Source organism: Salvelinus namaycush, chromosome 11, assembly GCF_016432855.1.
Source record: "Salvelinus namaycush isolate Seneca chromosome 11, SaNama_1.0, whole genome shotgun sequence".
Taxonomy (NCBI): Eukaryota; Metazoa; Chordata; class Actinopteri; order Salmoniformes; family Salmonidae; genus Salvelinus; species Salvelinus namaycush.
This window is the reverse complement of record NC_052317.1, coordinates 42078923-42210393: the sequence shown is the minus strand read 5'-3', so window position 1 is coordinate 42210393 and position 131471 is coordinate 42078923. Positions and strand designations below refer to the sequence as shown.

The following is a 131471-nucleotide window of genomic DNA, read 5'->3' as shown; positions in this document are numbered from 1 at the left end:
AGTGGACTACTAGAGGTATGTACACCTATAGTAGACTACTAGAGTGGCAATCTATAGTAAACTACTAGAGTATGCACCCTATTCCCTATAGTAGATTACTAGAGTATGCATCCTATTCCCTATAGTGGACTACTAGAGTATGCTCCTAATATTCCCTATAGTAGACTACTAGAGTATGCATCCTATTCCCTATAGTAGATTACCAGAGTATGCTCCTAAATTCCCTATAGTAGACTACTAGAGTATGCACCCTATTCCCTATAGTGGAACTACTAGGTATGTATCCTATTCCCTATAGTGGACTACTAGAGTATGCACCCTATTCCCGATAGTGGACTACTAGAGTATGCACCCGATAGTGGACTACTAGAGCATGTACCCTATAGTAGACTACTAGAGTGGGCACTCTATAGTAAACTACTAGAGTATGCACCTATAGTGATACTAGAGTATGCACCCTATTCCCTATAGTGGACTACTAGAGTATGCACCCTATTCCCTATAGTGGACTACTAGAGTATGCACCCTATTCCCTATAGTAGACTACTAGAGTATGCACCCTATTCCCTATAGTAGACTACTAGAGTATGCACCCTATTCCCTATAGTGGACTACTAGAGTATGCATCCGATAGTAATACTAGAGGACTACTAACGACTGCCTATTCCCTATAGTGGACTACTAGAGTATGCACCCTATTCCCTATAGTGGACTACTAGAGTATGCACCCTATTCCCTATAGTGGACTACTAGAGTATGCACCCTATTCCCTATAGTGGACTACTAGAGTATGCACCCTATTCCCTATAGTGGACTACTAGAGTATGCATCCGATAGTGGACTACTAGAGTATGCACCCTATAGTAAACTACTAGAGTATGCACCCTATTCCCTATAGCGGACTACTAGAGTACGCACCCTATTCCCTATAGTGGAATACTAGAGTATGCACCCTATAGTAAACTACTAGAGTATGCACCCTATTCCTATAGTGGCTACTAGAGTATGCACCCTATTCCCTATAGTGGAATACTAGAGTAGCATAGTGAATAGGATACATACTCTAGTAGTCCACTATAGGGAATAGGATACATACTCTAGTAGTCCACTATAGGGAATAGGATACATACTCTAGTAGTCCACTATAGGGAATAGGATACATACTCTAGTAGTCCACTATAGGGAATAGGATACATACTCTAGTAGTCCACTATAGGGAATAGGATACATACTCTAGTAGTCCACTATAGGGAATAGGATACATACTCTAGTAGTCCACTATAGGGAATAGGATGCATACTCTAGTATTCCACTATAGGGAATAGGGTGCATACTCTAGTACTCCACTATAGGGAATAGGGTGCATACTCTAGTAGTTTACTATAGGGTGCATACTCTAGTATTCCACTATAGGGAATAGGGTGCGTACTCTAGTAGTCCGCTATAGGGAATAGGGTGCATACTCTAGTAGTTTACTATAGGGTGCATACTCTAGTAGTCCACTATCGGATGCATACTCTAGTAGTCCACTATAGGGAATAGGGTGCATACTCTAGTAGTCCACTATAGGGAATAGGGTGCATACTCTAGTAGTCCACTATCGGATGCATACTCTAGTAGTCCACTATAGGGAATAGGGTGCATAATCTAGTAGTCCACTATAGGGAATAGGGTGCATACTCTAGTACTCCACTATAGGGTATAGGGTGCATACTCTAGTAGTCCACTATAGGGAATAGGGTGCATACTCTAGTACTCCACTATAGGGTATAGGGTGCATACTCTAGTACTCCACTATAGGGAATAGGGTGCATACTCTAGTAGTCCACTATAGGGAATAGGATGCCATTTGGGATATGGCTCTGTTCTCATTGTTTTGGTTTCTGTTTCTTCTGCTCCCCTGTCTTCTGTCCCACCTCTTGACTTCTGTTCTTCCTGTGTTAATATCTATCTCCTCCCTCCTCTTGACTTCTGTTCTTCCTGTGTTAATATCTATCTCCTCCCTCCTCTTGACTTCTGTTCTTCCTGTGTTAATATCTTTCTACTCCCTCCTCTTGACTTCTGTTCTTCCTGTGTTAATATCTTTCTACTCCCTCCTCTTGACTTCTGTTCTTCCTGTGTTAATATCTTTCTACTCCCTCCTCTTGACTTCTGTTCTTCCTGTGTTAATATCTTTCTACTCCCTCCTCTTGACTTCTGTTCTTCCTGTGTTAATATCTTTCTACTCCCTCCTCTTGACTTCTGTTCTTCCTGTGTTAATATCTATCTCCTCCCTCCTCTTGACTTCTGTTCTTCCTGTGTTAATATCTTTCTACTCCCTCCTCTTGACTTCTGTTCTTCCTGTGTTAATATCTTTCTACTCCCTCCTCTTGACTTCTGTTCTTCCTGTGTTAATATCTATCTCCTCCCTCCTCTTGACTTCTGTTCTTCCTGTGTTAATATATTTCTACTCCCTCCTCTTGACTTCTGTTCTTCCTGTGTTAATATCTATCTCCTCCCTTCTGTTCTTCCTGCGTTAATATCTATCTACTCCCTCCTCTTGTCCATCTCTTTGAGCCGATCTCTGTCTGGGCAAGTGTCAACTGTCTGTGTGGTAAATGAGCGTCTCCCATTTTCAAAGTTTCCTACCCTTCAGTAGTGGGATCTCCCTGTCCTACGGAGACTACCAACCATGTCAGTAAGCAGCTGCATTAAATCACTAAGATGTGCTAGTCTAGCCTGGGTACCAGTCTGTTTGTGCCATCACATCAATCCTTTTTGTGCCAAAGGTTTGGTAGCATGATTGCACTAACAGGCTAGTGGTTTTTGTAACATGGTAGCTTCAGAGCTTCCTGCTTCCATCTCTGTACAGTGTCTTCTTTGATGTCTGACCCCTGACCTGTAACTTTTTGACCCGTGTGTGTCCAGTATGCTGACCCTGTGGCGGATCTTCTGGACCAGTGGGGTGTGTTCCGAGCCCGTCTGTTCCGGGAGTCATGTGTGTTTCACCGGGGGAACTATGTTAAGGACCTGAGCAGGCTGGGTAGAGAGCTCAGTAATGTCATCATACTGGACAACTCTCCTGCCTCCTACATCTTCCACCCCGAGAACGCTGTGAGTTCACTAAGTTAAGCCTGTGTGTGGCAGACAACTCTCCTGCCACTGGCCGAATGATCTTCCTTTGGAGCTACTGACTCCGCCAGGTTTTGTTCCAGCCCTGCTCTAACGCACGCGATTCTTCTAATCAGCTGCTGATCTAGACGTTGATCACTTGAATCAGGTGTGTTTAGTGCAGGGCCGGAACCAACAACCATGACACACAGTAGACCCAACTGAACCAGCATGTGCTGTCTGTCTCCTCAGGTGCCGGTCCAGTCGTGGTTTGATGATCTGAGCGACACAGAGCTACAGGACCTGCTGCCCTTCTTCGAGGGCCTGAGCAGAGAGGAAGAGGTGTATGGTGTGTTGCAGAACCTCCGGGGCAGGTAGCGCCAGGGTAACACCACCTTCCTCCTTTCTCTCCCTCCCTCTCTCTCGCTCTCTCTCTCTCTCTCACTCTGCCTCTTTAACGACACACCATCGCTCAGGCTTAGACAGATTTCCCGGCCTCCGGCCCCCTAGGGCCAACCTGGAGTCACACTGTGGATTGTAGTGGGCAACCCAACACCAGACACCCCAAACAGTACACCTCTCTCCGCTATGGTATCCTCTCCTAGAGGCTGGGGGCTCACTGTAGTCAGAGTGGAGAATACTCCAACTCCCATGGAGCACAGTGGCGGAACCAGGAAGCTCGACTGTGACATCATCGGTTAGAAGATGTGTATGGAGCGACAGAATGCGTTTTTGATTTGAGGGAATGGACACACAGGAAGGAACTCTAGTCTTGTGTTGTGACACCGACTAACAGGCAGAGTTGTTACTTTTAACCAAAAATCTATATTTTGTGTGGAAATGTTTTTTGTTGTGAAGATAACCGATAAATTCAGTCTGAGTATTAGGTCCTCGTATTGTTGCTATGCATCAGGCAGTGTCTGGTAGTTTGAAAGGACTGTGATTTAATGTTTTTCCTTTTCTTACCGAATGAAGTGCCTTGTTTGAATGTGGTTATGAGGAGATATTTTGTACATGGCATATTTGCAGAATACTTCTTCAGTCTTTTTATTGAATTCTGTCTATACTTTAAAATGGAGACCGCTATGATTCTTTATAACAAAGCACTGTTGTTATTTTAGCAGGTTGTCATACCTTGTATTGGTTACACGTTATATTCTCTTCTTTTTGACACCATATAAGTGTTTTATTTTATCTTTCTCTTGCTGTCTTCACTATACCATAGAATAGTGTATTATGGGTAATTTGTTTTAAGAAGCAAAGGAATATGTAACTTTCTACATAGCAATTAGGCCGAATTTTGGGGGGGAAACATCCTGAACCATAGTTGAATTTGTGCCAACATTTTTCAATGCATTTCTTTTATTCGTTTTTGCCAAACGTGATTTCAATTGTTAAAATCTAAGTAGGGGTTTACCTCGGTCTATTTGAAGGAGTTTTGCCAGTTAACGAATGCCATTCAGTTATGTTTTGAAGTGAATGGATCCTACTTTGTTAGCAATCCATTTAATTATTTTAGTCTGCTAGTTTTTAACTGGCATGCAAGTCATTTCATTTCTGCACATGGATATAAGTCTAGCAACAAACAAACAGAAATATCCTACAGGAGGCAGTAACCCATACCAATCGCCCCCCCCCCCCCCCCCCCCCCGGTACACTGTTGCCATGGTATCCCTTTCATTGTTTCCAGTGATCTGGTGTGCGTCCCAAATGGCACCCTATTCCCTATTTAGTGCACTACTGTTGACCACGGGCCCGTGGTCCAAAGTAGTGCACTACATTGGAGTTAGGGGGTAGTTTGGGATGCAAGTCCTGATGTTGTACAGTATTCGAATGGGTAGAGTGCCATGTTTCTCCTCACCGCAGTGCCTGACTTGAGTCCTGAGGACACACACGGAAACAGTACTGTAACCAAGGGCAATAACTTTCAGGAGACTCAACCTGGGTCAGTGTTAGGGCAGTGTCCCCCCCCCCCCCATACCATGTGACCTGATCAGGAAATACTCTGGCCCCGTTGTTATTGGCTATTACTAGGGCCTGTTGTATTGATTTCTTTTAGCGCGTTACAAAATATAATACAAATTCAACAATTTACAAATACATTTTCAAGAAAAACGGTCACATTCCTCAGCAAGGTGGTCCCCATTCAACATGTTGAACTGCCGAGAGGCACCAGAACATCCTGTTGTAGAGAACTCTGTAGGTTGTTCCATACATGGACATCCTGTTGTAGAGAACTCTGTAGGTTGTTCCATACATGGACATCCTGTTGTAGAGAACTCTGTAGGTTGTTCCATACATGGACATCCTGTTGTAGAGAACTCTGTAGGTTGTTCCATACATGGACATCCTGTTGTAGAGAACTCTGTAGGTTGTTCCATACATGGACATCCTGTTGTAGAGAACTCTGTAGGTTGTTCCATACATGGACATCCTGTTGTAGAGAACTCTGTAGGTTGTTCCATACATGGACATCCTGTTGTAGAGAACTCTGTAGGTTGTTCCATACATGGACATCCTGTTGTAGAGAACTCTGTAGGTTGTTCCATACATGGACATCCTGTTGTAGAGAACTCTGTAGGTTGTTCCATACATGGACATCCTGTTGTAGAGAACTCTGTAGGTTGTTCCATACATGGACATCCTGTTGTAGAGAACTCTGTAGGTTGTTCCATACATGGACATCCTGTTGTAGAGAACTCTGTAGGTTGTTCCATACATGGACATCCTGTTGTAGAGAACTCTGTAGGTTGTTCCATACATGGACATCCTGTTGTAGAGAACTCTGTAGGTTGTTCCATACATGGACATCCTGTTGTAGAGAACTCTGTAGGTTGTTCCATACATGGACATCCTGTTGTAGAGAACTCTGTAGGTTGTTCCATACATGGACATCCTGTTGTAGAGAACTCTGTAGGTTGTTCCATACATGGACATCCTGTTGTAGAGAACTCTGTAGGTTGTTCCATACATGGACATCCTGTTGTAGAGAACTCTGTAGGTTGTTCCATACATGGACATCCTGTTGTAGAGAACTCTGTAGGTTGTTCCATACATGGACATCCTGTTGTAGAGAACTCTGTAGGTTGTTCCATACATGGACATCCTGTTGTAGAGAACTCTGTAGGTTGTTCCATACATGGACATCCTGTTGTAGAGAACTCTGTAGGTTGTTCCATACATGGACATCCTGTTGTAGAGAACTCTGTAGGTTGTTCCATACCTGGACATCCTGTTGTAGAGAACTCTGTAGGTTGTTCCATACATGGACATCCTGTTGTAGAGAACTCTATAGGTTGTTCCATACATGGACATCCTGTTGTAGAGAACTCTGTAGGTTGTTCCATACATGGACATCCTGTTGTAGAGAACTCTGTAGGTTGTTCCATACATGGACATCCTGTTGTAGAGAACTCTGTAGGTTGTTCCATACATGGACATCCTGTTGTAGAGAACTCTGTAGGTTGTTCCATACATGGACATCCTGTTGTAGAGAACTCTGTAGGTTGTTCCATACATGGACATCCTGTTGTAGAGAACTCTGTAGGTTGTTCCATACATGGACATCCTGTTGTAGAGAACTCTGTAGGTTGTTCCATACATGGACATCCTGTTGTAGAGAACTCTGTAGGTTGTTCCATACATGGACATCCTGTTGTAGAGAACTCTGTAGGTTGTTCCATACATGGACATCCTGTTGTAGAGAACTCTGTAGGTTGTTCCATACATGGACATCCTGTTGTAGAGAACTCTGTAGGTTGTTCCATACATGGACATCCTGTTGTAGAGAACTCTGTAGGTTGTTCCATACATGGACATCCTGTTGTAGAGAACTCTGTAGGTTGTTCCATACCTGGAATGCAAAGAAACTAAAAGCTGATTGACTTGACTCTCTGATCTGATTAGGTTAGGGAAAACTCGTGTCTCTCCCCATCTCATTGTGTAGGAGTCTGAACAGTGAAAGCAGGTTCTGTTGTAACACTCTGGGCACTGCTAAAGGACCGCAGGATACCTCGGCATGGTAATAATGCCTTAAAGCAATTCTCCGTCATGAATCCCAAGGTATCTAGTCTAGCTATAACATCATAGACCAGGAAGAAACACAATGTCCTGACCAATGGGTAAAAGCAGCAGGTGGTCACGTGATCACCTGCTGGGTGTCGACGAGCGGTGCGATTCGTTTGAGTAATGGAACCGAAAATGATGATCTGTTCAGAGGCAATAGGACGGTCACCCGCTGCTTTTAATGGTTGGCACAGTGTGTTTAGACCTTAAGGTTTTCACTACTAGTGATTTTGGTAGGCAGGCTACTGTTGGTAGCTCCTATGGGGTCTTGGTGTACCATATTGTCAACCTGTGGTTGTTGACATGGACGTTTTAATAATAATGTTTGTGTATTATTGCTGATGATTGGGGTGTCATGCTTTCAAGATGTTACTTGTTTTTAATGCATTGAATGCCCTTTAGTGTAATAGAAAGTGTTACTGGGTTTCACCTCTGACAAACTCTCTCTGTGTCTCTCTCTGTGTCTCTCTCTCTCTCTCTGTGTCTCTCTCTCTCTCTGTGTGTCTCTCTGTGTCTCTCTCTCTGTGTGTCTCTCTCTCTGTGTCTCTGTCTATGTCTCTCTCTCTCTCTGTGTGTCTCTCTCTCTCTCTGTGTGTCTCTCTCTCTCTCTGTGTGTCTCTCTCTCTCTCTGTGTGTCTCTCTGTGTCTCTCTGTGTGTCTCTCTCTCTCTCTCTCTCTGTGTCTCTCTGTGTCTCTGTGTGTCTGTCTCTGTCTCTCTGTGTCTGTCTCTGTGTCTGTCTCTGTCTCTGTGTCTCTCTGTCTCTGTGTCTCTGTCTCTCTCTCTCTGAAACTGTTGTTCATATCATTGTGATATTTTTCTAGTTACCTTTGTCAGTATTTGGTTTTGAAAAAGTTGCCCTTTTTATCCAGCTGGTGTTTTTAATTTGTCTTCTCTCAGCACGGTAACGTCCCCCTCTCTCTCTCTCTCTCTGTGTGATGACTAACACCTCTAGCACACTTTGAGAAAACAGGTATTGGTGACAAATCTATTGAATTACGTTTTCAATCAGAACTCTTTTACCTCACATACAGTACCAGTCAAAAGTTTGGACACATCATTCAAGGGTTTTTCTTTATTTTTACTATTTTCTACATTGTAGAATAATAGTGACGACATCAAAACTATGAAATAACATATATGGAATCATGTAGTAACCAGAAAAGTGTTTAACAAATCAAAATATATTTTATATTTGAGATTCTTCAAAGTAGCTACCCTTTTGCCTTGATGACAGCTTTGCATACTCTTGGCATTCTCTCAACCAGCTTTTCATTCACTCATCCCAAACCATCTCAATTGGGTTGAGGTCGGGTGATTGTGGAGGCCAGGCCATCTGATACAGCACTCCATCACTCTCCTTCTTGGTCAAGTGGGGTCATTGTCCTGGAGAAAAACAAATGATTCCCTGCAGAATTCTGTGGTAGCCATGCTGGTGTGCCTTGAATTCTAAATGAATCACTGACAGTGTCACCAGTAAACCACCCCCACAGCATCACACCTCCTCCATGCTTCACGGTGGGAACCACACATGCGGAGATCATCCGTTCAACTTCTCTGCGTCTCACAAAGACCACAGCAGTTGGAACCAAAAATCTCACATTCTTGGGCTGCAATTTCTGAGACTGGTAACTCTAATGAACCTATCCTCTGCAACAGAGGTAACTCTGCGTCTTCCTTTCCTGTGGCGGTCCTCATAAGAGCCAGTTTCATTATAGTGCGACTGCACTTTAAGAAACTTTCAAGGTTCTTGAGATTTTCCGGATTGACTGACCTTCATGTCTTAAAGTAATGATGGACTGTCGTTTCTCTGTGCTTAATTGAGCTGTTCTTGCCATAATATGGACTTTGGTGTTTTACCAAATAGGGCTATCTTCTGTATACCACCCCTACCTTCTCACAACACAACTGTCTCAAATGCATTAAGAAGGAAAGAAATTCCACAAAATGAACTTTTAACAAGGCACACCTGTTAATTGAAATGCATTCCAGGTGACTACCTCATGAAGCTGGTTGTGAGAATGCCAAGAGTGTGCAAAGCTGTCATCAAGGCAAATGGTAGCTACTTTGAAGAATCTCAAATATAAAATATATTTGTTTAACACTTTTTTGGTTACTATATGACTCCATACGTGTTATTTCATAGTGTTGATGTTTTCACTATTCTACAATGTAGAAAATCGTTTAAAAATAAGAAAAACCCTTGAATGAGTAGTTGTCCAAACTTTTGACTGGTAGTGTACATGAAGACTAGGTGTATGTATGATGTGTCAGACGCTGCATTCAGTCACACACTGTCACACACCTCCTTGTTTAAAACAGTCTTCTATCCGTCTCTGATTTCAACTCACAGGGAAGACTAGTTGTGTTTCTTTGTCAGATTTGTTTTGTTACTTTTTCTTCTAATTAACTTTTGAGTGTCCATGTTGTTTTCACCCTGTACTCCCCACACTATCAACATTTCCTTTGCCGTCTTTCAATTGTAATAAAATGTTAATTGCAACCCATACCTTCATACTGCATATTTATTTCATGCCTTACCAACCCATACCGGCCCCTACCAACCCATACCGGCCCCTACCAACCCATACCGGCCCCGACCAACCCCTACCGGCCCCTACCAACCCATACCGGCCCCTACCAACCCATACCGGCCCCTACCAACCCATACCGGCCCCTACCAACCCATACCGGCCCCTACCAACCCCTACCGGCCCCTACCAACCCATACCGGCCCCTACCAACCCATACCGGCCCCTACCAACCCATACAGGCCCCTACCAACCCATACCGGCCCCTACCAACCCATACCGGCCCCGACCAACCCATACCGGCCCCGACCAACCCATACCGGCCCCGACCAACCCATACCGGCCCCGACCAACCCATACCGGCCCCGACCAACCCATACCTTCATACTGCATATTTATTTCATGCCTTACCAACCCATACCGGCCCCGACCAACCCATACCGGCCCCGACCAACCCATACCTTCATACTGCATATTTATTTCATACCTTACCAACCCATACTGGCCCCTACCAACCCATACCGGCCCATACCGGCCCCTACCAACCCATACCGGCCCCGACCAACCCATACCGGCCCCGACCAACCCATACCGGCCCCTACCAACCCATACCGGCCCCTACCAACCCATACCGGCCCCGACCAACCCATACCGGCCCCGACCAACCCATACCGGCCCCTACCAACCCATACCGGCCCCTACCAACCCATACCGGCCCCAACCAACCCATACCGGCCCCGACCAACCCATACCTTCATACTGCATATTTATTTCATGCCTTACCAACCCATACCGGCCCCGACCGACCCATACCGGCCCCTACCAACCCATACCAGCCCCGACCAACCCATACCTTCATACTGCATATTTATTTCATGCCTTACCAACCCATACCGGCCCCGACCAACCCATACCGGCCCCGACCAACCCATACCGGCCCCGACCAACCCATACCGGCCCCGACCAACCCATACCGGCCCCGACCAACCCATACCGGCCCCGACCAACCCATACCGGCCCCGACCAACCCCTGCCGGACCCTGCCATCCCCTGCCGGACCCTGCCATCCCCTGCCGGACCCTGCCAGCCCATACCGACCCATACTAGCCCTTACCAGCCGCTACCAACCTATACCTTCAGGCATGACTTGTGATATTGATTTGTCAGTTGTGATTTAATATATTGCTAAACAGTTTAAAGCTAAGGTATGGCTAGACGAGACATTGTTTGATTGAAGCAAAAGGATCGTCAGAGAAGACTGACGTGACGGAGAGATCTGGGCCTGTATTTAGTGTCGAGTACTAGTGCTGATCTAGGATCAGGTCCCCATTCTTGTTGATTATTGATTTAAAAGGTTGAACTGATCCTGGATCAGCACTCCTCCTATGAGAATGAATACAGGCCCTGTTGTGACTCTCAAACCCCAGCAGGTCAGAGAGGGACATTACTGTACAGTGGTATATATATATATTTTTTACAGTAATCATGATTTTGGAGCATATTTCCTTCCTTGTCACAATAAAGCACTTTTTTAAAGAAAATAAGAAGTCGTGTTTTTTTTTTTGCACTTTTTTTCTCAATTGGTTGATAAGCCCCTGGCAAGTTGAATCGGTTTTCGCTAAATGACGGACGACTTATGTATAAGTACAAAAGATGATCAACACCTGCTCTTTGCATGACATAGACTATCCAGGTGAAAGCTATGATCACTTATTGATGTCACTTGTTAAATCCACTTCAATCAGTGTAGAACACAGGAGGTTGGTGGCACCTTAATTGGGGAGGACAAGCTTGTGGTAATGGCTGGAATGGTATCAAGTACTTGAAAGACATGGTTTCCATGTGTTTGATTCCATTCGCTTCGTTCCAGCCATTATTATGAGCCGTCCTCCCCTCAGCAGCCTCCACTGGCAAAGATGAAGAGGAGGAGACGGGTGTAAGAGGGATATTTAAGCCTTGAGATATGGGTTGTATAGTCCTATTTGTGAAAGGGCAAGACAAAAATATTGAAGTACCTTTTTGAACAGGGTATGGTAGTAGGTGCCAGGCACACCAGTTTGTCAAGTACTGCAACGCTGCTGAGTTTCCTGTGTGTATCAAGAATGATCCACCACCCGACGGACATCGAGCCAAATTGATACAACTGGGAAGCATTGGAATCAACATGTGCCACCATCCCCGTGGAACGCTTCCTTGAGGGGGAGGCAACTCAATATTAGGAAGAATCTTAAGGACAGAGTGGGGAGTTGAGGAACTACACAGTGCCAGCTTGACACCTAAGAGTTCATGACCCGACTAATTGAGGGGGAGGCAACTCAATATTAGGAAGAATCTTAAGGACAGAGTGGGGAGTTGAGGAACTACACAGTGCCAGCTTGATGTGTTTGTCTACTAGAGTCAGTGGTAACTAATTGGTGACCATTGTCTAATACTTACGTTACCCATGGACACAGTAAGTAATATAATATGTCATGAGTGCATTTCCCCACACGCAATACTCATAAGTAGTACAGATATTTGGTAGTAACGGTTGAATAAAAACCATTTGATTAACTACTCATACTGTGAATTACTGACACCAACTGATAACACAAATTTATTTTATTTTCTTAATTTATCAGAGATTGCATTTTCCCAGAACAAATGTATATACATGTATATATTATACTTGGTTGACATCACATACAGTGCATTTGGAAAGTATTCAGACCCCTTGACTTTTTCCACATTTTTGTTATGTTACAGCCTTATTCTAAAAGGGATACCATTTTTTTTGTTCTCATCAATCTACACACAATACCCCATAATGACAAAGCAAAAACAGTTTTTTTTTAAACATTTTTGCAAGTTTATAACAAATAAAAACTGAAATCACATATACATATACAGTGGTTACAGCCTCGAGTCTTCTTGTGTAGGACGCTACAAGCTTGGCACATCTGTATTTGGGTAGTTTCTCCTATTCTTCTCTGCAGATCCTCTCAAGCTCTGTCAGGTCTCTCCAGAGATGTTCGATTGGGTTCAAGTCCGGGGTCTGGCTGGGCCACTCAAGGACATTCAGAGACTTGTCCCGAAGCCACTCCTGCATTGTCTTAGCTGTGTGCTTAGGGTCATTGTCCTGTTGGAAGGTGAACCTTTGCCTCAGTCTAAAGGTCCTGAGCGCTCTGGAGCAGGTTTTCATCAAGGATCTCTCTGTTCTTTGCTCTGTTCATCTTTCCCTCTATCCTGCCTAGTCTCCCAGTCCCTGCTGCTGAAAAACATCCCTACAGCATCATGCTGCCACCACCAGGCTTCACTGTAGGGATGTTGCCAGGTAGGGATGGTGCCAGACGTGACAAAGAGTTCAATCTTGGTTTCATCAGACCAGATAATCTTGTTTCTCATGCTCTGGGAGTCTTTAGGTACCTTTTGGCAAACTCCAAGTGGGCTGTCATGTGCCTTTTACTGAGGAGTGGCTTCCGTCTGGCCACTACCATAAAAGCCTGATTGGTGTAGTGCTGCAGAGATGGTTGACCTTCTGGAAGGCTCTCCCATATCCACAGAGGAACTCTGGAGCTCTGTCATAGTGACCATTGGGTACTTGGTAACCTCCCTGACCAAGGCCCTTCTCCCCCGGTTGCTCAGTTTGGCCGGGAGGCCAGCTCCAGGAAGAGTCTTGGTGGTTCCAATCTTCTTCGATTTAAGAATTGGGCTCCCGAGTGGCGCGGCGGTCTAAGACACTGCATCGAAGTGCAAGTCCATGGTCATTGTAAATATGGGGTGGCAGGTAGCCTAGTGGTTAGAGCATTGGGCCAGTAACCCTGAAAGGTTGCTAGATCGAATCCCTGAGCTGACAAGGTAAAAATCTGTCTCCCCCCCCCCCCCCCCCCGAATAAGGCAGTTAACCCACTGTTCCTAGGCTGTCATTGTAAATAAGAATTTGTTCGTAACTGACTTGACTAGTTAAATAAAGGTTACATTTAAAAAGGAATGATGTTAGCCACTGTGTTCTTGGTGACCTTCAATGCTGCAGACATGTTTTTGTTACCCTTCCCCAGATCTGTGCCTCGACACAATGCTGTCTCAGAGCTCTACGCACAATTCCATCGACCTCATGGCTTGGTTTTTGCTCTGACATGCACTGTCAACTCTGGGACCTTTATATATACAGGTGTGTGCCTTTCCAAATCATATCCAATCAATTGAATTTACCACAGGTGGACTCCAATCAAGTTGTAGAAACATCTCAAGGATGATCAATGGAAACAGGATGCACCTGAGCTCAATGTCGAGTCTCATAGCAAAGGGTCTGAATAGTTATGTAAATAAGGTATTTCTTTTCGGGGTTTTTTAATCAAATTTGCAAAAATGTCTAAAAACCTGTTTTCGCTTTGTCATTATGGGGTATTGTGTGTATCTTGATGAGGGAAAACATTTCCTTCATTCATTTTAGAAAAAGGCTGTAACGTAACAAAATGTTGCAAAATTCAAGGGGTCTGAATACTTTCCGAATGAACCGTATGTGGATATTGATTCATAAAAACAATAAAAGCTGAAACATCTAAGTGCTTCTTTGTAAAAAAAAACATTTTCTCTTGTCTGTTTGTTGGTTTCAAGTACTGTTCATTCAATGAATTCTCTTAAAATTATCATTTGAATACCTTGATTTAAATAAACTGATTATACAACACGGAAAAGAAATGCTGGACATTAAAAAAAAAATACAACGATCCAAAATGAAAAGTGTTTAACACTATAATAATACCTAGTATACAAAAACAATGATTTGTATAATCCCTGTGATGTGATGGTTTGATAAACTTCTTCATTTGTCACAATTCCCCATAATTCTAATACAAAAAACTCAAATGGAGTTCTACTGTTTCAAATAATCTTCTTGTCTATTCGATGAGCTAATTATAATTGTTTTAGAAAAAAATTGAAATTCCCAAGTAAAAACAGCTCAAATCTTCCGCTGGATTCCGGAGTAGTGATGTAATAACGGAGGATGTCCTCTGGGCCTAAACCAACCCCTAGCCCCGCCTCCCTTGGGCCCAATCCCAAACCAACCCCTAGCCCCGCCTCCCTCGGGCCCAATCCCAAACCAACCCCTAGCCCCGCCTCCCTAGGGCCCAAACCAACCCCTAGCCCCACCTCCCTAGGGCCAAATCCCAAAACAACCCCTAGCCACGCCTCCCAAGGGCCAAATCCCAAACCAACCCCTAGCCCCGCCTCCCTAGGGCCCAATCCCAAACCAACCCCTAGCCCTTACACATATTCAATCATTTCAGATCCACTCTAGTGCCCTAGGGTGTAGTGGTATAGGGCTGAAGGTCTGTTTGGGACTGGACGACAGTCACAGTGGTGATTATGGCACATTCGGACAGGGATTGTTTTAGGCATCCATGATCATGATGTGTACGAACAGTCCTGCTGAGGGAAGGGGGTCTCCTTCCTTGTTGAGTAGCGGCACGTGTCTGTATCCTAAACAGAGAGAAGGGTCTCAGTCAATGAACAGTCAGTGTGTATACAGTACCAGTCAAAAGTTTGGACACCTACTCATTCAAGGGTTTTTCCTTTATTTTTACTATTTTCTACATTGTAGAATAATAGTGAAGACGTCAAATGAAATAACACATATGGAATCATATAGTAACCAAAAAAGTGTTAAACAAATATTAATATATTTTATATTTGAGATTCTTCAAAGTATCCACCCTTTGCCTTGATGACAGATTTGCACACTCTTGGCATTCTCTCAACCAGCTTCATGAGGTAGTCACCTGGAATGCATTTCAATGAATAGTTGTGCCTTGTTAAAGGTTCATTTGTGGAATTTCTTTCCTTCTTAATGTAATGCGTTTGAGCCAATCAGTTGTGTTGTGACAAGGAAGAGGTGGTATACAGAAGATAGCCCTATTTGGTAAAAGATCAAGTCCATATTATGACAAGAACAGCTTAAATAAGCAAAGAGAAATGACATTCCATCATTACTTTAAGACATGAAGGTCAGTCAATCCAGAAAATGTCAAGAACTTTGAAAGTTTCTTTAAGTGCAGTCGCAAAAACCATCAAGCGCTATGATGAAACTGGCTCTCATGAGGACCGCCACAGGAAAGGAAGACCCAGAGTTACCTCTGCTGCAGAGGATAAGTTCATTAGAGTTAACTGCACTTCAGATTGTAGCCCAAATAAATGCTTCACAGAGTTCAAGTAACAGACACATCTCAACATCAACTGTTCAGAGGAGACTGTGTGAATCAGGTCTTCATGGTCGAATTAATGCAAAGAAACCACTACTAAAGGACACCAATGAGAAGAAGAGACTTGCTTGGACATTAGACTGGTGGAAATCTGTCCTTTTGTCTGATGAGTCCAAATTTGAGATTTTTGGTCCCAACAGCCATGTCTTTGTTTGACGCAGAGTAGGTGAACAGATGATCTTTGCAAGTGTAGTTCCCACCGTGAAGCATGGAGGAGGAGGTGTGATGGTGTGGGGGTACTTTGCTGGTGACACTGTCTGTGATTTATTTAGAATTCAAGGCACACTTAACCAGCATGGCTACCACAGCATTCTGCAGCGATACACCATCCCATCTGGTTTGCACATAGTGGGACTATCATTTGTTTTTCAACAGGAAAATGACCCAAAACACACCTCCAGGCTGTGTAAGAGCTATTTGACCAAGAAGGAGAGTGATGGAATGCTGCATTTAAAAAATAAAAAATATTTACCCTTTTTTTAATTAGGCAAGTCAGTTAACTTCTCTAGGGTAGGGGGCAGCATTTGGAATTTTGGATGAAAATCATGCCCAAATTAAACTGCCTGCTTCTCGGGACCTGAAGATATGATATGCATATAACTGGTAGATTTGGATATAAAACACTCTAAAGTTTCCAAAACTGTTCAAATAGTGTCTGTGAGTATAACAGAACTGATTTGGCAGGCGAAAACCTGAGAAAAATCCATTCGGGAAGTCGTTTTTTTTTTGGTTTTGTAGTTTTCTATTCAATGCCATTACAGTATCCATTGACTTAGGACTCAAATTGCAGTTCCTATGCCTTCCACTAGATGTCAACAGTCTTTAGAAATTGTTTCAGGCTTGTATTCTGAAAAATGAGGAAGTAAGAGCCTTCTGAATGAGTGGACCCTGCCGTGTCTCAGAGCTTTTTCATGCGCGCGACCAGAGAGAGTGCCTTTCTTGTTTACCTTTTATATTGACGACGTTATTGTCCGGTTGAAATATTATCGATTATTTAGGCTAAAAACAACCTGACAATTTAATATAAACATCGTTTGACATGTTTCTATGAACTTTACGGATACAATTTGGATTTTTTGTCTGCCTTTTTTGACTGCATTACTGAAGAAAACGCGCAAACAAAACGGATATAAAGAGATAAAGAGACTTTATCGAACAAAAGGAACATTTATTGAGTAAATTAATGTCTGCTGAGTGCAACCATATGAAGATCATCAAAGGTAAGGGATTAATTTTACCTCTATTTCTGACTTGTGTAACTCTTCTACTTGGCTGGTTACTGTTTGTAATGATTTGTCTGCTGGGCTATGTTCTCAAATAAGGTATGCTTTCGCCGTAAAGCATTTTTTAAATCTGACACGTGGTTGGATTCACAAGAAGTTAATCTTTAAACCTATATAAAATATGTTTTGTTTTCTGAATTTTTATAATGAGTATTTCTGTATTTGAATTTGGCGCCCAGCAGTTTCACTGGCTGTTGAAGAGGTGGGACGCTAACGTCTCACGTACCCAAGAGAGGTTAAGAACACATTTCTATTTACAATAACAGCCTACCCCGGCCAAACCCTAACCCGGACAATGCTGGGCCAATTGTGCGCCATCTACATCAGTTGACCTGGCCTCCACAATCACCCAACCTCAACCCAATTAAGATGGTTTGGGATGAGTTGGACAGCAGAATGAAGGAAAAGCAGCCAACAAGTGCTCAGCATATGTGGGAACTCCTTCAAGACTTTTGGAAAAGCATTCCTCATGAAGCTGGTTGAGAGAATGCCAAGAGTGTGCTTGAAAAGGGTAACTACTTTGAAGAATCTAAAATCAAAAATATATTTTGATTTGTTTAACACTTTTTGGGTTACTACGTGATTCCATATGTGTTATTTCATAGTTGTGATGTATTCGCTATTATTGTACAATGTAGAAAATAGTAAAAAATAAAGAAAAACCCTTGAATGAGTAGGTGTGTCCAAGCTTTTGACTGGTACTGTAGTTAAAGAGCGAAGCAAAGCTTTAATTCTGTACAGTCTTGTCATTATGACAGAGACTGTTCTCTGTGTCAGAGAGGAGACAATACTTCCCTATCATCTAGTCACACTGACAGGAAAAGCATAGTATGGGCTTTCAGTGTTAGTAGATTAAGAATTGTTTCTATCAAAATAAAGAACTAATGGTTGAGTTTGGACTTTGAGACTTTGGAACGATGACTCTTGCCAGTGTATTAAAACACTGAAGGTACTGTAAGGATCTATTACCAACTCACCCATCTCATCTGGCAAAGGGTATAGCTACTAACTAATCTGTAAACTAGTGAATGGCAGGGTATAGCTACTAACTAATCTGTAAACTAGTGAATGGCAGGGTATAGCTACTAACTAATCTGTAAACTAGTGAATGGCAGGGTATGGCTACTAACTAATCTGTAAACTAGTGAATGGCAGGGTATAGCTACTAACTAATCTGTAAACTAGTGAATGGCAGGGTATGGCTACTAACTAATCTGTAAACTAGTGAATGGCAGGGTATAGCTACTAACTAATCTGTAAACTAGTGAATGGCAGGGTATGGCTACTAACTAATCGGTAAACTAGTGAATGGCAGGGCATGGCTACTAACTAATCTGTAAACTAGTGAATGGCAGGGTATGGCTACTAACTAATCTGTAAACTAGTGAATGGCAGGGTATGGCTACTAACTAATCTGTAAACTAGTGAATGGCAGGGTATGGCTACTAACTAATCTGTAAACTAGTGAATGGCAGGGTATGGCTACTAACTAATCGGTAAACTAGTGAATGGCAGGGTATAGCTACTAACTCATCTGTAAACTTGTGAATGGCAGGGTATGGCTACTAACTAATCGGTAAACTAGTGAATGGCAGGGTATAGCTACTAACTAATCTGTGAACTAGTGAATGGTAGGGTATAGCTACTAACCAATCTGTAAACTAGTGAATGGCAGGGTATAGCTACTAACTAATCTGTAAACTAGTGAATGGCAGGGTATGGCTACTAACTAATCTGTAAACTAGTGAATGGCAGGGTATAGCTACTAACTAATCTGTAAACTAGTGAATGGCAGGGTATGGCTACTAACTAATCGGTAAACTAGTGAATGGCAGGGTATAGCTACTAACTAATCTGTAAACTAGTGAATGGCAGGGTATGGCTACTAACTAATCTGTAAACTAGTGAATGGCAGGGTATGGCTACTAACTAATCTGTAAACTAGTGAATGGCAGGGTATAGCTACTAACTCATCTGTAAACTAGTGAATGGCAGGGTATGGCTACTAACTAATCGGTAAACTATTGAATGGCAGGGTATAGCTACTAACTCATCTGTAAACTTGTGAATGGCAGGGTATGGCTACTAACTAATCGGTAAACTAGTGAATGGCAGGGTATAGCTACTAACTAATCTGTGAACTAGTGAATGATAGGGTATAGCTACTAACTAATCTGTGAACTAGTGAATGGCAGGGTATAGCTACTAACTAATCTGTAAACTAGTGAATGGCAGGGTATGGCTACTAACTAATCTGTAAACTAGTGAATGGCAGGGTATAGCTACTAACTAATCTGTAAACTAGTGAATGGCAGGGTATAGCTACTAACTAATCTGTAAACTAGTGAATGGCAGGGTATAGCTACTAACTAATCTGTAAACTAGTGAATGGCAGGGTATAGCTACTAACTAATCTGTAAACTAGTGAATGGCAGGGTATGGCTACTAACTAATCTGTAAACTAGTGAATGGCAGGGTATGGCTACTAACTAATCGGTAAACTAGTGAATGGCAGGGTATGGCTACTAACTAATCTGTAAACTAGTGAATGGCAGGGTATGGCTACTAACTAATCTGTAAACTAGTGAATGGCAGGGTATGGCTACTAACTAATCTGTAAACTAGTGAATGGCAGGGTATGGCTACTAACTAATCTGTAAACTAGTGAATGGCAGGGTATGGCTACTAACTAATCGGTAAACTAGTGAATGGCAGGGTATAGCTACTAACTCATCTGTAAACTTGTGAATGGCAGGGTATGGCTACTAACTAATCGGTAAACTAGTGAATGGCAGGGTATAGCTACTAACTAATCTGTGAACTAGTGAATGGCAGGGTATAGCTACTAACCAATCTGTAAACTAGTGAATGGCAGGGTATAGCTACTAACTAATCTGTAAACTAGTGAATGGCAGGGTATGGCTACTAACTAATCTGTAAACTAGTGATTGGCAGGGTATAGCTACTAACTAATCTGTAAACTAGTGAATGGCAGGGTATGGCTACTAACTAATCTGTAAACTAGTGAATGGCAGGGTATAGCTACTAACTAATCTGTAAACTAGTGAATGGCAGGGTATGGCTACTAACTAATCGGTAAACTAGTGAATGGCAGGGTATAGCTACTAACTAATCTGTAAACTAGTGAATGGCAGGGTATGGCTACTAACTAATCTGTAAACTAGTGAATGGCAGGGTATGGCTACTAACTAATCTGTAAACTAGTGAATGGCAGGGTATAGCTACTAACTCATCTGTAAACTAGTGAATGGCAGGGTATGGCTACTAACTAATCGGTAAACTATTGAATGGCAGGGTATAGCTACTAACTCATCTGTAAACTTGTGAATGGCAGGGTATGGCTACTAACTAATCGGTAAACTAGTGAATGGCAGGGTATAGCTACTAACTAATCTGTGAACTAGTGAATGATAGGGTATAGCTACTAACTAATCTGTGAACTAGTGAATGGCAGGGTATAGCTACTAACTAATCTGTAAACTAGTGAATGGCAGGGTATGGCTACTAACTAATCTGTAAACTAGTGAATGGCAGGGTATAGCTACTAACTAATCTGTAAACTAGTGAATGGCAGGGTATAGCTACTAACTAATCTGTAAACTAGTGAATGGCAGGGTATGGCTACTAACTCATCTGTAAACTAGTGAATGGCAGGGTATAGCTACTAACTAATCTGTAAACTAGTGAATGGCAGGGTATGGCTACTAACTAATCGGTAAACTAGTGAATGGCAGGGCATGGCTACTAACTAATCTGTAAACTAGTGAATGGCAGGGTATGGCTACTAACTAATCTGTAAACTAGTGAATGGCAGGGTATGGCTACTAACTAATCTGTAAACTAGTGAATGGCAGGGTATGGCTACTAACTAATCTGTAAACTAGTGAATGGCAGGGTATGGCTACTAACTAATCGGTAAACTAGTGAATGGCAGGGTATAGCTACTAACTCATCTGTAAACTTGTGAATGGCAGGGTATGGCTACTAACTAATCGGTAAACTAGTGAATGGCAGGGTATAGCTACTAACTAATCTGTAAACTAGTGAATGGCAGGGTATAGCTACTAACTAATCTGTAAACTAGTGAATGGCAGGGTATGGCTACTAACTAATCTGTAAACTAGTGAATGGCAGGGTATAGCTACTAACTAATCTGTAAACTAGTGAATGGCAGGGTATGGCTACTAACTAATCGGTAAACTAGTGAATGGCAGGGTATAGCTACTAACTAATCTGTAAACTAGTGAATGGCAGGGTATGGCTACTAACTAATCGGTAAACTAGTGAATGGCAGGGTATGGCTACTAACTAATCTGTAAACTAGTGAATGGCAGGGTATAGCTACTAACTCATCTGTAAACTAGTGAATGGCAGGGTATGGCTACTAACTAATCGGTAAACTATTGAATGGCAGGGTATAGCTACTAACTCATCTGTAAACTTGTGAATGGCAGGGTATGGCTACTAACTAATCGGTAAACTAGTGAATGGCAGGGTATAGCTACTAACTAATCTGTGAACTAGTGAATGGCAGGGTATAGCTACTAACTAATCTGTAAACTAGTGAATGGCAGGGTATAGCTACTAACTAATCTGTAAACTAGTGAATGGCAGGGTATGGCTACTAACTAATCTGTAAACTAGTGAATGGCAGGGTATAGCTACTAACTAATCTGTAAACTAGTGAATGGCAGGGTATAGCTACTAACTCATCTGTAAACTAGTGAATGGCAGGGTATGGCTACTAACTAATTGGTAAACTAGTGAATGGCAGGGTATAGCTACTAACTAATCTGTAAACTAGTGAATGGCAGGGTATGGCTACTAACTAATCGGTAAACTAGTGAATGGCAGGGTATGGCTACTAACTAATCTGTAAACTAGTGAATGGCAGGGTATAGCTACTAACTCATCTGTAAACTAGTGAATGGCAGGGTATGGCTACTAACTAATCGGTAAACTAGTGAATGGCAGGGTATAGCTACTAACTAATCTGTAAACTAGTGAATGGCAGGGTATGGCTACTAACTAATCTGTAAACTAGTGAATGGCAGGGTATGGCTACTAACTAATCGGTAAACTAGTGAATGGCAGGGTATGGCTACTAACTAATCTGTAAATTAGTGAATGGCAGGGTATGGCTACTAACTAATCTGTAAACTAGTGAATGGCAGGGTATGGCTACTAACTAATCTGTAAATTAGTGAATGGCAGGGTATGGCTACTAACTAATCTGTAAACTAGTGAATGGCAGGGTATGGCTACTAACTAATCTGTAAACTAGTGAATGGCAGGGTATAGCTACTAACTATTCTGTAAACTAGTGAATGGCAGGGTATAGCTACTAACTAATCTGTAAACTAGTGAATGGCAGGGTATAGCTACTAACTAATCTGTAAACTAGTGAATGGCAGGGTATGGCTACTAACTAATCTGTAAACTAGTGAATGGCAGGGTATGGCTACTAACTAATCTGTAAACTAGTGAATGGCAGGGTATGGCTACTAACTAATCTGTAAACTAGTGAATGGCAGGGTATAGCTACTAACTCATCTGTAAACTAGTGAATGGCAGGGTATAGCTACTAACTAATCTGTAAACTAGTGAATGGCAGGGTATAGCTACTAACTAATCTGTAAACTAGTGAATGGCAGGGTATAGCTACTAACTAATCTGTAAACTAGTGAATGGCAGGGTATGGCTACTAACTAATCTGTAAACTACTGAATGGCAGGGTATGACTACTAACGTACCCATCTGTAAACTGGTGAATGGTATGACTACTAACATACCCATCTGTAAACTAGTGAATGGTATGACTACTAACATACCCATCTGTAAACTGGTGAATGGTATGACTACTAACGTACCCATCTGTAAACTGGTGAATGGTATGACTACTAACGTACCCATCTGTAAACTGGTGAATGGTATGACTACTAACGTACCCATCTGTAAACTGGTGAATGGTATGACTACTAACGTACCCATCTGTAAACTGGTGAATGGTATGACTACTAACGTACCCATCTGTAAACTGGTGAATGGTATGACTACTAACTTACCCATCTGTAAACTGGTGAATGGTATGACTACTAACGTACCCATCTGTAAACTGGTGAATGGTATGACTACTAACGTACCCATCTGTAAACTGGTGAATGGTATGACTACTAACGTACCCATCTGTAAACTGGTGAATGGTATGACTACTAACGTACCCATCTGTAAACTGGTGAATGGTATGACTACTAACGTACCCATCTGTAAACTGGTGAATGGTATGACTACTAACGTACCCATCTGTAAACTGGTGAATGGTACGGTGAACTGTCCGACGAAGTCATTATCAGTAACAGAGTCGTGGTCCTCGACCACAAAGCGAACCAGGGCCAGCTCTGGCACGTACACATCGAACTTAAAGTTGTCATTCCACATCGGGTTGAAACCTGGGCCGTCCAAAAGCAAGAAAGCACCCATTACACATTGGTATATATACATCTGCTAGTGAAATGAGCATTGTTGAATTCAGGTCAGAACAGTGTCACTTGCTAAGCACTTTGGGTGTGTGAATTCTCATACCATTGTTCCCGATGTACGGCGTCTGTTTATCTGCGGTGTCAGCAGGCACCCCATGTATCTCCACTTTCACCAGAGCGTCCACGATGGATGTCTTTTTCTGGTTCACTTTTGGAAGCTGCTGCGCTGAGATGATCTGGGAATAACAAAAGGGGAAAACAGCTACATGTCAAGAGTTTGTCATCAACGTGGAAACATGGTCATAAGAGAGTGAACGTTGATAACAAACAAGCTATATATGATAAAATAATAATCAAATACAATTTTATTCGTCACATGGATTCGTAAAAAACGTGTAGACTAACAGTGAAATGCTGACTTATGGGTCCTTCCCAACAACGCAGAGAGAAAGAAAATAGAGAAATAATAGAAAAGTAAAACACGTAATAAGAGATACAAAATAAGTAACAATAACTTGGCTAAATGCACGGTGTATCAGTACTGAGTCGATTGAGGTAGATATGTACATATAACCGACAAGCCAGAGAATCAGTCTGACCATGATGTGGAGCGTCTTGTGCTGCAGCCACGGTCCCGTGGTCAGAGTGATGGGGTCAAACTCTGACCCCCGGTCCCTCATGTAGGCTGGCTTTAGGACGTATCCTGTCTTCCCGTTGGTCAGGAACCGACCCTGGTTCACATCCATGTCATTACAGGAGGTCTGGAAGTTCAGGGACACTGACAGGAGGAGATTAAGTAACAGTTATGGGGAGAATCCTTACCCTTCTAGAATGCTCACTCCTCATGGATGGTGCAAGCATGGTTTCCTCACACCATCCCTTTAAAATCCATGAGGGGGAGTGTACATTTAAATATCAGTCATTTGGCAGATGATGTTATCCAGAGTGCCTTGCTCAAGTGCACATTGACAGATTTTTCACGGAGTCGGCCCAACGCTCTTGTCATGACGCTAGCCCTGTCAGTGAATCGGCTAGCAGAGATGTGAACAACCACGACATTACAACCACGTCGTAAATACCACAGAGACTCCTCTCTGTCACGCCCTGGCCTTAGTTATCTTTGTTTTCTGTATTATTTTAGTTAGGTCAGGGTGTGACATGGGGGATGTTTGTGTGTGTTTGTCTCGTCTTGGGTGGTTGTATTGTCTAGGTTTTTTTTGTAGAGTTCATGGGATTGTGTTCAGTGTAGGTGTTTAGGAAAGTCTATGGTTGCCTAGATTGGTTCTCAATTAGAGACAGCTGTCTATCATTGTCTCTGATTGGGAGCCATATTTAAGGCAGCCATAGTCATTAGGTAGGTTGTGGGATATTGTCTAGGTGTAGTGTTTAGTGGCAGCACATTTTGTTTGTATAGCTTCACGTTCGTCGGTTTTTTGTTAGTTTGTAAAAGTGGTTGTTTCGTCTTCATTAAAAAAGAGAAGATGTATTGCTATCACGCTGCGCCTTGGTCCTCTCTTTCACCATACGACGATCGTGACACTCTCTCCATGACCTTGGTCCTCTCTTTCACCATACGACGATCGTGACACTCTCTCCATGACCTTGGTCCTCTCTTTCACCATACGACGATCGTGACACTCTCTCCATGACCTTGGTCCTCTCTTTCACCATACGACGATCGTGACACTCTCTCCATGACCTTGGTCCTCTCTTTCACCATACGACGATCGTGACACTCTCTCCATGACCTTGGTCCTCTCTTTCACCATACGACGATCGTGACACTCTCTCCATGACCTTGGTCCTCTCTTTCACCATACGACGATCGTGACACTCTCTCCATGACCTTGGTCCTCTCTTTCACCATACGACGATCGTGACACTCTCTCCATGACCTTGGTCCTCTCTTTCACCATACGACGATCGTGACACTCTCTCCATGACCTTGGTCCTCTCTTTCACCATACGACGATCGTGACACTCTCTCCATGACCTTGGTCCTCTCTTTCACCATACGACGATCGTGACACTCTCTCCATGACCTTGGTCCTCTCTTTCACCATACGACGATCGTGACACTCTCTCCATGACCTTGGTCCTCTCTTTCACCATACGACGATCGTGACACTCTCTCCATGACCTTGGTCCTCTCTTTCACCATACGACGATCGTGACACTCTCTCCATGACCTTGGTCCTCTCTTTCACCATACGACGAGCGTGACACTCTCTCCATGACCTTGGTCCTCTCTTTCACCATACGACGAGCGTGACACTCTCTCCATGACCTTGGTCCTCTCTTTCACCATACGACGATCGTGACACTCTCTCCATGACCTTGGTCCTCTCTTTCACCATACGACGATCGTGACACTCTCTCCATGACCTTGGTCCTCTCTTTCACCATACGACGATCGTGACACTCTCTCCATGACCTTGGTCCTCTCTTTCACCATACGACGATCGTGACACTCTCTCCATGACCTTGCGGTATAGAGAGATAGAGATTTACAGTAAGACAAAGGGATTCTCCCGCCGAATTCTACTACATCCCAGAATTTGAGAATTTAACAATATTCCTATTTTGGATAATGTGTGAACTTTCGGTGGAGAAGCCAGCTACGACCCGGTCCGTTTTGTTTCATGTTTGTGACCTCATGAAAGATAATACAGCCACATTACCCTAACTCTGTTTATACAGGTCCCTCAGTTATGAGGCTTGCATCTTATTCTTGTTTAAAGTAAATGAGAAAAGATGAAACTATTTGCAAAATGATGTAATGTGATGTTAACTTTTAAAATGAGAAAATCATCTTCCCTGTAAAGTTTAACTAAGTCAGTAGCCACGCCCAGGTGTATAGGCATTGGTTGGAAATTATGAACCAACCCCTTTTCTACATTTCTATAAGTGCCCCCGTGACCCAATTCACGGTGGACTAAGCAAACCCCAGCGTGAGCTGTGGTGGCGAATAGTTGAATATCCACTCTACATAACGAAAAGTCACTGAAGTTTCAAATACCGCGAGGATTTGTCCTCACGTTTAAAAGGTCTAATTCTAATGTCAACCATACAGGCCAGGAAACGTGGGCGCTTGCTCTACATGTGAAATGGTATGAATTCTGAACTATTGATCACTCAAGAAGAAGTGAGTCCTAGATGACAGCCTAACAGACTGCAGCTGGAAAGGTAGCAAATCTAGTACGAGAACACTGACCGACGTGGACGAATCTCATAGAGACCCAAGTCCCTTAGTCTTCCTTCCAAAACCCCTTCTCTTCTCTGAATCTATCGTGTGTGGCGTACAGCAGGTCAGCCACCAGGGAGAGACTTGTCGAGTCCTGGTGACAGACAGAGTATACATCACGAGGCGATGGCTCCATCTGCTGGACGTGCCAGGTCTCGACGGGCTCTCTGCCCAGAACTAATTGGGGCTGATTCGGGAGTTGGTGAGTAATCAAGGGCTGATTGCTCACCAGCTGTACAAGCCCCATTAAGCTGCCAGAAGGGCAGCACACAGGAGAGAGACTGGGGGAAGTAAGGTGACTTCCGTGTAGTTGGAGACGGTGCCCCGAGCTAAAACGAGGGAGTTTGAGTTTGTGTGCCCGACAGGATACAGTAAGACCCGGAGCCCAGAAGACGGTATCCCGGAGAGGGTCTCTTGGGGGAGACCTATTCTTTTCTTTTGATTTATTATTCAATAAACACCCTTGAAACCGAGCTAATCCTACTCTGTCCGTGTCTGATCTGTGTAAACAACTTGACCAAACCCCCTGGTCTGCTACACGTGTTATAACCAAACAGTTTTTGTTTAGTCCACTAGGGACGGTATTTACGGTATAATGTTATTATGTATTGTATATTCTGTAATTGTTTAATTAGTTAGTAAATAAATAATTGAGCCAGTTGGTGTATGGATGATTTATAGTAAAGGCTGGGTTCGTGCAGATAACCAACAATTTACGACGTTCAGATGAAACTGACGAAGGTAATAATAATAATTAATTGACTAATTGATCAGATATTAAAATATCTGAAGAGTTATATTCAGAAAATTATAACTTTGTAATCTGAACATTTTCCGTGGTGCCCCGACTTCCTAGTTAATTATATTTACATTATTAGTTTAATCATGTAATAATAATTACAGAGAATTGATTAGATAAAATAACAGTCTTCACCTTTAATGATACTAAAGACACAACAGTCTTAACCGCTAGGCTACCTGCTGCCTAACTTCAGGAGAGAATTGTACCACAGCCCATTTACCATATGAAAACATTCCCTCTAGCCCTTGTCCCTTCTTCTTTAGACAGTCTTACCGATCTGACAGCCTGCGTTCCACAAGGGTACAGGGTTATAGTTGGAGGAGTCTGTTCTGCTGCCTGCTGGATAGATACGACTCAGCTTGTCCACATTGTGATGGATGTAGCTGTTGGCTGGAGAGAGCGAGAGAGAGAGAGAGAACAAACAAACGAGAGAGAGAACAGAAAGAGAGAGAGAGAACAAAAAGAGAGAGAGGACAAAAAGAGAGAGAGGACAAAAAGAGAGAGAGAACAGAAAGAGAGAGAAAGAGAAAACAAAAAGCGAGAGATGTCACTTAGCTATACAGAAACTATACAGAAACTATACGGAAACTATACGGAAACTATACGGAAGCTATACGGAAACTATACAGAAACTATACAGAAGCTATACAGAAACTATACAGAAACTATCCAGAAACTATACAGAAACTATACAGAAGCTATACAGAAACTATACAGAAACTATACAGAAACTATACAGAAGCTATACAGAAACTATACAGAAACTATACAGAAACTATATAGAAACTATACAGAAACTATACAGAAGCTATACAGAAACTATACAGAAACTATACAGAAGCTATACAGAAACTATACAGAAACTATACAGAAACTATACAGAAACTATACAGAACAACGTCATTCTCATATCCTTACTGGAGTGTGATGAGAAACTATTAACAATATGTTTTGTGTACAATTCAGTTCAATGAAGTTGAAATAAAACCCACAAAAAGAGACACAATTGATGCAGATACCATACAGTCTACAATAATGGCATTGTATCTCTGAGATTTTCTCCATTTGTGTTAGTCTAATATAACCTTCGCAGCAGTGACGTAATGGTAAAACCTTCACGACAGTGACGTAACGGTAAAACCTTCACGACAGTGACGTAACGGTAAAACCTTCACGACAGTGACGTAACGGTAAAACCTTCACGATAGTGACGTAACGGTAAAACCTTCACAACAGTGACGTAACGGTAAAACCTTCACGACAGTGACGTAACGGTAAAACCTTCACGACAGTGACGTAACGGTAAAACCTTCACGACAGTGACGTAACGGTAAAACCTTCACGACAGTGACGTAACGGTAAAACCTTCACGATAGTGACGTAACGGTAAAACCGTCACGATAGTGACGTAACGGTAAAACCTTCACGACAGTGACGTAACGGTAAAGCCTTCACGACAGTGACGTAACGGTAAAGCCTTCACGACAGTGACGTAACGGTAAAACCTTCACGACAGTGACGTACCGGTAAGAACCTTCAGAGCAGTGACGTAACGGTAAAAACCTTCACAGCAGTGACGTAGAGGTAAAAACCTTCACAGCAGTGACGTAGAGGTAAAAACCTTCGTAAAAACCTTCACAGCAGTGACGTAGAGGTAAAAACCTTCACAGCAGTGACGTAGAGGTAAAAACCTTCACAGCAGTGACGTAATGGGAATAACCTTCAGAGCAGTGACGTAGTGGTAATAACCTTCACAGCAGTGACGTAGAGGTAAAAACCTTCACAGCAGTGATGTAATGGGAATAACCTTCACAGCAGTGACGTAGAGGTAAAAACCTTCACAGCAGTGACGTAGAGGTAAAAACCTTCACAGCAGTGACGTAGAGGTAAAAAACCTTCACAGCAGTGACAGAGGTAAAAAACCTTCACAGCAGTGACGTAGAGGTAAAAAAATGGTGGGTAAACTGATGGCCGTTCATGGTGAATAAAGTAACACTCCCTATATTTGCTAAACATTTTCTGCGATAAGTGGCGATAGGTTGTAATAGGTAGCTGAACGCTTGAGCAAAATAAAAAATGTACCCTCCACTACACCCTCAGCTTCACAGTTAACATTCTCACCAGACTAATCAGCTTCACAGTTAAAATTCTTACCAGACTCCTCAGCTTCACAGTTAACATTCTCATCAGACTCCTCAGCTTCACAGTTAACATGCTCACCAGACTCCTCAGCTTCACAGTTAACATGCTCACCAGACTCCTCAGCTTCACAGTTAACATGCTCACCAGACTCCTCAGCTTCACAGTTAACATGCTCACCAGACTCCTCAGCTTCACAGTTAACATGCTCACCAGACTCCTCAGCTTCACAGTTAACATGCTCACCAGACTCCTCAGCTTCACAGTTAACATGCTCACCAGACTCCTCAGCTTCACAGTTAACATTCTCACCAGACTCCTCAGCTTCACGGTTAACATGCTCACCAGACTCCTCAGCTTCACAGTTAACATGCTCACCAGACTCCTCAGCCAACGCCACAGCTTTCCTTTCCTTGAAGGAGGACATCTCGTAGAAGCCCAGGTTATCTTTAGCGTCCTGGAATCCGTTGAAATTGACGCTCTTACAGTAGATCACCATGTCTGACAGCTCCTTAGCCAGCTTCAGCTTTTTACCTTCCTACAGATCAAACACATTCACACTTCAGCTCACTTCAGCTTTACTGTACAGTAGGTTGGGCAGAATGGTAACACACTCCAGATCTACTAGAACATGCAGAACATATAGAACATACAGAACATACAGAACATATAGAACATACAGAACATATAGAACATACAGAACATATAGAACATACAGAACATATAGAACATACAGAACATATAGAACATACAGAACATACAGAACATATAGAACATACAGAACATATAGAACATACAGAACATATAGAACATACAGAACATACAGAACATATAGAACATACAGAACATATAGAACATACAGAACATACAGAACATACAGAACATATAGAACATACAGAACATATAGAACATACAGAACATACAGAACATATAGAACATACAGAACATACAGAACATATAGAACATACAGAACATATAGAACATACAGAACATATAGAACATACAGAACATGCAGAACATATAGAACATATAGAACATACAGAACATACATAACATATAGAACATATAGAACATACAGAACATATAGAACATACAGAACATATAGAACATACAGAACATATAGAACATACAGAACATATAGAACATACAGAACATATAGAACATACAGAACATATAGAACGTATAGAACATGCAGAACATATAGAACGTATAGAACATACAGAACATACATAACATATAGAACATATAGAACATACAGAACATATAGAACATATAGAACATACAGAATAAATAGAACATACAGAATAAATAGAACATACAGAACATACAGAACATACAGAACAAATAAAACATACACAGTATGTTGCAATACAGTTATATGGTATAGAAGACAGGGAGGGGGCCGTCACAATGATACTATTGGAGTGTCATAGTATGTTTGGCTCCTATTCCCCTACCTTGGCCTTCTTCTTCTCCTCTTCCTCCTCCTCCTCTTTGTCATCCTCCTCCTCCTCAGTTAAGCTACCATCATCCACGGCTGTCTCCTCAGGGCCAAAGCAGGCCTCCAGTTTAGTTAACCTCTTCCCTTTGACCAGGAACCTCCCCTTCAGCTCCTGACGAATGTGACACACATATAAAAATTATCTTCATGTGTTAGTTCACAAATGCTCTGATAATGTGATGGAATAAAACTATATACACTGAGTATACCAAACACTAGGAAACACCTATCTAATATTGAGTTTTGCCCTCAGAACAGCCTCAATTCGTTGGTGTCAAAAGCGTTCCACAGGGATGCCGGCCCATGTTGACTCCAATGCTTCCCACAGTTGTGTCAAGTTAACTGGATGTCCTATGGGTGGTGGACCATTTTGGAAACACACGGAAAACTGTTGAGTGCGGAAAAACCCAACCGCGTTGCAGTTCTCAACACAAACCTGTGTGCCTGGCACCATACCCTGTTCAAAGGCACTTAAATGGTTTTAAATAATTATTTAACCTGTCTCCTCCCATTCATCTAAACTGATTGAAGTGGATTTAACAAGTGACATCAATAAGGGATCATATCTTTCACCTGGATTCACCTGGTCAGTCTATGTCAGGGAAAGAGCAGGTGTTCATAATGTTTTGTATACTCTGTGTATATTTTTAAGTTCTTCTTGACTAAAGACTAGAGACATTCCTGGACAGGAAATGCTGCTGGTCCTAGGAAGCACTAGACACCATTAAAACAGAAGTAAATCGAGAATGTGTTGTGAAAAGAGGGGAACTGTAAGAATTCCGCATTTCATACACTTCCTCATATACACCGCAGACAGTGACTCTTATATGAAACAGTAGAGTAGCCATCCACCTCTGGGGAGGGGAAGTCTGTGGGCATCCGGTCCCCCAGGGGGGAGGTGAGCAGAGCGCTGCCCAGGATGGAGCTCATGTGCTGGGCCATGACCCTCTGCTGCTCCACACTACAGTGATTCTCCAAGGACAGGATCACTGGGTAGTCCGAGGTCTGGGGACAGACAGAGACAGTTAAATACAGTTTAACTCCAGACCTGAGTCAAATAAATGAGTTAAATAATTTCTGTAGGCGCTTGATTTAGCATGGAGTTTAGACTTTTGGGAATATTCCTTTGATTCCATTGTACTGGGCAAACAAAATAAAGTGCAGCATAAGTTTTTGACACAGGGTCAGGCTGAGCCTTTTGGGCCTCTGTTGATAAGAATGATGACCATCTGTAATTAATCCATTGCAAAAAGAAATCTATGTCATCAAACATGATATAAATTAAACAGGACAGACACAATTCTACAAAGTTGACATGGAACTTTAGCCTACCTTAAAGGCGTACTCCTTGATGGCTTTGATGGTGTCTTTAAACAGGATCTTGGAAGTGAGGGTGTATCCGTGGTAGATGACTGGCTCTCCGTCTGACCCGTCCCAGCAGTCCAGCTCCACACAGCGACAGCCCTTTATAAGAGCCCTACGAAGGGTTATAACTGTTTTATAAGAGCCCTACGAAGGGTTATAACTGTTTTATAAGAGCCCTACGAAGAGTTATAACGGTTTCATAAGATCCCTACGAAGAGTTGTAACTGTTTTATAAGAGCCCCACAAAGGGTTATAACTGTTTTATAAGAGCCCTACGAAGAGTTATAACTGTTTTATAAGAGCCCTACAAAGGGTTATAACTGTTTTATAAGAGCCCTACGAAGGGTTATAACTGTTTTATAAGAGCCCTACGAAGAGTTATAACTGTTTTATAAGAGCCCTACAAAGGGTTATAACTGTTTTATAAGAGCCCTACAAAGGGTTATAACTGTTTTATAAGAGCCCTACAAAGGGTTATAACTGTTTTATAAGAGCCCTACGAAGAGTTATAACTGTTTTATAAGAGCCCTACAAAGGGTTATAACTGTTTTATAAGAGCCCTACAAAGGGTTATAACTGTTTTATAAGAGCCCTACAAAGGGTTATAACTGTTTTATAAGAGCCCTACAAAGGGTTATAACTGTTTTATAAGAGCCCGAAGAGTTATTGTTTAACAAATGTTTAACAACATGTCCTGACTTGACTCATTCACAGGCAGACACTGACAAGTAAAGGTTTTAAAATGTCCACAGTGTCTTCCATAAGAATAGAAGCTAAGTAACATTACAATAGCTAGTAAAACTTAGTCCAGACCAGTTGAATCAAGTGTACTACTGTAATACCAGAATAGATCAAATCAGTGGAACTAGCTGAGGTGTGTCAGATAGGAAGGCACATATCTCACATATCACATATCCCCTTGTGGTAGGAACTGAGATTGCAGCGTGTAGGCCAGACTTCCAGTTTGGTATAGCCAAGGAGGGTTTATCATTCTCCAGCTGTTAAGAGAGGAGAGGTTTGGGAAAACATTGCCCTAGATGATGTGTGTCGTTTATACCTGGCATAGGCCTCAGTACTGCTGGGCCCTTTGAGCTGGTCTTCCATCAGGTATGTGTTGTGAGACGAGGAGATGAAGTAGTGGTTCAGGGGCTGGCTCATGTCCTGGTGCACGGCCTTATGGGTAGGGTTCAGCACCAGACCCTCGGGCATGTGGAGATACATCAGGAAACCATCTTGGGTCATCAGCTGCTTCTCTTTGGCTGCAGATAGACCAGACAGATGTCAGACTCTAACTACAAGATAGACTACTGACAAGTCAAATGAGCAGAAGTGTCGTTACTGAATAGGAAGTTAACTCTGAACTGTTTGAAATTATTTGGACAGCTCCCATTTGTCATTTGAGAGCTGCCCAGTCTCACCCTCCAGGGAATGCTGTGTGATAGTAGGATTTTTCTTCTAAATGATTTTGTGAAACGTCTACTGTATGTAGGGCTTAGGAAGACTTTATGGATGCTCTTCTATGTTGTTGTGAAGGCATAATAACTAAAAGTCAACATATTCATTCCTAATCACCTTTATCATCCAGTTCGTACTTGTTGATGAGTCTGTGTGCATCGGCTAGCGTTGCCTCCTCTCTCTGCTCTTTAATCAGGAACTCCAGTAGATTTCCAGCGCTCATGAAGCCCGTGGTCTTAGCGTATTCTCTGTAGATGGTGTCTATCTCCTGGCGATGGGTCAAAAGGCTGTAGAAGTGCTCTATCTCATCACCAACCAGGTGGCCACACTTAGACTGGTCACACTCCTACAGGATGGAGATAGGGAGAAAGACATTCATTGGTGCATCAACATGCTGTTGCTCTCCTGACCCTGCCTCCTGACCCCTGCCTCCTGACCTCTGCCTCCTGACCCTGCCTCCTGACCCTGCCTCCTGACCCGGCCTCCTGCCTCCTGACCCCTGCCTCCTGACCTCTGCCTCCTGACCCTGCCTCCTGGACCCTGCCGCCTGACCCCTGCCCCTGCCCCTGTTCCTGCACTCTGACCCTGCACTCTGACCCTGCCTCCTGACCCCTGACCCTTCCCCCTGACTCTGCCTCTTGACCCTGCCTCCTGACCCGTGACCCCTGACCCTGCCTCCTGACCCATGACCCCTGCCTCCTTGTCTGTCTTGAAGGTGGAGTGTAAAAGACAGAAGACAAAGCTTCTCCTCAAGAACAAGCACCTTACAGGCTGACTACACCGACTCGCGTCGCGTGTGCGACCGTTGCAAAATACATTTAGAAATCTATATTATTCAATTATTGCACACACACTGCTCTTGCGAGCCAACGAGTGTCTGCGTTGCCAAGGGCCAAAATAGAAGTCAGTTCTATTTGTGACGCAGATCGCGCTGCAAGTCCTGCCTCCCCCATCTCCTCATTGGTTTATAGAAGCAGGTACCCATGTGCCATCTCCTCATTGGTTATGCCCACGTGGGTGACTGGAAGACGAACGAGGTCAGTGGCGGTAATGCACCTATTTTATGAAAGTTGCCAATCGCAATATAAAGTCAAGAGAACAAAAAGCCTGGAAGGAGGAGAGATGACTAGAAACGATTCGGTTGACCGTTTTATGTGTGGATTAATTGGTGGAGTAGAGGACCTTGTGCATTTCAGGTATAATAACAACTCAATGTTTATATCCCAGGATAAATTAGCTAGCAACAGCAAGCTAGCTAAATAGGATAAATTAGCAAGCAAGTGCAAGCTAGCTAGCTAAATTGCCATAAATGTTTAATGCTTTTCGACCTGTCCCCAAATTAATATAATTGGTTCAGAGTTTGTTTTGATATTTTAACCTGTGTGTCGTGATCGCGTTTTGTGTGGGGGGAAAAAATACATTTATGCACGATTGCGCACACGCGCAGCTGGTTTGGGTTCCATGTTAGAGACACTATACACAAGGCCTCTACACTGTACACCAGGCCTCTACACTGTACACAAGGCCTCTACGCTATACACAAGGCCTCTACACTGTACACCAGGCCTCTACACTGTACACAAGGCCTCTACGCTATACACAAGGCCTCTACACTGTACACAAGGCCTCTACACTGTACACCAGGCCTCTACACTGTACACAAGGCCTCTACGCTGTACACAAGGCCTCTACGCTGTACACAAGGCCTCTACACTGTACACCAGGCCTCTACACTGTACACAAGGCCTCTACACTGTACACCAGGCCTCTACACTGTACACCAGGCCTCTACACTGTACACCAGGCCTCTACACTGTACACCAGGCCTCTATACTGTACACCAGGCCTCTACACTGTACACCAGGCCTCTATACTGTACACCAGGCCTCTACACTGTACACCAGGCCTCTACACTGTACACCAGGCCTCTATACTGTACACCAGGCCTCTACACTGTACACCAGGCCTCTACACTGTACACCAGGCCTCTACACTGTACACCAGGCCTCTATACTGTACACCAGGCCTCTACACTGTACACCAGGCCTCTATACTGTACACCAGGCCTCTACACTGTACACCAGGCCTCTACACTGTACACCAGGCCTCTATACTGTACACAAGGCCTCTACGCTGTACACAAGGCCTCTACGCTGTACACAAGGCCTCTACACTGTACACCAGGCCTCTACACTGTACACAAGGCCTCTACACTGTACACCAGGCCTCTACACTGTACACCAGGCCTCTACACTGTACACCAGGCCTCTACACTGTACACCAGGCCTCTATACTGTACACCAGGCCTCTACACTGTACACCAGGCCTCTATACTGTACACCAGGCCTCTACACTGTACACCAGGCCTCTACACTGTACACCAGGCCTCTATACTGTACACCAGGCCTCTACACTGTACACCAGGCCTCTACACTGTACACCAGGCCTCTACACTGTACACCAGGCCTCTATACTGTACACCAGGCCTCTACACTGTACACCAGGCCTCTATACTGTACACCAGGCCTCTACACTGTACACCAGGCCTCTACACTGTACACCAGGCCTCTATACTGTACACCAGGCCTCTACACTGTACACCAGGCCTCTATACTGTACACCAGGCCTCTACACTGTACACCAGGCCTCTACACTGTACACCAGGCCTCTACACTGTACACCAGGCCTCTATACTGTACACAAGGCCTCTACACTGTACACCAGGCCTCTATACTGTACACCAGGCCTCTACACTGTACACAAGGCCTCTACACTTTGTCATATTTTATATTGTGACGTGTTCACCTGGAAGACGATTTGAGCTCTTATATGTATCAAAACGTTGTTTTTCTGAGAATTATAAAAGTTATTAAATTATATTTAATTCAAGTGTTCACCTGGAAGAGCTTCTCTGCGTATTCATCGTCCACCTCGATGTTGATCTGGTGCAGGAAGTCCTTCAGCTCCTTCAGACTCAGCTTGTCGTCACTGTTCTTGTCTGCTTTCCTAAGGCAGTTGAAGATCCAACTGAAGAAGAGTTCATGTAAGGACTGAACTCACCGTATCATAGTGGTGATGTGGGTTACATGATCAGTATCATTACCTACTGCAAAGAGGTTGCCAGCCCTCCTGCAGAGCTACCCTTCTGCAGGGTTTTGTTCCAGCCCTACTAGAACAAAAGCCTGCACAGACAGTATTTCTACAAGAGGGTTCCTTGTCATATTGTAGGGCAGCCCCCACAAAGGGACTCTTCTTATCAACTGTATACAATAATTTCCTCTGTGTTTTCCTAGGAATTCAGCGTTATCTGTGCTGGTCTTGCCAACCCTCCATTGGCTCACATTTGAGAAGCCTTGGTTACATCATGTAGGTCTGATATCTGATTGGTGGATAACTTTACAGTAATACTATTGGTCAACAACTCAGATGCTTATTAAAAGGTCTTCATTGTTCTTTCTCTTATTTGTTACTGACCTGCTGTGGTGAGATTCTCTCTCTCTCTCTCTCTCTCTCTCTCTCTCTCTCTCTCTCTCTCTCTCTCTCTCTGTCTCTGTCTCTGTCTCTGTCTCTGTCTCTGTCTCTGTCTCTCTCTCACTCCACCCCGTGGACTTTTGGGGCATGACCTTTCAGGCTATGGTCTCTCTCTCTCTCTCTCTCTCTCTCTGACCATGCTTAGAATAATGCCTTGTAATACTTGTTAATGCTTTGCAACTTGTATTTAGAAGTCTATTCTCAGACATTTTTTCACTGCCTACTACTGTAACTCAAACATAGTCTCTAGCAGATTGCTATTTATCAGATAAACATTTGGGTGTGTATGTGATGTGTATATATAATATACTGAATAGTCACTATCAAATATTACTGCCCATTACAATATTGATTCAGTTTTTGAGTTTCTCAAAAACAAATGGTTAGTAACTAAAGTATACTTACCATAACCACGACCAGGCTGTTATGACCATAGAAATAGAATCGATAGAATGGACCTCCCCATTCAAGTCAATGATGTCATAATGGGTGGATTGGCGGCCGTTGTACTCATGAGTTTACCAGTCAAATTGCCAGAGTTAGAGGTTCCAAGGCCTTTCTATAGATTCTGGTTCCCGTGGTTCTGACTCTATATCTGTGAGAAGGATACTGCTCAGTCTTCTGCTGACTGTTAAGGTTCTCCATGATGGACATGATCTTCTCCAGGCTGGTGACCCACTGCTTGGCCTCCTCCTCAGAGCTGGCCATCAGGTCCAGGGTCTTTCTTCTGCCCTTAAAAATAATGGAGGGTTGTACAAATGCAACTGTGATGTAAATGTGATCGTGTTAATACAATGCTGTACCTAATCTCAGAAACCCAGCACTACAATCTTGTGTAAATGTGTCAGATGATTCATTAGGTTTTGGGGTTTGCTCTTTGTAAAGATACTAATGCGACAAGAGAAGTCTCCAACCTCCCTAAACAGAAACTCTCAGCAAAAGCATGGCCAAATATCCCCCCCCCCCCCCCCCCCCCCCCTTCTGACAGTCGAAATATGCTAACACCTGCGAAATCATGATTTGTCCAAATGATTAGTGCTGAAAAAATCTTGCACACCGGAACATAGTTCCTCGTTAGTGGCCGCATCCCACAGTCTGTTGACGGATGCTTCTATACCACCCTATGTTACGTGCATCTGTCCACGAGAGATTATGCTGTACCAAATATCTGCCTGACCTCCATCCACTGTCATCTCTGCCGGACCTCCACCCACTGTCATCTCTGCCTGACCTCCACCCACTGCCATCTCTGCTTGACCTCCACCCACTGTCATCTCTGCCTGACCTCCACCCACTGCCATCTCTGCTTGACCTCCTCCCACTGTCATCTCTGCCTGACCTCCACCCACTGCCATCTCTGCTTGACCTCCACCCACTGTCATCTCTGCCTGACCTCCACCCACTGCCATCTCTGCTTGACCTCCTCCCACTGTCATCTCTGCCTGACCTCCTCCCACTGTCATCTCTGCCTGACCTCCATCCACTGTCATCTCTGCCTGACCTCCACCCACTGTCATCTCTGCCTGACCTCCACCCACTGCCATCTCTGCTTGACCTCCACCCACTGTCATCTCTGTAATACTGTAAAACAAAATAAAGCCTGACTGAAATTCCATTGAATACACTGCAAATTGAGTTGTTTAAAAATATATAAAAGAACCTTGAAGATTATGGAGAAACATCTCCCCTCCACCGGCGCCTCTGTGTTCTTCCTCAGACCCTCCGATTGACGGCCAGCACGCACCGCCGAGATGTCCTTAATGGAAACTGTAGAAGAGAGGAGGAGTGGAGAGGAGAGGAGAGGAGAGGAGAGGAGAGGAGAGGAGAGGAGAGGAGAGGAGAGGAGAGGAGAGGAGAGGAGAGGAGAGGAGAGGAGAGGAGAGGAGAGGAGAGGAGAGGAGAGGAGAGGTTATTGTCTACAACAGGATCGCTCAGACTATATTGTAAAGCAACTTTGAATACCAAAGAACCAGTGTTGAAAACCAAAGAACCAGTGTTGAAAACCAAAGAACCAGTGTTGAAAACCAAAGAACCAGTGTTGAAAACCAAAGAACCAGTGTTGAATACCAAAGAACCAGTGTTGAATACCAAAGAACCAGTGTTGCCCAACCCAATCCAATCTTGACTACTGCAACTCACTACTCTCCGGCATCAACTCAAGCTCCCTCCATAAGCTGCCAATGGTTCAGAACTTTACAGCCCGACTCCTCACCCACATTAAGTCCTGGCAGCACATCACCCCTGTCAAATCAAATCAAATTGTATTTGTCACATGCGCCGAATACAACAGGTATAGACTTTACCGTGAAATTGCCCAGTCCTCCCCCAGCAGTGATTACAAGATCCTCTTTCTGATCTACAAAGCCCTTCACCACCTTGTCCCCCCCCCCCCCCCCTATTACGTCTCTTCTCCACTATCAACCCACACGCACACTCCATTCCACCACAGCAGGCCACCTTGTCATCCTCAGGTTCAAGCTCCAGAGTTTCAGCGACAGGGCCTTCTCCAGGGTTGCTCCAGAGTTTCAGCGACAGGGCCTTCTCCAGGGTTGCTCCAGAGTTTCAGCGACAGGGCCTTCTCCAGGGTTGCTCCAGAGTTTCAGCGACAGGGCCTTCTCCGGGGTTGCTCCAGAGTTTCAGCGACAGGGCCTTCTCTGGGGTTGCTCCAGAGTTTCAGCGACAGGGCCTTCTCCAGGGTTGCTTCAGAGTTTCAGCGACAGGGCCTTCTCCAGGGTTGCTTCAGAGTTTCAGCGACAGGGCCTTCTCCAGGGTTGCTCCAGAGTTTCAGTGACAGGGCCTTCTCCAGGGTTGCTCCAGAGTTTCAGCGACAGGGCCTTCTCCGGGGTTGCTTCAGAGTTTCAGCGACAGGGCCTTCTCCAGGGTTGCTCCAGAGTTTCAGCGACAGGGCCTTCTCCGGGGTTGCTTCAGAGTTTCAGCGACAGGGCCTTCTCCAGGGTTGATCCTAGGCTCTGGAACTCCCTCCCTCATCTTTCTGTCCCCCCTAAAGCCCTAACTCTTTGACAAGCCCCCTCCCCCCCCCCCCCCCCCCCCCACACACACACACACACAAGCAATGCAATACACTATAAAGATTCTCCTCTCTCCACCACACTGAGCACCACCTAACCTAAACCCTTAACCTACCCCTTACCCTAAACCGGGTTTGTATCCTAACCTCAATCCCGCCTCTTACCCTAAACTGGGTTTGTATCCTAACCTCAATCCCGCCTCTTACCCTAAACTGGGTTTGTATCCTAACCTCAATCCCGCCTCTTACCCTAAACTGGGTTTGTATCCTAACCCCAATCCCGCCTCTTACCCTAAACCGGGTCTATATTCTAACCCCAATCCCGCCTCTTACCCGAAACCAGGTCTGTATCCTAACCCCTATCCCGCCTCTTACCCTAAACCGGGTCTGTATTCTAACCCCAATCCCGCCTCTTACCCTAAACTGGGTTTGTATCCTAACCCCAATCCCGCCTCTTACCCTAAACTGGGTTTGTATCCTAATCCCAACCCTCTCCTCTACAAACACTGGTACATCTCACTCTTTCCCTTCCTTGACCCACCCCTCTCTTTTTTCATGTTTTGATAGTCTGATGTTGTTTTGTTTTGACTACTGTTTTTATTTTATTCATATTTTTTTTAAACTTTGGGTCTATTAAAAAGCACTCCATAAGTCCCATGTATTATTATTATTAAAGCACTCACAGAGAAAAAGAGAGATAAAAGATAATTTGCATAAACAGGAAGCCACATAGGAAAACGTGCAGAAGACAGTTAAGGTTTGGCGTTCCCTAGAACCAGGAAGTACATTATACTAGTCCTGTGTTGATAGACTACTACTTGGGGGAAGTTTTTTTGTGTACTTTGGATACTAAATTGAGTGAGGCTTTTGTTTTCCGTAGTCTTCTGTGTATGTTCTGCATTCAAGTGAACTTTGCTTTGTGTCATAAAATATAATAGACTATACAAATACTCATAAACCAGCTCTGGAAATTTCCACTCAAGATTACAGAATTGACAAAAAAACAAAAAAAAACACATCATTTCAAAAGTATATAAAAGATAAAATACAACAACAAAAAATTATTTAGACCCTTGAAATCCCAAACAAAATGCCTTCAAATTCTTTCTTTATCTCCTTTTTTGTAAAAAAAAACAAAAACAGCTTATCCAATGAAAACACTAATTTCTCTCTGACTTAGAGACCTGTCCGTGCTAAGAGAGACTAAGAAAGCAATAAACTCTTATCACCATAGTTATTATCAAACTATCTGTGTTGACAGACTTTTATGGTCTGTGAACCTAAAGATTTAACCCATAAAAAGGTGACATCATGACGCTGAATGAAATATCAAATCATGTCAAGTACATATAGTGTACGTATTTAATTCTAGCGGCCTAAATAAAATAAATAAAAAACTATCCACATTTTTCGTTTATCTAAATTAATGCCAGATTAGATACCTGTACATATTGCAGTGATTACCATAACAGAAAAATATAATAGTTTTTAAAAGATTTTTATCTGAGAGACCTACTGAGTGTAAAGGTAGAGGATACTGGTTCTTTTGGAGGTGATTTTGGAGGTAGAGGATACCGGTGCTTTTGGAGGTAGAGGATACTGGTTCTTTTGGAGGTAGAGGATACTGGTTCTTTTGGAGGTAGAGGATACTGGATTCTAAAACATTCCCTACCCCAACCACTCCTGTAGATCTGAGAGGACTAGATTTATTTTACCTGTATTTAACTAGGCAAATCAGTTAAGGACAAATTCTTATTTACAATGACGGCCTACCCCGGCCAAACCCTAACCCTGACGACGCTGGGCCAATTGTGCGCCGCCCTATGGGACTCCCAATCACGGCCGGTTGTGATACAGCCTGGAATTGAACCAGTGTCTGTAGTGACGCCTCTAGCACTGAGATGCAGTGCCTTAGACCACTGCGCCACTCGGGAGATAGGTTTCACCTTAAGGTAATTGCAGGGCCTGTGTGTGGAATGGGCTTGGTCAATCCCACAGCTCTTCTGATACAGTAACTCAGTCGTAGATGAGGCCATTTACAGATAGTTAGCCTTCCTGAGAACTACCTGAGAACTACCTCAGCCTCAGGGCTCAGCGAGATAAGGACCTACCTGGCTGACACAGGTGTGGCTATGAGACAGACAATGACAAGGCCATGCACTGCATCACTGGTGCACCGACTAATTGACCATCTCTGCCTCTAGCCGTAGTACGACTCCCATGTTCACAAGCAGGGGTTAAATAGGGGAGGGGTGGTAGGGTTAGAAAGTAATAAAGGAAAATATATATTTTTAAATACATATGTATGAGTATGTATGTATGTATGTATTTATATGTATGTATGTATGTATGTATGTATGTATGTATGTATGTATGTATGTATGTATGTATGTATGTATGTATGTATGTATGTATTTACTATTTTCTACATTGTAGAATAATAGTAAAGACATTTAAACTATGAAATAACACATATGGAATCATGTAGTAACCAAAAAAGGTATATATTTTATATTTCAGATTCTTCAAGGTGATGAAGACAGCTTTGCACACTCTTGGCATTCTCTCAACCAGCTTCATGAGGTAGTCACCTGGAATTCATTTCAATTAACAGTTGTGCCTTGTTAAAAGTTAATTTGTGGAATTTCTTTCATTCTTAATGTAATGCGTTTGAGCCAATCAGTTGTCTTGTGACAAGGAAGAGGTGGTATACAGAAGATAGCCCTATTTGGTAAAAGACCAAGTCCATATTATGTCAAGAACAGCTCAATTAAGCAAAGAGAAATGACATTCCATCGTTACTTTAAGACATGAAGGTCATGAAAGTTTCTTCAAGTGCAGTCACAAAAACCATCAAGCTCTATGAGGAAACTGGCTCTCATGAGGACTGCCACAGGAAAGGAAGACCCAGAGTTATCTTTCTGAGGATAAGTTCATTAGAGTTAACTGCACCTCAGATTGTAGCTCAAATAAATGCTTCACAGACTTCAAGTAATAGACATATCTCAACATCAACTGTTCAGAAGAGACTGCGTGAATCAGGTGTTCATGGTCGAATTGCTGCAAAGAAACCACTACTAAAGGACACCAATAAGAAGAAGAGACTTGCCTGGGCCAAGAAACTCAGGCAATGGACATTAGACTGGTGGAAATCTGTCCTTTGGTCTGTTGAGTCCAAAACCACCGTTGTGTGGTTCCCATCCTGAAGCATGGAGGAGGAGTGTGATGCTGTGGGGGTGCTTGGCTGGTGACACTGTCAGTGATTTATTTAGAATTCAAGGCATACTTAACCAGCATGACAACCACAGCATTCTGCTGCAATACGCCATCCCATCTGGTTTGGGCTTAGTGGGACTATAATTTGTTTTTCAACAGGACAATGATCCAACACACCTCCAGGCTGTGTAAGGGCTATTTGACCAAGAAGGAGAGTGATGGAGTGCTGCATCAGATGACCTGGCCTCCACAATCACCTGACCTCAACCCAATTGAGATGGTTTGGGATTAGTTGGACCGCAGAGTGAAGGAAAAGCAGCCAACAAGTGCTCAGCATATGTGGGAACTCCTTCAAGACTGTTGGAAAAGCAGTCCAGGTAAAGCTGGTTGAGAGAATGCCAAGAGTGTGCAAAGCTTTCATCAAGGCAATGGGTTGCTACTTTGAAGAATCTAAAATCTAAAATATATTTTGATTTGTTAAACACTTTTTTGGTTACTACATGATTCCATATGTTTTATTTCATAGTTTTGATGTCTTCACTATTATTCTACAATGTAGAAAATAGTAAAAATTAAAGAAAAACCCTTGAATGAGTAGGTGTGTCCAAACTTTTGACTGGTACTGTATATGTGTGTATATGTATATACTATATATATTTGCAAAAAATATATATGGGGGATTGGAAGTGATGCAGACAATTACATTGATGGAAGCTACAACCTATCTGCAATGTTAAAGCTGAGTGTCGATCTAAGTGTTCCCCCTGAGATGAAACCCCCGTTTATTAACCTCCTAAATCCACCCCATCTCCCAATGGACATCATAGAAGAACAGTGAAATCAGAACAGAGAGTCAACAAACTCCTATCCACCACACCCCCAACACTAGAGAGACAGACGGTCGGGGAGATGGACAGTCATACACACATTGTGGACGGATTTCCACCATGGTGGTTTTCACGGACAAGCACTCACAGGTCTGGTTGGACTTGAAGGTCTTCTTGGACTCGTGCCACATGGTCTGGCAGTCTTCCTGTAGCTTGTAGAAGCGGGTCTTCTTCCAGGAGGAAGATCTCACCTTCAGAAGGTCTCCACCCACCAGCAGGAACTGGAGGTCTGTGTCCCCCTCCATACCTGAGGACGGGAGAGACGGTGTCAGGAGGATAGTAGCTACTGTAGAGGCAATAAAGGCAGGTTATTATTGGAGGTTCACGTCTCCCTCAGGATGGAAAGATATAAAATACAGACTATGAAGACAATAAAGTGAAACTGTAAGAAGAAGACTTAATAAAAAAAGTCTTAATCAATAAAAAAAGAATAAATAAATAATGTAGCCTATAAGGGACAGATCGAAATTTACTGGGTGAGAGGGGTGGTCCAAAATAAGGGAAGGTTGGCCACAGGGGAGGGGAGGGTGGTTTTTATTGGCCACAGGGGAGGGGAAGGTGGTTTTTATTGGCCACAGGGGAGGGGAAGGTGGTTTTTATTGGCCACGGGGGGGGGGAAGGTGGTTTTTATTGGCCACAGGGGAGGGGAAGGTGGTTTTTATTGGCCACAGGGGAGGGGAGGGTGGTTTTTATTGGCCACAGGGGAGGGGAGGGTGGTTTTTATTGGCCACAGGGGAGGGGAGGGTGGTTTTTATTGGCCACAGGGGAGGGGAGGGTGGTTTTTATTGGCCACAGGGGAGGGAGGATGGTTTTTATTGGCCACAGGGGAGGGGAGGGTGGTTTTTATTGGCCACAGGGGAGGGGAGGGTGGTTTTTATTGGCCACAGGGGAGGGAGGGTGGTTTTATTTGGCCACAGGGGAGGGGAGGGTGGTTTTTATTGGCCACAGGGGAGGGAGGGTGGTTTTTATTGGCCACAGGGGAGGGGAGGGTGGTTTTTATTGGCCACAGGGGAGGGGAGGATGGTTTTTATTGGCCACAGGGGAGGGAGGGTGGTTTTTATTGGCCACAGGGGAGGGGAGGGTGGTTTTTATTGGCCACAGGGGAGGGGAAGGTGGTTTTTATTGGCCACAGGGGAGGGGAGGGTGGTTTTTATTGGCCACAGGGGAGGGAGGATGGTTTTTATTGGCCACAGGGGAGGGGAGGGTGGTTTTTATTGGCCACAGGGGAGGGAGGATGGTTTTTATTGGCCACAGGGGAGGGAGGATGGTTTTTATTGGCCACAGGGGAGGGGAGGGTGGTTTTTATTGGCCACAGGGGAGGGAGGATGGTTTTTATTGGCCACAGGGGAGGGGAGGGTGGTTTTTATTGGCCACAGGGGAGGGGAGGGTGGTTTTTATTGGCCACAGGGGAGGGAGGATGGTTTTTATTGACACAGGGGAGGGGAGGGTGGTTTTTATTGGCCACAGGGGAGGGAGGATGGTTTTTATTGACACAAGGGAGGGGAGGGTGGTTTTTATTTTGATCAAACATAAATGTTTACGTTCAAATGCCTCTCCTGTGAAGTAGTTACGTGCGAGATACGCTTAGTTTCCTGAAACAAGTCACATAATGGGGGGGGGGGGGGGGGGGGCTTGCCTGTTTTGCATGTTATTTTGCCATTACTGTGTCACATATCAGTTTTCAAACAATGTAAAAAAAATATACACTACCGTTCAAAAGTTTGGGGTCACTTAGAAAGTTCTTTGTTTTTGAAAGAAAAGCTGATTTTTTGTCCATTAAAATAACATCAAATTGATCAGAAATACAGTGTAGACATTGTTAATGTTGTAATGGCCATTGTAGCTGGAAACGTCAGATTTTTTAATGGAATATCTACATAGGCGTACAGAGGTCCATTATCAGCAACCATCAATCCTGTGTTCCAATGTTGTAAAGCACCATAAATCCAGAGAATGCCAGACTTTGATGACAAAATTTACCCACGAGGCACCACCACCCCACCTTCCTGTTCAAGTGAGCACAGCACAACAAGGTGAGTCCAAAAATGTATTGTATGCTGCTGCATAAATGATGTAATATGCCAGGGAGATGTGTATACTGTAGTTAAGAAAGTAATACTAAGTGTATGTTGTGTAGTAAGATGTTAGTAGCCCATGTGCCTCACCTTAATAATTTGGTCTATAACCTGTTTTAGAGAAATGTAGTCATTGAATATTGTAAGAGCTTTCATTGTATGCTTATAAATGCTTATATGCCCCCTTTATTTATCACAATAAGAAATTGTGAGGACCGACGCTGGGAGACGAGAAACAAGTACACGAAGTGATCATTTAATGGACAAGAAACAAACAAGGACAGCTTCTGGACAGGGGAAAACATAACGCCATCAATGCTGACACGGGGTACAAACTGAGGAACAGACAGATATTGAAGGGGAAATCAACAAAGTGAAGGGGTCCAGGTGAGTCCAATATTGCGGTGATCCGCGTAATGATGATGTAACGTCTACTTCCAACTCACACTCTCAAACAAGGTTTGAACGCAGCTCACTCTCCAGATCCCAATCACCTGAATTCTGATAACCTGTTCACACACCTGTATGTCATTATCACACACTATTTAGTTCAGTTCTTTGCACCCCATCATTGTGAGGTATTGTTTGCTTTGTGACACACTTCTATTCAGAGCTCGGTTTTTCCCGTAATTTAATCCCCCTGTGTATGATAGTTTTGCCTGCCTCACTAACGATGCATTTTACCTATTACCTGCCTGTACTTCAGCCTGTTATCAACCTATTGCCTGATCTCCCGGATGACGTTACTAGCCTTTTCCCTGCCTGTACTGTTGCCTTTTTGGACCCCCTGTGTATGACCTTCTGCCTGCCCCTGGACCCAGCTACCTGCCTCCTCCTGTGTATGACCTTCTGCCTGCCCCTGGACCCAGCTACCAGCCTCCTCCTGTGTATGACATTCTGCCTGCCCCTGGACCCAGCTACCAGCCTCCTCCTGTGATCATTTACAAATAAACACCTGCTGCGCCCTGCGCTTGAAACCAGCTCTCCGTCTCCCATCGTGTTCATTACAGATGGTGACAGGTGTGCGTAATGATGGGCAGCCTGAAGGGGAGCGGGAGCAGGCGTGACAGAAATGTTAAATGATATATAGTTCTACTTTTTGATGCATTTAAAACCAAAATACTTTTATTTAAGTAGTATCTGCTGGATGCCTTTCCCTTCTACTTGAGTCCTTTTCTTTACTTTTACTCAAGTATGAAAATTGTGTACTTTTTCCACCACTGCTATTTGTTTGGCTAGTTATAGCCTAATGTTAGCTAGCTAACATTGAACCTGGTTGGTTAGCTACCTGCAGATTCATGCAGGGTAGTATTGTCGTGAGTTGGGATTATGGTTCATTGTTTAACTAGCTAGCTAGCTACATGTCTTAACAAAAAACGCCACTATGCAGGTATCCATTTCAATAGAAAGTCACTGCGACAACTGTTGATAGACATAGCTGGTAAATTCGCTCTGGCTATCTACTCCGATTTCAGACCACGGGTAAGATAGTCTAGCTAGCTACGTTTTCAGATATTACACGTTTCTAATTTTGACATAAAGTCTTTTCATTTCAAGTGAATGTGTACTGTTAGCTAGCTAGCTGAATGGGTGTAGACAAAGAAGAGCTCTCCAGTAGGTACCAAAAGCAAAAGGAAATTTTCTCAAAAGTTAAGTTACAAGTTTATCAACTTTCAAAGCAGAATTATTTTCCCATTGTTCCTCAAATGCAGTGTATGATAAACCATTCTGTAGCTCTGTGTATCTGCTTTTATCCAACGTAAAAAAAAAAACATTTCAAATTTTGCTACATAAGACTGAATGAAGGCGGTCGGTCACATATGTTTGTTTTTTTCTACTGACAAATCAAATCCATCAATCAATCAATCCAAACTGTGCAGCGACCAATTGATGAATGGAAAGAGGCATCTGTTACAAAACACCAAAATGTTTAATGAAATTCTGAGATTGTCAAGACAAGCCTTTGATATTGGTAGGGAGGGTGGTATTTTCTGTTTGTCAACATTGACATCGTCTGTTTATTGTAGTGTTGAAAACACTAACCATGATATTGGGGTGCCTGATGTCGCTATGCTTTGTTTATTGGTTGTGTGGTGCATTGGCATAGTAACCTGTTGGTGGAGAATTCGTTGCATATATTTTATATAATTATAAATATGGCATCAACATTTTTAAAATCTGATTTCCCCTTAGCTGATCATTGTCTGCAGCCGGCTCTGATTGTAGAGTAATGAAACAGGCAGGGAGAGTGAGCTCGTCTGTGGTGGTCGGTGAACCCTTAACCTTCTGGCCCTTAGCCCTGTGTGGCATCGACTGTGCCACAAAAGCATGCTGAAGTGGCAAAGTCGTTATATAAACGTTTATAAACATTGCTGGGGCAGCAGGTAGTCTAGTGGTTAGAGTGGAGGGGCGGCAGGTAGTCTAGTGGTTAGAGCGGAGGGGCGGCAGGTAGTCTAGTGGTTAGAGTGGAGGGGCGGCAGGTAGTCTAGTGGTTAGAGCGGAGGGGCGGCAGGTAGCCTAGTGGTTAGAGCGGAGGGGCGGCAGGTAGTCTAGTGGTTAGAGCGGAGGTGCGGCAGGTAGCCTAGTAGTTAGAGTGGAGGGGCGGCAGGTAGTCTAGTGGTTAGAGTGGAGGGGCGGCAGGTAGTCTAGTGGTTAGAGTGGAGGGGCGGCAGGTAGTCTAGTGGTTAGAGCGGAGGGGCGGCAGGTAGCCTAGTGGTTAGAGTGGAGGGGCGGCAGGTAGTCTAGTGGTTAGAGCGGAGGGGCGGCAGGTAGCCTAGTGGTTAGAGTGGAGGGGCGGCAGGTAGTCTAGTGGTTAGAGTGGAGGGGCGGCAGGTAGCCTAGTGGTTAGAGTGGAGGGGCGGCAGGTAGTCTAGTGGTTAGAGCGGAGGGGCGGCAGGTAGCCTAGTGGTTAGAGTGGAGGGGCGGCAGGTAGTCTAGTGGTTAGAGCGGAGGGGCGGCAGGTAGCCTAGTGGTTAGAGCGTTGGGCCAGTAACCTGAAAGGTTGCTAGATCGAATCCCCAAGCTGACAAGGTAAAAATCTGTCGTTTTGCCCCTGAACAAGGACGTTAACCCACTGTTCCTAGGTTATCATTGCAAAAAATAATTTGTTCTTAACTGACTTGCCTAGTTAAATAAACACAAGGTTGCTATAGTTCTTTTTGGTCGTAAACATTATTTTGGGTTAATTCTATACAGTACAAGGGGAGGGTCATATGATAATATTTAATGTTGGGGGGGGGGGGGGGCATTTTATTCATGACACCTCGAGTTGGACCAGTCTGTCCCCTAACCTAATTCAAAATGGTTATAGGGAGCTTCCAGTGATCAAATCTTCACGATTTTAGTTGCTTTAGGTTTGTTTAGGTTACTCCACATCATGCCCCCAGACACACCAAGTTTAACTAAATAGATATAATTGTCACTGAAGTTGACAGTTTGTATTCCATAATAACCACATGGAAGTATAAACTATCTGGGGCACTTTATAATAACGCCACGAAATAAAGCATTTGTCATTTATTAATCATTTAATCCAACCATAATATGTGTATTATAGGTCCTTATAAACAATTTACTAATCATTAGTTATTAAGCATTTTTGTGTGGCCTCATCAGAAGCGTGAGCTATATAATCTTTATAAATACTGTAGCGACCCTGGTGTATAATCGCGGGTATCGACTTCCGCCACTTGAGCTTGTTTTTTGTAATGTATTATTAAACAGTAACATGCAAAACATAAACATAACAGCCTGGACGAATCCATAATAAAAACAGGCAGGGAGTGCGGCCTGAGCCCTCAACCATCATCAACCAACCATCCCTCAACCACCATAGCCCCGCGTAAATCGACCGTGCCACAAAACCATGTTTTCAGTGGCAGAGTCGATATCCGCACATTTACACCAGGGTCGCTACAATACTATATAACTGTAGGGAGTATGGAAAGAGTGCTATTGAATTTAGATAGTGTAGGGATAGTGCTTTTGAATGTTAAATAATCTGAGCCTTTTTACGTTTGTGGCAAATGATAGAAAGGTGTTTGAAAGTCATGCCAGCTGATCCCAGGTACTACTGCCCCCATACAGTCATTGGAAGTGCTATGCCTATTAGGTGACCTAGTGATAATGTGTCACAGTATATATTGGCTACAGTCGCAGGTAGAAACAGCTGTCAAATGGTCGACGCAACATCTTACAATATCACAGGTGTTCCCGTGGGTTAGATAAGTAAACTTACCCAACAGTTTCACATTTAAACGCGTAACCTTCTTGCTTTTTTCATTATGAAGTAATTCCTCGGATCTGGTGCGTTTGGGCTGCCTTTGTATGCACTGCATTGTGACTTAAATTCCTTACAAATAGTATCCGTTGTTACAAAACAAAAATGTCTTGTCTGCGAGAATACTATTCCTGCTTGGCGTTTTGAAAGGATCTTTCTTAAAGGGCGTGTACTACTCAAAGGTAAAAGTTCACTAATCATTTTACAGTCAACTCCACTCCTCAGTAAAGCGATAGGCAAGAGCTGGTTACGGCAAGGAGAAAGCACCTGTTACGTGTTTTCGCGTTTTCACTGCGTGTACAGTACACTAGAATAAATAAAAAAAATCACAATAAAAAAATGCCACTGTGTTACTGACCTGATACTGGCTGCATGTGCTATTAGATGGTTATGCTCGGTTTAAATCAGCATCATTTTAACCAAAGTGTCGTGACTTAAACTAGTATACTAAGTAGCCCCTATGCCATCATTCATAACATACATTTAAAAAATACAATATCCAAATGTAAATGTTTATGATCAATATCATGAATGATGGCTTACTATTTATAGGAGTCATACTATGTGATTATTTTCATTATGGATAGCCTGCCTACCTTACCTTACTTTGCCTGAGACAGCTGTACTTGGATGATATTGATAATGAGACTAGGCTGCCCTCTTGTGGTGAGATTCTAGAAGACATTGTGTGCAGGGCCGGTTCCAGGCATAAACGGACTCAGTTGGGTCTCAATTTACCAGAGTTAGAATTGCAGCACTAAAATATTTTGCCGCGAGGTGGGGGGCCTCCCAATCAAATTTCACGTAGGGCCCCCAAAAGGCTAGATTGTATGAAAATGATATAACCTCCATCATTGCAGGGTATTTTGTCATCTCCTTACAGTTATGAAATATCTTATTGTTTTGTGCAAAATGAAGTTAAAACCCTGCCAGCAGCTACTGTAAACAACATACCACTGAATGGGGAGTATGGTGAGTATCCTATGGAAACCAGAAAGTGAGCCACATAATGATTCAGACTGAGACAAACAAGATTTAGGCTAGATATTTAGCTAGAAGGGGATTGGTTCGCTTCACTCTCAACTGTCTGCATTTCCTAGCTCAGCTGAATTCAAAATGGACCACTAACCACTATCCTATAGCCACTATCCTATACTAGGGATGTGGCAAACGGACCATTTTTCTTAACATTTAAAAGGCCATTTTTTCTCTCTCGGTTTTCCGCTAAAACGATAAGAACAAATCATAAAATGTCACTTAATTTACAATGAAGAACATATTACCTATGTTTGACCGCAGGAGCCGGGCAATTCAGTTATCTACTACCACCCCGTACAGACATAGAACGCAGCTACAGTAATGTCTATAGCGACAATTGATAACTTTTCAGACAATAAAAAACAAAAAAGTGTCTCATCAGGTCTGTACCTTTTCAGACAGTAGAATTCTGCTCCGGTGTAAAATGTTATGTATTTATTCTCTGACAACAATAAACGTCGTTGATTGATGTGCTGCTATGTTTTTTATGCAGTTTTTTATTGTATGGTAGCTAGATGTGTTTTATTTCAACTAAACGGTATTTGACAAACATTAAAGTACTTTTTTAGGAGAATGGTCTGCGCGCAGCAGTTTGAGATTATTTGATTGGCAGTTCTGGTTGCCTAGTGATGGATTTTAGTCCCTCTTCATAAAAGGCATTCCTTTACAGACAAGTTAAATGTCCGTTCATGTCGCCAGACAAGGTTTCGTGTTGGCTTTTGAAAAACCGTAGTGTAGCCTACCCTAACAGACAATCAAACATACCGTAGCGGAGACGCTTTCAAGGGGCCACATCCCAATACGTCTGAAAAGCGTAAGGATACAGGCTACCGATAGCCTTCTGTAATTTCACATGAGGCCAAAACGAAGAGTAGGCTACCCCGTGATCACAAGACTGGCCCTAAAAGATATTGGTGCCATGAATAGGCTAGGATATTCTACACGCAACAGACCGAAGACCGAACACACACTATAAAACCTATAAAACGATCCTACAGCTGCTGTCCTATAGCCGCTGTCCCCTAGCCCCTATCCTATAGCCACTCTCCTATAGCCCCTGTTGTATAGCCACTCTCCTATAGCCACTCTCCTATAGCCACTTTCCTATCCTTATATTTAGATAAGGCTATGGATACACCTATCCAATTCAGACCGACAGAAGTGCCCAGTAGTAGAGGATAGGGGCTAGGGGTCAAACAGAAGTACCCAGCAGTGGGGGCTAGGTATCAAACAGAGGTGCCCAGCAGTGGGGGCTAGGTATCAAACAGAGGTGCCCAGCAGTAGGGGTTAGGTATCAAACAGAGGTGCCCAGCAGTAGGGGCTAGGTATCAGACAGAGGTGCCCAGCAGTGGGGGCTAGGTATCAAACAGAGGTGCCCAGCAGTGGGGGCTAGGTATCAAACAGAGGTGCCCAGCAGTAGGGGCTAGGTATCAAACAGAGGTGCCCAGCAGTAGGGGCTAGGTATCAAACAGAGGTGCCCAGCAGTGGGGGCTAGGTATCAAACAGAGGTGCCCAGCAGTGGGGGCTAGGTATCAAACAGAGGTGCCCAGCAGTAGGGGCTGAGGGTCAAACAGAAGTGCCCAGTAGTAGGGGATAGGGGCTAAGGGTCCATGGACTGGATTGAATATAGGGCATAGAGTCTAGACGGTCCAGACGAAGGCCACACCATTTGACTACAGGTGGAATGCAATTAAACCAAAACCTCAGACATATCTTTTTTCAAATCCAAGTGTGCCCTCAGAGAAACGTTGCTTTAGTGTTGTTGTGTGGGCAGTTGGTAAAGAATATGGGGGATGATGACGTTCACATTTCATACCCAGCCCATGGAACTTATCCCCATGGAACTTATCCCCATGGAACTTATCCCCATGGAACTTATCCCCATGGAACTTATCTCCATGGAGCTTATCCCCATGGAGCTTATCCCCATGGAACTTTTCTCCATGGAACATATCCCCATGGAACTTATCCCCATGGAACTTATCCCCATAGAACATATCCCCATGAAACGTATCCTCATGGAACATATCCCCATGGAACTTATCCCCATGAAACGTATCCTCATGGAACATATCCCCATGGAACGTATTCCCATAGAACATATCCCCATGGAACTTATCCCCATGGAACTTATTCCCATGGAACTTTTCTCCATGGAACTTATCCCCATGGAACTTATCCCCATGGAGCTTATCCCCATGGAACTTATTCCCATGGAACTTATCCCCATGGAACATATCCCCATGGAACTTATCCACATGAAACTTATCTCCATGGAACTTATCCCCATGGAACATATCCCCATGGAACTTATCCCCATGGAACATATCCCCATGGAACATATCCCCATGGAACTTATCCCCATGAAACTTATCCCCATGGTACTTATCCTCATGGAACTTATCTCCATGGAACTTATCTCCATGGAACTTATCCCCATGGAACTTATCCCCATGGAACATATCCCCATGGAACTTATCCCCATGGAACTTATCCACATGGAACTTATCCCCATAGAACATATCCCCATGGAATTTATCCCCATAGAACATATCCCCATGAAACATATCCTCATGGAACATATCCCCATGGAACTTATCCCCATGAAACGTATCCTCTTGGAACTTATCCCCATGGAACTTATCCCCATAGAACATATCCCCATGGAACTTATCCCCATGAAACGTATCCTCTTGGAACTTATCCCCATGGAACTTATCCCCATGGAACTTATCCCCATGGAACTTATCCCCATGAAACTTATCCCCATGAAACGTATCCTCATGGAACATATCCACATGAAACGTATCCTCATGGAACATATCCACATGGAACTTATCCCCATGGAACATATGTATCTATTTGATTTAGATGAGAGCAGTTGGATTGACTGAGACACATACATACAGTGCATACATACATATAGACTGCTGAAGCTGGTTATTGATACATAATTGGTGTTGATTCATGTAGGTTATGGCTGTGTATTATATTACCCTATGAGTAACCATTATGACTAACAGCATAATAGCGATTCCAGTAATTATATACCTGTCGTAAACTAATTGGAATGTTGTTGGTCAAGACCATCACTGTCACGTTCGTCATACGAATGAGACCAAGGCGCAGCGTGGTATGCGTACATTCTATATTTATTAAAATAATGAACACTGAACAAACTAACGAAACGAACCGTGAAGCTAATATGAATAGCGCAGAACAGGCAACTTAACATAGAACAAGAACCCACGAACACAAAAGGGAAAATGGCTACCTAAATATGATCCCCAATCAGAGACAACGATAAACAGCTGCCTCTGATTGGGAACCATATCAGGCCACCATAGACATACAAATTACCTAGACCTACAAAACCCCTAGACATACAAAAACCCTAGACAATACAAAAACTAGCATACCCACCCTCGTCACACCCTGACCTAACCAAAATATAAAGAAAACAGAGATATCTAAGGTCAGAGCGTGACAATCACAATCAACAGTTGTACATTTAAATGAGTAAAACAACGAAAACAAATCAAAACAAATCAAACATATCCTATTCATGTGGCTTCAGATGACAACATGAAACCTTTTTTAAAACGTCTTGATCAATAAATGATTTGATTCATAATAAAACCAACAAAGTTTCTGTAGCTTTTACCGTGTTTCCCGTTGATCCCATTTGTTTCCATTATGTCAAATTTTCTTGTGTCTATGATAGTACCAGGGAAAGTCATCCGTCCTCTCTGTCCTCAGTCCTCCGAAGGACACTTTTTTTCTCCCGCTCTCTGCCGTGTGCGTAGTTACGCGTGCCTCGGATAGCCTAAAATCATTGTTTTTCTTATTTCAAAGAGTACAATATAACATCCTCAAAAACATGAACAAAGTAAGGCTAGTTCTGAGGGCAGTTAACTTTTCTTGTGGAAGATTGAAATGCCACTCCTCCCCGCCTGCTGTCAACGAGTGATGTCACTGGCATCATGGACCAGTTTTGGGTTACTCCTTACGATATCATTTTCGTGTGAAGTCAATGCTAAATACATAACATACTTCAGAGTGACTTCATTGTGAACAAATTCTGTAGTGTCACCGTCCTATTTATATTCAAAATGTATCAATGTAGATGGATCAGTAAAATAATAACTTAAGCTGAGCCATAGGTTGGGTTGGGCAGTCAGTGTAACTGTAAATGTAGCCTACCTACTCAGAATGTCACAGATGACAAATGATTGACAAATGATTATCTGTTCCCAGAATCACTAACAATCTCTAAGACAAGTGCTGGCCCTCTGACCCATTTCCAATGGGAATTATCGGAGGCTCGCGTTCTCTTACCAATCACAGACATCTTGACCTGAAAGAAGCCAGAACCGGTCTCAAAGCATAACCTGAGGCTAATATCCTCCCTGGCTACAGTGGCTGGCAACCGTTTGAAAGAATGTTTAAACAATAGGAAAGGTGGAGCAGGTAACAGCCTAGTAAAGTATTTCATAAGGATCTACTTACTGCCTGTTGTTATGGTCCAGTTTAAAGAATAGAGGTTAGCTCAGTGTTTTTATCTTTTGTCCAAACAGGATACATTTTAACCAATGGTATGTAATGATATCATGTTTATTGGTCTGTGGTGAGAGCAAGGGAATGTATAGAAACTGCAGGACAAACAGTATTAATGTACCTATCTTCTACTATACTCTGCATTCAAAGCCTGGGCCATATATATATATATTTTAAACATATTTGTCATTTAGCAGACGCTCTTATCCAGAGTGATTTACATGAGCAATTAGTGTTAAGTGCCTTGCTCAAGGGCACGTCGACAGCTTTTTCCACCTAGTCGGCTCGGGGATTCAAACTAGCAACCTTTTGGTTACTGGTCCAACACCCTTAACCACTAGGCTACCTGCCGCCGTCATGGATGTTGGCAGATGGTTAACCAAAAAAAGACAGTGCATCCACATCACACTTAACTTGATTTGGACCATTGACCCCTGACCCCTGGTCAAGTTATCCATCTGGCTAACAACTCGACGTGTATGGTTAAAGATGGCACTGGATGAAAGAAAAAGGCTACTCCAGGAGATGTGCTTTAAAGGTTGATTCATATAGGCCAACTCTCTTTTACTGGTGTTCCTGCACTAGTGGTGCTCCTAACTGAAGGTTAGAGTACTGGTGGTGCTCCTAACTAAAGGTTAGAGTACTGGTGGTGCTCCTAACTAAAGGTTAGAGTACTGGTGGTGCTCCTAACTAAAGGTTAGAGTACTGGTGGTGCTCCTAACTAAAGGTTAGAGTACTGGTGGTGCTCCTAACTAAAGGTTAGAGTACTGGTGGTGCTCCTAACTAAAGGTTAGAGTACTGGTGGTGCTCCTAACTAAAGGTTAGAGCATCATGCACTGCTACCAATGAAAAAGTTATTTTAGAGCCGGGCCCTGCCCCCAATCCAGTTTCTCCCGACAATAGTGATGGAGAGGCAGGTTGCCGGCTGGATGCCGGGGGAGCTTGTGGCCCTCAGCACTTCCCTTTCAGGCCAGGCTTACCCCCGGGCGGCGCTCAGTCAGCAGGGCACAGGGATCATTAACACACAGGGATTAGTGGGCTTTTACACAGGGACAGGGCCTCACTTCTGGGAAGGGTGAAGAGGCATCCCCATACAAATGTAGGATCTTAATTTGATCACCCTGTTGCAGGAGTGTATTTGAGGTTTAAAAATAGACTTGATTGAACCTGAATCTAAAATAGATTTCAGACTTGATTTTCCCTTACAAAAAATTTATCAAAAATGTAAATTAATTAAAATCCACATAATAATTCACGTTTCCTGTTGCTGCAGGGCTATTTTCCTGCTGTAGCAAACTGGCTCAAATGAAGATCCTACACCTGTAGATATGGAACTCTAGATATAACTAAGACTAGAAGTATTCAACCTCCTGAGTCAATACATGTTAGAATCACCACCCTGATCTCTCTTTTGATGAACATATTTCAAGGACAGCTTGCTGTCTCTGCCTGGCCGGTTCCCCTCTTACCACTGGGATTCTCTGTCTCTAACCCTATTACTGGGGCTGAGTCACTGGCTTACTGGTGCTCTTCCATGCCGTCCCTAGGAGGGGTGCGTCACTTGAGTGGCTTGAGTCACTGACGTGATCTTCCTGTCTGGGTTGGCGCCCCCCTCGGGTTCGTGCCATGGGGGAGATCTTCGTGGGCTATACTCGACCTTGTCTCAGGGTGGTAGGTTGGGGTTCTGTTGATATCCCTCTAGTGGTGTGGGGGCTGTGCTTTGGTAAAGTGGGTGGGGTTATATCCTGCCTGTTTGGCCCTGTCCAGGGGTATCGTCGGACAGGGCCACAGTGTCTCCCGACCCCTCTTGTCTCAGCCTCCGGTATTTATGCTGCAATAGTTTATGTGTTGGGGGGCTAGGGTCAGTCTGTTATATCTGGAGGATTTCTCCTGTCTTATCCGATGTCCTGTGTGAATTTAAGTATGCTCCCTCCAATTTTCTCTCTCTTTCTCTTTCTTCTTCTCTCTCTTTCTCTCTCTCTTCTCTCAGAGGACCTGAGCCCTAGCACCATGCCTCAGGATTACCTGGCCTGATGACTCCTTGCTGTCCTCAGTCCACCTGGTCATGCTGCTGCTCCAGTTTCAACTGTTCTGCCTGCGGCTATGGAACACTGACCTGTTCATTGGACGTGCTACCTTGTCCCGGACCTGCTGTTTTGGACTCTCTCTCTACCGCACCTGCTGTCTCTAACTCTGAATGATCGGCTATGAAAAGCCAACTGACATTTACTCCTGAGGTTCTGACCTGTTGCACCCTCTACAACCACTGTGATTATTATTATCTGACCCTACTGGTCATCTATGAACGTTTGAACATCTTGGCCACGTTCTGTTATAATCTCCACCCGGCACAGACTGAAGAGGACTGACCACCCCTCAGAGCCTGGTTCCTCTCTAGGTTTCTTCCTAGATTCCAGCCTTTCTAGGGAGTTTTTCCTAGCCACCGTGCTTCTACATCTGCATTGCTTGCTGTTTGGGGTTTTAGGCTGGGTTTCTGTACAGCACTTTGTGACATCAGCTGATGTAAAAAGGGCTTTATAAATACATTTGATTGATTGATTGATTGACTAGGCAACTCAGGAACATTCAATGTCATCTTGGTAGGCAACTCCATATTTGGCCTTGTGATTTAGGTTATTGTCCTGCTGAATGGTGAATTTGTCATCACAGTGTCTATTGGAAATCAGACTGAACCAGGTTTTCCTCTAGGATTTTGCCTGTGCTTACCTCTATTCCATTTCTTTTATCATAAAACAAATCCCTAGTCCTTCACAATGACAAGCATACTGATAACATGATGCAGCTACCACCATGCTTAAAAATATGAAGACTGGTACTGTCACGTTCTGACCATAGTTCTTGTGTGTTGTGCTTGTTTTAGTGTTGGTCAGGACGTGAGCTGGGTGGGCATTCTATGTTGTGTGTCTAGTTTGTCTGTTTCTATGTTTGGCCTAATATGGTTCTCAATCAGAGGCAGATGTTTTGTGTTGTCTCTGATTGGGAATCATATATAGGTGGCTTGTTTTGTGTTGGGATTTTGTGGGTGGTTGTTTCCTGTCTCTGTGTTTTGTCTGCACCAGCTAGGACTGTATCGGTTTGCCACATTTTGTTATTTTGTAATTGTTGAGTGTTCACTGTTTATCGTCTTCATTAAATATGTTGAGCACCAACTATGCTGCCTCTTGGTCCGATCCCTGTTACACCCTCTCTTCTCGTGAAGAGAGGGAAGGCTACCATTACAGGTACTCAGTGATGTGTTGTGTTGAATTTGCCCCAAACATAACGTTAATTTCTTTATTATATTTTTATTCTGTACAGGCTTCCTTCTTTTCACTCTGTCAATTAGGTTAGTATTGTGGAGTAACTACAATGTTGTTGATCCATCCTCAATTTTCTCCTATCACAGCCATTAAAGTCTGTAACTGTTTTAATGTCACCATTGACCTCATGATGAAATCCATGAGCTGTTTCCTTCATCTCTGGCAACTGAGTTAGGAAGGACGCCTGTATCTTTGTAGTGACTAGGTGTATTGATACACCATCCAAAGTGTCATTCATAACGTCACCATCTACCAATACGTGCCATTCTTTGCAAGGCATTGGAAAACCTCCCTGGTCTCTGTGGTTGGATCTGTGTTTGAAATCCACTACTCGACTGAGGGACCTTACAGATAATTGTATGTGTGGGATACAGAGACTAGTTCAACATCATTATTGCACACAGAGTGAGTCCATGCAACTTATTATGTGATGTGTTAAGCACAGTTTTACTCCTGAACTTATTTAGGCTTGCCATAACCAAGGAGGTTGAATACTTATACTTTGGATAAAATGTCTACAAACATAATTACACTTTGACATTATGGGTTATTGTGTGTTATGAATGTGTTATGTATGGGTTATGAATGTGTTATTTATGGGTTATGAATGTGTTATGTATGGGTTATTGTGTGTAGGCCAGTGACCCAAAATCTCAATTTAATACATTTTACATTCCAGCCGTAACACTACAAAATGTGGAAAAAATTCAAGGGGTGTGAACACTTTCTGAAGGCACTGTAGCATTATTGTTGTTTCGTATTGCTTAAGTTTGCCATGTCAAATTGTATTTCGTTAAAAGTCTGTGCTTTTCAAAACCGCCTTATGGCAAGATGAAACGATAACAACCACATTCATACCATTCATAATACATCTTTAAACCAATCATCTCCAGACATAGCCTTTTATTAGCTCTCATGTTTATCAGAGTTGGGTTTCACCGCCTCTGGTGTTTCCTCTGTCTACAGTAGGTCATAGTCAGGTTAGGGTTTAGGCCGGGGTAGGCCGTCATTTAACCTTTAGTTAAATAAAAAAAAATAATACTCAGTTAAACTATATCAGCGGAATACATACAATGCATTCATGAAATACACATGGACTGCTTATGAATGTGTTATGTATGTGTTATGTATGGGTTACGTATGGGTTATGCATGTGTTATGTATGGGTTATGAATGTGTTATGTATGGGTTACGTATGGGTTATGCATGTGTTATGTATGGGTTATGAATGTGTTATGTATGGGTTACGTATGGGTTATGTATGGGTTACGTATGGGTTATGAATGTGTTATGTATGGGTTATGAATGTGTTATGTATGGGTTATGAATGTGTTATGTATGGGTTATATATGTGTTATGTATGGGTTATGAATGTGTTATGTATGGGTTATGAAGTCCTTCTGTAGCCTAGATACCCTTCAAGTTAAGGGTTACCACATGTTTAACATTGTTTAGAAAGCAGTGCTACAGTAATATACTGTCTGTCTTCTTTGTTATGCATTTAACTGAATTGTTCATATGAAAAACATCCAAGATACTCATCCCATAACCGTGAAGATACCATTTCCCTAAAACATTTGTAACATAGAATATTAGATCAAATAGGGGAGAGTGGGGTATGTTGAGGTGTTTTTATATTCAGCCTACCCCCCCGGTATGGGGTAAGTTGCGGTGTTTTTACATTCAGCCTACCCCCCGGGTATGGGGTAAGTTGAGGTGTTTTTACATTCAGCCTACCCCCCGGGTATGGGGTAAGTTGCGGTGTTTTTACATTCAGCATACCCCCCGGGTATGGGGTAAGTTGAGGTGTTTTTACATTCAGCATACCCCCCGGGTATGGGGTAAGTTGAGGTGTATTTACATTCAGCCTACCCCCCGGGTATGGGGTAAGTTGAGGTGTATTTACATTCAGCCTACCCCCCGGGTATGGGGTAAGTTGAGGTGTATTTACATTCAGCCTACCCCCCAGGTATGGGGTAAGTTGAGGTGTTTTTACATTCAGCCTACCCCCCGGGTATGGGGTAAGTTGCGGTGTTTTTACATTCAGCCTATCCCCCGGGTATGGGGTAAGTTGCGGTGTTTTTACATTCAGCATACTCCCCGGTATGGGGTAAGTTGAGGTGCTTTTTACATTCAGCCTACCCCCCGGGTATGGGGTAAGTTGAGGGGTTTTACATTCAGCCTACCCCCCGGGTATGGGGTAAGTTGAGGTGTTTTTACATTCAGCCTACCCCCCGGGTATGGGGTAAGTTGAGGGTTTTTACATTCAGCCTACCCCCCGGGTATGGGGTAAGTTGAGGTGTTTTTACATTCAGCCTACTCCCCGGTATGGGGTAAGTTGAGGTGTTTTTACATTCAGCCTACCCCCCGGGTATGGGGTAAGTTGAGGTGTTTTTACATTCAGCCTACCCCCCGGGTATGGGGTAAGTTGAGGTGTATTTACATTCAGCCTACCCCCCAGGTATGGGGTAAGTTGCGGTGTTTTTACATTCAGCCTACCCCCCGGGTATGGGGTAAGTTGAGGTGTTTTTACATTCAGCCTACCCCCCGGGTATGGGGTAAGTTGAGGTGTTTTTACATTCAGCCTACCCCCCGGGTATGGGGTAAGTTGAGGTGTTTTTACATTCAGCATACCCCCCGGTATGAGCAGCCTTGGGGTAAGTGGGTGATGGTGTCTTGTGACAGTGGGTGTTGGTGCTTGTAGGTCAAAGATTCATTCATGGAATGGGGATGTGGTACATTGTATAACTTCAATGTATGCCTACATTCAGATATAAATCTCTCTGTTCATTATCACTTACCCTTCCATTTCTTGACCAGCTGTCTGGGACAGGGATGTTATTTTGATGTGCCAATTTGTAGGCAAGTTCTCTGTGTTTGAGGCTACTAAGCTTATGAAACTGTGAGATTCTTGTTTAGCAAGCTCAGACTCCATGTCTTAGTAAAAAAAGGTGCTATCTACGTAGAACCATAAAAGGGTTCTTCCTCTGTCCCAAAAATGAGATCCCTTTAAATAACAATTTTTGGTTCAAGGTAGAACCCTTTTGGGTTCCATGTAGAACCCTTTCCACAGAGGGATTTACATGGAACCCAAAAGGGCTCTACCTGAAACCAAAAAAGGTTCTACCTGGAACCAAAAAAAGAGTTCTCCTATGGGAACAGCCAAAGAATGCTTTTGGAAGCCTTTTTTTCTAAGAGTGTATCATAGCCTCTCTTCACACAGGCACATGTTAGTTGTCTTATGAGTCATTGTACCTCTTCAGTGTCATTCACTCTATTTGTTCATCCCTTGCTGCTGCTCAAATGGACTTCTTCCCTTCTGTCACTTCCTTGGCTGCTCTGTCACTGCTGTCACTACCATGGTTAGACCCATGCTTGTTTTACATTTGTATACACAAGGCATGATGATATCTGCTCTGTAAGAATAAAATGCACTATCTCGAGTTCGAATCAAATCAAATTGTATTGGTCACATACACATTGTTAGTAGATGTTAATGTGAGTGTAGTGAAATGCTTGTGCTTCTAGTTCCGACAGTGCAGTAATATCTAACATGTAATCTAACAATTCCACAACAAATACCTCATACACACAAATCTAAGTAAAGGAATGGAATAAGAATATATACATGTAAATATAGTATATACATGTAAATATAGATATGTCAGTTGAGCAATGACAGAGCGGCATAGGCAAGGTGAAATAGATGGTATAAAATACAGTATATACATATGAGATGAGTAATGCAAGATATGTAAACATTATTAAAGTGTCATTATTAAAGTGACTAGTGATCATATTATTAAAGTGGCCAATGATTTCAAGTCTGTATGTAGGCAGCAGCCTTTCTGTGTTAGTGACGGCTGTTAAACACTCTGATGGCCTTGAGATAGAAGCTGTTTTTTAGTCTCTCTGTCCCAGCTTTAATGCACCTGTACTGACCTCGCCGTCTGGATGGTAGCGGGGTGAACAGGCAGTGACTCGGGTGGTTGTTGTCCTTGAGTTCATATGGCTCACAAAAATACTATCCATGTTATTCATAAAACTGACTAAATCTAATCATCATTGTATGGGGCATTGTGGCCATCGGCTCAACTTACCTCGGGAAACATTTTGACTATAGCAGCCTGCACAGTTACAAGGATGCACGTTCATGTATAACTATCTACTTTGAAACCTATAACACCATAAATTCATTTGAATTTGTGATAAAAAAAATGATCTGCTTACCACCTTTTCCATGTGGTTTCTTCCTCTTGGACTGGTGCGCCATAGAAACATGTGACCTCTCGTTGGCTTACCCACAAACCTCAGGAACGTTGCTGCTCTCCAAGATCCTCTCACTCATAGATCTTGTTTTGAGATAATCCTCATAATATTTTAGGTTTTGAATACTTACTTGGGGAAAACTCAGACTCAAGAGTAATTGACTCGTCATTTAGGCTTACACCATTGTGTTAAGTGTACTCCTATTTTTAAAATAGGTGTTCTCTCCTACTTCCTCATAAATAAATTTATTCCTACATGAAACTAACGGGGGGAAAAAACACGTTTTACACGTTAGGACTTGATGGCACCTTTTTAGTCTGTCTGGAAGTCTTGTGCTGATGCCTGGGAATATTCTGTTTAGCCACACTATCTGTAGTCTTTTTCTTAGAATTAGCATCATGCTTCACCTTGTTGTTGCAGAATTTGTCTTAGCTGTTGTCACTTCAAGTGTTATGCTCTGTTCTGTGTTGAACTGTGATGTTATGCATTTCATAGACTCCTGTTATGACTTCACCCTAACACAAGGCCATTGTGTTCTGGAACTGTTGCTTGTATAAAATAACTGTTGCATATTGTTTACACAACAACCTCATGAAACTGGACATGTATATGATTACGTTCCCCAGGGTATTCACTAGTTACCACAGTCACAAGGTCATAATTATGGTTAACCCTCGCCTATTTCTACAATATATTTTTTTTCTTCAGATTTTAAACCTAACCTTAACACACACTGCTAGCCTCATGCCTAATCCTAACCTTAAATGAAGATCAAAAAGCACATTTTTGTTTTCATACAGTTTCAATGTTACTTTGTGGCTGTGGTAACTAGTGAAAACCCCCTTCCCTAGAGCCAGATATTGAGTGTGGTGCGCCCTCTTGTGGGGAAACGTTGTAAATTCATGGCCTGTGGCCCACGTTTAGATCCTTAGACCAAAGACCTTACAGTATGAAGACAGAAAGGAAATGCTTCTATCACACGTGTAACTCTAATAAAAATGAGGGGTTCAACAAGGGTTCTTCTGAGATCCTCAAAGTTCTTTGAATAACTTTTTGGGGGGCACTAAAAATGGCCCCCAAAAAGGTTCTTCCAAGAACCTCATTGGAGGTGGGGTTAATTAAACAAGGAACCTCCTTAGTTGTCAAACATAAAAATAGTAAAGTACAGATACCCCCAAAAACTACTTAAGTGGTACTTTAAAGTATGTTTTACTTAAGTACTTTACACCACTGGTTTTATAATGAAACCATCTGTCTTTTCATATTTGTGCAAATCTTTCTAAAAACAGAAAATGGACACAATTCAATGGATATCAATCAACAAAGAGTTAAGAATATGTAGGCTATAAGAACATGTTGAAGGATAGCTGTATTGGGTGCAGATGACTGAACTGCTCTCTTTTGTGTCTGTGTCTGCAAATATACAGACGAGGAGGCATACAAAGATATGTCAATTAGTATTGGTGTGTTATGCAGAGCACATTTGACAAACCGTTTTAAAGGGTTCTTCGAAGAATTTAAAGGGGTTCCCCCACAGTTTCAATTTGAAGAAACCCTAAAGGATACTCCATTCTTTGTAGAGTGTAGGCGATGTCCTCGCGACGTTGGCTAGCTAAGCTCATGCGCAGAAATATATAATCAAGTCTAATGGTCATCTCAAGCCGAACTGCGCATGTGTAGGCCGTCAAAAATTAATGTCACTCCTTCGATTTAAAGCATTTTTTTTACGAAAATGAAAACGTTTCAGTTTGTCACTTTCACGAAGTTGCAGTAATAACATGTTCACCTACTTAAGACATTATTTCGAAAAATGCACCTCTCTCTGACTTCTCAAACCCTGGCCTGGTCTGCTTGGTCTGTTTCACAAGCGTTCCCGAAAGTTTTGCGATATTGCGCCTCTGGGCTTAGAAACTCTATGCATAGACCCATAGAAGAGGCAATTTTCAAGAAATATAAATGTTCTTACTCTGGGTCAAGGTTGTATTTATGATTGCAGAATCCTGATGGAACATACTTGCTGAAAATATACTGGCAAAAATTGCCAGTTTATCGGACACTTTTGCATTTGACCCCGGACTTCGACCACAGACGTTTAAAAAATATATATTGTTTCATTCACTTCTCTTTGACCTGCACTATTGGAGCTCCGAGTTTAACAATTTCACAGTACCCTGCTATTACATCTGCGACCCTGTGCATGTGACTAATAAAATAATCTATCAATTCAATTCAAGGGCTTCATTGGCATGGGAAACATATGTTTACACTGCCAAAGCAGGTGAAATAGATAATAAACAAAAGTGAAATAAACAATCAAAAATGAACAGTAAACATTACACTCACAAAAAGTTCAAAGGAATAGAGACATTTAAAGTGTCATATTATGGCTATGTCCAGTGTTGTAACGATGTGCAAATAGTTAAAGTACAAAAGGGTAAATAAATTAACATAAATATGGGTTGTATTTACAATGTTGTTTGTACTTCACTGGTTGCCCTTTTCTTGTGGCAACAGGTCACAAATCTTGCTGCTGTGATGGCACACTGTGGTATTTCACCCAGTAGATATGGGAGTTTATCAAAACGGGATTTGTTTTCAAATTCTTTGTGGATCTGTGTAATCTCAGGGAAATATGTTTCTCTAATATGAGCATAAATCTTGCAGGAGGTTAGGAAGTGCAGCTCAGTTTCCACCTCATTTTGTGGGGAGTGTGTCTGCCTACGGCGGCCTTTCTCAATAGCAAGGCTATGCTCACTGAGCCTGTACATAATCAAAGCTTTCTTTAAGTTTGGGTCAGTCACAGTGCTCAGGTATTCTACCACTGTGTACTATCTGTTTACGGCCAAATAGCATTCTAATTTGGTCTGTTTTTTTGTTGATTCTTTCCAATGTGTCAAGTAATTATTTTTTGTTTTCTCATGATTTGGTTGGGTCTAATTGTGTTGCTGTTGCTGTCCTGGGGCTCGGTGGTTTCTGTTTGTGTTTGTGAACAGAGCCCCAAGACCAGTTTGCTTAGGGGACTCTTAATCTCTCTGTAGGTGATTGCTTTGTTATGGAAGGTTTGGGAATCACTTCCGTTTAGGTGGTTGTAGAATTTAACGGATCTTTTCTGGATTTTGATAATTAGCGGTTATTGGCCTAATTCTGCTCTGCATGCATTATTTGGTGTTTTACATGGTACACAGAGGATGTTTTTGCAGAATTCTGTATGCAGAGTCTCAATTTGAAATGAACAAAGCATGAGAAGATTTTTCCTTTGTTTTGGTTTGTTAATCAATTAGTGATTACGTGGTCTGTCGTATGGTAACTTGGTAAAAAGACAATTTGACATTTTCTCAGTACATTGTTTTCACTGAGGAAATGTACACGTCTGCTGTTAATGATAATGTAGAAGATTTCCCAAGGTTTCTGTTGATCCATATCCCATAGTAGTTATTGGGTCAAATCTGTCTTTTGTATTGCGGTGATCAGTCCTTGGTTCCAAATATTGGGGAAGATGCCAGAGCTGAGGATGATGTTAAAGCGTTTAAGTATAGTCAATTGGAATTTGTGGTCCGTATGTTTTATCATTTAATTTAGGATACCATCAACACCACAGGCCTTTTTGGGTTGAAGGGTTTGTACTTTGTCCTGTAGTTCATTCAATGTAATTCAAATGAAATCAAATGTTATCTATGATATGCTTAGTGCAGTGCAGTAGCAGAGACAATTTTTTGGCCCTTCCTCTGACACCACCTAGTATATATGTCTTGGATGGCAGGAAACTTGGCCCCAGTGATGTACTGGGCCGTACGCACTACCCACTGTAGCGCCTTACTGTCGGATGCCGAGCAGGATCAGCGGAGTGGAGGTGATAGCTGACAGCTGACTCTAATATTTGTAATTGATCATGTATATGTTTTTGGTGTTTGTTCTTTGTTATAGAGCCCAAAATAATGTAGAAGTGGTTTATCTCAGTTTTGGATAGATAACTCCTCGTTTTGTTGTTTGTTTAGTGTGTTCCAATTTCCCCAGAAGTGGTTAGATTATATGGATTATTCAATTATATTGAACTGATTTCTGACCTGCTGTTCCTTCTTTTTCTGTCTACACGAGCTGCAAAAAACACTCAAACTGGACAGATTTATCTACATCTCTTCATTCAAAGACTCAATCATGGACATTCTTACTGACAGTTGTGGCTGCTTTGCGGGATGTATTGTTGTCTCTACCTTCTTGCCCTTTGTGCTGTTGTCTATGGCCAATAATGTTTGTACCATGTTTTGTGCTGCTACCATGTTGTGCTGCTACCATGTTGTGTTGCTACCATACTGTGTTGTCATGTGTTGCTGCCATGATATGTTGTTGTCTCAGGTCTCTCTTAATGTAGAGTCTCTGTTGTTGTGGTGTGTGTTTTGGCCTATATTCTATTTTTATTTAATTTATTTTTATCCCAGCTCCCTCCCCCACATGAGGTCTTTTGCCTTTTGGTAGGCCGTCATTATAAATAAGAATTTGATTTGTTTTTAACTGACTTGCCTAGTTAAATAAAGGTTAAATAAAATAAATTCATCGGTATTGTTTAAGTGCCACACTCAAGATGGCGGCTTTTTCATTCCAATTTTGGCTACGCAAGGACGTGAGGCGCCTCGCAAGTGTCAAAGTTGTGTTGACAGTAGTAGCAGCAGGAACTGTCAGGGCGAGGTAGCTAACATCACGAGCCGAATGGAGTAATTATCTCGTTATATTTCAAGAAAACCAACCCACCACATTCCTTATAACACTGTAAACCTCCAACGAAGCCATGGCAGAGGACTCGAGTGCTCAAACTTGGTCCATCAACAAGGACGACTATGTACTCAACGAGGTGATTGGTGAGTATGTCGCTAGTCACACAGGTAGCGTGCTAACATCTTAGCTAGCTTTCTCGCAAGACAGCTATTTAGCTAACCTTAGCTCACTAACTTAAAGCTGGTTAGCTAACGTTAAACCTAGCTACAGCTAACCAACCTTACTTTTGACAGCTAACTAAGCTATTAGATATAACTAGCTAAGTAACGTTAGATATAACGTTAACTAGCTAGGCCAAGCATCGGTTTCTCAGTTTTCGTTCATGGGTTGATAGCTAGCTAATTAGCTACCTTGTTAGCTTTTTCCCCCCCAGATGCTAACTTGAATAACTAGCCTAGTAGCTAACTTCGTTAGCTACAGTAGCTAGCTAAGTCGGGCAGCATAGTTGAAGTATGGAGGTGGGTGGTGCCTTCGCTGAAAGAAGACATGATGGGGCTTAGTGAGTCACTCATACCTTTGTGGTAGCAAGGAGTTGGTATTATTCAGGATTTTCTTTGTGTGATATGGACCGCGTTATGTTTGTTATTCTTCCTGTACAATGCATAAGACATGTAGCTAGCTAACGTTATATGCATAATATAGTTTAGTAGTTGAAGTTTGAGACCTAAATGAGACCTCACACTTGATACATTTTGGCCATTTTAAGACACTATGTATCTCACTAGCTAATCACTTTTGATACAAATGGCAAAAGACACATGTCAAACAACCTTCCAGCAATATTTGTTTGTAGTAAATAGACTTTTTTCATTTTGTTGCAGACTAGTGGTTTTTGAATGAACCTCCATCTATTTCAGATCATTATGTCTCAATACTTTAAAAAAAAGTACATTCTTATTAAACCCTTAACGTGTATGCATGTCTTAATTTGTTTGTTGAAATGCATACTTTTTAATAAAAAAATGTATCAAATACAACTACTGACTTGTTTCATTGTTGAGATTCACATTCGCACTGAGTTGCCATCTTATTTTGTCTTCCTCTCTGTTTGTCCCTGCAAGGGGTGCCACTGGCTTCCCTTTTGGATGTGTGTTACATTTGTAATTCTTCCCTCTTAGTTTCCTCTTCAGGGAGTGGTGCCACTGGCTTCCCTTTTGGATGTGTGTTACATTTGTAATTCTTCCCCCTTCGTTTCCTCTTCAGGGAGTGGTGCCACGGCCGTGGTGCAGGCGGCCTACTGTGAGCCCAGGAAGGAGAGGGTGGCCATTAAACGCATTAACCTGGAGAAGTGTCAAACCAGCATGGACGAGCTCCTGGTAACCCAACCACAGAGAGCACCATTTATTTCAGGAGTTGGCAATATAGCAATCAATACTGTCTAATCAATCCTAGCTGATCATTTGACATAGCCTATTATCGTATCTGGTATAGCTTAGCTGTAAGGTGGGCCTGTGAAAGATGAGAGTACAGCAGCAGGAACACACACACAATACCACGTACACACACATCCACGTACACAAACGCACGTACACACACAGGCTGTCAGTGTAAATCAGACAAGCTCAGGCCAGCAGCTGGACAGACACCAACACAGCGTTTGCAGCCCTTATTGCATAACATTCAGTAGGCCCCGGATCTACTCTGCCCTGTCTTGGCAACTCAATCAAGTCTGTCTTGGGGATAATGCCAATAGTGACATAGAAATAGAATAACTAGAACAGAAAAAGCCACAGTGATTTGACTTCACCCATCATGGCACATTGACTTGAATATGTTTGTCCAAGTAATTATATTTCTATGGTAGTGACATAACCTAGGTCACTCCTCACTCAGTCTTCCCTATTGGGATGCCTGTTCTGTCATGTGATCAGTCAGGTTCAGAACAAGCAGAACAGCTGTGGAGATTTAGCCTTCCTCTAGAGACTGATATCCAATCAACAAATCAACCCCTTAAGCTCTTGTTTGAATCTGACTAGGATTGGTTAAGCATAAGCAATATGGAGAAAATTCCACTTAGCCTGTCCAAAATGGAAATATGTTACTGCGTTGTTGGAGTCAAGACTCAAACTCTTTACTGTACAATGTGCTGAGCCATTGAAGCTCATTCATTCCGTTTCTCTCTCTCTCTCCTTGCAGAAAGAGATCCAGGCCATGTCCCAGTGCCACCACCCCAACATTGTGTCCTACTATACGTCTTTCGTAGTGAAGGACGAGCTGTGGCTGGTGATGCGACTCCTCAGTGGTGGTGGGTATTGCTTTAGGGACGGTACCAGGCAAGGAAGTAGTGGAGCATAAATACCACTTATGTAGCTCTTTACTTGGTGGCGGACCGCCTTGCAAAAAGCATGATTAGAGGAAACACTGCAGTCTGCTTTGCAATACTATACCAGAGGTGGTTGTTGGTTGTCCTCCAGCCCTACTGTAATCATCTGATTCAACAAATCATCGGGAAGGGCTGGAGCAAAACCCTGCTCTCCAGGAGCTGGTTGGCCATCTCTGCTCCTGCCCACATCGAACAGACACTTCAGCCCTACCAGGCTCTAAGCCCCAGCTAATAGTCTGCCAGCAGTTATAGCAGGGCTGAAGCAAAACCCTGCACATCTAGTAGCTCTCTAGGAGGATGGTTAGCTTGGTTCATCTCCATCCCAGCTGCCTGACTACCAGGCACTATAGGTCCCTGTCTGGAGGAAGCAGGGCCCTGAGCAGCAGCTTCTCTCCAGCTGTGGCCTTGGCTCTCAGCCTGCTGCGGTACTCTCCATCCTCCTGGCATGCATTAACAATGTCAAGAGATAGAGGGATAGGGCTTTCAGCTGTCGCACACATTTCCTTACAAGCCAAGGTAAAACACAGCAGTAATAAAGTTCAGAGCCCTAGTTCAAACACCGCTCTATCGCTGCACCGAACTAAAACATGTCACTAACTAATAGTAGCCCGGTCTTCAGCTATTCAAGAGATACTTAAGCTAACTAATAGTAGCCTGGTCTTCAGCTATTCAAGAGATACTTAAGCTAACTAATAGTAGCCTGGTCTTCAGCTATTCAAGAGATACTTCAGCTAACTAATAGTAGCCTGGTCTTCAGCTATTCAATAGATACTTCAGCAAGCTAATAGTAGCCTGGTCTTCAGCTATTCAATAGATACTTCAGCAAGCTAATAGTAGCCTGGTCTTCAGCTATTCAATAGATACTTCAGCAAGCCTATAGTAGCCTGGTCTTCAGCTATTCAATAGATACTTCAGCTAAGTAATAGTAACCTGGTCTGCAGCTATTCAATAGATACTTCAGCAAGCTAATAGTAGCCTGGTCTTCAGCTATTCAAGACATACTTCAGCTAACTAATAGTAACCTGGTCTGCAGCTATTCAAGAGATACTTCAGCTAACTAATAGTAACCTGGTCTGCAGCTATTCAAGAGATAATTCAGCTAACTAATAGTAACCAGGTCTGCAGCTATTCAAGAAATACTTCAGCTAAGTAATAGTAACCTGGTCTGCAGCTATTCAATAGATTCTTCAGCTAAATAATAGTAACCTGGTCTGCAGCTATTCAAGAGATACTTCAGCTAACTAATAGTAACCTGGTCTGCAGCTATTCAATAGATACTTCAGCAAGCTAATAGTAACCTGGTCTGCAGCTATTCAATAGATACTTCAGCTAAATAATAGTAGCCTGGTCTGCAGCTATTCAAGAGATACTTCAGCTAAATAATAGTAACCTGGTCTGCAGCTATTCAAGAGATACTTCAGCAAGCTAATAGTAGCCTGGTCTGCAGCTATTCAATAGATACTTCAGCTAAATAATAGTAACCTGGTCTGCAGCTATTCAAGAGATACTTCAGCTAACTAATAGTAACCTGGTCTGCAGCTATTCAATAAATACTTCAGCTAACTAATAGTAACCTGGTCTGCAGCTATTCAATAGATACTTCAGCAAGCTAATAGTAACCTGGTCTGCAGCTATTCAATAGATACTTCAGCTAAATAATAGTAACCTGGTCTGCAGCTATTCAAGAGATACTTCAGCTAAATAATAGTAGCCTGGTCTGCAGCTATTCAAGAGATACTTCAGCTAAATAATAGTAGCCTGGTCTGCAGCTATTCAATAGATACTTCAGCTAAATAATACTAACCTGGTCTGCAGCTATTCAAGAGATACTTCAGCTAACTAATAGTAGCCTGGTCTGCAGCTATTCAATAGATACTTCAGCTAAATAATACTAACCTGGTCTGCAGCTATTCAAGAGATACTTCAGCTAAATAATAGTAGCCTGGTCTGCAGCTATTCAATAGATACTTCAGCTAAATAATACTAACCTGGTCTGCAGCTATTCAAGAGATACTTCAGCTAACTAATAGTAGCCTGGTCTGCAGCTATTCAATAGATACTTCAGCTAACTAATAGTAACCTGGTCTGCAGCTATTCAAGAGATACTTCAGCTAAATAATAGTAGCCTGGTCTGCAGCTATTCAAGAGATACTTCAGCTAAATAATAGTAGCCTGGTCTGCAGCTATTCAATAGATACTTCAGCTAAATAATACTAACCTGGTCTGCAGCTATTCAAGAGATACTTCAGCTAACTAATAGTAACCTGGTCCTTTTGTTACTCTGTCACTTTGTCAGGCTCAGTACTGGACATCATTAAACACATCATATCTCGTGGGGAACATAAGTCTGGGGTGCTGGATGAGTCGTCCATAGCCACCATCCTCAAAGAGGTTCTAGAAGGACTGGAGTACCTGCATAAGAACGGGCAGATCCACAGGTCAGGACACTTTTTTTTGTTTTTTTTTACCTTCAACTTAAAGTCAATTTGTACTTGAAATATTTAGCATTGATTTTGACCTGTTTTTTTTTTTTTTTTTCACTGACCACAGTCAAATTATAAGTGTGCATGTTGGAGTTGTCAGTTTCAAGAGCCAGACCAAGAAATTGGCACACTTCCTTATTTTGTTAACTCTCTCATTCATTCATTGTCATTAATTTATGAACCAAACTACTAACTCCAATTTTGAAGATCTAACTCTGGCAAAGCCACATTGTTCGGGTTCGTGGGCTTTCACATTGTCCCATATCGATGAATATTTTATAGAGGGCTTTATGCATTGTTAAAGAGGTTTGTTTTATGTCACAGCTTCTCTCCCCAGGAAGCACTACAGCTGTAACACACTACAGTGTCGTACATCTAAACATCAAGCCACAGACACACAGAATATTGACTCCTCTTCACTAATATGCGCTGCTCAGCATGTTTGGCTCAGATTTACAACAGTTAAGTCCTGATAAGTAAAAAGGGACTTGGGTTTTTTGAAACAGTATGCACTCAACTACAGGGCACTTATTGTGAGTTTTTAAAAAACAGCTAACCGTTTACAGCTAAAACAGGCCACACACACACTGGATAATGAGTCCTCTTTGGTAGTGTGACCAACATGTCTGTGTTGTTGTCATAGGCCTCTACTAGGAAAAACCTTTACATACACTAGGCTACTACTTATCATTCCCTGGCATTTACGTGTAGTTTAGTTTCATTTACAGGATACTGGTTTATCTGGTTTCTTCCGTTCACAGGGATCTAAAGGCCGGAAATATTCTTCTCGGTGACGATGGCTCAGTGCAAATCGCAGGTATGGTCACATGTCCTTAACTGCCTATTTCTTATAGATTTATGCTGTCAAAGTATTCAATGTTTTTATTGTTTCCCCAAACTCCCCAAACTCGTTCCTCTGGACCCCAGGGGGTGCACGTTTTAGTTTAGTTTCCCCCCTAGCACGACACCGCTGATTCAAATGATCCACTAATCATCAAGCTTTGATTAGCTGTGTAGTGTTAGGGCAAAAAACTAATCGTGGACCACTTGAGATCCCGAGGACTGAGTTTTAGGAAACTCTGCTTTATGGCATTGATTTCTCTGAAACAAGTTCATTGGATATATATCTCTCTGATATTTCTCTCTCACCACTCTTCACCCCCCCGCCCCCCCCCCCCCCCCCCCCCCGTCTGTCTGTCTTTCCCAGACTTTGGTGTGAGTGCCTTCTTAGCGGCTGGAGGAGACATGACCAGGACTAAGGTCAGGAAGACGTTTGTTGGGACACCATGTTGGATGGCCCCGGAGGTCATGGAGCAGGTGGGGGGGGGCTATCCTCTTTCTCTCACTTTGTCTCTCTCTGTCTCTCTAAGATATCTTACCGTTATCCTTCATGTCTCCTCAGGTCAGAGGATATGACTACAAAGCAGATATCTGGAGTTTTGGGATCACAGCCATCGAGCTGGCTACAGGAGCTGCACCGTATCACAAATATCCACCCATGAAGGTGATTTTCTACTTGGAGAGATGGAAGGAGTGTTGATCTTTATCCTCTGACTTCCTGACAACCAGTTGCTAAGCAGACTACCCTGGCTAAATAAATAGGTGTTGTACGTTTTGAGGCTGGTTGTAACCTGATGTTGTGTTGTAGGTGTTGAGGCTGGTTGTAACCTGATGTTGAGGCTGGTTGTAACCTGATGTTGAGGCTGGTTGTAACCTGATGTTGAGGCTGGTTGTAACCTGATGTTGAGGCTGGTTGTAACCTGATGTTGAGGCTGGTTGTAACCTGATGTTGAGGCTGGTTGTAACCTGATGTTGAGGCTGGTTGTAACCTGATGTTGAGGCTGGTTGTAACCTGATGTTGAGGCTGGTTGTAACCTGATGTTGAGGCTGGTTGTAACCTGATGTTGAGGCTGGTTGTAACCTGATGTTGAGGCTGGTTGTAACCTGATGTTGAGGCTGGTTGTAACCTGATGTTGAGGCTGGTTGTAACCTGATGTTGAGGCTGGTTGTAACCTGATGTTGAGGCTGGTTGTAACCTGATGTTGAGGCTGGTTGCAACCTGATGTTGAGGCTGGTTGCAACCTGATGTTGAGGCTGGTTGCAACCTGATGTTGTGTTGAGGCTGGTTGCAACCTGATGTTGTGTTGTAGGTGCTGAGGCTGGTTGTAACTTGTTGGTGTGTATGGATGTTTGGGTGCTGTTGCTAATAGTAACCTGATGTTGTGTGTCTGTATATCTGTAGGTCCTGATGCTGACACTGCAGAATGACCCTCCCTGCTTGGAGACGGGCATCCAGGACAAGGAGATGGTGAAGAAGTACGGCAAGTCCTTCAGGAAGATGATCTCACTCTGTCTACAGAAGGAGCCTGAGAAAAGGTGACTATTACCAAACACTCACAATGTATCCCATTTAACAGACGCTTTTATCCAAAGTGACTTACAGAACACAGGGTTCGTACCTGTGTACTACGTCATGAAAATCCTGGAAAAGTCATGGAATTTTTAAATGGTGTTTTCCATGCCTGGAAAAGTGTAGGCAAAATAATCAAATCCTAGAAAAAGTTTAGGAAAAGTCATCAATTGATTTAATAATTTCTGTTAAATGTAATTTATTTATAAATCCCCCAAAATATCCACGTATTAGGTAGGATTGGAATGACACTTCACCTGCATGTATGCTAAAGGAGTGGTCCGTTTTTCAGTCAGACATTACAGCATGATGTAGGCCTAGCTTATAAACTATGGTAGAGAAGACTGACTAGATAGCCAATTCAAAACATATCTTGTACCCTCTAGTTAACTGTTTAGCTATTATTAACATGTATGAATGTTTTCATCATTTCCCAAAAATGCTTTCTATCGACACTCGCGGCAGGTGGTTAGAGTGGAGGGGCGGCAGGTAGCCTAGTGGTTAGAGTGGAGGGGTGGCAGGTAGCCTAGTGGTTAGAGTGGAGGGGCGGCAGGTAGCCTAGTGGTTAGAGCGTTGGGCAAGTAACCAAAAGGTTGCTAGATCGAATCCCCGAGCTGACGAGGTAAAAATCTGTTGTTCTGCCCCTGATCAAGGCAGTTAACCCACTGTTCCCCGGTAGGCCGTCATTGTCAATAAGAATTTGTTCTTAACTGACTTGCCTAGTTAAATAAAGGTTAAATAAAAAATCGCGAGTAAGGTTGATCAACTTTTTTAAACAATTGATATGGTTCATTTAAATTATTTTTGACAGAACTAACGATTCACTTCGACATTGTATTAGTTGGGATTTGGTTCATTCACGGTGAATTGAATCATGTGAATAAAAAATATTTTTAGGAAAAAATATTACATGTAGCCTTTGGGATTATGTGGCTTGAACTTGTCATGTAGGTGCAGTACTGCCAGTTGATTTGATATCATGTAGGTGCAGTACTGCCAGTTGATTTGATATCATGTAGGTGCAGTACTGCCAGTTGATTTGATATCATGTAGGTGCAGTACTGCCAGTTGATTTGATATCATGTAGGTGCAGTACTGCCAGTTGATTTGATATCATGTAGGTGCAGTACTGCCAGTTGATTTGATATCATGTAGGTGCAGTACTGCCAGTTGATTTGATATCATGTAGGTGCAGTACTGCCAGTTGATTTGATATCATGTAGGTGCAGTACTGCCAGTTGATTTGATATCATGTAGGTGCAGTACTGCCAGTTGATTTGATATCATGTAGGTGCAGTACTGCCAGTTGATTCGATATCATGTAGGTGCAGTACTGCCAGTTGATTCGATATCATGTAGGTGCAGTACTGCCAGTTGATTCGATATCATGTAGGTGCAGTACTGCCAGTTGATTCGATATCATGTAGGTGCAGTACTGCCAGTTGATTCGATATCATGTAGGTGCAGTACTGCCAGTTGATTCGATATCATGTAGGTGCAGTACTGCCAGTTGATTCGATATCATGTAGGTGCAGTACTGCCAGTTGATTCGATATCATGTAGGTGCAGTACTGCCAGTTGATTCGATATCATGTAGGTGCAGTACTGCCAGTTGATTCGATATCATGTAGGTGCAGTACTGCCAGTTGATTCGATATCATGTAGGTGCAGTACTGCCAGTTGATTCGATATCATGTAGGTGCAGTACTGCCAGTTGATTCGATATCATGTAGGTGCAGTACTGCCAGTTGATTTGATATCATGTAGGTGCAGTACTGCCAGTTGATTTGATATCATGTAGGTGCAGTACTGCCAGTTGATTTGATATCATGTAGGTGCAGTACTGCCAGTTGATTTGATATCATGTAGGTGCAGTACTGCCAGTTGATTTGATATCATGTAGGTGCAGTACTGCCAGTTGATTTGATATCATGTAGGTGCAGTACTGCCAGTTGATTTGATATCATGTAGGTGCAGTACTGCCAGTTGATTTGATATCATGTAGGTGCAGTACTGCCAGTTGATTTGATATCATGTAGGTGCAGTACTGCCAGTTGATTTGATATCATGTAGGTGCAGTACTGCCAGTTGATTTGATATCATGTAGGTGCAGTACTGCCAGTTGATTTGATATCATGTAGGTGCAGTACTGCCAGTTGATTTGATATCATGTAGGTGCAGTACTGCCAGTTGATTTGATATCATGTAGGTGCAGTACTGCCAGTTGATTTGATATCATGTAGGTGCAGTACTGCCAGTTGATTTGATATCATGTAGGTGCAGTACTGCCAGTTGATTTGATATCATGTAGGTGCAGTACTGCCAGTTGATTTCGATATCATGTAGGTGCAGTACTGCCAGTTGATTCGATATCATGTAGGTGCAGTACTGCCAGTTGATTCGATATCATGTAGGTGCAGTACTGCCAGTTGATTCGATATCATGTAGGTGCAGTACTGCCAGTTGATTCGATATCATGTAGGTGCAGTACTGCCAGTTGATTCGATATCATGTAGGTGCAGTACTGCCAGTTGATTCGATATCATGTAGGTGCAGTACTGCCAGTTGATTCGATATCATGTAGGTGCAGTACTGCCAGTTGATTCGATATCATGTAGGTGCAGTACTGCCAGTTGATTCGATATCATGTAGGTGCAGTACTGCCAGTTGATTCGATATCATGTAGGTGCAGTACTGCCAGTTGATTCGATATCATGTAGGTGCAGTTGATTCGATATCATGTAGGTGCAGTACTGCCAGTTGATTCGATATCATGTAGGTGCAGTACTGCCAGTTGATTCGATATCATGTAGGTGCAGTACTGCCAGTTGATTCGATATCATGTAGGTGCAGTACTGCCAGTTGATTCGATATCATGTAGGTGCAGTACTGCCAGTTGATTCGATATCATGTAGGTGCAGTACTGCCAGTTGATTCGATATCATGTAGGTGCAGTACTGCCAGTTGATTCGATATCATGTAGGTGCAGTACTGCCAGTTGATTCGATATCATGTAGGTGCAGTACTGCCAGTTGATTCGATATCATGTAGGTGCAGTACTGCCAGTTGATTCGATATCATGTAGGTGCAGTACTGCCAGTTGATTCGATATCATGTAGGTGCAGTACTGCCAGTTGATTCGATATCATGTAGGTGCAGTACTGCCAGTTGATTCGATATCATGTAGGTGCAGTACTGCCAGTTGATTCGATATCATGTAGGTGCAGTACTGCCAGTTGATTCGATATCATGTAGGTGCAGTACTGCCAGTTGATTCGATATCATGTAGGTGCAGTACTGCCAGTTGATTCGATATCATGTAGGTGCAGTACTGCCAGTTGATTCGATGTCATGTAGATGCCGCCTGTTGATTCGTTGTCATGTAGATGCCGCCTGTTGATTCGATGTCATGCAGATGCAGTACAGCCTATTGATTCGTTGTCATGTAGATGCCGCCTGTTGATTCGATGTCATGTAGATGCCGCCTGTTGATTCGATGTCATGTAGATGCCGCCTGTTGATTCGATGTCATGTAGATGCCGCCTGTTGATTCGATGTCATGTAGATGCCGCCTGTTGATTCGATGTCATGTAGATGCCGCCTGTTGATTCGATGTCATGTAGATGCCGCCTGTTGATTCGATGTCATGCAGATGCAGTACTGCCTGTTGATTCGATGTCATGCAGATGCAGTACTGCCTGTTGATTCGTTGTCATGTAGATGCCGCCTGTTGATTCGATGTCATGTAGATGCCGCCTGTTGATTCGATGTCATGTAGATGCCGCCTGTTGATTCGATGTCATGTAGATGCCGCCTGTTGATTCGATGTCATGTAGATGCCGCCTGTTGATTCGATGTCATGTAGATGCCGCCTGTTGATTCGATGTCATGTAGATGCCGCCTGTTGATTCGATGTCATGCAGATGCAGTACTGCCTGTTGATTCGATGTCATGTAGATGCCGCCTGTTGATTCGATGTCATGCAGATGCCGTACCGCCAGTTGATTCGATGTCATGCAGATGCAGTACTGCCTGTTGATTCGATGTCATGCAGATGCAGTACTGCCTGTTGATTCGATGTCATGTAGATGCCGCCTGTTGATTCGATGTCATGCAGATGCCGTACCGCCAGTTGATTCGATGTCATGCAGATGCCGTACCGCCAGTTGATTCGATGTCATGTAGATGCCGCCTGTTGATTCGATGTCATGCAGATGCCGTACCGCCAGTTGATTCGATGTCATGCAGATGCCGTACCGCCTGTTGATTCGATGTCATGCAGATGCAGTACCGCCTGTTGATTCGATGTCATGCAGATGCAGTACCGCCTGTTGATTCGATGTCATGCAGATGCAGTACCGCCTGTTGATTCGATGTCATGTAGATGCAGTACCGCCAGTTGATTTGATGTCATGTAGATGCCGTACCGCCAGTTGATTCGATGTCATGTAGATGCCGTACCGCCAGTTGATTCGATGTCATGTAGATGCAGTACCGCCTGTTGATTCGATGTCATGTAGATGCAGTACCGCCAGTTGATTCGATGTCATGTAGATGCAGTACCGCCAGTTGATTCGATGTCATGTAGATGCCGTACCGCCAGTTGATTCGATGTCATGTAGATGCCGTACCGCCAGTTGATTCGATGTCATGTAGATGCAGTACCGCCTGTTGATTCGATGTCATGTAGATGCAGTACCGCCAGTTGATTCGATGTCATGTAGATGCAGTACCGCCAGTTGATTCGATGTCATGTAGATGCAGTACCGCCAGTTGATTTGATGTCATGTAGATGCCGCCTGTTGATTCGATGTCATGCAGATGCCGTACCGCCAGTTGATTCGATGTCATGCAGATGCCGTACCGCCTGTTGATTCGATGTCATGCAGATGCAGTACCGCCTGTTGATTCGATGTCATGCAGATGCAGTACCGCCTGTTGATTCGATGTCATGCAGATGCAGTACCGCCTGTTGATTCGATGTCATGTAGATGCAGTACCGCCAGTTGATTTGATGTCATGTAGATGCCGTACCGCCAGTTGATTCGATGTCATGTAGATGCCGTACCGCCAGTTGATTCGATGTCATGTAGATGCAGTACCGCCTGTTGATTCGATGTCATGTAGATGCAGTACCGCCAGTTGATTCGATGTCATGTAGATGCAGTACCGCCAGTTGATTCGATGTCATGTAGATGCCGTACCGCCAGTTGATTCGATGTCATGTAGATGCCGTACCGCCAGTTGATTCGATGTCATGTAGATGCAGTACCGCCTGTTGATTCGATGTCATGTAGATGCAGTACCGCCAGTTGATTCGATGTCATGTAGATGCAGTACCGCCAGTTGATTCGATGTCATGTAGATGCAGTACCGCCAGTTGATTTGATGTCATGTAGATGCCGTACCGCCAGTTGATTTGATGTCATGTAGATGCCTTACCGCCAGTTGATTCGATGTCATGTAGATGCAGTACCGCCAGTTGATTCGATGTCATGTAGATGCCGTACCGCCAGTTGATTCGATGTCATGTAGATGCCGTACCGCCAGTTGATTTGATGTCATGTAGATGCCGTACCGCCAGTTGATTTGATGTCATGTAGATGCCGTACCGCCAGTTGATTTGATGTCATGTAGATGCCGTACCGCCAGTTGATTTGATGTCATGTAGATGCCGTACCGCCAGTTGATTTGATGTCATGTAGATGCCGTACCGCCAGTTGATTTGATGTCATGTAGATGCCGTACCGCCAGTTGATTCGATGTCATGTAGATGCCGTACCGCCAGTTGATTCGATGTCATGTAGATGCCGTACCGCCAGTTGATTCGATGTCATGTAGATGCCGTACCGCCAGTTGATTCGATGTCATGTAGATGCCGTACCGCCAGTTGATTCGATGTCATGTAGATGCCGTACCGCCAGTTGATTCGATGTCATGTAGATGCAGTACCGCCAGTTGATTCGATGTCATGTAGATGCCGTACCGCCAGTTGATTCGATGTCATGTAGATGCCGTACCGCCAGTTGATTTGATGTCATGTAGATGCCGTACCGCCAGTTGATTTGATGTCATGTAGATGCCGTACCGCCAGTTGATTTGATGTCATGTAGATGCCGTACCGCCAGTTGATTTGATGTCATGTAGATGCCGTACCGCCAGTTGATTTGATGTCATGTAGATGCCGTACCGCCAGTTGATTTGATGTCATGTAGATGCCGTACCGCCAGTTGATTTGATGTCATGTAGATGCCGTACCGCCAGTTGATTTGATGTCATGTAGATGCCGTACCGCCAGTTGATTTGATGTCATGTAGATGCCGTACCGCCAGTTGATTTGATGTCATGTAGATGCCGTACCGCCAGTTGATTTGATGTCATGTAGATGCCGTACCGCCAGTTGATTTGATGTCATGTAGATGCCGTACCGCCAGTTGATTTGATGTCATGTAGATGCCGTACCGCCAGTTGATTTGATGTCATGTAGATGCCGTACCGCCAGTTGATTTGATGTCATGTAGATGCCGTACCGCCAGTTGATTTGATGTCATGTAGATGCCGTACCGCCAGTTGATTTGATGTCATGTAGATGCCGTACCGCCAGTTGATTTGATGTCATGTAGATGCCGTACCGCCAGTTGATTTGATGTCATGTAGATGCCGTACCGCCAGTTGATTTGATGTCATGTAGATGCCGTACCGCCAGTTGATTTGATGTCATGCAGATGCCGTACCGCCAGTTGATTTGATGTCATGCAGATGCCGTACCGCCAGTTGATTTGATGTCATGCAGATGCCGTACCGCCAGTTGATTTGATGTCATGTAGATGCCGTACCGCCAGTTGATTTGATGTCATGTAGATGCCGTACCGCCAGTTGATTTGATGTCATGTAGATGCAGTACCGCCAGTTGATTTGATGTCATGTAGATGCCGTACCGCCAGTTGATTTGATGTCATGTAGATGCCGTACCGCCAGTTGATTTGATGTCATGTAGATGCAGTACCGCCAGTTGATTTGATGTCATGTAGATGCAGTACCGCCAGTTGATTTGATGTCATGTAGATGCCGCCTGTTGATTTGATGTCATGTAGATGCCGCCTGTTGATTTGATATCGATATCATGTTGTTGTTGGTCAACCAATTGTTGGTCATGGAAATGTAGTTCAAAGTAATGGAAAAGTTATGACATTCCATCTGTCAAAATGTGTATGCACAGTGAGTTTATAATGTATGTGGCCCGGGTGGGAATTAAACCCATAAAACCAGACGTTGCTGGCTCAAGTCTAACCAACTGAGCCCACAAAGGACCACTGAACTGGGAAGGGTATAGTACCGGGTAGAGGTCGACCTCTAGTACCCGGGGGTATTCCTGGAGAGCTTTCCCAGTTCACACTTTTGCTCCAAAGCTAATCTCACCAATGTGATTCTACTAATCAGATGTGTTAACAACAGGTTTGGTGGCTCCTGCTAATTAGTAAACTAATTCCATCGTGACACCATTTCTCACCAAGTTGTCCTTTGTGTGGTGCACCAGAAAGACGATACCTCCTATTAGTCATTCAGTCTTATTCTGGGTCTCAACCATTCTCAATCCCATTTTCTAGTTGAGTGGGTTCTCTTACCTAATCTGATTTCCTTCCTGTCCTGCACTAGTAAAGCACGTTGTGTGCTGTTAATGTCCTGCAGTAGTAAAAGCACGTTCTGTGTCTATCTTAATGTCCTGCACTAGTAAAGCACGTTCTGTGCCGTTGTCTTAATGTCCTGCAGTAGTAAAGCACGTTCTGTGTCTATCTTAATGTCCTGCACTAGTAAAGCACGTTCTGTGCCGTTGTCTTAATGTCCTGCACTAGTAAAGCACGTTCTGTGCCGTTGTCTTAATGTCCTGCAGTAGTAAAGCACCTTGTCTTAATGTCCTGCAGTAGTAAAGCACGTTCTGTGCCGTTGTCTTAATGTCCTGCACTAGTAAAGCACCTTGTCTTAATGTCCTGCAGTAGTAAATCACCTTGTCTTAATGTCCTGCAGTAGTAAAGCACCTTGTCTTAATGTCCTGCAGTAGTAAAGCACCTTGTCTTAATGTCCTGCACTAGTAAAGCACCTTGTCTTAATGTCCTGCAGTAGTAAATCACCTTGTCTTAATGTCCTGCAGTAGTAAAGCACCTTGTCTTAATGTCCTGCAGTAGTAAAGCACCTTGTCTTAATGTCCTGCAGTAGTAAAGCACCTTGTCTTAATGTCCTGCAGTAGTAAAGCACCTTGTCTTAATGTCCTGCAGTAGTAAAGCACCTTGTCTTAATGTCCTGCAGTAGTAAAGCACCTTGTCTTAATGTCCTGCAGTAGTAAAGCACCTTGTCTTAATGTCCTGCAGTAGTAAAGCACCTTGTCTTAATGTCCTGCAGTAGTAAAGCACCTTGTCTTAATGTCCTGCAGTAGTAAAGCACCTTGTCTTAATGTCCTGCAGTAGTAAAGCACCTTGTCTTAATGTCCTGCAGTAGTAAAGCACCTTGTCTTAATGTCCTGCAGTAGTAAAGCACCTTGTCTTAATGTCCTGCAGTAGTAAAGCACCTTGTCTTAATGTCCTGCAGTAGTAAAGCACCTTGTCTTAATGTCCTGCAGTAGTAAAGCACCTTGTCTTAATGTCCTGCAGTAGTAAAGCACCTTGTCTTAATGTCCTGCAGTAGTAAAGCACCTTGTCTTAATGTCCTGCAGTAGTAAAGCACCTTGTCTTAATGTCCTGCACTAGTAAAGCACCTTGTCTTAATGTCCTGCACTAGTAAAGCACCTTGTCTTAATGTCCTGCACTAGTAAAGCACCTTGTCTTAATGTCCTGCACTAGTAAAGCACCTTGTCTTAATGTCCTGCACTAGTAAAGCACCTTGTCTTAATGTCCTGCACTAGTAAAGCACCTTGTCTTAATGTCCTGCACTAGTAAAGCACCTTGTCTTAATGTCCTGCACTAGTAAAGCACCTTGTCTTAATGTCCTGCACTAGTAAAGCACCTTGTCTTAATGTCCTGCACTAGTAAAGCACCTTGTCTTAATGTCCTGCACTAGTAAAGCACCTTGTCTTAATGTCCTGCACTAGTAAAGCACCTTGTCTTAATGTCCTGCACTAGTAAAGCACCTTGTCTTAATGTCCTGCACTAGTAAAGCACCTTGTCTTAATGTCCTGCACTAGTAAAGCACCTTGTCTTAATGTCCTGCACTAGTAAAGCACCTTGTCTTAATGTCCTGCACTAGTAAAGCACCTTGTCTTAATGTCCTGCACTAGTAAAGCACCTTGTCTTAATGTCCTGCACTAGTAAAGCACCTTGTCTTAATGTCCTGCACTAGTAAAGCACCTTGTCTTAATGTCCTGCACTAGTAAAGCACCTTGTCTTAATGTCCTGCAGTAGTAAAGCACCTTGTCTTAATGTCCTGCACTAGTAAAGCACCTTGTCTTAATGTCCTGCAGTAGTAAATCACCTTGTCTTAATGTCCTGCAGTAGTAAAGCACCTTGTCTTAATGTCCTGCAGTAGTAAAGCACCTTGTCTTAATGTCCTGCAGTAGTAAAGCACCTTGTCTTAATGTCCTGCAGTAGTAAAGCACCTTGTCTTAATGTCCTGCAGTAGTAAAGCACCTTGTCTTAATGTCCTGCACTAGTAAAGCACCTTGTCTTAATGTCCTGCACTAGTAAAGCACCTTGTCTTAATGTCCTGCACTAGTAAAGCACCTTGTCTTAATGTCCTGCACTAGTAAAGCACCTTGTCTTAATGTCCTGCACTAGTAAAGCACCTTGTCTTAATGTCCTGCACTAGTAAAGCACCTTGTCTTAATGTCCTGCACTAGTAAAGCACCTTGTCTTAATGTCCTGCAGTAGTAAAGCACCTTGTCTTAATGTCCTGCACTAGTAAAGCACGTTGTGTTGTCTTTCAGACCAACTGCTGCTGAGCTGCTGAAACACAAATTCTTCACGAAAGCAAAGGTAAAGCCCACGTATACATCTGTAGAGGACAGGAACATTTACAAGATGTATGCTGTTAACAGAGGGGGGGGGGGGGAATACAACCCATGTTGTCGTCCATGTGCTTTTTAAAAATCTTGTCTCTCTGTCTGCCTCTTGTCTCGCAGAATAATGAATACTTGGAAGAGAAGCTGCTTCAGAAGGGTCCATCGATAGGAGACCGATCCAAACGGGTACGACAATAACCCCTTGATGTTTATAGTGGACTCCACATGACCTTCAGATCTGCTCTACTCTGTTGCTGTTCTATATTAACGTTATGTAATTTTTACACCCCCCCCCCTTGAACAGGCCTCCCTGTTGTTAAGTCACTCTAGTGGAAGTAGTGGTGTGTACAGTACCAGTCAAAAGTTTGGACACCTACTCATTCCAGGGTTTTTATTTTATTTTTTACTATTTTCTACATTGTAGAATAATAACGAAGACATCAAAACTATGAAATAACACATATAGAATCAGGTAGTTGACATCAAGGCAAAAGAGTGGCTACTTTGAAGAATCTAAAATATATTTTTATATATTTGTTTAACACTTGTAAAAAAATTAAGAAAAACCCTTGAATGAGTAGGTGTCTAAACTTTTGACTGGCACTGTAGCTTCAGTGTGAAACATCAAGCTCTGTTGCCATATACACTATCAAACACTACATAGACACTATCAAACACTACATAGACACTACGTAGACACTATCATACACTACATATACGCTATCAAACACTACATAGACACTACGTAGACACTATCATACACTACATATACACTATCAAACATTACATAGACACTACAGGGGGAAATATATTAGTTATCCAAGTTTCCAGGGACTAATATTAGTGTGAGCTAAAAGATACATATTTACATTTTAGATGGATTTTTAAAATATTTTTCTATATTACCTTTTATTTAACTAGGCAAGTCAGTTTACAATGACGGCCTAGGAACAGGGGGTTAAACTGCCTTGTTCAGGGGCAGAACAACATATTTTTACCTTGTCAGCTCGGGGATGCGATCCAGCAACCTTTCGGTTACTGGCCCAACGCTCTAACCACTAGGCTACCTGCCACCCCATGTATAATGTATCTATATAGTGTTTGTTTCACTGTATGATCCTAACCAGAAAGACAGTTTTTTTTCAGCTGAGTACTTAGCCATTTATAATAAACCACTGATATTCTTGTGGCCTATAATGTATCTAAAAAAAAGCATTAACCCGCCAACCAGTCTGTGTCCAATCTGCTCAGTGCTTGTGCCGTGGCTGGGTAGGCCTGTGTAGTTTCAGAATAAGGAAGTGTGTGCTGTGACGTAGAGCACATGTTAATATTTCAACAGTACCAGCTAACACACGGGACCTGAAACATGGGCAGTCATGCAGACACTGAGCGTTACATCACAAACCTAAGACTAGGGTGTGCATTAGTAGTCTAGGCTTTTATTTAGTTATTTATTTTTCACCTTTATTTAACCAGGTAGGCTAGTTCTCATTTACAACTGCGACCTGGCCAAGATAAAGCAAAGCAGTGCGACACAAACAACAACACAGAGTTACACATTGGAATAAACAAACATACAGTCAATAATACAATAGAAAAAAAAAATACAATTTTTTTCCCCCCTATGTACAGTGTGTGCAAATGAGGCTTACTGTATAGGAGGGAAATGTTCCACAATGGGTTTGTTTGGTTTGCCTGTTTTTATATGTTTTATGTGGTGAGGTTGAGGGAATGGTCACCTGTTTAAAAAAAAAAAAAAAATGCCGAAGACTTAGTGTGTTACTGTGTGGTGACTGATGCAGGTGCGTCGCGTGCCTGGCTCCAGTGGCCGTCTCCATAAGACCGAGGACGGGGAGTGGGAGTGGAGTGATGATGAGTTGGACATGGAGAGTGAAGAGGGCCAGGCTGCGGTGGCAGCTCTACGGGTGAGACGAGCTTACCCCTAGCTAGCCTGACCTGGCTTTAAATACTAGCTCAAACCTTTCAAATACTTATAGGGATGTTTACCCCGGACACTGATTTTTCTTTTTAAGCCTAGTCCTGGGCTAAAAAAGTATCCTCAAAGGAGATTCTTTATCTGAAGTGCTTTTTTAGTCTAGGACTAGGGTTAATCTGTGTCCGGGAAACTGGCCCTTAGTGTTTTCTCTAGCCTGCCTGGAGTGGGTTGTGCTTTTGATACTATTCTATTGGTGTCATTGTGCCTGGCAAGCCCAGGTAAAGTATTTCAAAATGATTTGAAGTCGTATTTGAACCCAGGTCTCCTAGCTGTAGCCTTACTGTAGCCCTGTAGTAGTTCAATACCACCTTGGACTCAATCAACTAAATCAATCAATCAGATGTTCAATCAAACCTGTTACTGTGTGTGGGGGAGAGAGAAAAAAAAATATATATATATGTAATAATTAATTGTGTGTTCTTCTGATGTCTGTTAATCTTTGTCGTATTCCATTCTAGTCTCCCAGAGTGAAAGATGGCTCCATCGAGGTAAGCCCCGGTGTTGGTATCAAATCAGAACACCTCAAACTTGTTATCTATTCATTGCTGAAACAATAGGTGCTTTTAGTTGTGCATGAAATTTGCATGAAATTTGAATTAGAAGAATTATTGCCAAATGCCTTGATCGAAGTCTCTTTTTAAATAATCTGCTTCCCCCCCAAAACATGTATGTTAAATGTAGTTGATGACGTAACACTTTACTGAAGGCAGGCATACAGGTATAATGCATTATGTTGCGTTCATAATGCATTATAAGACTTGTCATAAGTATCTACAGCCACGTTCACACTGCACTGAGCTGACAGTCTCCTTACTCCTTGGGTTAAGTGAATGCAGTGTGAAAAGGTCTTTACAATTTAAATCATTTAGCAGATGCTCTTATCCAGAGCATTCATCTTAAGGTAACTAGGTAAGACAACCACATTCGCATTTTAAATGGTTATTGAATCTCTTCCTGATACAGTAGGAGTTTATCTTTCTCTGGTTCTTCTCAGATTTTCCCTCCAGAGGATGGTTCGCCCAGTCTGCTCCGTCCAGGAGGGGCAGGGCAGGACAAGGACAACCCAGGCGAGGCCACCCTGATCCAGGGGGACGTTCCAGCCCAGGACCCCGCTGCCTCCTCCACCACCAAAGTCCCCATCAGCCTGGTGTTGAGGTTGAGGTATGTATCATTTGGTGCAGGGGTCTTCAACCCCTGGTCCATGGACCGATGCTGGTCCATGGGATGTTACTGACCAGTTCATCAGATGCTTCACTGATATGACAGTGATTCAGTCCGGTCCCCAAGTGCTAGTTTTAATTTGTGGTCCTCTGGTCTGTCCGTGGGACGCATTGTTTTAGAAAAACTGACCTAGTGGATGTTTGCTTTTTCTATTATACCACGCAGTTATTTCACATATCTTAACGTTCTAATAACCAGTTCTAACTTTCCTCTCCCAGAAACTTGAAGAAAGAACTGAATGACATCCGTTTTGAGTTTATGCCTGGAAGAGGTAGGTGTTTGTGTTTTTTTTTAACATCACCAAGTGTATTCTGCTCTTATGTTGAACCGGAGTCAAGAGGGGGAGCGGACACTGACTTTTATTGTATGCTTGTGTCAACAATCCTCCCGCTCTCTTGCTTTCTCTCGCTTCTGCCTCTCTCTCTCTCTCAATTCAATTCAAGGGGCTTTATTGGCATGGGAAACATATGTTTACATTGCCAAAGCAAGTGAAGTAGATAATAAAACCAAAGTTAAATAAACAATAAAAAATGAACTGTAAACATTACTCTCTCTCTCTCAGACTCAGCTGATGGAGTGTCTCAGGAGTTAGTTTCAGCAGGACTGGTCGATGGGAAAGACTTAGTGGTCGGTGAGTGAGAAACCTAGGATAAGTCATACAAAGGCCACCATTGTTCAGAGTTCAGGCAGAGATGGCTGAAATGAGGGTGTTTTCTCAATGACTCCTCAGTAACTCCTGCTTTCATCTCTGGGTTCTTTCCAGTTGCTGCCAATTTGCAGAAGATTGTCGATGATCCTCTCAACAATAAAAATGTCACTTTCAAACTGGTAAGTTTGCTAAACCTTCCATTGTCCTATTGAAACAACTCTATGCCCTGTTCAACAGCCTATGAGGACAGATGCACTCAGAATACTTTGTTTTCTTTCTGTTCTCCTTTTCTCCTCTCAGGCATCTGGCATAGACGAGTCGGAGATCCCTGACGATGTCAAGCTGATGGGTTTCGCTCAGCTCAGCATCAGTTAACTCAACGGTCTTTCATCAAAGAACAACAGAACAGCATAGTTCTAATTTCCAAGACGACACTACTGCCAAGGAGAAGAGCTGCATTTGTCAACCTGTAGGGTTCTTTTCTTTACTGAACTCTGCTGTGTTAGTTAAAATGGACGGGCTATGAGAACGGGACCAGCGCAACAGTAAAAAACAACAACAGTTAGAACAGGAAATCACATTTTGAAAGAGTTTATAGCAGGACCGATCCACAACGTGTATCTGGGAGGGAGGACGACGTCGCAATCAACGATGTCATCATCGACTTATTAAAAAAATAAAAAAATAAACAAACAACAAACCATTTTCCTAGTTAGTGTTGTACAATCCAAAAGCATTATATAATACAATGGAACTGCTGCCAGTTCTGGAAGTGGTAACAACAAATGCCTTTTTATCGACCGTGCCACTGAACCAACGGAGTGTTGTGTGTGTGTGTAGAGGCCTCCACTATTAGATATCATACTGTATACTGCCTCTCAAATGGACACCTATTACCTACATAGTGCATTATTTATGGGCCTCGGTCAAAAGTAGTGCACTATGTAGGGAACGGGGGGGAGGCATTTGGGATGTGGAATGGTATATCAGGCAGTGTAAAGGAGTGGGTGGGGATGGGGTCTTAGTAAGGATCTATTACAGTGCGGTTCTATGTAGTAGAGGGATTGAATGGCTTGAGTTCACTTGATAATATGATTGATATTAAACTGTAGGGGCCCTTAGTCACACACAGTTTAAACCCCTTATTACACCGTAACTAGCCAGTTTTATCATGAACCAGAAAGAACTGGCATTTCTCTTAGTGTATATCATAACATAAGTTGACGTAAGCTTCCTTAGCTGTCTCATACGCTTTCTTGAGTGTATCTGTTGACATAAGCTCTCATAGGTGTATCATAAGTTGACATTATCTGTCATAAGTTAACTGTTGACATCAGCTGTTATAACATCTCATTGCTGTATCATTAGTTCAGGTTACCCCAGACAGACCGGACAGACAGACCTCGTTGCTCTAACGTGGAAGGGGGTCTGTTCAGGAGGGAGAAATGTTACAGGACATAGTGAAACGTTCAGATGTAAAAAATGTATAGTGTAGAACAGATAGGATTGCCTGTCGTATAGATTTGGGAGTCGGTGTCTGCTCTATTCATTACATTTCTATGTGCAAACCTTCTGGACCGTGAATCCAGTGTTTTAATACGTGAAGAAGGTAAAACAATACCTTACTGAGACCTTGATAATTATGGTCTTGGGAGTGACTATGCAACTTTGTCTCTAATGTCCAGTACCAGCGGTTCACTAGCCACTGGACCTCTGTTATCTCGCTTGCTAGCTGTCATCACTATGTATCTTATATCAATAGCTAGCTATCGGTCATTATGTCTCATCTCACTAGCTAACTATCTGTCATCACTATGTCTCTTATCTCACTAGCTAGCAATCTGTCATCACTATGGCCACTGGACCTCTGTACTCTCGCTAGCTAGCCGTCATCGTTATGTCTCTATGGACATTTATGTCTGTTCCGTCATCGTAGATGGACAAAATCATTTGTGTCGTCCAATCCATCCACTCACCTGAAAGTCACCGACTGTTCTCACTCCCACTTTACATTGTATGTTGGCAGTGTTGGACAAGCTACTATGAAAATATAGTTTACCAAGCTACCAATTACTTCACGCTGGAAGAAGTTAAGCTACACTAAAGTTACCCTTAAGAAAAACATAGTTGAACAAAAGTTACTTAGGAAAAAGTAGTTTACTACAAACTTTATGAAAAATAATATCTGAATCTGTAATGGCAAATTACAAATTTAAACAAAAAGTGAGAATTAGTCAGGTCTCATTCTGAAAAATAAAGTATATTCATGCCTACTTAACACAACTTGTTGCACAAAAAAAAAACTGTGTAATTCCAATAGTTAGCTACACCGCTACATGGTTAAACAGTATAGTGTAATTCCAGTAGTTAGCTACACCGCTACATGGTAAAACAGTAGTGTGTAATTCCAGTAGTTAGCTACATGGCTAAAAGTTATTAACTACTGAAAACACTACCAAGATTAGAATTTAATTCAACTACCGCCAAGCTACTGCAAAATGTAATTAAATGACTAGTTGAACTAAATTTAGAAATAGTCAACTACTCCCCAACACGGTTGGTTGGTGTGTGATGTGCATTTGCTGGTTCAGGTACTGTTGTAAATCGGTCTATTTAGCAGATGTTGTATTTTGAAAAGGTACGTACATTTATAACGGGAACTGATGATGGATGCCACAGCATGCACTGTCAGTCACACACCCTCCCAGAGGTATGTTTGTGAGTAGGAGACAAAGCAAAAACATTGACTGTTTCTGGAGTACATTTCTAAGATGGAAAGAAGGCTCTTATTGTACATATGATTACGTCAGAAAAATAACTGGTATACTTGATCAGCTCATCCAGTCTATAAGTTAAAATAATGAAACTACAGCGAGTTTTTTTTGTTTTCTTTTGTATCGAGTTTTCCCACTGTTGGCCTTCTGTTAGATATTCATCACTAATTCCAAGTTATGTTGCTAATCATGCCACATCTGATTTGCTAAATTGGCACTTTTTTATTTTTTATTATTATCAATATATCATTAACATAGCTGTGTATTTTAGTTCAAAAGGCTTGTGATCTGGCTCACATTCTATGATTTTGTTGTCATGGTGATCTTTTAATATGCAATTTGTATTTTTTTTCCGAATCACTGAAACCGTTCCAATTTAGAGTTGGTTTCCTGTAGTAAGTCACACAAACTGGAATGATGTTCCTCAACAAATGTACATGTAGGTCTAGCTAACAAACACAACAAAATGACACAACTGACACCTTTCCCATTAGTGTGATATGCTGCTTTCAGACTGAGCAATAATGTCGAAGAAAGTTAGCCTGGGTGCCGGTCTCTTTGTGCCATCATCCCAAATCCCTGTTGCTCATTGTCATGGAAAACAATGCAATATGGCAAGAGAATAAACAGATTTGGGACACCCAGGCTAGAAGAAAGTGTGAGCTGATAGCAAAATGACTCTTCCCCCTCTGTATTGTGATACCAATTGGAAAGCCACTGTTGTCAGGTTGATATCTGTCACAAGGCAAACTCTTTTGAATGATGAGTATTTATTATAACACTCACTTGGAAATGAATGAACTTCATGATTTTTTTTTTTAAGTTGGTTTTACTTGAAACCAATGCATATATTTTCAATGTTGTGTATCGTCACAAAACGTGCACGTGATCAAAATCAAGTGTGTTGATTATTTGAAGAATGTTATTTGTGAAACCTTTAGAAATTAAATTACAAAACTTGATGTCATGAATTAAAAGCCCTTTGCTGAATCAATGTTGTAAATGTGTGGTTAAAAGAAAATTGCCATCACACACAAACATGAAAACAATTCTGGTCAACTATTATTTCTATAAACTGGTGAATAGGCAAATAAAATCACATGATTTGAATCAAGTTTCAAGAGTTTTATTTCTTTAAATTCATAGTCTGTTTTATGCAGGTTCTTGGCAAATAAAAACAATGTGAATCTGGGTCATGGCACCACAGTAGCCGGCGTCACCTCTGCTGCTAACAGTAATGCTTCCTTCCCTGGCTCGAACTTATGGCCCTTTGCTCCATAAACACGTGACCGCCCGTTTGACAACATATAAACCGGTTGTGCCACAAAGGATCCAATTAATTGGCAACATTCCAAATTGTGGATGAGTTTGTACCAGAATCTCAATCTGTTACACTGTTGTTTTTTTACTGATCATGTGACCTGACCCGAAACTAGTTATAGGCTGTAACTGGTTTTCAGTCTGGTCACAAGGGCAGGAAGATCTACTAGCCCTTGCAAGCATAGCCAGATAATAGTTTCAGTTACATTGATGCTACAGAGGTTTTGTACAGTTTCAGCCAGTAGTTTTGAAAGTAGTCTAGTGCTCGCTCACAAGCTAAGCCACGATTGTTTAGAATGTCATCCATTTCGTATCATGTGTTACGTCCTGCAATTTGTATAGTATGTTACAAATTCGTAAGTGCTTTCACTATGAAAGGGACGAACACGCAACTCACAGGAACGAAATATTTGAAGCGTTAAATGTAAGGATTTGCGCGTCTTTCTTGACCAGGAGAAGACTACAGATGGTGTACTATGCAGGTCAGGAGGGGAAATTATAATTTGATGGTATATGAGTCATAAAAATCTGTTGGAGAGGAGACTTAGTACACTAGTTAACAACTTGTTCCTCAAACAGAATGATAGAAATATAATTCATTGTCTAAACAAACAAAAAGGAATGAGAAGAGAAAAAAAAAAATGAGGAGAGATTTGAAACCATAAGATGTTATTATGCTTTTATTTCATTGTTGGTGTTCTTATCTGTGTTCGTATCTATTTGCCTGTAGGAATGTGACCATCTTGAACAATGCAAGCGATCTGAAAGTGGTTGAACTCCCACAGAATCATCCAAACTTCAAACCGTGTGGAGGCTTTTGTGTTTAAAAAAAAATGGTGTGCAAATGTATTAACAATAATATCACATTTTACATAAGTATTCAGATCCTTTACTGAGTACTTTTGTTGAAGCAAATTTGGCAGCGATTACAGCCTCGAGTCTTAGGTATGACACTACATGCTTGGCACACCTGTATTTGGCGAGTTTCTCACAGTCTTTTCTGCAGAGCCTCAAGTTGGATGGGGAGCGTCGCTGAACCTGATGTTCAAGTCCGGGCTCAAGGACATTCGGGTTCAATTCTGGGCTCTGGCTGGGCCACTCAAGGACATTAAGAGACTTGTTCCGAAGCCACTTCTGCATTGTTTTGGCTGTGTGCTTAATGTCATTGTCCTGTTGGAAGGTGAACCTTCTCCCCAGTCTGAGGTCCTCAGCGCTCTGGAGCAGGTTTTCATCAAGGATCTCTCTGTACTTTGCTCTGTTCATCTTTCCTTCGATCCTGACTAGTCTCCCAGTCCCTGCCGCTGAAAAACTGCCACAGCATGATGCTGCCACCACCATGCTTCACCGTAGGGATTGTGTCAGGTTTCTTCCAGACGTGACACTTGGCATTCAGGACAAAGAGTTCCATCTTGGTTTCATCAGACAAGAGAATCTTGTTTCTCATGGTCTGAGTCCTTTAGATGCATTTTGGGAAACTCCAAGTGGGCTATCGTGCCTTAATGAGGAGGGGCTTCCATCTGGCCACTTTACCATAAAGGCCTGATTGGTGGAGTGCTGCAGAGATGGTTGTCCTTGTGGAAGGTTCTCCCATCTCCACAGAGGAACTCTGGAGCTCTGTTAGAGTGACCATCAGGTTCTTGGTCACCTCCCTGACCAACGGCCTTCTCCCCCGCTTGCTCAGTTTGGCCGGGCGGCCATCTAGGAAGAGTCTTGGTGGTTCTAAACTTATTCCATTTAAGAATGATGGAGGCCACTGTGTTCTTCGGGACCTTCAATGCTACAGAAATATTTCGGTACCCTTCCCCGGTTCTGTGCCTCGACACAATCCTGTCTCGGAGCTCTACGGACAATTCCTTTTGACCTCATGGCTTGGTTTTTGCTCTGACATGCAATGTCAACTGTGGGACCTTACAGTACCAGTCAAAAGTTTGGACAGACCTACTCATTCAATGTTTTTTCTTTATTTTTACTGTTTTCTACATTGTAGAATAGTAGTGAAGACATCAAAACTATGAAATAACACGTGGAATCATGTAGTAACCAAAAAAGTGTTAAACAAATCAAAATGTATTTTATATTTGAGATTATACAAACTAGACACCCTTTGCCTTGACAGCTTTGCACACACTTGGCATTCTCTCAACCAGCTTCACCTGGAATGGTTTTCAAACAGTCTTGAAGGAGTTCCCACATGCTGAGCACTTGTTGGCTGATTTTCCTTCACTCTGCGATCCAGCTCATCCCAAACCATTTCAATTAGGCTGAGGTCAGGTGATTGTGGTGGCCAGGTCATCTGATGCAGCACACGATTACTCTACTTCTTGGTCAAATCGCCCTTACACAGCCTAGAGGTGTGTTGGGTCATTGTCCTGCTGAAAAACGAATTATATTCACACTAAGCGCAAACCACATGGGATGGTGTATCGCTGCAGAGTGCTGTGGTAGCCATGCTGGTTAAGTGTGCCTTGAATTCTAAATAAATCACAGGCAATGTCACCAGCAAAGCACCATCACACCACCTCCTCCATGATTCACAGTGAGAATTACACGTAGAGATCATCTGTTCACCTACTCTGCTTCTCACAAAGACACGGTGGTCGGAACCAAAAATCCAGACCAAAGGACAGATTTCCGCCGGTCTAATGTCCATTGCTCGTGTTTCTTGGCCCAAGCAAGTCTCTCCTTATTATTGGTGTCCTTTTAGTAGTGGTTTCTATGCAGCAATTCGACCATGAAGGCCTGATTCACACAGTCTCCTCTGAATAGTTGGTATTGAGATGTGTCTGATACTTGAACTCTGTGAAGCGTTTATTTCAGTTGCAATTTCTGAGGCTGGTAACTTCAATGGACTTATCTTTTGCAGCAGAGGTATCTCTGGGTCTTCCTTTCCTGTAGCAGTCCTCATAAAAGCCAGTTTCATCATAGCGCTTGATGGTTCTTTCGACTGCACTTGAAGAAACTTTCAAAGTTCTTGACATTTACAGGATTGACTAACCTTCATGTGTTAATAACTAGGGAACGGACAGTGCAGAATGGTTATATTCCTTCTAACTGTTCTTCTTAGAAAGTCCTGTTTTTACACATGCTGAATCATGCTTGCTGAATGACTGTGGGAAAGTAAAGTTAAACATTAATTTATCTTGCATAAAGGCTTCTCTGTGGCAAAGCATCCTCTTTCTGGAGCTCCTCAAGCAGAGAATCGCTTTGATTCTTCAACATGGCTGGTTTTGGCGAGATCCTGAGGACCATTGGAGACTTTGGATTATTCCAGAAGCTCATACTATTTGGACTATGCTTCCCGAATCTTGTCCTGCCTTTCCACCTGGCCAGTTTGATTTTCATCCAGTCAGACCCTGAGCGCCACTGTAACACTGACTGGATACTTAGAGCTGGTTCCAATCTGAGCAGTGAGGAACAGCTGAATCTGACCGTGCCCCGGCAGGAGGATGGGACCTTCAGTAGGTGCCTGATGTTTACCCCTGTAGACTGGGACATTGACACCATCAGGGAGTATGGACTCAATCAGACCACTGACTGCCAGAATGGATGGGTGTACAACAATATAGTGTATGAAGCCACCATCGTCACTGATGTAAGTAGGACTAGATGAGTGTTGGGGATGTTTTTTTACTAAACATAAGACTGTATAATGTCATGTCATTAATGAGCTTGTATGTTATCAGATTTTATTTTGTTGCAGTTTGATGTTGTCTGTGGCAAAGCTAACGTTGTCGGACTTGCACAAACTGTGTTCATGGCTGGCATTCTTCTTGGTTCACTCTTGTTTGGACCTTTCGCTGAATCGTAAGCACACTTGAAGTTGTGAATAACATGTCCTATACTTCTTGGTTTCTTTCTTTCTCTTTGTAAAAAACACCACCAAACATAAACAAGTAAATCAAGAGGAACATTCATCAAACCTTCAAAAGGAGCTTTCAAACAGTTTTATCCAACACAGTTTTCTCACCTTTTCTCTTGCAGATTTGGTCGCCAACGAGCAACTCAGATACCCATGGTTATGATGCTCATTTTTACTGTAACGACAGGCTTGTCTCCAAACTTTTATTTGTATATGGCATCCCAGTTTATAGTAGGGATCGCATTTGGTGGATTTCGAATCAACTGCATTATATTAGGTAAAGTGATGTCCATTTCAAATAGACTATGCTCTATAATAAAAAAATGTAAAGAACATGAGATAACAGAACTCAGTCAATGATTTGTCAGTCAGCCGGTCATATTTAGGTGTTTAACATTATTACATGTTCCTTCCACACAGCAACTGAATGGGTCGGAGTGACAAAACGTTCTTATGCATCTTGTCTGAGTCAGACGTTCGATGGAGTTGGCCAGTGCATTCTTGCTGGCATGATCTTCTTCATCCGAGACTGGAGACTTGCTCAGTTTGTCATGGCTGCACCAATAGCAGTGGTCGCCGTATACATATGGTGTGTACATGTGTCATCTTTAACCAATATTAAAACTATTAAAACTGATGAAGACCTTAGGGACATTACAAAGCCAAACAGAAGCACCACAAATTGATACAATTCTTACGAGCATTACAGCACCCAAACTGAATAATAATGATTATCAATATGAATTATAATTGTAAAATTGTCTGCCTGTTCTGTGTTTCCAGGTTTATTCCTGAATCAGCCAGGTGGTTATTGGATCAGGGGAAAACAGAGGAAGCTAAGAAGTTGATACTCAGGGTAGCAGCCATCAATAAACGCACTGTTCCAGACACTATTCTAGAGAAGGTAAAGTGCATGAATTAGGAATTGGTATAAAGGTCAGGGAGCTGGCCAGCCATTGTTTGCCAGTGCTGTGATCAGATAGTGTCAAATCCCGAATTTGAAGAATTTATCTGCACGTGTTAGCTAGCTAGCGAGCCAGACAGTTTTAGATTAAATAACACATACATTTTTCAAATTAACTGCCAATATGCCAACATTCCATTCGGACAATGCAGTGAATCCACAGCCATACACTGGCTGAAATCAGTTGATGATTGGACGCAGACAAGTTTTCAATGCAACAAGTACTGATATTGTATCATATTTTAGCACTTATAACTTTCCTAGAAAACAAAAATGTTGACATTTATGGTCTGTTAAAACCTCTACGGACAACCCATCCCGGATCCGGGATCATTCTCATCAGAAAAGCTGACTAGCATAGCCTAGCCTAGCGCCACAGGGATATCATATAATATAATTTCATGAAATCACAAGTCCAATACAGCAAATGAAAGATAAACATCTTGTGAATCCAGCCAACATGTCCGATTTTTAAAATGTTTTACAGCGAAAACACAACATATATTTATGTTAGCTCACCACAATAGCCCAACACACAACGCCATTTTGTCACCGCAAAGATAGCTTTCACAAAACCCACAAATAGAGATAACATTAATCACTAACCTTTGAACAACTTCATCAGATGACAGTCTTATGACATCATGTTATACAATACATTTATGTTTTGTTCGAAAATGTGCATATTTACAGCTACAAATCGGGGTTTTACATTGCAGCCATGGTCACAAATGGCACCAAAACAGCCAGAATAATTATAGAGAGCAACGTGAAATACAGAAATACTCATCATAAAACTTTTATGAAAAATACATCTTGTACAGCAAATTAAAGATAAACATCTTGTGAATCCAGCCAACATGTCCGATTTTTAAAATGTTTTACAGCGAAAACACAACATATATTTATGTTAGCTCACCACAATAGCCCAAAACACAACGCCATTTTTTCACCGTAAAGATAGCTTTCACAAAACCCACAAATAGAGATAAAATTAATCACTAACCTTTGAACAACTTCATCAGATGACAGTCTTATGACATCATGTTATACAATACATTTATGTTTTGTTCGAAAATGTGCATATTTATAGCTACAAATCGGGGTTTGACATTGCAGCCATGGTCACAAATGGCACCAAAATGTCCGGAGAAATTTTAGACAGCCACGTAATCTAACAGAAAAACTCATCATAAACTTTGCTGAAAAATACACGTTGCACATATAATTAAAGATACACTGGTTCTTAATGCAACCGTTGTGTTAGATTTAAAAAATAACTTTAGTACAAAGCACAGCATGCAATAATCTGAGACAGCGCTCAGCCATTCTCCGCCATGTTGGAGTCCAAAGAGTCCACAAAAATACGAAATAACATCATAAATATTCCCTTACCTTTGATGAACTTTCATCAGAATGCAGTGCCAGGAATCCTAGTTCCACAATAAATCGTTGTTTTGTTTTAGAATGTCCATTTCTTCTGTCGAATTAGCAACTTTGGCTAGCATGGTGTAGCGCACGTGTCCATGAAGATTTTACGCATGAACGAAAAATTCAAAAAGTGATAATAAAAGTCGAGTAAACTGGTCAAACTCAGTTGAGAATCCATCTTAAGGATGTTTTTCACAAATATATCCAATAACGTCCCAGACGGAGCATTTCTTCGTGTCTACCTAACGCATTGCAGGCAACGATATGACAAACCTAAGTGTGTAGCCGAATACTGCCAATATGGCTGACCTGATACTCCAAAGGCTCTCATTCGGTCCCACATAAGGCTAGACACTTCATTCCACGTTCTACTGCCTGTTGACATCTAGTGGAAGGCGTATGAAGTGCATACAGATCCATAAATACAAGGCAATTGAATAGGCGAAGCCTTTCACAGAGACCCATTTCAGAATTTTCACTTCCTGTTTGGAGGTTTGCCTGCCAAATGAGTTCTGTTTTACTCACAGATATAATTCAAACAGTTTTAGAAACTTCAGAGTGTTTTCTATCCAATAGTAATAATAATATGCATATCATATGATCTAGGACAGAGTACGAGGCCGTTTAAATTGGGCACAATTTTATCCAGAAGTGAAAAGGGCGCCCCCTATTTCCAAGAGGTTTTAACCTCATCTATGACTGCTGTTTTCAACCCATTCTGGAACTTTGAAGGTTTATGACATAGGCCCTCTAGTATTTGAATAGGATCTCTATGGTAAAGTGTGACACTTGAGTCTTTGGAAGCAGAGATTCAAGTGTCTATAATTATTCATTTCTTTAAAAGATAACTCTATTCCAGATAGCTGAGAAGAAAGTTGTTCAGAAGGGAGGCATACTCCTTCTCATCAGATCTCATGTACTTAGGAAATACTTCTTAACTATTACTCTTGCATGGTAAGTTCTTTTATACCTCTTAATAACTTAATATCTCATATTGGCCAACTTTCAGCCCATACTAAATCTCATCATGACAAACAAATGTGATCTCTGTTTTTGTGTGTCTCTCTGAAATCCCAGGTTCTTGTCAAACCTCTCCTACTACTATCTGTCCTTCAACATCGGGAACTTTGGTCTGGACATCTTCTTGACACAGCTCATGTTCGGACTCACAGAGTTACCAGGTCAAATACTCTGCATCTTTATGCTGGAATATTTGGGGAGGAAGATATCCTTAATGTCCACCCTTCTGACTGGCGGATTCACATGCTTGCTAATCCTGGCTGTTCCACAAGGTAAAGTTCCAACTGGAATAGATTTACATTTTTGTAAATTAGTAGATGCTCTTATCCAGAGCGATTTGCAATTCCCTCAACATAGTATTTATCAGAAAAGTCAGTGCTTGTGGGAAAAGAGAAGTGTTTTTTCTTTGTATTTTTGGGGGAGGGAGGTTGCCGTGAGTTATTGAATATACTCTTCAAAGAGGTAATGTTTCAGACGTTTTTAAAAGATGGGCAGAGACTCTGCTGTCCTGACTTTAGTGGTAAGCTTGTTCCATCATTGGTGTGCCAGAACAGAAAAGAGATTTGACTGGGCTGAGCGGGAGCTGTCCTCCTGTAGGGGTGGGAGAGCCAAAAGACCAGAGTGCTCAGGTTGGAAACACACAGGAAACTGATTAGTGTAAAAAAAAACAGCAGCGTTGCAGTTCTTGACACACTCAAACCGGTGCACCTCGTACCTACTAACATAGACTGTTCAAAGGCACTTCAATATTTTGTCTTGCCCATTCACCCTCTGAATGGAACATATACACAATCCATGTCTCAATTGTCTCAATACTTAAAAATCCTTATTTAAACCTGTCTCCTACCATTCCACTACACTGATTGAAGTGGATTTAACAGGTGACATCAATAAGGCATCATAGCTTTCAGCTGGATTCACCTGGTCAGTCTATGTCATGGAAAGATCAGGTGTCGTAAACTCAGTGTATATATACATTATCAGTCAACAGTTTGGACACACCTACTCATTCAAGGGTTTTTCTTTATTTTTAACTATTTTCTACTGTCGTGACGTGACTATCATTAATCTGATGACTGTTATTTATCGAATTAAACTAACTATGTTTCCTTGTTACTCGATTAAATTAATCATTAACTCATTAGGAAATTGGGGCACCACGGGAAAAGTTTAACGAGTTATTATCTCCCGACTTAAACTCTTAAGATATACAGATATCTCTGACATCAATAACAGTCACTTATTAATCATTATTAATCAGTCTCTCATCAGTCTCATTCTGAACAGTCAATTATTTATCATTATTACCTCATCAGTCTCATTCTGAACAGTCAATTATTAATCATTATTACCTCATCAGTCTCATTCTGAGCAGTCACATATTAATCATTATTAACTCATCAGTCTCATTCTGAACAGTCACTTAACCTGTTTGGGCTGCAGGGGCAGTATTGAGTAGCCGGATAAAAGGTGCCCATTTCAAACGGCCTCGTACTCAATTCTTGCTCGTACAATATGCATATTATTATTACTATTGGATAGAAAACACTCTCTAGTTTCTAAAACCGTTTGAATTATATCTGTGAGTAAAACAGAACTCATTTTGCAGCAAACTTCCTGACAGGAAGTGGAAAATCTGAAATCGATGCTCTGTTCTAGGGCCTGCCTATAAATGTCCTTGATATATATCAGTATACATGCACTTCATACGTCTTCCACTAGATGTCGACAGGCAGTGAGAGAAGAAATAGAGTGTATAACTTGATCTGGGGTCGAATAAAAGCTCTTTGCATGACGTGTCACCAGTTTCCTGTTTTCTGGAGAGCGCGTGAAGGGACCTGGTTTTGCCTTCTGTACAGCTGTCGTTATAGACGACTAATATCTCCGGCTTTGATTTTATTTGATACATGTGACAATATCATCGTAAAGTATGTTTTTTCAATATAGTTTTATTAGATTATTGAAATTTTTTCGGGACGTTAGGCGTGTTGCGTTGTGTGCCTTTGTTCAGGAAGGAGAGCTTCGCGCCACTTTGCTAGCTTTCCGTGCTAATTGACTGGAGAAGAGGACATTCTAAATCCAAACAACGATTGTTCCCGACAAAGGACCCCTTGTACAACATTCTGATGAAAGACCATCAAAAGTAGGACCCATTTTATGATGCTATTTCATATACTGTATCTGTCGAACATGTGAAATAGTCATTTGCGCCCAGATTTTGGGTACTCTCTCGCTATACCTAAGCTGGATGTCGTAATGAAGTTATTTTTAGAATTCTAACACGGCGATTGCATTAAGAACTAGTGTATCTATCATTTCCTATACAACATGTATTTTTCAATTTGTAAGTCGCTCTGGATAAGAGCGTCTGCTAAATGACTTAAATGTAAATGTAAATGTTTTAGTAACGTTTATGTATAGTTATTTGGTCAGAATAGTTGAGTGCCATAAAAATATCCGCACATTCTGGGAAAAAGATGTTACGTTAGCACAATGTATAACCACTGATTTCAGCTCTAAATATGCACATTTTCGAACAAAACATAAGTGTATGTATAACCTGATGTTATAGGACTGTCATCTGATGAAGCTTATCAAGGTTAGTCAAAAATTATATATCTTTTGCTGGTTTATTCGCTATCGCTACTGTGCCTATTGCTATCGCTAACGTGCCTTGATGAATGAATGCGGTAGTGTGGTAGGCTATTGTAGTAAGCTAATATAATGCTATATTGTGTTTTCGCTGTAAAACACTTAAAAAATCGGAAATATTGGCTGGATTCACAAGATGTTTGTCTTTAATTTGCTATACACCATCGATTTTTCAGAAATGTTTTATGATGAGTATTTAGGTATTTGACGTTGGTGTCTGTAATTACTCTGGCTGCTTCGGTCCTATTTGTGATGGTAGCTGTGATGGTAGCTGCAATGTAAAACTGATTTATACCTCAAATATGCACATTTTTCGAACAAAACATGGATTTATTGTATAACATGTTATAAGACTGTCATCTGATGAAGTTGTTTCTTGGTTAGTTTGGTTGGTTCTTGGTTAGTTAGGTTGGCTTTGTGCATGTTACCTGTGCTGTGAAAAATGTCTGTCCTTTTTTGTATTTGGTGGTGAGCTAACATAAATATATGTGGTGTTTTCGCTGTAAAACATTTTAAAAATCGGACATGTTGGCTGGATTCACAAGATGTTTATCTTTCATATGCTGTATTGGACTTGTTAATGTGTGAAAGTTAAATATTTCTAAAAAATATATTTTGAATTTCGCGCCCTGCACTTGAAGTGGCTGTTGTCATATTGTGCCCGGCTTCGGGCTTGCAGCCCAAATAAGTTAATAATCATTATTACCCCATGTCGGTCTCGTTCTGAACAGTCACGTATTAATCATTACCTCATCAGTCTCATTCTGAACAGTCACTTATTAATCATTATTACCTCATCAGTCTCATTCTGAACAGTCACTTAATAATCATTATTACCCCATGTCAGTCTCGTTCTGAACAGTCACTTATTAATCATTATTACCTCATCAGTCTCATTCTGAGCAGTCACATATTAATCATTATTACCTCATCAGTCTCGTTCTGAACAGTCACTTATTAATCATTATTACCTCATCAGTCTCATTCTGAACAGTCACTTATTAATCACTATTACCTCATCAGTCTCATTCTGAACGTCGCAAGAACCCTAGCCCTTATTGATGAAACATCAATACACAAATTGGCTTAATTATTTATTTACTAACTATCTAAATAATAACACAGAATACATACATGAGATAAAAGTCCCTAGTGGACTGACACGATATGACGGCTTGTTACACAATGGAAAAGGGGTGGGGAAAGAAAGAGATGGAGAGACAAAGAGAGTCAACTTATCATAAATACATTTGGAAACTATGCTCACAGCAACCATAATACTTAGCACCCTAACCACCGCTCATTCAGATTAGAAATGCAATATATATTTACGCGTACCTGTCTTTCTCTGTCAACTCTGTTGAAACCAATTGATCCGTCTACGGGTAGTGGCTCGATGTAAGGCTCTGGTTGTACACCAGAGATCACAATGTCCTTCTTAGTTGTAGAGCTTCTCTGGTCTTGGAGTGTTCGTTAGATAAATACTTCAGAAGTACCAACGGTTGTGTCAGAGGGATTCTTCCTTCCCACCTCGTGTTTTTAGGACACTTTTTACATGCACAGCTGCAGACTGTGAATGTTTCTGGTCTCCTAGATGAGGTTATCTTCTTCTGTAGAGATTGAGAGAGAGTTTCACCATTTCAAACGTATGGACTATTGTCCCATGTTTTCTGGTCTGTAGAGTTTAACCTCTACTTCCACCCAAACCCGGATCCGGGAGCACCCCATCACTAAAAAAGCTGACTAGCATAGCCTAGCGTAGCGTCACAAGTAAATACTAGCATCTGAATATCATTAAATCACAAGTCCAAGACACCAGATGAAAGATACACATCTTGTGAATCCAGCCATCATTTCTGATTTTTAAAATGTTTTACAGGGAAGACACAATATGTAAATCTATTAGCTAACCACGTTAGCAAAAGACACGACTTTTTTTACTCCACCATTTTTTTACTCCATCAGTAGCTATCACAATTTCGACCAAATAAAGATATAAATAGCCACTAACCAAGAAACAACTTCATCAGATGACAGTCGGATAACATATTTATTGTATAGCATATGTTTTGTTAGAAAAATGTGCATATTTCAGGTATAAATCATAGTTTACCATTGCAGCCACCATCACAACTCTCACCAAAGCAACTAGAATAACTACAGAGACCATCGTGTATTACCTAATTACTCATCATAAAACATTTCTTAAAAATACACAGCGTACAGCAAATGAAAGACACAGATCTTGTGAATCCAGCCAATATTTCAGATTTTCTAAGTGTTTTACAGCGAAAACACAATATAGCATTATATTAGCTTACTACAATAGCCAGAAACACAACACCATTTACCAGAAGCAAAGGTTAGCGATCGTAACAAACAGGCAAAAGATATATAATTTTTGACTAACCTTGATATTCTTCATCAGATGACAGTCCTGTAACATCATATTACACAATGCATATAGGGTTTGTTCGAAAATGTGCATATTTAGCGGCACAAATCGTGGTTATACAATGTGATTAGTGGCCAAAACGTCAAGCAATCTGTCCGGCGCCATCTTGGAAAGGCACCTATTCTAATCGATAAGTAATCATAAACTTGACTAAAAAAATACAGGTTGGACAGCAAATGAAAGATACATTAGTTCTTAATGCAACCGCTGTGTTAGATTTTTAAAATTAACGTTACTGCGCAATACAGCGTGCGCTAAAGCGAGACCGCACCGAAATTCATGGCGGAATTATTATTTGACATTTGTCAAATGATACCACGAATTAACAGCATAAAGACTGCTTACTATTTGCTGAGCTTCAATCAGAATCTTGGGCAAGGTGTCCTTTCTCCAGAACAATCGTCTTTTGGTTGAAAGATGTCCTCTTCTCCTGTAGAAATAGCAGCTAACGCTAGCCATCCACTGGAGAGGTGTCCAACTCGTGAAAGCGCATCACAAAAGAAATCCCAGAAAATCGCAATAAACTGATATAAACTGCTATAAGTCGGTTTAAATTAACTACCTTATGATGTCTTTAACACCTATAACGAATAAAAACATGACCGGAGATATAGAACTGCTAAAACGAAAGCTATTGCAGGACGCCATTGTGATGTCCCTCTTGCGCCAAGCGACCCGTTGAAAAGAACGGTACTTCCGTTCCACGAGCTTTTATAGCCCCCCAGATGGTGCAATCCACTCCATTCAAATTCTCACCACTTACTGACATCTAGAGGAAGGCGTATGCAGTGCATGTAGCCCCATAGCTTACATGGGGACTTATAAACTGACCCCAGAACAGGGACCTCGATTTCAGAAATCTCACTTCCTGACAGGAAATGTGCTGCAGAATGAGTTCTGTTTCACTCAGAGAAATAATTCAAACGGTTTTAGAAACTAGAGAGTGTTTTCTATCCAATAGTAATAATAATATGCATATTGTACGAGCAAGAGTTGAGTACGAGGCAGTTTAATTTGGGAACGTGTTGTTTCTTGGTTAGTGGCTATTTATATCTTTATTTGGTCGAATTTGTGATAGCTACTGATGCAGTAAAAAAATGGTGGAGTAAGAAAAGTGGTGTCTTTTGCTAACGTGGTTAGCTAATAGATTTACATATTGTGTCTTCCCTGTAAAACATTTTAAAAATCAGAAATGATGGCTGGATTCACAAGATGTGTATCTTTCATCTGGTGTCTTGGACTTGTGATTTAATGATATTTAGATGCTAGTATTTACTTGTGACGCTATGCTAGGCTATGCTAGTCAGCTTTTTTAGTGATGGGGGTGCTCCCGGATCCGGGTTTGGGTGGAAGTAGAGGTTAAAAAACAGAAATACTAATTATACAAATTCATAAAAGATATAAGTGTTATACATTGGTTTAAAGATGGACTTCTTGTTAATCCAACCACGGTGTCAGATTTCAAAAAGGCTTTACGGCGAAAGCATACCATGCAATTATCTGAGAACAGCGCCCAGCAGACAAATCATTACAAACAGTTACCAGCCAAATAGAGAGGAGTTACACAAGTCAGAAATAGAGATACAAATAATCACTTACCTTTGATGATCTTCATATGGTTGCACTCACAAGACTTCCATTTACTCAATACATGTTTGTTTTGTTCGATAAAGTCCCTGTTTATATCCAAAAACCTCCGTATGGTTCGAGCATTTTGTTCAGTAAGCTACAGGCTCAAACGCAGTTACAACAGGCAGACGAAAAATCCAAATAGTATCCGTAAAGTTCATAGAAACATGTGAAACGGTGTTTATAATCAATCCTCTGGTTGTTTTAGCCTAAATAATTGATCATATTTCAACCGGACAATAACGTTGTCAATATAAAAGGTAAACAAGAAAGGCGGGATCTCGGTCTCGCGCATGAAAAATCTCTGGGACACTGAATGGTCCACTCCTTCAGAGTGGTCTTACTCCCTCATTTTCAGAATACAAGCCTGAAACAATTTCTAAAGACTGTTGACATCTAGTGGAAGCCATAGGAAGTGCAATTATTTGAGTCCTAAGTCAATGGATACTGCAATGGCATTCAATACAAAACTACAAACATAAAAAAATCCCACTTCCTGGATGGATTTTTTCCAGGTTTTTGCCTTCCAAATCAGTTCTGTTATACTCACACTTTAGAGTGTTTTCTATCCAAAACTACAAATGATATGCATATCCTAGCTTTGGGGCCTGAGTAGCAGGCAGTTTACTTTGGGCACACTTTTCATCCAGAAGTTAAAATAGTGCCCCCTACCCAAGTGAAGTTAATATTCTTACCTCATGAATATTGTTCCAAAGTTCATTCTTTGGCCGTTAGAGTTTTTGGCAGCAAAGATCTTCTGTAGACAAAGGGATTTCTTTCCCAATACTGCAGGGCAAGAAAGAGAATGTTTCTGCTAACTATTTATGACCGGCTGTTAAGTCATAAAACCAGAGTCTGGCTGTCTGTCAGCCATGTGCCAAGCTGATCTGGCACTTTTCATCCTCACCATGGAGAGAGAGTCATGACACTACATTGTAGAATAATAGTGAAGACATCAAAACTATGAAATAACACATATGGAATCATGTAGTAACCCAAAAAATGGTTAAACAAATCCAAATACATTTTAGATTTTAAATTCTACAAAGTAGCTACCCTTTGCCTTGATGACAGATTTGCACACTCCATGTGACACTACAGGTGACTACATCATGAAGCTAGTTGAGAGAATGCCAAGAGTGTGCAAAGCTGTCATCAAGGCAAAGGGTGGCTACTTTAAAGAATCTCAAATATAAAATATATTTTGATTTGTTTAACACTTTTTACTACATGATTCCATATGTGTTATTTCATAGTTTTTATGTCTTCATTATTACATTATTCTACTATGTAGAAAATAGTAAAAAAAATTAAGAAAAATCCTGGAATGAGTAGGTTTGTCCAAACTTTTGACTGGTACTGTACATAAAAAATCTACCGAGGCAGTGGACTGATCATACAGAGATGAGAAAACATGTTGATGTGCAGTATGTTAACTCTATTTTAGACAACGCTGTTGCTATTACTGCTCTTGCTACTGCTGGGAGGTTTTTCATGAGCAATGCTGGATCCATATGCAACGTCTATGTTCAGGAGCTGTTTCCCACCTCTGTTAGGTAAGACCTGTATATTTCTATATACATGTATACAGACCCCTTCACTTTTTTGTCAGCCTTACTCTCAACTTGATTTTTTTTATTTTTATCAATCATCAATCTACACACAATACTCAATAATGACAAAGCAAAAAATTAAATATATGTATACCGTATTTACATAAGTATTCAGACCATTCCAATGAGACTCGAAATTGAGCTTAGGTGCATTCTGTTTCCATTGATCATCCTTGAGATGTTTCTACATCTGGACTGGAGTCCACCTGTGGTAAATTCAATTGATTGGACATGATTTGGAAAGGCACACACCTGTCTATATAAGGTCGACAGTGCAAAAACCAAGCCATGAGGTTGAAAGAATTTTCCGTAGAGCTCCGAGACAGGATTGTGTTGAGGCACAGATCTGGGGAAGGGTACCAAAAAATTCATGCATAATTGAAGGTCCCCATGAACACAGTGGCTTCCATCATTCTTAATGGAAGAAGTTTAGAACTACCAACACTCTTCCTAGAGCTTGCCGCCCGGCCAAACTGAGCAATAGGGGGAGAAGGGCCTTGGTCAGGGAGGTGACCAATAACCCGTTGGTCACTCTGACAGAGATCCAGAGTTCCTCTGTGGAGATGGGAGAACCTTCCAGAAGGATAACCATCTCTGCAGCACTCTACCAATCAGGCGTTTATGGTAGAGTGGCCAGATGGAAGCCACTCCTCAGTAAAAGGCACATGACAGCCCACTTGGAGTTTGCCAAAAAGCACATAAAGGACTCTCAGACCATGAGAAACAAGATTCATTGATCTGTTGAAACCAAGATTGACCTCTTTGGCCTGAATGCCAAGCGTCATGTCTGGAGGAAACCACGCACCGCTCATCACCTGGCCAATACCATCCCTATGGTGAAGCATACTTGTGGCAGCATCTTGCTGTGGGGGATGTTTTTCAGCGGCAGGGACTGGGAGACTAGTAAGGATCGAGGGAAAGATGAACAGAGCAAAATACAGAGAGATCCTTGATGAAAACCTGCTCCAGAGCGCTCAGGACCTCAGACTGGGGCAACAGTTCACCTTCCAACAGGACAATGACCCTAAGCACACAGCCAAGACAACGCAGGAGTGGCTTCGTTACAAGTCTCTGAATGTCCTTGAGTGGCCCAGCCAGAGCCTGGACTTGAACCCTATCAAACATCTCTGGAGATACCTGAAAATAGCTGTGCAGCGACTTTCCCCATCCTACCTGACAGAGCTTGAGAGGATTTGCAGAGAAGAATGGGAGAAACTCCCCAAATACAGGTCAAATCAAATCAAATGTATTTATATAGCCCTTCTTACATCAGCTGATATCTCAAAGTGTTGTACAGAAACCCAGCCTAAAACCCCAAACAGCAAGCAATGCAGGTGTAGAAGCACGGTGGCTAGGAAAAACTCCCTAGAAAGGCCAAAACCTAGGAAGAAACCTAGAGAGAAACCAGGCTATGAGGGGTGGCCAGTCCTCTTCTGGCTGTGCCGGGTGGAGATCATAACAGAACATGGCCAAGATGTTCAAATGTTCATAAGTGACAAGCATGGTCAAATAATAATAATATAATGCCTAGCTTTTAGCGTCATACCCAAGAAGGCTCAAGGCTGTAAATTCTGCCAAAGTACTGAGTAAAGGGTCTGAATACTTATGTAAATGTGATATTTTCGATTATTATTATTTTTTTTTTAAACCTTGTTTTCCCCTTTTTCATTATGGGGTATTGTGATGTCATTATGGGGTATTGTGATGTCATTATGGGGTATTGTGATGTCATTATGGGGTATTGTGATGTCATTATGGGGTATTGTGTGTAGATTGATGAGGGGAAAACTGTTCAATCAATTTTAGAAGAAGGCTGTAACATAACAACATGTGGAAAAAGTCAAGGGGTCTGAATGCTTTCTGAATGCATACACATATATATATATGTGTGTGTGTATTTGTGTGTATAAATATATTTATCTTATATATACATGTACATATAAGGCCCATAAATATAACTTATTTTACATTGTTTAATAACCCTTAATGTATCACATCCTTTGCTCCTTCATTCATTCAGACAAACGGCCACAGGCTTGGGCTCAATAGCGATCAGAATTGCTGGAATACTGTCTCCAATGCTCAACATATTGGCCACATACCATTGGTCTATCCCCACTATCGTGTTCAGCAGCCTGTCATTGGTTGGTGGGGCTCTGGTCTTTCTGCTTCCTGAGACCAGGAGGACAGAACTACCTAACTCTACAGATGAGGCCGAGGGGAACAGGTAGGTGGTACCAGAGGATATGTGAGGAAAGATGCACATACATAAGACTTGGCAGATCATTTTTGCATTTGTAGGAATGTTGTGGAACTATAAGAGGGCATTCGTTCATATATGAGGCAGATGGAGAATCAAAATAAGTTACAAAGAAGTTGTTTAAGGATGTATAACTTTTTGTTGTCTTTTGAAGCTTGGTGTCATTGATATCTCCTTTTTCCTGTAGAAATGTGACTATCGCCATGAAGATAGAAAAAGGCTGCAAAGTGGATGATTATGACTATGAAAAATCTACCAAACTATAAAGTCATGTTTATCTTTTTTCTGGGTAAATGTATTTTCAAGGCTTAGTTAGTAAGACAGTTGGCTGGTGCATGGTTCTTGTAACACCAAGGTTGAGTTACTCTTTTTGTAACTCTTATTACTAGCTATATGGATCAAAAACGTACGATAAAAGTGTCTACTAAATGAACATATTATTATTATTATATTTTAGTTTAAATACATTTGCAGTGTATCAAGGAATCTAATGATATATCCACCGTTACTCACATTTGTATAAAAAAACGGACTATCACCTATGTTACCCAATGAATCTGTAAATATTGTTACGAAACCACCGAGCCAGCCTACTGCTAACTTTACAGTCGCAGTGTCCAGGGGTCCTATAGGTCTGGTTAAATAATCTGTATCCTGATTGAATGTGTGCATTTATGTGAGAAGTAAAAGTATGCAGATCAGGTGTTGAATGCATGTTCCCCAGGAGATAGTAAACTCTGGATCCAGGGCCAGCTCCTGATTGACTTCTTGGTCGGCCAGCCCAAGTAGTTTAGTTATGTTCTCTATGGTTGGTGACAAAAATAAACATATTAAAACATTTAAAAATTTGACGGGGGGGGACAAAGTGAAGCATTTAACTAAACAAACACGGGAAGTCCCGTAAGACCCAAGAGGCTACATTCAAGCCTCACTCACGTGTCTGCCAGTCACTGATTGCTCAGTGCTGATCAACTTATCATCAAGCGTTGATATTTCAATCAGCTGTGTAATGCCAAGGCAAAAAAATAAAAATGTGTACCCCTTTTGGTCCCCAGGACCAGGATTGAGAAACACTACACTAATCTACCCATTTATTACACAACAAAATTGTTTCAGATTTAAAAAAAAAAATTTGCTACATGTCACATGAAATTGCTGTACTGTCTACTTGTCGGGTTGCCAAGATTGTTTACAATAAATAACTTTGTCATCTCAATTTGTTACGATGAGCGAAGGGGGGGAACCCAAGAGCGGACTCAGAAGAGGAAGCCGGGATGATTGCACATAAAGGTTTATTGATTACAGAGAAATGGGGAGTGCAGAACCGGGATACCTCAGATGAGTTGCAAAAACCAGGAGTGTAGAGTGAGGTTGGAGTTGGCTGAGTAGAACAGGGGAACAGGTCTTGAGGGGAATCCAAGGTAATGGTGGTGAGTGATATCCAGAGCAAAGTGGTTGGTGGTGAGATGTGGAACAGGAGACAGGAGTCAGAGAATGAGCGGTAACTGCAAGGAGATTACAAAAATGGTGTAAGGTAGGAAAACGAGCAAAGCAGAGCAAACGGATCTTGAGAATAGACAAAAGGCTAGAGTGATAACTGACTGAGCAGAGATTACGATCTGGCAGAGTGGAGGTGGCAGGGAAGAGTACATGTAGAGGTCTTGATTTATGGGACAATTTGCAGCTGGTAGGGATCTGCTCTGACTCCAGCACACCTGTCTCCACCCACACAATCACACCAAGAGAGAGAGAGTGTATACAGGGGGAGAACTGAAGGATAGGACGACACCGGATGAACACCAGAGGGGGTAGTGGGCACAGATGTGACACAATTCTTACATTCAGCAGCTACCCAGATCATTCACTTAAAATTATTATATTCAGATGTCCAAGTCATCCTTGCTGTTCCACAATAATGTTTTTTTTCTGACTGAATAAAATCCAAAGGGCATTCCTACTGTACAATAAGCAAATTAAATGGAAGTGACTTTGTGTTCCACCTTATTCATCTACACTTCTAAGAAGGCACCTGACAAGTGAGGTTTATAGTATCTGTAAAGAATCATCAGTCGACGGTCGACTGGTAACAACATGTCATTACTCAGCCGTACTGTAGAGAACCCCATCACAGTCACCCTCTCTGGCCCTGGGACACACTCACAAAACACTCTGTGACTTCTAACTCCTGCAGAAGACGCTCCTCCCCCGCTGGAGCCTAGCACACAGAGGGGTTGGAAACTACCTTTCCTTACATCTGGCACTAGCCAAACCCAGTGGTTTCTTGTTGCCAGGGGCCATTACAACACGTGGAGTCATCCAATCACAGGCAGGTCATCTAGGGTCTCTGATCCTCCCCCCAGTCTTCAGCAAGCAATGGCAGAGTGAGGAGCTCTCTCAGAAACCTCTGCCCTGCATACCAACAACTGGGCCACAACCAATGGACCTTTCTCTTACATCCCTGGACACTCACAACAGATACAAGTTTTAGTGTGTTACTGACTTATGAAAGTGGACTCTGGACAGGCACCTTATGTGGCGCCGGTGTGACTTCCGGCGCCGACAGAGATGGCCGCCTCGCTACGCGTTCCTAGGAAACTATGCAGTATTTCGTTTTTTAATGTGTTATGTCTTACATTGTTACCCCAGGTAATCTTAGGTTTTATTACATACAGTCGGGAGGAACTATTGGATATAAGAGCAACGTCAACTCACCAACATTACGACCAGGAATACGACTTCCCGAAGCAGATCCTTTGTTTGGCCGACCACCCAGGACAATGGATTGGATCCCAGCCGGGGACCCAAAACAACGACGCCGTAGAAGAGGCAGACGGAGCGGTCTTCTGGTCAGGCTCCGTTGACGGGCACATCGCGCACCGCTCCCGAGCATGCTACTCGCAAATGTCCAGTCTCTTGACAACAAGGTAGACGAAATCCGAGGAAGGGTAGCATTCCAGAGAGACATCAGAGACTGTAACTTTCTTTACTTCATGGAAACATGGCTCACTCGAGAAACGCTATCTGAGTCGGTACAGCCACCTGGTTTTTCCACGCATCGCGCCGACAGAAACAAGCATCTCTCTGGTAAGAAGAAGGGCGGGGGTGTATGCCTTATGATTAACGAGACGTGGTGTGATCATAACAACATACAGGAACTCAAGTCCTTTTGTCCACCTGACTTAGAATTCCTCACAATCAAATGCCGACCGCATTATCTACCAAGAGAATTCTCTTCGATCATAATCACAGTCGTGTATATTCCCCCCAAGCAGACACATCGACAGCCCTGAAAGAAGTTCATTGGACTCTATGTAAACTGGAAACCACATATCCTGAGGCTGCATTTATTGTAGCCGGGGATTTTAACAAAGCTAATCTGAAAACAAGGCTCCCCAAATTCTATCAGCATATCGATTGTGCTACCAGGGCTAGCAAAACCCTAGACCACTGTTATTCTAACTTCCACGACGCATATAAGGCCCTCCCCCGCCCTCCCTTCGGAAAAGCTGACCACGACTCCATTTTGTTGCTCCCAGCCTATAGACAGAAACTAAAACAGGAAGCACCCTCGCTCAGGTCTGTTCAACGCTGGTCCGACCAATCGGATTCCACGCTTCAAGATTGCTTCGATCACGTGGACTGGGATATGTTCCGCATTGCGGCGAACAACAACATTGACGAATACGCTGATTCGGTGTGCGAGTTTATTAACAAGTGCATCAGTGATGTTGTACCCACAGCATCTATTAAAACATTCCCCAACCAGGAACCGTGGATTGATGGCAGCATTCGCGCAAAACTGAACGTGCGAACCACTGCTTATAATCAGGGCAAGTTGACGGGAAACATGACCGAATACAAACAGTGTAGCTATTCCCTCTGCAAGGCAATCAAACAAGCTAAGCATCAGTACAGAGACAAAGTGGAGTCGCAATTCAACGGCTCAGACACGAGAAGTATGTGGCAGTCAATCACAGACTACAAAAGAAAAACCAGCCCCGTCGCGGATCACGATGCCTTGCTCCCAGACAGACTAAACAACTTTTTTGCTCGCTTTGAGGACAATACAGTGCCACTGACACGGCCCGCTATCAAAACCTGCGGGCTTTCCTTCACTGTAGCCAACATTTAAACGTGTTAACCCTTTCAAGGCTGCAGGCCCAGACGGCATACCCGGCCGCGCCCTCAGAGCATGCGCAGACCAGCTGGCTGGTGTGTTTACAGACATATTCAATCAATCCTTATCCTAGTCTGCTGTCCCCACATGCTTCAAGAGGGCCACCATTGTTCCTGTTCCCAAGAAAGCTAAGGTAACTGAGCTAAATGACTACCGCCCTGTAGCACTCACTTCTGTCATCATGAAGTGCTTTGAGAGACTAGTCAAGGACCATATCACCTCCACCCTAGCTGACACCCTAGACCCACTCCAATTTGCTTACCGCCCCAATAGGTCCACAGACGACGCAATCGCCATCACAATGCACACTGCCTTAACTCATCTGGACATAGGAATACCTATGTAAGAATGCTGTTCATCGATTGCAGCTCAGCATTTAACGCCTTAGTACCCTCCAAACTCGTCATTAAGCTCGAGACCCTGGGTCTCGACCCCGCCCTGTGCAACTGGGTCCTGGACTTCCTGACGGGCTGCCCCCAGGTGGTGAGGGTAGGTAACAACATCTCCACCCCGCTGATCCTCAACACTGGATCCCCACAAGGGTGCGTTCTCAGCCCTCTCCTATACTCCCTGTTCACCCACGACTGCGTGGCCATGCACGCCTCCAACTCAATCATCAACTTTGCAGACGACACTACAGTGGTAGGCTTGATTACCAACAACGACGAGACGGCCTACAGGGAGGAGGTGAGGGCCCTCGGAGTGTGGTGTCAGGAAAATAACCTCACACTCAAAGTCAACAAAACAAAGGAGATGATCGTGGACTTCAGGAAACAGCAGAGGGAGCAGCCCCCTATCTACATTGACGGGACAGTAGTGGAGAGGGTGGAGAGTTTTAAGTTCCTCGGCGTACACATCATGGACAAACTGAAATGGTCCACCCACACATACAGCGTGGCGAAGAAGGCGCAGCAGCGCCTCTTCAACCTCAGGAGGCTGAAGAAATTCGGCTTGTCACCAAAAACACTCACAAACTTTTACAGATGCACAATCGAGAGCATCCTGTCCGGCTGGTACGGCAGCTGCTCCGCCCATAACCAGAAGGCTCTCCAGAGGGTAGTGAGGTCTGCACAACGCATCACCGGGGGCAAACTACCTGCCCTCCAGGACACCTACACCACCCGATGTCACAGGAAGGCCAAAAAGATCATCAAGGACAACAACCACCCGAGCAACTGCCTGTTTACCCCGCTATCATCCAGAAGGCGAGGTCAGTACAGGTGCATCAAAGCGGGGACCGAGAGTCTGAAAAGCAGCTTCTATCTCAAGTCCATCAGACTGTTAAACAGCCATCACTAACATCTACTGCATCTTGCCATCTTGATGTAATGTATCACTAGCTACTTTAAACAATGCCACTTCATATAATGTTTTCATACCCTACATTACTCATCTCATATGTATATACTGCACTCTATACCATCTACTGCATCTTGCCTATGGCGTTCGGCCATCACTCATTTATATATTTTTATGTACATATTCGTATTCATTCCTTTACACTTGTGTGTATAAGGTAGTTGTTGTGAAATTGTTAGGTTATATTACTTGTTAGATATTACTGCATGGTCAGAACTAGAAGCACAAGCATTTCGTTACACTTGCATTAACACCTGCTAATGGTCAATACGGGTGACCGTATTGTGGGGGTTTCAGGGAAAAGGTGTACATTTGACCTCCATCATCTAGGATGTGACAATGGTAAATAAAATCTCTCAATTTTTGCCCATTTTTTGCACGGTCTTGCAGGCCTTCTCATGCAGCTGCAACTGTAAGTGCATTTGTAAATCAAGACCTATCTTGAGTTGGGCTCTGGGATGGTGCAATTGTTGAGAAAGTGAGCTTATGGTTGTGTGAGGGTATGGGTTGAGTGTGTGTGGGTGGGTGTATGTGTGTATCCCACAACTGTTGCGAAGGAGTAAAATATGTTAGGGACAATAGAGGATGATCCACAGCTATATATAATACAAATCGAGGTGAGGGCGATGGAAATGCATTTGGCAGTTGATCTACTTCAATTCGGTAAATGGCACTGTGTGCTCTTTTCAAAGGATGGATCCCAGTCAGTTCAGGGCTATGGGAGACAGGGGGTCGAGGGTAGTCTGCCGGGCATTGGGATGACAACCCAAATCGGGATGAGGAGGGCTTTTAGCGGGTGGAATAGTAGGGACCAATTGGAGGTTTACTTAGTAGAAATGCAAATATCATGGTACAGCTATATAGACACTCAATCATCATGTTACTTTTTAATGGTACGTTTACAAACATATATTTTGATAAAAAGAATTGAATGTTGTCTTTCATTATGGTAAGTGGTGAAATAAGTATAGCCAGTTACAATTGTAATGGCCTAGCAGATAATAAGAAAAGACGATCAGTATTTACCTGGCTAAAAGAGAAGGAATATAATATCTATTGTTTACAGGAAACCCATTCAACAGTTTTAGATGAAGTTTTGTGGAAAAAGAACAGGGGGGCGAAATATATTTCTCCCATGGGCAAAGAAATTCAAAAGGGGTGATGGTTTTAATTAACAATCATTTTGATCCAAATGTGCAAATTGTCCAAACAGATCCTCAAGGTAGATGGATTATTTTAAATATGTTATTGGACAATAAACAGATATGGCTTTTTAACCTATACGGTCCGAATAATGATGATCCAAGCTTCTTTGAAAAAATATATAAGAATTTATCAACTCTACAAGCAACACTAGACTCTATTATTATGGTGGGAGATTTTAATACGGTCTTAAATACCGCTATGGACCGGAAAGGAAATCACACTACAGGATGTAGTTTATCCCCCTCAGGCACTTAAGGAAATCATGAGTGTCATGGATATATTGGAATTAGTGGATATATGGAGACTTAAATACCCTGACCTAGTGAGATATACATGGCGGAGGCTTAATCAAGCTAGTCGCCTTGACTACTTTCTTATGCCATTCTCTCTGGCACCAAAAGTTTAAAAAGTGTTCATAGGGGACAGAATGCGGTCGGATCATCACATAATTGGCATATCTATTACTCTTACAGAATTTCCACGTGGGCGAGGATATTGGAAATTTAATCAAAGCCTACTAGATGATAAATTGTTTAGAACTAGGACAGAAGAATTTATAACGGACTTTTTCAGACATAACATAGGTGCAGCAGATCCCCGTATTGTATGGGACACTTTTAAGTGTGCCTTTAGAGGCCATGCAATTCAGTACTCATCTATAAAACAAAAGCAATTTAGATCAAAAGAGTCCATATTAACAAAGGAAATTGAAGGACTAACAGTACAGTTAGATAGCAATAAAAACGGTACCATAGAGGCACAGAATAAGTTAGAGGAAAAACAAAAAGAAATGAAGGAACTTATTCAAGAAAGATCCAGTGTAATATATTATAAAAATTAAGCGAACTGGATGGAATATGGGGAAAAATGCACCAAATTCTTTTTCAATCTTCAATATAGAAATGCTACCAATTTTTTTTTATTAAAACTTGTTACAAATGATGGAGTCACGCATGATTCACCAAATTATATTTTGAAAGAGGAAGTAAAGTACTTTAAGAATATGTTTTCGTTTCAGGCTCCTCCATCTCCACTAACTGAAACTAACTGTATGGATTTTTTTCCTAATTCTAATGTAAAATTAACATCTGTACAGAAAGACTCATGTGAAGGCCAAATTACAGAGGAGGAACTGCTTGATGCAATTGGGGCCTTTGAGGATGGGAAAACTCCAGGGCTGGATGGCATACCAGTGGAAGTATACAACACTTTTTTTGATATACTCAAAGGACCATTATTAGCTTGTTTTAACCACTCCTATATAAATGGTAGATTATCAGACATGCAACAAGAAGGTCTGATATCATTATTACTGAAACAGGACCCAAGTGGTATATATAAAGATCCAGTCCATTAAAAAAATTGGAGACCTCTTACACTTCAGTGTTGTGATGCAAAAATCCTAGCAAAATGCTTGGCGCATAGAATTAAAAAAGTATTGTCAGATATTATTCATCCTAATCAGACAGGTTTTTTACATGGACGATACATTGGAGATAATATAAGACAAGTACTGGAAACAATAGAATACTATGAAATATCGGGGACACCAGGCCTGGTTTTCATAGCTGATTTTGAAAAGGCTTTTGATAAAGTACGACTGGAGTTTATATATAAATGCCTAGAATATTTCAAATTTGGGGAATCTCTTATAAAATGGGTTAAAGTTATGTATAGTAACCCTAGGTGTAAAATAGTAAATAATGGCTACATCTCAGAAAGTTTTAAACTATCTCGAGGAGTAAAACAAGGTTGTCCACTATCGGCATATCTATTTATTATTGCCATCGAAATGTTAGCTGTTAAGATTAGATCAAACAATAATATTAAGGGATTAGAAATCCGTGGCTTAAAAACGAAGGTGTCATTGTACGCTGATGATTCATGTTTTCTTTTAAAACCACAATTAGAGTCTCTCATAGAGGATCTAGATACTTTTGCTATCCTCTCTGGATTAAAACCAAATTATGACAAATGTACCATATTACGTATTGGATCACTAAAAAATTCACATTTTACATTACCATGTAGTTTACCAATTAAATAGTCTGATGGAGATGTGGACATACTCGGTATACAAATCCAAAAAGAAAGGAATGATCTCACTCCAATACATTTTTATAGAAAGTTAGCAAAAATAGATAAGATCTTGCTACCATGGAAAGGAAAATAACTGTCTATTTGTGGAAAAATCACCCTGATTAACTCTTTAGTTATATCACAGTTTACCTATTTGCTTATGGTTTTGCCTACACCTAGTGACCTGCTTTTTAAATTATATGAACAAAAATATTCAATTTTATTTGGAACAGCAAGCCAGATAAAATTAAAAGGGCCTATTTATATAACGAATATGAATTCGGAGGGCAGAAATGATAAAATATTAAAGCATTAGACCTCTCACTAAAGGCAACAGTCATACAAAAGTTATACTTAAATCCAAACTGGTTCTCTAGTAAATTGGTACGAATGTCTCATCCTATGTTCAAGAAGGGCCTTTTTCCCTTTATTCAGATTACACCTGCTCACTTTCGGATGTTTGAAAAGGAAATAATCTTCAAAATATCTTTATTTTTTAAACAAGCCTTAGAAAGTTGGTTGCAATTTCAGTTTAATCCACCTGAAAGGACGGAACAAATAGTACAACAAATATTGTGGTTAAATTCAAATATACTAATTGATTAAAAAACTGTATTTATCGAAGAAATGTTTAAAAAAGGTTTAATTTTAGTGAATGATATCATAAATAGGACTGGTGGAGTTATGTCACACATGCAGCTAACACAGACATGGAAATGTCTGCTCTACCCAAAATTACAACCAATTAATTGCAGCACTACCACAAAAATGGAAGAGGCAAGTAGAAGGGGGAAAAAGTAAGGAACTTGTATGTTGGCCCAGTATTAAAGAACATAAATGGTTAAAGAAAAGTGTGATAAATAAAAACATATACCAATTTCATTTAAGGACCACAAAACTGACAGCTGTGCCATATGAATTGCAAAACAGTTGGGAAGAGATGTTCGATGTTCCATGGCACATGGTTTATGAATTGATACGCAAAACAACGCCAGATTCAAAACTTTGAATTTTTCAATTTAAATTACTATACAAAATTCTTGCAACTAATAAATAGAATGTTATATATATATGGGGGATACAATCGTCCCAGCTCTGCAGATTCTGCTGTGAGGAGGCAGAGTCATTAGATCATTTATTTTGGTATTTTCCATATGTAGCTCATTTTTGGTCACAGGTCCAGGAATGGCTGAGGAATTGCAACATTTGCCTAGAACTAACGCTACAGATTTTTTTACATTTTAGTCATTTAGCAGACGCTCTTATCCAGAGCGACTTACAGTAGAGTGCATACATTTTTATTACATTTTACATACTGAGACAAGGATATCCCTACCGGCCAAACCCTCCCTAACCCGGACGACGCTATGCCAATTGTGCGTCGCCCCACGGACCTCCCGGTTGCGGCCGGCTGCGACAGAGCCTGGGCGGGAACCCAGAGACTCTGGTGGCGCAGCTAGAACTGCGATGCAGTGCCCTAGACCACTGCGCCACCCGGGAGGTCAATACTGGGTGATTTGAAAAGCCATAGTCAATCAATCAATAATATAATTATTATTTTAGCAAAAAAGTTTATATTTTATTTACAATCTGTAGAAGCTATGAGAATAGGAAGGTTCAATTATTTTGTGAAGCATCACAGCACAGGACATTAGAAATTTAGGAAGGACTAAGAACAAACAAGAGAGAACTATTGTAAAGTAGACTGTGTCTGTAAAATGTGTATAAAATATATAAATTGAAGGTAAAAGCAGAAGTGTTTATTAGTTTACTCCAATTGGGGGATTGGTGGTAGGGGTTGCGGGGAATAATAATAAAGGTATATTCTTTAAAAAGTATGTATGTCTATATAGGTATGTGTATGTATATATGTGTATATGTATGCATGCGTGTATGGATATATATATTTACCAAAAACAATATGGGGGATTGGAAATGATGCAGACAATTACATTGATGGAAGCAACATTCTTTCCGCAATATTAAGCTGATCCACCCCTTAGAAAAAATAAATAAATAAATAAAACCACCTGCTAACCATGTGTATTTGACAAATAGATTTGATTTAGTTGTACCATACACTTGTTCAGGGATTCACATTTAAATTCTCAAAGACACTTGTCCATCTGGCAGATCAGAAGCAGTTTTTTTACTTGCCCGAAGATTATGGTCACTTGCCCAGAAAATTCATTTGGCTGTTTACATTCTCAAATGACAAAAGTGTAATAGTTTTTCACTCCAACATAGCTCCCTTATCCTGGTGTAACCAGATTGATCGGTGTTCACACAGCTTTCAGGTTAGTTTTACCAGGCTATAAATCCCTAGGGGAAAAATCTAAAATATGTTTTACTTGAATTGGTTGGAGTTTAACGTTTTTTGATAAAAGTGAGGTCTAAAAAGTAAAATGCCGGTAGCTAATAGGATACGACACATTAAGCCAACAGTATCTAAGTCACAGATTTGGACTATAAAAAGGATTTTCCTTATGAAGGATTATCTCACTCTTGTAAATTTGAAGTAAGTTACATTCACAGGAGGCTGCTGAAGGGAGATCGGCTCATAATAATGGCCGTAACGGAGCAAATGGAATGGCATCAAACACTTGCAAACCACATGTTTGATGTATTTGATACCATTCCACTGATTCCGCTCCAGTCATTACCACGAGCGTGTCCTCCCAAATTAAGGTCCCACCAACCTCCTGTGTTAAATTGTATAATGTTGATCTGCTTGTGTCATTTTGAAACTCCTAAGCGGTATTATAGTGCAACTAAAATATTTTGGGGCAAAACATTTAGATATATTTTTTAAAGAGTTGTATAACTAGGGAACGGACAGTGCAGAATGGTTATATTCCTTCTAACTGTTCTTGTTTTTAAAAAATCCTGTTTCTATACATGCTGAATCATGCTTGCTGAATGACTGTGGGAAAGTAAAGTTAAACATTAATTTATCTTGCATAAAGGCTTCTCTGTTACATAGCATCTTCTTTCTGGAGCTCCTCAAGCAGAGAATCGCTTTGATTCTTCAACATGGCTGATTTTGGCGAGATCCTGAGGACCATTGGAGACTTTGGATTATTCCAGAAGCTCATACTATTTGGACTATGCTTCCCGAATCTTGTCCTGCCTTTCCACCTGGCCAGTTTGATTTTCATCCAGTCAGACCCTGAGCGCCACTGTAACACTGACTGGATACTTAGAGCTGGTTCCAATCTGAGCAGTGAGGAACAGCTGAATCTGACCGTGCCCCGGCAGGAGGATGGGACCTTCAGTAGGTGCCTGATGTTTACCCCTGTAGACTGGGACATTGACACCATCAGGGAGCATGGACTCAATCAGACCACTGACTGCCAGAATGGATGGGTGTACAACAATATAGTGTATGAAGCCACCATCGTCACTGATGTAAGTAGGACTAGATGAGTGTTGGGGATGTTTTTTTTACTAAACATAAGACTGTATAATGTCATGTCATTAATGAGCTTGTATGTTATCAGATTTTATTTTGTTGCAGTTTGATCTTGTCTGTGGCAAAGCTAACGTTGTCGGACTTGCACAAACTGTGTTCATGGCTGGCATTCTTCTTGGTTCACTCTTGTTTGGACCTTTCGCTGAATCGTAAGCACACTTGAAGTTGTGAATAACATGTCCTATACTTCTTGGTTTCTTTCTTTCTCTTTGTAAAAAACACCACCAAACACAAACAAGTAAATCAAGAGGAACATTCATCAAACCTTCAAAAGGAGGTTTCAAACACAGTTTTCTCACCTTTTCTCTTGCAGATTTGGTCGCCAACGAGCAACTCAGATACCCATGGTTATTATGCTCATTTTTACTGTAACGACAGGCTTGTCTCCAAACTTTTATTTGTATATGGCATCCCAGTTTATAGTAGGGATCGCATATGGTGGATTTCGAATCAACTGCATTATATTAGGTAAAGTGATGTCCATTTCAAATAGACTATGCTCTATAATAAAATGTAAAAAAGAACATGAGATAACAGAACTCAGTCAATGATTTGTCAGTCAGCCGGTCATATTAAGGTGTTTAACATTATTACATGTTCCTTCCACACAGCAACTGAATGGGTCGGAGTGACAAAACGTTCTTATGTGTCTTGTCTGAGTCAGACGTTCGGTGGAGTTGGCCAGTGCATTCTTGCTGGCATGATCTTCTTCATCCGAGACTGGAGACTTGCTCAGTTTGTCATGGTTGCACCATTAGCAGTGGTCGCCGTATACATATGGTGTGTACACGTGTCATCTTTAACCAATATTAAAACCGAGCATATTAATCCATAGAGGCAATACACATCCCACAACGGAAACTATTAAAACTGATGAAGACCTTAGGGACATTACAAAGCCAAACAGAAGCACCACAAATTGATACAATTCTTACGAGCATTACAGCACCCAAACTGAATAATAATGATTATCAATATTAATTATAATTGTAAAATTGTCTGCCTGTTCTGTGTTTCCAGGTTTATTCCTGAATCAGCCAGGTGGTTATTGGATCAGGGGAAAACAGAGGAAGCTAAGAAGTTGATACTCAGGGTAGCAGCCATCAATAAACGCACTGTTCCAGACACTATTCTAGAGAAGGTAAAGTGCATGAATTAGGAATTGGTATAAAGGTCAGGGAGCTGGCCAGCCATTGTTTGCCAGTGCTGTGATCAGATAGTGTAAAATCCCGAATTTGAAGAATTTATCTGCACGTGTTAGCTAGCTAGCGAGCCAGACAGTTTTAGATGAAATAACACATACATTTTTCAAATTAACTGCCAATATGCCATCATTCCATTCGGACAATGCAGTGAATCCACAGCCATACACTGGCTGAAATCAGTTGATGATTGGACGCAGACAAGTTTTCAATGCAACAAGTACTGATATTGTATCATATTTTAGCACTTATAACTTTCCAAGAAAACAAACATTTAGACAGTCATGGTTTGTTTATATATATATATATATTTTAGAGGCTATTTATACAGACAATTGGCATAAAACTTGTATAAACTGTATTTATTATTATATGGCAATATTTTAGGTTGACAATAATTAGATTACACAATTTCTGATATCACATGCCTTATTTGGCTGTTTTAGCTGCATAACAAGTAGAAGTTGTCCCTTTTCAGGTTTAGAAGAAGTGACCGCTAAATGCTAACTCCTGTTCGCATAAGCTGGTTAGCATAGCTAGCATTCAGAAAACAGTGGTGGTAGTCAAAGTCGATTTGAACTGTAATGCAGTTGATTGGTAATGATGACATGAACATGTGTTGGTTGACATGTGTACAATAATTATACTTCGATGTTTATCTCAACATAGTATGAAATATACATATAAACAATAGCCTAAATGTAGGCACATTTTGCTGTTGGGCAATGAGGCAACTCGGGATCTTTCCCTCACGGCCCTTTTCCCCATGCGTTTCCATGGCAATTCCATTGTTTTGCTTGAGTTTGATTGACCTCTTAACCTCATCTATGACTGCGGTTTTCAACCCATTCTGGAACTTTGAAGGTTTATGACTAGGCCCTCTAGTATTTGAATAGGATCTCTATGGTAAAGTGTGACACTTGAGTCTTTGGAAGCAGAGATTCAAGTGTCTATAATTATTAATTTCTTTAAAAGATAACTCTATTCCAGATAGCTGAGAAGAAAGTTGTTCAGAAGGGAGGCATACTCCTTCTCATCAGATCTCCTGTACTTAGGAAATACTTCTTAACTATTACTCTTGCATGGTAAGTTGTTTAATACCTCTTAATAACTTAATATCTCATATTGGCCAACTTTCAGCCCAGACTAAATCTCATCATGACAAACAAATGTGATCTCTATTTTTGTGTCTCTCTGAAATCCCAGGTTCTCGTTAAACCTCTCCTACTGCTGTCTGTCCTTGAATGTCGGGAACTTTGGCCTGGACATCTTCTTGACACAGCTCATGTTCGGACTCACAGAGATACCAGGTCATATACTCAGCATCTTTATACTGGAATATTTGGGGAGGAAGATATCCTTAATGTCCACCCTTCTGACTGGCGGATTCACATGCTTCCTAATCCTGGCTGTTCCACAAGGTAAAGTTCCAACTGGAATAGATTTAACATTTTTGTCATTTAGTAGATGCTCTTATCCAGAGCGATTTGCAATTCCCTCAACATGGTATTTATCAGAAAAGTCAGTGCTTGTGGGAAAATAGAAGTGTTTTTCTTTGTATTTTTTGGGGGAACACCTTCCTAATGTTGAGTTGCACCCCCTTTTGCCCTCAGAATTGCCTCAATTTGTTGGGGCATGGACTCTACCAGGTTTTGAATGCCTTACACGGGGATGCTGGCTCATGTTGACTCCAATGCTTCCCACAGTTGTGTGAAATTTGCTGGATGTCCTTTGGGTGGTGGACCTTTCTTGATACACACAGGAAACTGATTAGCGTAAAAAGAAAACAGCAGCGTTGCAGTTCTTGACACACTCAAACCGGTGCACCTCGTACCTACTAACATACACTGTTCAAAGGCACTTCAATATTTTGTCATGCCCATCCACCCTCTGAATGGAACATATACACAATCCATGTCTCAATTGTCTCAATACCTAAAAATCCTTCTTTAATCATTATTACCTCATCAGTCTCATTCTGAATGTCGCAAGAACCCTAGCCCTTACTGCTGAACCATCAATACACAAATTGGCTTAATTATTTGTTTACTAACTAACTAAATAATAACACAGAATACACATACATGAGATAAAACTCCCTAGTGGACTGACACGATATGACGGCTTGTTACACAATGGAAAGGGGGTGGGGAAAGAGAGAGAGGGAGGGAGAGACAAAGAGAGTCAACTTATCATACATACATTTGGAAACTACGCTCACAGTAACCATAATACTTAGCACCCGCTCATTCGGATTAGAAATGCAGTATATATTTATGCGTAGCTGTCTTTCTCTGTCGTCTCTGTTGAAACCAATCGATCCATCTACGGGTAGTGGCTCGATGTAAGGCTCTGGTTGTACACCAGAGATCACAATGTCCTTCTTAGTTGTAGAGCTTCTCTGGTCTTGGAGTGTTCGTTAGATAAATACTTCAGAAGTACCAACGGTTGTGTCAGAGGGATTCTTCCTTCCCACCTCATGTCTTTAGGACACTTTTTACATGCACAGCTGCAGACTGTGAATGTTTCTGGTCTCCTAGATGAGGTCATCTTCTTCTGTAGAGATTGAGAGAGAGTTTCACCATTTCAATTGTATGGACTACCGTCCCATGTTTTTCTGGTCTGTAGAGTTTAAATCATTTCGTAACGTTCAGTTCACCACGTGCGTCAGGCCGGTCTGTAGAGTTTAAAAAACATTTTCAGCCGTGTAGCCACCGCTCCATGCTGTATGGTCTCAGTACAACGTTTCTAACCATTTCAAGGTGTGGACCACGGCCTCACGTCTTTTTGGTCTATATGTTAATTCTTAGCGAGTCCTTTAAAGCACTCTGACCAAAGGGGCCTTCCGTCATGCTGACGGAAGAGCTCACTTGGGCGTGGCTACTGACTGGGCACAAGTTTATATGAAAAACAATTATCTAATTTAGAAGGCTAAAATCACATTGCTATCTTCACAAAAGTATTCTCTTATTTAATCATATATTTTATACCACATTTAGATGTAAACTTGATACAAAGGACGCATACACTTTCCGAGTTACAGTTACTTTGTCATACCATTCTTAATGACATCACAAAATAATAAACCATATGACAGGATTATTCTTTAGATCCCCACAGACCATTCTTAACTTTACTAGGGTATGTGGGATGCTAGAGTCCCACCTGGCCAACATCCAGTGAAATTGCAGAGCACCAAATAACTTCTCACGAGTCACCATCCCGGATCCGGGAGCACCCTCATCAGTAAAAAAGCTGACTAGCATAGCCTAGCATAGCGCCACAAGTAAATACTAGCATCTAAATATCATTAAATCACAAGTCCAAGACACCAGATGAAAGATACACATCTTGTGAATCCAGCCATCATTTCTGATTTTTAAAATATTTTACAGGGAAGACACAATATGTAAATCTATTAGCTAACCACGATAGCAAAAGACACAACTTTTTTTCCCCACCATTTTTTTCCTGCATAGGTAGCTATCACAAATTCGACCAAATAAAGATATAAATAGCCACTAACCAAGAAACAACTTCATCAGATGACAGTCTGATAACATATTTATTGTATAGCATATGTTTTGTTAGAAAAATTTGCATATTTCAGGTATAAATCATAGTTTACCATTGCAGCCACCATCACAACTCTCACCAAAGCAACTAGAATAACTACAGAGACCAACGTGAATTACCTAAATACTCATCATAAAACATTTCTGAAAAATACACAGCGTACAGCAAATGAAAGACACAGATCTTGTGAATCTAGCCAATATTTCAGATTTTTTAAGTGTTTTACAGCGAAAACACAATATAGCATTATATTAGCTTACTACAATAGCCAACCACACAACAGCATTGATTCAAGCCAAAAATAGCGATAACGTATAAACCAGCAAAAGATATTATTTTTTTCACTAACCTTCTCAAACTTCTTCAGATGACAGTCCTATAACATCATATTACACAATACATATAGAGTTTGTTCGAAAATGTGCATATTTAGCGGCACAAATCGTGGTTATACAATGAGAATAGTAGCCAAGCTGCCAACAATATGTCGGGAGAAATCTTGGGAGAGGCACCTATTCTAATCAGTAACTAATCATAAACTTGACTAAAAAATACAGGTTGGACAGCAAATGAAAGATACATTAGTTCTTAATGCAATCGCTGTGTTAGATTTTTAAAATTAACGTTACTACGACCTACAGCGTGCGTTAAAGCGAGACCGCACCGAAATTAATGGCGGAATATGCGTTTTACATTTTTCAACAGAACAACGAATGAACATCATAAATAGTTCTTACTTTTTGATGAACTCCCATCAGAATCTTGGGCAAGTTGTCCTTTGTCCAAAAGAATCGTTGCTCGGTTGTAGAATGTAGTCTTCAACTTTGGAATTAGCAGTAAACATTAGCCATGTGGCTAAGACGTGTCCAACTCCCTAGAACGCAGCACAAATAAATACCCGAAAAATCGCAATATACTGATATAAACTGATATAACTCGGTTTAAAATAACAACATTATGATGTCATTAACACCTATATCGAATAAAAACAGAGCCGGATATATCTATGGGCTATAACCGGAGCTTTCTAAAGCGACATGCCGAGGTCCTTTTTGCGTCATGGCGAAAAGGAGAAAGAGAGTACACCAGGTTGCCAGCCTATTTATAGGCCTTCAGATCTGCCTAGCGACTCCATTTCAATTCTCACTATTCGCTGACATCCAGGGGAAGGCGTATGCAGTGCATCTCAACCAATAGAAGACAGGCAAATTAATAAACCGACCTCAGAACAGCTTGCAGAATTCAGCATTCTCACATCCTCATAGGAAAATTGCTCCAACTCCTGTTCTGTTTTACTCACAGATATAATTCAAACGGTTTTAGAAACTAGAGAGTGTTTTCTATCCAATAGTAATAATAATATGCATATTGTACGAGCAAGAATTGAGTACGAGGCAGTTTAATTTGGGAACGAAATTATTACAAAGTGCAAACAGCACCCCCTATTGAGAAAAAGATAAAAAACAGAAATACTAATTATAAAAATTCATAAAACATACAAGTGTTATACATTGGTTTAACGATGAACTTCTTGTTAATCCAACCACGGTGTCAGATTTCAAAAAGGCTTTACGGCGAAAGCATACCATGTGATTATCTGAGAACAGCGCCCAGCAGACAAATTATTACAAACAGTTACCAGCCAAGTAGAGAGGAGTTACACAAGTCAGAAATAGTGATAAAATTAATCACTTACCTTTGATGATCTTCATATGGTTGCACTCACAAGACTCCCATTTACTCAATAAATGTTTGTTTTGTTCGATAAAGTCCCTGTTTATTTCCAAAAACCTTCATTTTGTTCGAGCGTTTTGTTCAGTAATCCACAGGCTCAAACGCAGTCACAACAGGCAGATGAAAAATCCAAATAGTATCCGTAAAGTTCATAGAAACATGTCAAACGGTATTTATAATCAATCCTCAGGTTGTTTATAGCCTAAATAATCAATAATATTTCGACCGGTCAATAACGTTGTCAATATAAAAGGTAAACAAGAAAGGCGGGATCTCGGTCTCGCGCATGAAAAATCTCTGGGACATTGAATGGTCCACTCCTTCAGAGTGGTCTTACTCCCTCATTTTTCAGAATACAAGCCTGAAACAATTTCGAAAGACTGTTGACATCTAGTGGAAGCCATAGGAAGTGCAATTTGAGTCCTAAGTCAATG

General features: G+C 42.0%; 3 protein-coding genes across 3 annotated transcripts; 2 read left to right on the top strand and 1 right to left on the bottom strand.

Moving 5' to 3' along the window:
• Positions 1-14832: 14832 nt before the first annotated feature.
• LOC120055424 (1-phosphatidylinositol 4,5-bisphosphate phosphodiesterase delta-1-like) lies at positions 14833-55121 on the bottom strand. The gene is made up of 16 exons (XM_039003287.1): positions 54086-55121; positions 44966-45163; positions 39407-39513; positions 38357-38478; positions 37113-37242; positions 34333-34561; positions 33818-34019; positions 32728-32872; positions 32248-32400; positions 31352-31507; positions 30273-30420; positions 28029-28145; positions 24309-24487; positions 23813-23945; positions 23530-23679; positions 14833-15147 (listed from the first exon to the last, which is right to left on the bottom strand). Exons 1-16 carry the CDS (start codon positions 55119-55121, stop codon positions 15059-15061), a joined length of 3294 nt encoding a protein of 1097 aa, XP_038859215.1. The 3' UTR covers positions 14833-15058.
• Positions 55122-69068: 13947 nt separating this feature from the next.
• LOC120056184 (serine/threonine-protein kinase OSR1-like) lies at positions 69069-94139 on the top strand. The gene is made up of 17 exons (XM_039004415.1): positions 69069-69268; positions 70389-70501; positions 71322-71430; positions 73805-73946; positions 74753-74808; positions 75199-75308; positions 75394-75495; positions 76234-76367; positions 86315-86363; positions 86510-86575; positions 88192-88314; positions 88844-88873; positions 89380-89546; positions 89825-89877; positions 90169-90237; positions 90370-90434; positions 90556-94139. The coding sequence occupies exons 1-17, from the start codon at positions 69199-69201 to the stop codon at positions 90628-90630; spliced, it is 1533 nt and encodes a 510-aa protein (XP_038860343.1). The 5' UTR covers positions 69069-69198; the 3' UTR covers positions 90631-94139.
• A 29947-nt stretch (positions 94140-124086) lies between these two features.
• On the top strand, positions 124087-124678 carry LOC120055423 (solute carrier family 22 member 14-like). The gene is made up of 2 exons (XM_039003286.1): positions 124087-124461; positions 124571-124678. Exons 1-2 carry the CDS (start codon positions 124087-124089, stop codon positions 124676-124678), a joined length of 483 nt encoding a protein of 160 aa, XP_038859214.1.
• Positions 124679-131471: the final 6793 nt, after the last annotated feature.

What these genes read in the sequence shown, in the direction of transcription:
- LOC120055423 (XM_039003286.1), top strand. Translation starts at nt 124,087, where the DNA reads ATGGCTGATTTTGGCGAGATCCTGAGGACCATTGGAGACTTTGGATTA. An exon ending in AAGCCACCATCGTCACTGAT is followed by an intron (nt 124,462 to 124,570) that starts GTAAGTAGGACT and finishes ATTTTGTTGCAG; the next exon opens with TTTGATCTTGTCTGTGGCAA.
- LOC120056184 (XM_039004415.1), top strand. Translation starts at nt 69,199, where the DNA reads ATGGCAGAGGACTCGAGTGCTCAAACTTGGTCCATCAACAAGGACGAC. An exon ending in TGGCTCAGTGCAAATCGCAG is followed by an intron (nt 74,809 to 75,198) that starts GTATGGTCACAT and finishes TGTCTTTCCCAG; the next exon opens with ACTTTGGTGTGAGTGCCTTC. An exon ending in AATTCTTCACGAAAGCAAAG is followed by an intron (nt 86,364 to 86,509) that starts GTAAAGCCCACG and finishes CTTGTCTCGCAG; the next exon opens with AATAATGAATACTTGGAAGA.
- LOC120055424 (XM_039003287.1), bottom strand. Translation starts at nt 55,121, where the DNA reads ATGTTCCATGGGGATAAGTTCCATGTGGATATGTTCCATGAGGATACG. An exon ending in ACGCAGAGAAGCTCTTCCAG is followed by an intron (nt 34,562 to 37,112) that starts GTGAACACTTGA and finishes TCCATCCTGTAG; the next exon opens with GAGTGTGACCAGTCTAAGTG. An exon ending in ATTCACCAGTTTACAGATGG is followed by an intron (nt 15,148 to 23,529) that starts GTACGTTAGTAG and finishes CTCTCTGTTTAG; the next exon opens with GATACAGACACGTGCCGCTA.